This window comes from Glycine soja, chromosome 16, assembly GCF_004193775.1.
Source record: "Glycine soja cultivar W05 chromosome 16, ASM419377v2, whole genome shotgun sequence".
Taxonomy (NCBI): domain Eukaryota; kingdom Viridiplantae; phylum Streptophyta; class Magnoliopsida; order Fabales; family Fabaceae; genus Glycine; species Glycine soja.
Window position 1 is genome coordinate 27113516 of NC_041017.1, and position 144179 is coordinate 27257694.

Genomic DNA, 144179 nt, shown 5'->3' on the forward strand with positions numbered 1-144179 from the left:
TAGAAGAGGTGAAGGCTGGAAATAAACCTCACAACCACTTCACTAAGCTTGGTTGGGCAAATATGCAGAAAAGTTCAATAAGGCAACAAATTTGAGATATGAATATAAACAATTCAGAAATAGGTGGGATTCTTTGAAAAAGGAATGACAATTATGGGCTAAGTTTATTGGGAAGGACACAGGTCTTGGCTCGGATGGGGAGAAGAAAACCATTGCAACTAGTGATGAATGGTGGGAAGCCAAAATTCAGGTATGTATTATTCCACGAAAATAGAGTTTTTGTGCAGGCCACTCTTTTGTTCTTTTGTTTTTTATGTGTGATTCTTGACTTTGCGGCCAAAATTGTAGTTGCAGACTGTTTTTTAGAAGCTTGCATATGAAATTTTAGTTGATAATTAGGTTGGTTATTACTTTGTTACATGTTGCAATTGAGGTAGTTTACATGCAAAGAATGAATGTGTTGATATAGTGATGTTTCTTTTAAAACCTAATGAAATACAAATTTATTGGATAGTGTTGTGTTCAAGAAGAGATTGTAATGTGGTGAAGTAGCTGACATCAAATTGAATGGACATTGTTTGTTGCATGTTTATCTACATGGTTTGGTATTGCATAAAGACATGTTTTGTTATCTGTAAATTTATAAAGGAATAGTTCTCTTACTATTGATTCATGTAAATGTACAAAATATAACCAAAGATTGGTCTAATGGGTAAAAATAAGAAATGACTTGTAAGATTATATCCTATAGGAAAATAAATTTGAATTGAATGATATTGATATTGTGTAATTCACACAATATAAGATTTTGTTATTGTTATGATTACTCGTGATAATTTTATTGATGGAGAATTTTTAAAAGAAATTTTCTAAATTTTGATAGTGCTATTATGACCTTAGGAAGCTCTTGAAAGTTGAAAATCAACTCATATAAAAATTGATTCAAAACTTAAAAAATGTAAATGTACAGAATTGAACTAGCTTAATTAATTATTGTATCAATGAGTGCCTATTTTTGTGTGCCATTGTTGATGACCATGCACGGGAATGAGAAAATCTAGATCAAAATTCAAAAGGCCAAGTTAAGCTAAGCATCTAAATGTGAGAGTTTCAAAATGCAAAGTGGGAGTGAGATCCTTTTTCAATGGGGTAGCAGATGCTTCGATCTTATTATTGTCGATTGAGTGAGAACAAAAGCCCCACTTAATTGGTCCTCGAGCCATAGCACCAATGGAACTGAATTTGAGTTAGTTTAGATGTAGAGAAATGAATCTGTTGCTAACTTGTGATAGTACCACTTATGAATGGTTTATTTATTAGATCATGGTGGTGTGTTACATGAGAAAAAAATGAAATGCACCATGCTGGCAATTTGAGGTGCTGTTTGCCATAACAAGGATATACAATTGATGTGTGATTTTATTGTGTTAATTGATTTTTTTAGCTCTCTCTAGAGATGTGTTGTATTGTAGCCTGGTATATTCTTACTCATTTTTAAAAATTGGGAGTCAATGAAGGTTGGCTTAGGCTTGAGGTGCATCAACTAAAAGTTTGGGGTTTGATTATTGTTTGTGATCTTTAGCTGTTAGTAGCAACGGAAGCCCTATTTGAGGCTTGTGAGGAGCACCGCCAATAAATCAGAGGGTAATGGTTCCTTTTGCAATGTTGATGCAATGACCATACCAAAATAACTCCTTATTTTTTTCTTAAGAAAGTTGTATTTTAGGCTAACTACATTGTGCTCTTTTTAGATGTTTTTGGCATGAGGGTAAGATGAGTATGAAGATGCTTATGGTTAATTTATGAATGGTAAATTTGAGTTTCTGAAAAGTTGCTTGTTCTTTATAATGGTAGTTAAATTTTCATGAGCTTTTTGTAATAACATAGCAGGGTAAGTTTGAGTACATGAGTTACTACTTACTACTATCCATTATATTTGGCAATTCTTTGGTATGTTTTGCAAGAGATGGCATAGGCTTTCTTCAAACATTGATGTGTTCTCCAACATGATTTTAAAGCCAATCCAAACTCACACTAGCTAGAATAACTATGATAATAACAAGATGCTAAAGATTATTTAGGTTTAACAGATAAATGCTAAACTAAAAAGAAAAACAAACAAATGCTAGTACTTGAAGAAAAATGGATGCTTGAGTACACAACCATTCACAAGTTAGTTCGAAGTCAATCTTATTCGCATGCATAGTAAAAAATGTACTCAATATATCTATTCCATGGTACAGAGTGCATCTATCCAACAACTCTCTAGCTGAATCTCTTAGAGTCTGTCAACCCAATTAGTTAATGAACCATTATGCAACTATATTTGTTATTTTAACTAGAATCCATCATATTTTCAACATGAGATTGTTGATACTTCTCTTCACATGCATCTTGGAAGTCCGAACTTTTAACCAAAACAATTTATTCTCATTCTTGACATTCATAAATTAAAATATAGGCTAGTACTGAAGTGATTTTAAAACCTATGCATACTGCCCAAAATCCACTAAATTTGAGTAGGCATTCTTATATATTGAAAATCTCAACCTATGCGATTTTTTTCAATTTATGTTAAAAAATTATAAATGTTAAAAAATTATTATCATTGCAAAAATTTATGTCTTCCTTATTCTTAGAGTTTTTAAAATTTTTAAAATACATTAACTAAAATCACACATATTGTGGGGTTTTCCCTAGCAACAGTTGACATATATTGTGGTTGAGGTGATCTTGGTAGAGAAGCATACAAGGCAGAGGCTTCTAGAACCTCCCTTCGAACATTTTCTAGCACCTCTGACATTCTTTGTGCATGTAGTGTTGTTAGGTATAAACCAGCAGCTAAGAAAACTATGGCTAATGCAAACACACCAACAGCAGAGAACAATCCTTCTCTGATGCTGTAGCAACCTGTTCTTTGCTTGGTCCAATTCTTCAGATGGTCTGATTCTACACTAAGTGCTGCCAGTGACAAAATCACTGCTACTCCAAAACAAATCCTACAACATACAACAAGTTAAATTCACATGTTTTTACTAGAGGTTAATTTAATTGCTAATTGTTAAAGAGTTACATCGTTATATAGGGTTATTTTTATTTTTGTATAAAATGAGAAACATGCAACTTACATTAAAAACACAGTTGATAAGAAAATGTTTAATAAATTACTTCTATTTTCTATAACGTGTTGTAAATTTCATTATTTTTTTCCCAATTATGACTTCATTAAGAAAAAAACTCAATTCAAATTATTTATGTTAAGAAATGAATATTATCTTTAAAATATAATTGATATAAGAAATTTTTTTCTTCACATATTTTTTAGGAATTTAAATCATATTATTTATATTCAATTAAACCAGTGAAATATCATGCATATTGTTAGTCGTCATTTACGACTAACTTTTGTATAGAAAAGTGTTATAAAATGTTTGTTTTTTCCCCAATTTATGGTTCTTTTTGTAGGTTTGTACATATTTTTAGATTTAGTTTAGTTTTGTTTAGTAGAAATGCCCAACATTCTGAATTTAATGTGTTTCAACTTCAATTTCAGGTAAAAATGATGAAATTTGTGAAGGCTAGCAACTGGTGTCTCGCTAAGCGAGGCTTGGTGCGCTAAGCGAGGCACTCAGCCCGCTTAGTGAGTTGGGAGAATTTGGAGGAGAATCTGAGAAGCATCTGCGCACTCAGTGCATCATCAGCTCGCTTAGCTAGACGTTTGTCTCTTCCTGGGCTAGGCGCGCCTAGCTCGCTCAACGGATGTTCACTTACTCGCACTAAGCGCCGCGAAAGTGGCACTAAGCGTGACGTCGAGATCAGAAAGCCCTTTTTAAAGCCTGGAGTGAAAGAAGAGAAGAGAGCTTGGTAGAGAATAGAGAAAAACAGAGAATAGAGGCACAGAACAAAGCAAGGGAGCAAAAACCTTAGCTTTTAGGTGGATTCTAGGTTTTTGAGTGATTTTTCAGTCCTTAGAGGTGGAGGAGACATCCTCCCCACTGTGTATCTGTGAATTGCTCTCAAACCCCTTCTCCTACTTGTAAAAGGTGCTTCCTTGTGATGGAAGGCTAAACCCATTGTTGGGGAATTCTGCTGAGTACTTGATGTAAACTTTTATCCTATCTATTTAAAATTGTTTTATGTATTCATTGTTTCTATCTGTGCTTTATTATCGCATGCTTGTGGCTTGATCACCCATTTGTATGTGTTGTTAGGAGCTTTAACATTGGAAAATGTATTGCATCCTTAGAACTGGATAGGACAGGGCTAAGTTATCGTATGTCTAGACACGGAGTGTGGTAATTTAGTTTTTATTATGCTGTAGTCGTAACGTTGTTTGGTTAGGCTAAGTTCAACAAGAGACATCTAAGAATGAAGCTTAATTTGAATTAGTCCAAACTCATGAGACATCAGTGTTTGGTATTTTAGCCCTCAACATAGAACATAGAAATAACCCTAAATAGAGAAATACTTTTAATTGCATCAAGTATCTCAGTAGGAGGACCTAATGCTTTTACATATCTGTTTTCACATCCACTTGCTCATATTTACTATTTTCAATTAGAATAGAAATCACTTTTGTTTTTAATTCATGATAATCAATTCTTTGCACAAATGTCTGCCTATTGAATGATGTTTTGCCAAATAAAACAAATTCCCTGAGTTCGATACTCGATTCTTACCGTTTTATTATTACTTGCACGACTCGATACACTTTTCGGTTAGATTTCGCATCACCAATTTTAACAAGCAGTACGGGGGCGAAACAAGTTTTTGGCGCCATTGTCGGGGAACTTCTTTTTATTTGGAAAGTTTAGTTCAATTGGTAGGCATTGATTCTTTATTCTTTGATTGTTTGTTAGTGTGAATATTTAGTTAGTTTTCAACAATTGTTTTCTTTTGGATTGGTTAACTGTTGTTTCTGTTAGTGTTTTGTATGCGTAGATCCTCTGCAGGTGAATTGGTCCCATTAGATTTGGAAATTGAAGCAGCTTGCAGAAGAAACAACGCAGAGAGGAGGAGAAAACTTTTACAGGATAGAACAGTAGCTTCCATCCTTGAAGAGGCTCAATCTTCTGAGTCGTTATCTTCAAATTCTCCATCAACAAGGGAATCCACCACTGCAGTGCCTGAAGCCGACATTATGGCTAAATAGCAACCAAGGAGGGTGACCCTTGAAGAATATTCTAGCACCGATGTGCCACAATTCTTTACAAGCATTGTAAGGCTAGAGGTGCAAGCCCATAATATCACATATCCACATTCTTTGATTCAGTTAATACAAGGCAATTTGTTCCATGGTCTACCCAATGAAGACCCATATGCACACTTGGCAACATATATTGAGATATGCAACACTGTTAAAATTTCTAGTGTGCCAGAAGATGCTATTCGGCTCAGCTTATTTTCATTTTCATTATCTGGAGAAGCCAAGAGGTAGCTGCATTCATTCAAAGGTAATAGCTTAAGGACTTGGGATGAATTTATGGAAAATTTTTTGAAGAAATATTTTCCTGAGTCCAAGATAGTCGAGGGAAAAGCTGCAATTTCTTCATTTCATCAATTTCTTGATGAATATTTAAGTGAAGCTCTAGAATGGTTCTATAGCTTACTGTGGAAAACTCCAACTCATGGATTCTCTAAGCCTATACAGTTGAACATCTTCATTGATGGGTTAAGGCTACAGTCGAAGCAGTTACTAGATGCTTCTGCAGGAGGTAAAATTAAGTTGAAGACTCCTAAAGAAGCAATGGAGTTAACTGAGAATATGGCTTCTAGTGACCACACAATCTTGCGTGACAGAACATATATCCCCACCAAAAGAAGTTTATTGGAGTTGTCATCACAAGATGTTTTATTGGCTCAGAATAAGTTGTTGTCCAAGCAGCGTGAAGCTTTAACTGAAACATTAAGTAAGTTGTCAACTCAACTTTCTGCTAGTCAACCTTAACCTTCTTCTGTTTTGCTAGTTGCAGGTTATGCTATTTGTGGTGGTGCTCATGATTCAGGCTGCTGCATTTCCACTGAGGATCATGCACTTGAAGTTAACTTCATGGGAAACCAGCCTAGACAAAATTTTAATGCAGGTGGATTCTCAGGATTTCAGCAGAGCCAAAATTATAACCAGCAATATGGACAGTGGAGAGCTCATCCTGGTAGTTAATTCAACAAAGACCAAGGAGGGCCATCCAATAGGCCGCAACAACAAGGGCCTAACCTCTATGAGAGAACAACAATGCTGGAAGAAACTCTTGCTCAATTCATGCAGGTTCCATTGTCAAATCATAAGAGCATTGAGTCGGCCATTAAAAATTTAGAGATCCAGGTGGGGTAGCTGGCCAAGCAACTAGTTGACAACTCTTCCAACAAATTTGGAGCAAACACAGAAAACAATCCAAAGGAAGAGTGTAAAGCTGTGATGACCCATGGCAGGATGGCAACCATGGCTGAAGAAGAAAAGGATGAGAAGATGGTGGATGGAGATAAACAATAGCGAGAAATTGAACCAGCGCCTAAACCAGTGGACCTTTTTTGTGAACTTGAGGAAGTGGAAGATGAGGAGAATGACCAAGAGGATGAGACACCAATAATTTTGAGTGAGAAAGAAATAAAAGATGAGAAAAAGGAAAAGAAAAAGAAAAAAAAATGAAAAAAATGAAAAAGAAGAAAAGAAAGAAAAGAAGAAAAAGAGTAAGAGTGAGCTTGCCAGAGAGAAGAAAAAAGAGGCAGCTCCATCTGAAGGGAAAGAGGTGTCATATCCATTGGTACCATAAAAGAAAGACAAGGAACGACACCTAGCTCGGTTCCTTGATATCTTCAAGAAATTGGAGATCACTATGCCCTTCGGAGAAGCTCTACAACAGATGTCACTTTACTCGAAATTTCTGAAGGATACTAACTCGAAAGAGCAAGTACATCCATAGTGACACCATTGTAGTGGAAGGAAACTGCAGTGCTATGATTCAACGCATCCTTCCACCAAAGCATAAAGATCCAGGCAATGTCACTATTCCTTGCTCGATTGATGCAATTTTTGTGGGAAAAGCTCTTATTGATTTAGGAGCAAGTATTGATTTAATGTTGCTTTCCATGTGTCGGAGGATGGGAGAGGTGGAGATAATGCCCACAAGAATGACTCTACAGTTAGTTGACTGCTCCATCACCAGGCCATATGGAGTTATTGAAGATGTTTTGGTCCGAGTGAAGCATATTACTTTCCCTGCAGATTTTGTGGCCATGGATATAGAGGAATATGCCTAAAGAAACCCCAACACATGTTCAAGTACAATCAAGAAGTATTGGCAGAAGACAATTAAGAGGAGGAATTAGAAGATGGCTTTGATGTCTCCAACTCTAAAGATAATTAGGCAAATAGGATAAATATTTTGAAATTTTAATTTGTTGATGAAATTGTATTAGTTAATTGTAATGATTATTATTGATATCTCTTTATTTAGTTCTCAACTTTGTGGTGGAATTGTCTTAGTTATTCATTATGAACATTATAGGTTTTTCTTTATGAAGTTCACTATATTTGTGGTGCAAGTATATTAGTTAATCGTAGTGATTGTTATTCATTTGGCTTATTATTCATAAAACTATTTTCCTAAGTATAGATATATGACTACAGGAGGTCATGACTCGTCCCAACACCCATTATTTCATGGGAATAAGGGGAAAAAGAAAGCAAAGTTGAAGAAGTTACGTTATGTAATTAAAGTATTATCACAAAGAGATACACTAAGATCATCTGCCCAAGCCCCATTTGTTGCACCATCCACATCACCATCCTTAGTAGTTGCACACACACTATCACCATCCTCAGTTGTTGCAGCCACACCATCATTATCCTCAGTTGTTGTAGCCACACCATCACCAATCTCAATTGTTGCTGCCACACCATCTCTAGTTATTGCGCCCACACGGTCACCATCGTCAGTTGTTGCAGCCACACCATCCCCAACTGGTACAGCTATACCATCCCTAACTAGTACAACCACACCATCCCCAACTAGAAAAGTCACACCACAGTCACAGACTCAATGCCTACAAGACCCACCATCACAATAGGATTTTCCATTATCCTCTAGAGATAATGTTGAGAACTTGTCTGCCAATGGACATGATTCACACGTGGAAGAGGAACAACCCTTCCCTAGTGATTGCCCTATGATTATACCCATTGGTGGAGGGTAAGAATAAATTAGAATTTAAAAAAATTGCAATATATATTATAACTCATTCATTGTCTTTTAATTTTGCGTAACATTCTTTTGTATTTAGGTTTGAACTAGGCATGGTTGTGTCATAGGCTATCACAAGGACCATCAAGCAGTAGTCTCTTCACCCATAGCCTACATAGGAAGCAATGAAAGACCATGAAAAGGATTCCTTCTTCCAGTGCTATAGAGTAAGTTAATGATAATAGCGACCTAATTTATTCTTATCCCAAGGAGTAAGTGTTTCACTGTTTTTAATTGATTCTTCGCCCATGTAGTCAAAGCATTGGCCTTATGTTGATAATAGTAACCATAGAAATTGTTTGTGCATGACTGATAACAACTTGCATCATAAATAAGATTTGATAAATAAGAGATCCAGTAGAACTCTCATGTTCAATGCTTGTTTTGGTTAGGAACACCTAAGGAATTAGGATTTATGGCTAGACAGGGTTAACATTAAGGAATTGAATTTAGCCTAAATTAATGAATCTGATATTCAATTGACTGATAACTATTTAAACAAAAAGCTTAACTGAATTGCTTGAAAGAATAATAGAAAAATATAACTTTAAGTGTGGTTGATCATTATTGTTATTGTAACTTATATAGTGTTTTGTGCTTATGTTTTTATATTCTTATTTGTAGTATAATTTATTTTAGAATCATTCATTGCAATACATCTTAATTTCCCAATTATCGATTCAGTTAGTAATAAACTTATGATTAATACTTAGATCCAACAATCTTACATAAACCTATCAATTCAATGTTTCTATTTTGTTTTTGTTTTTTTAAATGGTTGGCACACTTATAAGCAATTACAAGCTTTGTCATCAACTAATATTATTTTTAATATATTGATCATTGTATGAATGTACAGTAAATTTTTTAGGTTTAAATTATGTTATTGAAAGGTACTTTAAATTTTGTAGGTTCAAATTCTTATATCAACGACCATACGAGAAGGGGTTGAATATTGTGTTAATCAAAGATAATAACTTTTTGAAAATAATGACTTTTATCACCAATTTAAAGGAATATAACAAATAGTGTCATCCTTTGAGTTAAAAATCAAGTTATGATGAAAAATAGAACTTGATCATCCAGTAAGAGGAAACTAGGATTTTCACAAAGGTTTTTCATATAAACACTTGGTGAGCAAGTGATTTAAGATAAGCTTAAAAGAATACTTAATCAAACAGCTTAAGAGAAACACTTGGTTTATACTAGTTCATTTAAACATAGTTACGTCTAGTCCTCCTTTACACAACTGTAAAGGGTTCCACTAATAAGAACTTTGATTACAAACAAGTATTCTATCATGTCACTCCTAGCTATACAAGTATTCTCTATGTCATTCCCAAGTATTTTTTAACATTAAGTTACTTCTGGCTTTCACAAACAAAAATTTGAATGAATACAATGATTCAATCAACTCAAAGAGTGGATAAACAGTTAAGCTTAAATACAAATACATTTGCTTAGTAAAGGATGAAAAGATTAGTGTTGAGTGTGTCATCCACTAATTTAGAGTTTCACTTTAGAGAACTTGTACTCATTTTTCACCTAATAATTTTTTCTACACTTTTCTTGAGTAGTTAACGCCTTTTATAGACTTCAGTTGAGAATCTGTTATGGGATCAATGCTAAGCTGTGATATGACCGTTGTCTCACAGTTGGAGGTGAAAACATATAGTGCCCTCTGAATGGCTAGGATAAGAATAAAAGTATAGACAACTGCATGTGCTCCTCTTCTGCGATGAAAGTGACCCTTGAGGAATATTCTGCAAATTCCTTCTATTTTTTCTTTCATTAAATTTCAAATGTTAACAATTCAAATAAAGAGAGGCAAAGCTAAAATTCCAAAAGCGAGAACTTGCACTTGCCTTTGTAGCTAACATTGTCCTTTAGTACCTTGTTGGACGTCACTTATGAGGATATAAAATAAGTGTACAAGTGATTTAAGTTTAGTGGACACAAGTAAGAACAACTCAATGTGTAAATATTGGTTTTCACAGTAAATGGACATAGTTGATTTAACAACCCGTTAGACGTTAAATATATCTTAACAAAACTTTTTTCCACTTAAGAGTGGACGCTTACTTACTAGAGTTGTAGATGTTGATATAATAATAAGAAAACTCTTTTACAAAGTAGGTCATGTTCACTTAACAATAACTCTTTAATTCATCAACAATTTATATTTTTGTAATCATCAAAATCTAAGGTACAATAGGTTGTCAAGTGATTAGTGGATCATCCAGCCCTAACATAGGTCTTAGGCCGAACCTGTTAGTGGAAAAAACAAGGGACAACTCTACAAGGTTGGAGACCTTGCTTGTAATTATCAAGGTAGAGATAGCAACCTCACACACAAAAAGGGAAAGAATCAAGTAGTAGTTCACATGATTTAGAAGAGATTATCTAGCTAAGACAATGACTTTCAAAGTGAGGAGGAGATTCGTCAAATGTGAAGGACAGCGAGCGGATGAGTCGTCAATTTCAGCAGTTTCTATCATTTGTCATACAATTTCTATCATTTGTCATACAATTCCTACCCGCTGACGCACGAAACATCTTTGAACAAAACTAGCATCGAAACAACCACCAAGAGTAGAAAATGATCACCAGAAGCAACAATAGGAAAACCAATAGCAACCACACTCTCCATGTTATGATAATTAGTAAATTGTATTTAAAGACTTAATATTACTTGCCATTTTATGAATGTTGTTTTAAAACTATGGTATGTTTTAAATTATGTATGGTTTGACCGGTTAAAGTTATATAGGATTAATTTGTATGATGATAACTTTGAAGCTGAATAGTTATATATAATAATTAAGATCTTCTAAATTTATTGTTGTTTTGTATATTCTTCCATTGTAAAATATTAATTTTTGGTAACATATAATATTATATAATAACCAGATAATTTAATTTTAAATTTATAAAAATATTAATGTCAAAATTATTGATAGATTATACATTAGAAATATATAAAATAATGCTTGAAATATATAAAATAATGCTTGTAATTTATTGATGGAAAAGGCATAGGTAATTACCAATGGATTTTCTATCAGCATGCAATGATCATTTCTAACAGTTTATTCTTTGGAACATTTGTTGACCATTATCAACAGATAATCAGTTGAAAAATAAATTAACCATTACTGACAGATTATCCATAAAATGCATCGGTAAGTATAGTACCCTTTATCGACAGATTATCCATCTAAAAACAACTTAACCATTATCGACTAATAATCTGTCGATAATTACAAACAGATAAAACGTTCATCAATAATTATCGGCGGAATATAAAATCATTGATGGAGGTTTTTTCCAACGTCCAAATTACTGATGGATTTTGGTCTGTCGGAAATTCTTATTTACTGACAAATTTTGGCCAAACCAACAGGGACGATCATAATAAAGTTTACAAATCATTTCTTGATATAATTGAGAGCAAAAAGGAAAGATTTCGTGAGACTCTACTTGGGAAACATATTAATTATTTGGTTCATTCTAACTTAGAATTCTTATGGTTTCGGAGGATCTAACCACAGTAGAACCAAGAACGGAGAGCTTCCCCCGCCCCCTTTTTGTTGGAAATCAACCATTTTCTTGTATATATAATAATATATGATATTATTGATAGAAAACTTTATTTATTTGTATATTAATCAAAAAATACTACATCAATAATATTTAAAAAACTAAATAAAATATGCATTTTTTTATTTTACTTTTGTTAGTTGGGAATATGTTTTGTCAACAATAATAACCGCAAACATGTTTCATTATTTGTGCATTTTATCATTAATTAATTGATGGTCATTTTTTTTTTTTGTTAACTTAAAAATAGTTTGCACAATTTCCTCATTGATAGATATCAATTCATATTTATTTAACAGAAAAAACCTATCTAATAAGAATATTTTTCTCTTTTAAGGTTATCTATAAATATTTAAGCATTTTTAAATTAATTTACGTGTTTTGATATTTTCATTCAACCACAAAAATTTTGATTTTTTTATGATGTTTCGTATACATTAATTTACTCCAAAATTCAGCTCCAAATTTACAAAAGAATTTTGAAAGGAATTTAAATATTTTATCAAATCAAGGTATTGCAAAAGTCATAATTTGAAGTTAGTTATTATAGTTTCAAACTTAATTATGGTTTAGATAACTACGAAAGACGAATGAATTATAAATGAAAGAAATATTTGACGATCATAAAAAATAACAATAAACAAATTCAAAATTTTAAATTAATTTATCCATGATAATTTTAAATAAAAGTATTGATAAAAAAAAACACCAATTTGATTAAAAACAGTAATAAATGTGAATGGGAGATTGAGAGAATATTTTTTTATGCATATCTACCAAGACTTTCAATTGGACAGTAGTGGAGACGAGACGAGCGATGAAAACGTGTCTCTCGGCTGTCATCGCCTGTTGAATACTTTTGTGTTCCTAAACTTGACCATGCAGATGAGAAGTTGCATTGTCTAAGGAAAGGAAAAGAACTAGATTGCACGATTTTTCAAAGCTTTCCATTCTTTCAGATTATTACTTCCCAATGTTTTTCCATTATACGCTAAGAAGAATCAAAAGATCTGCATCACGTTAATTTGTCAAAGGATTTTGTTAGGAAGAAGATGCTCTGTGATGAAAACTTGCCATAAGGGTAGTTGTCATTCTAGAAGTAGTTATTGTGGTGATTATTATAATGATTATTGTAGCGGTTAACATAGTGAACGTGTGGTTATTATAGTGTGATTGCGGGTATTATACATATTTGATAGACCTTTAAATATCAAGAGGCACTAACTAAATAAAACGTAAAACATTCAGGTTTAAATTTATTATTTCCTTTCTTCCTCTTGAAGACTGTCTTTAATTTCGAACTTAAGGGAACACCGCTAACAGATTTTGCGAAGAGACAAAGGACAAGTGGGAGAGAAGAGAGGAAAGACAGACTGTGAGTAACTTGTCTGAATGTGTTCTGCTCGACATAATGAAATTTATGGTTCGGACCCATGTGTTGTCTCAATTAATGATGGAAGAATCTCTCTTTCAGCCGCAAGGACTTCAAAGGAATTAAACATTATAACAAAATTGTGTCTAGGATTTTCTCTATTCGGGGTGATTCTGTTTCCCTATCTAATCTTTAAATTGGATGCCTGCGATGTGACTACGTTCAAACTCCTTAATATGGTCCCCAAATATGCGCACAATGTCCAGCAGTTGACAATTTTTTTCCTGTCAGACTCTGACATTTGATCTGAAATTCAATTCTAGATGCACAAATAAAATTTTGAGACTATTTAAATTTGAATTACGAAGTTCAGAGCACCTTAAGATTGTATTATCATAGCTCTGTACGTTAAATACTATTTTAATTTGTATTATCATGCTTAATAACTTACATCTGTAGTTTAATTTGTATTATCATAGCTCTGTACGTTAATTACTATTTTAATTTTACTGTAAGTTAAGAAGCTTCGTCATAGGTTTTTATTAGAACTCTTGCAACTTTTCTCAAGTCTCAATGCCAGATCTTCCCTAACATTTCATAGATCTCATACGGTACTCCATCACAATCTTATCTAAATTATGGCTCTCTATATGGTACTCCATCACAATTTTAAGTATCAGTGGCGAAAATGAGCGTTGTGCTTGCTCAAGTACCTAGCTCCTCCAGTGGTCTTGCTGTGGATGTTGCTGTTTATTTCGTTGAGTTCTCATTAGATGAGCTTAAGAATAAGACTCCCCTTTTGTTTTGTATCTCTATATAACAAGATGTGAGCATGCCTCTTTAGAAAAGTTTATTCAAAAGCACCTCTACTAGTGGGATCCGGGCGATCTGGGAGACCACCATGGCTCCTCTCTTTTCGAGAATTTATACATCCCCTATTTGTATATAGACACTTATTTCTCGAACACATTTAAATTTGGTTTCAATGAAAAAGAAGAAAATGAAATGAACTTCTTTAAAAGTTCAAATTAACTCATTCACAAGTTAATTTATAAAAAAATTCATCTTTTAGACAAGTAATATTAAATAACTTTTACAAATTAATTTATGCATAAGTTAATTTTAACTAACTTATGCAAAAGTTCATTTTTTTTTTCTTCTTCTAGAAGTCTTTCTAGATAAGCTATCCAAACAAATTTTGTACATTTGAATATATAAAACACGAGGCTAAACACTTATTAACAACAATGTTTGTCCTGTTTGAATTGTTATGAAATTAACTTAGTCAAGTAGGGGATTATTATGCATTTGAAATCTTATTTGACTTTTTGTAAATAAATTTTTTTTTATAGTTTTTAATATTTTTTGAAATGTTACTTGAAGTATAATTTTTTTTAAAACACTAGTCTTTATATTTATTCTTTTTTTGTCCTTAAATATTTATTAGATTTCTTTTTTAATACTTTCTATTTATGGTAAAAATTCATTATTTTATCTTTTCTGTAATTTTATATTTTTCAAGTACTTTAACAAATAACATTATCAAACACTTATAATTCAAGAAGATAATTTTTCAGTTTTCAGCTTCTACTTAACTTTTCAATTTTATGCTAGTCTTTCAGTTAGTTTTATCAAACATAACTTATCATATCATTAATAAGCTAAACATCAATACAATGAGAGTGATAATAAATAATTGTGTAATAACTAAGAATCTAGACGTATTTACGGAAAAAATATAATAAGAAATAAATAAATAAATAAAATCAACCAATAGGGATTGGATACAGTGAAAAAGATTAGGCCTGGTAATGTAGTGATCTCTCCTAGGAGAGGTGCTCACATTTAAAGTCTCAAATAACACTACCTCTGGACAAAAAGTATTCATGTTTAAGGTATTACACACACCTTATGAAATATTTAATACTTTTTTTTTTTGTTGAGCATATGATGACAAAGGAGTATCCGATCGATCACCAAGATTTAACACTACTCACAAATTACATATTTAGTTTAAAATACCTTCATTTAATATCTATGATGGGAGTAACTGTGGAATAGATTATAATTAGGAGTATTGGTGGAAAAAAAACAAGAATTTAATGTTTATGTATTGACAATGTTCAATCATAAATCATTATTTAAATTAATATTACTTTAAAATAATTATTTTAAAAGTTAAAAAACTTAGTATGATGTTTGTTGTAATTAAATGACTGTGTAACAAAATTTACATTTACAATGCATAACTTTTTTCTCAAATAAATAATGTGACTTGAAATTTGTAAGAGAACAATTGTTTTGGAGCAAAACAAGAAAACATCAATTGTCTTGATACAAAGGAGGAGCTAATATTTGTCTGTGAAGACGTGAGAAACCAAAAAATAACAAATAAATAAAATCACTTCTTACTGGAAATAGTCAAAAACAATTAGTTACAAATAATGAGACTACCCTAAACATCTTTAAAATATTTTATTAATTACATTAACATCTTTCTTGAAATTTTAGAAGAAACTAACACTATATAAGTTTATATTGTAGGAATATAGGTAAGAAAAATATTATTCGTGATAAATATAAAATACATTTATACTTATTTATAGACTTGGTGTTGTATAGTAAAAAATTAAACAAAAAAGATCAATAAATTCAAAAATATATAAAAACAATAAACTATAAATAATAACATACATTGATTACGCCATTACAATAATTAAGCTAAAAAATAAGTGAAATATGCGGGTCAATCCAAACACTAGAGGACGTTATAAGCAAATTGCTAATCAAACAAACTTTACCTGGTCAAAAAGTCCCATGTATTACTATGATTGTCATATATACATTCTTAAATATATTTTTGTCCCTTTTGTATTTTTTAAATTTTAGTAGTTATAAGTTTGTGATTTTTTAATTTTGATCTCTATAATATATTTGGCTCATTTTTAATTTTGTAAGTTTGTATTTTTTTTAATTTGTGTTCCTGCAAACACGAACTTATGGGAATTATAAATAAAAAAATTAAAATCTAAAAAAACTAAAATTAAAAAAATATAAACTTATAATGATTAAAAATGAACAAAATAAACTTATAAGAACCAAAATTAAAAAAAAAAATACAATGACTAAAATTTTAAAAAAAAATGAGACCATAAATAAAATATAAAAAAAGATGCTAACTTACACGAACCAAAAAATATTTAAACTAGTATAATATTAAACTTGGGATACTTATATTGAAGTCTATCCGGCATGCCTATCCAACTTTGTAAGCATGCACAAGGCAACAACGAATATTAATTCTTGAATAGAACTATGATACTCTCTATTTCTGTTTAAAAGTCATTTTCTTAACAGATAATAAGTTATCATTTGTATTGTTGTCTGTTTGTTGGTGCTGAAAATGGATGCTTTATGATAGATTATGTTTTTCATTATTACATAACGGGAATGTCTTGGCTTATATGCCGTCCCAAGGTATGACCAAATAAGCCAAATTGTGAATGCCCTTTAAAAAAACAAGGACATGTAACAATCTGCTATGTAACAATCTGCTAGAAAAAGGAATGTCATAAAATTTGTAGTTTTGGAGAGAACATCATAGTAAGGTTGCAAAATTTGATGTTTGTCACTGTTTGGTTGAGGCTTCACCACCTGCAATAGCACAACCACCTATGAAAAGTAGGAGTGGATCTGCTCATAAGATGTTGCTGGAATTTATTGCTGGCATTTTAACAACAATGGTAGGGGCCTTACTCTATTGCCTCTTCAGGAGAAAGGTCATTCCATTTCTTAAGCAACGAAAGACTTTGAAAGGTGAGTGAGCTGCAGTTGTAAAAACAAAACAAAAAAATGAAAAATCATCAACCAAGTCTTGCAAATTCAAGTATTTCTATCACCGAAGGTGACACTGAATCTTTGAAGCTTTTTTTTTTTTTTTTCATTGTTGCAGGAAAGGAACATAAAAGCTTTGAATATGATAAAATATCATTAAGGTATTTTGATTTTAAGGAACTAGAGAGAGCAACCAAAAATTTTAGCCAAGATTGCTTGCTGGGTTCTGGTGCATTTGGAAATGTCTACAAAGGAACCTTTGACTTAGAAGGAACACTAGCCATTAAGAGAGCTCATTCTGAATCATTCTCAAGTGTGGAAGAATTCAGAAATGGTTAGCCTCAATGAAGATATAATTCTACCTGTTTGACTCATGCCAATTCTCCTCACAAACTCCCATCATGATTTTAAAATTGCAACTGCGACCATAACTGCAATTCAAAACCATGACTCCCACAGAAAAGAAAATTCAATTTATTATTCTTGACAATTATTTCTTTGTTCTTGGCAGAAGTTAGGCTCCTTTCAGCTGTAAGGCACAGGAATCTTATTGGTCTGATTGGATATTGTGAAGAACCAGGTGACTATGAATGGCAAAAGTTCCCTCTTAGTTGTGTAGTATAAATGGAGTCAAAATAAATGTCATCAGTTGATCTTCTTTTTGTTTTTAAGGCAATAAGGCATGCTACAACATTACAATAGTGTCTGCGATCCCTACTAGGTTGGCACCCCAGACACTATGTATCACCTGAAGCACACCCAAATATTATTAATAAAATAAAGAAAACAAAAGCATGGGGATCATGAACCAAACCCATGTACAATCATCTGAAACTAAACGATGGAAGATCATATCTATTACAGAAAAAATTCTCCCTAATAAAAGTAGGTATTAAATCCCACCAAGAGAAACCTTGTATGTAAGTGCCGTGAGAGGCAAGCTTATCTGCACAATTTTTACCTTCACAGTAAATATGAGAGTATCTAAAAGTCATCCTATCAGCTGATGTTCTTGATATCGATAATATTTGTTGTAAAAGCACATTGCTTTGGTTCTGTTTATGTATGGATAAAAAATTCTCAGTGTTGAGAGGGAGTTATTCCCACACAATTTTTTGCTAACTTGGTCTAATTATGTCTTTATCAGGACGACATGGAGCCAAAATACTAATCTATGAATATGTTCCAAATGGTTCACTGCTTGAGTACATCAAGGGTAAGTTTATTGTTTATCCTTCTTAAACCATACTGTAGTCAAAGCTATTATGAGTAGGCTAAAGGATTTTTTTCCCCACTAGATATTAAAACATTGACCACTTTTGATTAAAAAGGATTCAAGCCGTGAATAGAAAACTCATGATTTGCTCCTATCTTTGATTCTGACACTACTAATGTATGGCTATGAATGTTGATTTTTTGTAGGAAACGAAACGAGCTTAACTTGGAAGCAAAGACTAAACATAGCAATAGGAGCAGCAAGAGGTTTACCCTTTAAGTGCTAGTCCCTAGTTGATTTAACCAGAAATCCTATAATTAAAATAGAATTGGTTGGTACATTTTGTTGTAGGCATAGCTTATTTGCATGAAGGGGTGAAACCAAGCATAATTCACCGTGACATCAAACCAAGTAACATCCTATTAGGGGAAGGTTTTGAGGCTAAGGTTTCAGATTTTGGTCTAGTAAGATTAGGGCCAACTGGTGATCAATCACATGTCAGCAGCCAGATTAAAGGGACACCAGGGTACCTTGACCCTGCCTATTGTTTAAGCTTTCATTTGACCAAATTCAGCGACGTTTATAGCTTTGGTATCATACTTTTGCAACTTGTTTCAGCTAGACCTGTGGTGGATTCCGCTGTAAACCAAAGTAATCAACATATTATTGAATGGGTAAGCAATGCATAAAGCCCCCAATCTTCCGTAGCAAAGATTTGCTTTATGTTTATTGTCCTATTTTGTTGAATTATAATAAACTAGGATAAATTTTTTGTTACCATGTTATTGGTCCGGAGTATCTACCAGCTTTGTCAGTAACTAATCTTTGTCGGGAAACCTTGTTGGCCACTTTTGATGGGATATTTCCTCCCAACCACCTCTAACCCGAGACCTTGCTTACCAAGCCAGTACCACTCAGACATACAACTTGTTGGTAATAAACTCAGATGATCACTATAGTTTATTTACTTCATTACAATATATTAATATGTCATGTAGGCAAGGCCAAGCTTAGAGAAGGGTAGTGTTGAAGAAATCATAGATGCAAATCTACTATGTCAAAGTGAGCCGTGCAACATGGAAGTTATGCTAAAGATGGGACAACTTGGTTTAAGATGTGTGGTTGAAGAACCAAAACATCGCCCAACAATGACACAGGTGTGTCAAGAACTAGAGCAAGCCCTCCATTCAGCTGATGATAGCTTCAATAACAAGCAGTCTCCAAAGCGGTTCCATACACCAATTGGCTCATCCCAGCAATCAACAAAGTCAGAGACTCAGCGATCAGTTGAATCATACGATTGTTCACAAAGCTTTGTTAGTATTGACAGTGTTGGATTACAGAAATTTCATGTTGATATGGATAGTTTCTCCTTTAAGAGCACAGACTTAAGGTGCCTAGAAAATAATAGTATCAGCATTGACATGGATAGAATATAACAGTAGTAGCTTTGGCATTAACAAGAACAATTTGAGGAGAATACAAGAGAATGAGATCATATGTAAAAATAAAACCTTAAGTGAATCACTTTCATCTCTCTTTTTCCTATATTGAATTTAGGATTCAGGGGTAAGCATAGCCGGGGATGGAGAAAAGGAGATAAATAGAGAAATTTATAATCTCAGTTTTTTGCTTTTTTTTCTTTTGTTTTATTCCTTTCTTTCAACCTTTTTTAAAAGGTTTCTTCCAACTTTGGTCGTGGAACTGGAAAAGAAAGAATCATAAAAACAAATAGAGGAGCAAAAATGAGTATAACAAAGGAACGAAGAAATTGCTCATTTGCGTAATAATTTACCAAACAATATTTAGAATTAAAGTTTAGACAAAATATAAATTATTTTAAAACAATTTAAATTATTAAAATTTTAATTTAATTACACTTTAGGTTTCTTTAATTTGGATTTTCTGCTATTTTGGTATCCTACATTTTTTCATGCCAAATTTCTTAACTTTTAAAATTAAATAAATTTGGACTTTCTATCAATTTATATGAAGCTCTTCATTTTCTACTTCAATTTTCCAAAACTCAATTGCAATGTTCTAAACCTTTTATTCAAAATTTATCAATTAAAACACTATATTTCATCTAAAACAAAGGACATATCTTAAAAGTTTTCCTTTTCAAATTATAATTTCACATCATACAAAAGGTTTCAAATTTTATTAAACTTTCAATTTTTTTACATCCAAACTTTTAAATTATTTTCTATCTTAATTTATCATTAACACCAGAAAATTTGAATTAAAAATGAGAAGTTGAAAGTTTTAAATAAAAAAAACTGACGAAAGAATAAAGTTTCTTAATCTTTAATTTATCATTAACACCAGAAAATTTGAATTAAAAATGAGAAGTTGAAAGTTTTAAATAAAAAAATTGACTAAAGAATAAAGTGTCTTAATCTTGAAAATAGAAAACTTAAGTGACTAAAAATAAAGGGACAAAAATGTAATTAAATTGTTAGACCATTTTTATACTTAAATCGCAAAGATTTATCCACTAATTCAGAGCGCCTTAATATGACTGCAACAATAACTAAATATTCCTATCTAGGCATTTTTTTACTTTTCTTATCTCATATTATGCCACGTATTCTTCATCTCCGGTCAAAAGATTAATGCAATCATCAAATCCAGTTATATTAAATTTAAAAAAAAAAGAAAAAAAAAACCACTGCTATGTGTGAAGAATAAAGATATGCTAACATAAAGTGATAGAAACACGTGATACTTCCATCTAAAAATTGAAAAGATAGTGTACCCGCCTCTTCCGTACCTACCATTAGATCCAAAATTCATATTTATCATCCTTTTGTATCACAAACATAACCCACAAGAAATAAGGATAACAAGAAATATGAACTTTGGATACTTATCTATTTAGTTTTCCTATTGCGCGAGCAAACTAACTATGCATTCAAAGTAGTGCACGAACTTACAGAAATCACTCCCCATTGGATGAGAAAAATATGAGATGCAATGCAAACATGATTGCCTCTTAATGATCAAATATTAAAGGTCACCTTTGGCTTTGGTACTCTACTTCCATGATGCTTTATACTCACGCAAGCTACATACCCCAAGTCTCTTGTTACATTGTACTAATGGACCGGACATTTTTTCAATCTGTTAAATTGGATATACAATCTGGTGGATCACCAGAGCTCAATGTCTGCTAAGTGTACAACACTAAATACAAGCATAACAGATTATACAGCCAGCTTCATCAACCTGAACTAAGTTTCCATAGGTGCAGCACAGGGAGCCAAAGTTCTAGAAGGTAGGGGAATACCACCTCCTCTCACCGATAAAGGAGGACCTCTTACCGAGCTGGCTCTGCTGACAAGATTGGAGTCAAGAAATACAACTACAACTGTGATGTCATCGTGGAAATGCCGGCGGACACCACGGTCAATTTTCTTCAAATCAGAGTACCTCATCTCTCTCTTTTTTGCTGCTTCTTGCAAAGCAGCTTTGATGAGCCTCCGAGCAATTCCCTGCAAGACATAAAGCATGTAACACTAGCATCCATCTTTCACTCTTTGGTGCTACTTTTTAAAGTGTTTGATCTCTTAAAATCTTTTTTGTTTCGTTAAAAATGAGCACTGTAAGAAATTTAAAACACTTCTGCATATCTAGAAAATAAATAATACAGCCTCTCCATTTTAACATCCAAGACTGTAACCAGTAGCATTTACACGAGGACAGCATTTTAGCATGACCTATATGAAATTATGAAAACAGTAACGACTTATTAGTGCATGGAAAGCGTGATAAGAAAATTAAGCACTAAATGCTCTAACAGAGTAATGAATGAAGTCATGAATCAACTCATTTGAAATTTAATGAAATGATTGGGGGCATGTAAATTATGACTGGACAAAACTACAGTAACCAAGCAATAAAAAATGCAAAATATAAAACAAAATAGAAACAACCATATAGTACATTTATCTTACATTGTGTGGGTTGTTTTGAACTATATCAACAGCATCCTGATTGCTAAGGTGTTCCCAAAGACCATCAGAAGCAAATATGAGAAATTGATCATGCTGTTGAATTTCATGAACGGAAATTGATGGGTCAGAGCTCAAAATGGGCCTCTTAAAACCTTCCCGCACACGGAACTTAGCATACAATGGTTCCTTGTTGAATTCAGCCTTTTTTAGGTAAACATCGCCAATGGATCTAGAAATCTGCCACATAAAAATTTCATAATTGAGTTGTATTATACATGATAAGTTTAATCAAGTGATTAGACACAAGTAAATTAATGTGCTGAAGTTAAGGTTGAATCGTTCGGGTAGTATCCGAGTTTGATCCTTTGCGGAAACAATTCTTGACCAGGCTTTACTTACCTCCTGGTCGAACTCCGGATTAGTCAGGGGTCCCTTTCCCCTAATGAACCAGAGGGTTAAGACCAAAAAAAAATACATGATAAGTTTATGGTAATGTTTATCTAGCTTTTTTTTTCTCCTTAAAAAGAAGAAATTTGGCCAACACTTTTTGTGAAAAGCTCTTAAAAGTTAAGTAGATTAATTTCTATAAAGGAAAAGGAAAACAAATAGCATTTTAAAAAAGGCTAGCTGAAGGAGCTTTTAGAATAAAGTTGGCTTCTCCCTCTTTCACTCCACTCCCCACTCTCTCTCCCTTTCTCTCTCACTCTCCTCTCTCTCCCCATTTTTCTTTTCATGTCTCTCTCTACCTCCTCTCTTTCTCTCACTCTCTCCTCTCTCTCGCCCCACTCGCTCTCTTATCTCTTCTTTCTCTTTCTTTCTGCTCTCACTCTCACTCACTCTCTTTATCCCTGCTTTCTCTACTCTATCAAGTCATTTCTTAAGCTAAAAGAAATGAAAATTATCAAATAATTTCTACTTTATTCTTAAATCTCTTGTTTTGAGCTTTAATTTTGAAGTAACTTTTAAGGCAAAAAAAAGGTTGGGCCAAACATAACCTATATAATTTAATATCATTATACAGACAAAATTCACTGAAATTAGCATCTTTTATGTATCTTTCATTTGCTTTGTTGGAAAATCTTGAATCATGAACTTAGTAAAGCTACATTCTAGGTTTGGGCACTTGGCAGTTTCACCCCAACCCACTATGAGGCTGCATAGGTGCAGGTTTAGGCATCAACTCACCCTTCCCTGCAGTCCTGCACTCCTCATTTAAAACATTGTGCTTATCCCCCTTTGTTACTGATAAAGTCTACTATATTAATTTATCTTTCACTAGTTCGTGACTGCAGACAATAGTGCTTTAGAAGCTCTGAAATAAACAGCTACCTCTTTTGCATTGTCAGGTAAGCAGCTTTGATGTAAGCTGTGTGTACACTGCAGGGTATTTACCTAAATTGGAAGTCTTTTTCTCTACTTATTATAAAGGTTTTGGAGGTTGAGAGGATAATTTTTTTAAAGAAAAAAAGTGCTTTTGTACTGAGCACTTAGATATAGTTTTGTGTATTTTGCTGCAGCATAATTCTAGAATTTTAGCCATAACTATCATCCTCCACAACCATATGTAATGAGATCATTTTCTTCTCCTTAGCCTCCTAGAGAGTTTCTGTTCACAGGTTTTTCTAAGGATGCTCCTAGGTCAGACTTATAAAGGGGACTATTGCTCTTTGAGCTGATGACAGTTTCCTTGTGATCTTGAAGCCTTTGGAGGATTCTTGATCCTCTTGTTTTGTTCTCTTTCCTTTCTTAATGCATTCTTTCCATTTGAAGTGTAAGGCTTTGATGGAAAATAGACAAAACATATCTGAATGATAATTGTATGATGTGATATCAAAAACTAAAACTAAAACCAAAACCTATTAGTATTCATTGTTCATACTACCAGACAAGATCAAGTACTAGTACAAACCCAGTTCAACAAGACTAGTAACATAACATGATCTTGAACACATGAATAATCCTCATATTCTAGCACTCCTCTTTATGCTAAAGCTTACAAGGCTTTTTTATTTTGTTACAAATAAACATTTAAAGAAAACAATCTAAAAATATAAGGTGGGTTCAAAATGAAACTTGGAATGACAACTCGGTAAAACCTCCATATAAACACTGGTATAAGAGATCATGGAGAGGTGATACACAAAAATGAGCATGGTTAGAAAGATAGCTCAACAAAATAGCTGGAATGACGCACAACCATAAAAGCTATTGCAATGTTGCATGGCCATAGACAAGGAGTAAGAGAACCACTGGAATGACAGGCAGTGAAAATTGCCTGGCAAGCAATCATACAAGGCCAAAACTTCTCCAGATTCACTAAATGAAAGGTATTTGGAATTTTCAACCAGCAAGAATAACCTCAAATTTGAATTCAGAAGACAGAAAAACCATCTAAAACATGTCTGAAAAGTGGATAACTGATTCGGGTTTGAATTCACTCAAAAACTACTATAATTGACTCAATCAATAGCTAGCTGCTAGAAGAACTTATAATAACAACGCAACTGCAGAACTAAACAGTAGAAAAAATTCAGTGAGACTAAATAAGCTCTAAATAGCCCTAACAGAGACAATGGAGCAGATGTAAACTAAAAGGCTAAAGTGATGCATAAGCATAGGCAAACAGAGGACAAACAGCAAAAAAGAAACAAAAGTCAAGTAACTGAACAAAGACGCCGTGAAAGGATTTTAAAATTTTGGATACCCCACAGGCAGCAGCAGCAGCAGAATAGTTATGGTATTAGGTCAAGGAGAATGGACGAATGGTAGAACTGTAACATCAAGTTGAAATACAGCGGTTTGATGGAAAAGAAGAGAGGAGAAAGAACATGTCTTATTGATATTCATATGATATGATATATTTGATATAATAAAAAGCTAGATAGGCTAGAATTTTTTATAGGATAAGTTGGATTGGTTAGTGGTCCCTATTGCTTTAACTTATCCAACAACCATTCTTGAATTGAATCCGGCAGAATTCCATCAAAATTTTGATGAATTTTTAAAGCTTTGTATCATTAATTTAGTGGGGGGAAAAAAAGAACCAATAATTCCTAGTTATATTACTAATCCAAGTATTAGTGTAGCACAAGCCCAACCAATAAAACGACCAATATAACAAAACTCAATAACACATGATTAACCCAAATTTTGTAAAATAATATATATTAGATCACAGGCAATACATCTACGATCTACCAAAAAAAGATCATAGGTGATGCTTTCATCAATTAACTAATACAATAATATGGAAATCCTTTATACCAATAAAAAGGCTGCACAAGGCTACAACATCAAAAATAGTAAAAAGAAATATTGACAATATGTAGTCTAATAACACATCACATCAAGTTTATGATAAACTGAAAACAATAAATCAAATTTTCCAATTTCAAAAGCAAAAGGACAGAAGAATTTGGGAAAGATGTGGATTGCGTTTTATTTAAAAACAAAAAACAAATCACCAAGTTTCGCATGAAAAACTTACCTGTATCAGACCCTTCACCCGCCATACATTGTGCTTTAGAACCACAATTTTTGAGTCATCCGGATGCAAAGAATGCATCTCTTGTCTCACAGATTCTCTGGCCACATTATGCTCTGACGAAAGCTGGATCGCCAAAACCTCCCCGGTTGCTCTGACAACCCGGCCAAGCACAGCACGGGAATCGCCAAGGTTAGCAATGTAGAGGATACCACCACAAATCACACCAACCAAACAACAAGATCCCACAGCAGCAATTTGGGGATTCATGGGCCACTGTTTGGTAACCACTGACAAAAAACCTTCTTCTGTGGCTTGGTATGCCTTCCGAATAACCTCCTCAGACATGGACTTCTGCTCAGATGCAAATCCTTTAAAAAGATACACGCACAAAAGTCAATACAAATGTTCGCACGTAAGATTGAGTAATGAGTAGAACTGAAAGGACAAAACTTATATACATTTGTACTGTTCTCCAATCAGAATTGCAGTTTTAACTTGGTAATCTGCATAATCCTTTAATACAAACCTTTATTATGCAAATTATCAAGGTGAATCTCCAATTCTGTTTGGAGAACAGCACCTAGAAAATTATATCTAAGTTTTTTCCAACTGAAATTCATAGGTGCTCCTAGAGCAAGACAATAATATTCTTGCTGCATACTATTGAAAATGTACCACATCAAGTTTGGGGGCCATCAACACCACCATTCTAACTGATGCAATACAAATTCAACAGCATAGAACACCTGCAAATCTCTCTACAACATGGAGTGTCATCATAATAAAAACCAAAAAGCCATTACGTTTTAGATGTTGGAAGAGATGATCACAGACGTAGCGCGACGTCTCGGGTCCACCGTGTCCATCATATACACCAACAAAGGTCCCATAAGGGCCAGTGTCAAGCAGGCTGAGAGGACCAGACTCAATCTGGCTCTGGTCCTCGAGCAGGTTGTTGGCCTGGACAACAGCCATTGAGTATTCACCAAACAAGTGCTGCCCCGCATCCTTGTACCACAGCAGCCCTTCCTTCCGCCCCGTAACCTCGGAACCACCCTTGCCGTCGGAGGAGGATCTTCGCCGCCAGCAGGCAGTCAGAAAGTCCATCAACCTTGATAGCATCCCTCATTTCACCCCAAAACAACCTCCTATTCCTTCACATCCACAAATGGATGCTCCAACCCCACCCCCCACAAACCCTTCCTCACCTATTATTACTATTATTATATAACTAATAACTAATAACAAATAATAATACACCTATTCTATTGTTTGTTAACAACCAGTTTCAAATCAAAGTCCAAACACTAAAATCCAAGAATTTCAACCGTTGAATTTCAGTGAAAACAGCACCTGAAAATATAAAAACAACAAAATTAACAAGTGGCTAAATAAATTACTAATAAACAAGTAATAGAACAGCAAAGAGTTGTTGGAAAGAGCAGTACTAGGTTGCAGAGGAACGGTTATGTGACGCAATAGCGTTAGATCTACAGATCCAAGAAAAGGAAGTGTGTGGTGGTGATAATAGGGTTTTTGTGTTTTGGTTGACGCGTTTTTGGGATAGGGAAAGAAGAAGAAAGTTTAGGGATAATTGTAGAAAGAAAGGGAAGAAAAAGGTGTTAATGATCAGTCATCGGTGGGAGTGAGTGACCTCAAAACTGAATCCGCTTTCCTTTTCTTTTTCTTTCTGTTATCTCTACTCTGCTGGTCTTTCTCGACACACACCGAAGAAAAAGGGGTCATCTACACCAACTAACTCTCCCTCAATTTTGTGAATATTATTACACGCTCGTCAATTTTCTTCTTCTTCTTTTTTTTTTTTCTTTTCTATTTTATGGCCATTTGCCAATTTTGTTCTGCTTTTTTTGTTTATTGTTCGAGAAATTTAATTAGAGTCATAATCTTTGGGATCGACTTGGCATGACTGGAATGAAGGCTTTACTAGCGTGGTAACGATCATTGGAGTAATGATTATGAAAATGTCTATTGAAATAATTAATGAGATAATTAAGTGTGCTGACTTTTAAAGGAAATTGTGGCGTTTGAGAAGGGAGGAAATTGTGATTCAATTGTTAAGGAAAGGTAAAGCATAATTTGATATACTTGAAATATCAATTTGGTAATATTTGAATATTCTCTCTTTAATGTAATCTCAGTTAAATTAAAAGTATTTGGGAAATAGTTTTATTAAATGGGATAAAATTAATTGAAATTTGTTTTATTTTACTTGCATGCATGATATTTTTTGTTATACTCAAGATCGAATGTGTATTAAAATTGACATAAAATATATTTTAAAATTATTCAAGAATATGAATTATTTAATTACCTTTTTATTATTTTTAATTATAACAAAAATTAAAACGTATAATTTATATCATATATAATTGTATAATTTAACAAATGAATCGATTTTTCTCAACAACAAAAAAAAAAACCGAATGAATCAATTAAAATCACAAACAATATAATTCTACATTTGCTTTAGGAAATTTAATTAGAGTCATAGTTATAGGCTCGATTTAGCATAATCGGAATTAGTGTGGTAACGACCATTGAAGTAATGATGATCAAACTGCCTATTGAAAATTTCAAATAATTAATGAGATATTTAAGTGCATGCTGACTTTTAAAGAAAATTAGGGAGGATGAGAGAACAGGAAATTAATTAAGATCCTATCAAGTGTGAGCTGGTTTTTTGCTTTTGCTTCAATATAAGATATACTTGAAATCACATTTTTTATGATATTAAATTAATTAATCATTTAATAACATTTTTTCCTTTTACTGATTTTGTCATTTTAGAGTATATATATATATATATATATATATATATAGAGAGAGAGAGAGAGAGAGAGAGAGAGAGAGAGAGAGAGTCCAAGAGGGAGAGGGGGGAGTATATCAAGTGAGAAGGGTGTATTTTGAGAAAGTGAGAGCATTTAATAATCACGGTATGATCAAAATAGATGCTTAGATTCATTGAACTGCCTATTTAAAAATTCATTAAAATCTCACATACACTATTAAATCTCTAATGATTTATGAGACAAAATTAAATCTCTAAAGAATCTCAATTTTTACCACTGTGACCCTTGCCGCCACTGTGTATACTCTTTTTTATGTATTTCTTTTTATTTCAGTCTTCTCTTAGTATTCAACCTTGAAATGTAGTTTTACTTGTTACCACATGTTGTACTTATACTTTAGAACTTCAAAGGGCATATCAATGCAATCAAGAACATAGAAACAATTAAACCTTAGCATCCAAAAAGAGCTTGTCACGTGGAGGGACAGATCCAAAAATGCATCAAGGAGGGAGCTACATTTTTTTACACAATTATTTAAATATTAATTTTTTAATAAGTAATTATTTAATAGATAATAATTTTCACATAAATATTTACTATTAATGTTATGAATGAAATTAGACATAAGATCTATTATAAGTATAAAATTATCAAATCCTCAAGTATTTTCTTATTATTTTTTCCCACTAATATTTTTTTATGTAATTTTTCTTTTTTTATATATGAAGAAAGTGTTGATTGAGGGAGGGCTAGGGTCTCTATCTGCCTCCCTTTTGAATCCACCCTTGGTCACGTGATAGTTTTTGATTAAAAATTTAAGTAAATATATAAATCAAAGTGTAAGTTTTTTTATTAAGAGATTGATGAAAAAGCAATATATTGGATACTTGATATTTCATGAAAACCTTTGGACACATGTTTAGTTATGTAGCACTATGGACAGTACTTTCTTAAAACATTGGACGGAAGTCCACTTATGTGTGTTGGATTAAGATCAACAAAATTGTATGTCTAAGTTCAAAGCATTATACCTCTGTATACATTGGACACATGACATTTCCTTGAATAGCCGATAGAGGAGATAGAGAAGGGGCAAAAAAATATTACTTTTTTGAAAGTATAAAAACTGGGTTAACAAAAGGGTGCTAATGATTTAGAATTTTAGAAGTAGTTTGCATACTTTGCACATTCTTCAAGTGATTGATTTGGTCGGTGTAATCCCTCGAGGCAATTCTATACCAAAATGAAAGGGATTCAAAGGTTATATAGATGTAGAACTATATAGTTGATGATGATTTAAATGAATTAATTAGCACTACTTATATCATTAAAATACATATATTTTTTTGTAGTTCATCATTTAAGAACTTCACTCCAAGCGTGCTTGACCTGAAACAATTTTGGGATAGATAAGTTTTTCAGAAATCGTGTGAGTAAGAACAAAACATATTGAAAAATCTTTCGTGTTGATTTGTAGGAACAATAAAAAATCATAAAAATAGTTAGACTGATTGTTGATGTCTAGAAAAGAGTTACCTATAAAAGATTTTGGCCAGTAAAAAATTCTGGGACCAATGAAAAAGTTGAGTTCAATGTCAGCATCCATGGACAATTAGGGGATTACATTTAGCAAAAAAAATAATAATTAAATATAAGCATATCATTGGCCATCTCATCTTAGTTAACCCTATGTCATAGTAAATGTTAGAAATTGACGGTCAATGAATGGAGATTTGCTTGTAGAACCAAAATTGCATAACTTTTAAAGAAATGAGACCGAATGTTTTTAACTAAAAACTAGGGGATGTAAAATACGAATTTGATATTATAGAAGGACTAAAAAATTAATTTAGCCATTTATATATTTAGTAAATATTTGTATTTTCCTAAATTTATCAAAACATTAATTCCTCAGGGAAAGTTTGGCCTAAAATGCATTTTTAGTCTTTTATGTTTTCAATTATATTTAATTTGATCTTTTATCCTTCAAAACTTCAATTCAGTTCTTTATGTTTTTAAAGTTAGTCACAATGGTATTTTTGAAATAATGATCTTTTTTATTTTATCTTGGAAAACAATTTTATACTTTTTTTTACTTCTCGTTAAATTCACTTATATAAAATTATAGAATTCAACTTGCAAACTAACGTTCAAACCCGAAAAAAATATAAATATAATGAAAATTGGGCAAAAAGTAAATCCAACAAGCAATAAAAAATTTCAAAAATCTATTCTCTTTTAAATTGTGATCATTTTTTATTTGATCATGTTTTTTATTCAAATTGTTTCAGAATTTGATAATTTGATTTTTCTCAATTTGAAGCACAAAAGTGACTAATTCAAATAAAAAGAATTCACACCCCTTAATTGATTGTAAGTCCCACAAATTAAGGGATGTAAATTCTTTTTAAGGGAACACCATTTGAGTTATTGGATAACTTCTCATACCCTAGTTAGCTAATAAGTTTTCTCAATTTCCTCAAAACTTAGTTTCAAATGGTGACATTTAAGTTTCATCTAGAAAATTTATGAGATAAATTTATTTTCTTGAATAAATCTCGAGAAATGTTCAAAATGGTTCTCAAAATTAAAGATGATCATTATTTTGACTAACTTAAAAAATATAAATAAATTAATTAAACTTTTTAAATAATAAAGTATCTAACTAAATATAATAAAAATATAAATTATTTTAACCTCTAAAGTTTACCTTTTTCTCCTAAAATGGAATCAAGCTTCCTCTTCAAAGGAAATGACTAAGGTTGATCTACGGTGGCAAAATGAAGTAAGTGAGGTGGTTTTACAAACTTTTTTCCTCAAAAGGTCTGTTTGCAAACTTTTTTCGGAGGGGGTCTTTTTTTTAATGTATCCGCTAGCACCACCGACGGGTTCTTCATGCATGGGGTTCTGCCACTCCCATTGGCGAGATACCTCATGCCCACCATCAACTCCACGCATCCATCCATCATCCATGTGTTTATTTCCGCCAGTCAAAGTGGCGGTATTGATGCAGGCTAGTTCCGCCAATGCCATTTGTGGTATTGGTGTAGGCTAAATTGTTCCACCAATACCATGAGGGTAGGTTTCACTTAGGGTTCATAGGCTTTTCAGAAATAATGAAGAAAAAATTAAATAGGATTTAAGAAATAACAGGCTTTAATGTATTTTTTACATTGTAAGGAAAGTTTTTCCTTTGCCTTTAAATACGAGTCTTTGCACCTACAATACCAAATACGCATTTTTCTCTTCTCTTCTGATTGAGTGTTTTGAGTTTTTGGAGTTTAAGTTTGTGGTGTTTGAAACAAAATTTCACTAGTGGTGGTGTTATTCAAAGCTTCAATTAGGTATGACGTAAATTTTTATATTACTATTATTCAATTTTAGTTAGTAATTGTTTTAGTTAGTAATTATATTACTTAAATTTTCAATCAGGTAATATAATTAGAATTGATATTTAATTATTTGTAATTATTTTAGTTAGTAATTATATTTAAAATAAAATATAAGTGAATTCAAGAAAATATTAGATAGTATTAGATAGATGTATTTAATTTTTTGAAGTATTTTATAGTGTAAAAATAATCTAATATTATATTAGATAGTATTAGATAGATGTTATTTGTTATAGTAGGGAGTAGGTAGATGTGTTTAAAAAAAATAGATAATATTAGATAGGTGTGTTTAATTTGTCGTAGTTATGACTAGTGTAAAAATAAATTAATTTTATTTGTTATAAAAAAAATTGTAGATAGTATTAGATAAGTGCGTTTAAAAATATTGTGTTTAAATTTTTATACATATATCTAGTGTTAAAAAAATATTTCTTGTTTAAATTTTCATAATGTTATTGTTATAAAATAAATGATAGATAGTATTAGGTAGATGCGTTAAAAAAATATTTGTGTTTAAACTTTTGTAATTATTTCTAGTGTAAAAATAAATTAATGTAATTTGTTATAAAAAAATTATAGATAATATTAGGTTACGTCCATTTAAAAAATACTGCACGTTTTTTATTTTTTTTTTACTTATTTGTAGTGTAAAAAAAATTAATGTCATTTGTTATAAAAATAATTTTAGATAATATTAGGTTACGTTCGTTTAAAAAATACTATTTGTTTTTAATTTTTTGTACTTTGTAAAAATAAATTAATGTCATTTGTTTTAAAAAATAAATTATAGATAGTATTAGGTAGGTGCATTTAAAAAATATATGTGTATAATTTTTTTAGTTATTTCTAATATAAAAATAATTCAATGTTATTTGTCATTTAAAAAAATTATAGATAGTATTAGGTTGTGTCCGTTTAAAAAATACTATGTGTTTTTAAAAAATAATTCAATCTTAATTGTAGATTTAGAATATTTAATTTTTAAGTTATTAAAATTGCTCCGAGATGAAGCTTTATTATTTTTTGAATGAACTTTTAATCTGTAGTATTTATTAGATATAGATAAATGTTTTTAATTGAAGATTTGTTGTTTTTTGGTATGTCTCCTATTGTAATACCCATTTTAATTGAAGATTATTTGATCTGTAGTATATATTAGATTTATATATATATTTTTTAGAATTAACTTATAATCTGTAGTGTGTTATTTTTTAGATTTAGAGTATTTAATTTTGGAGTTAATAAAATTGCTTCGGAGTTGAATTTTTGTTAGTATGATTAATTATTTGTAAAAAAAAAATTGTAGGTATATTTTGGTATAAGATGAATTCTGTTATAGCAGTCTTGTATTTCAATGGAAGGGTATATGAAGAGAATACCGGTATAATATTTGAACAGTAAAAAAGCAATTCAAATTTATCGTGGAATGAGTTATAATGCGTTGAAAAAAAAAATAGGAGAAAAGCTAAGGTTAACAAATAATGAAATTATTTCTTGTATAAGCTGCAGATTTTTAGTTTCAGGAAAATATATTGCATTACAAATTTGTGATGATGAAGATGTTAAAACTATGATCGAAAGTTTTCGACAACAAGAACAAATGTCAGTTTTAGAATTATACATAGAAAAGGATGTTGCTGGTGGTTTTACATTTCATTCTACAAATTCTGTTAGATCATGTGGACATAATTTATCTAATAATGAGACAGAACCGCCAAGAAATGTAAGCACTTTACATGAGGATGAAGATGATGATGATTATCTTGTGTCTAATTCATGTTGGACCTTGTGGCCTCAATAATCTTAAGAGGGATAGGCTTAGAATGCAGAAGAAGCAACAACAATCAATTTAATAATGTTCTATAAACATGCAAGCCAAAATTGATTGCAATAACATAAATGAGATAAGGGAAGAGAGAATGCAAACACAGTTTTATACTGGTTCAGCCACAACCCGTGCCTACGTCCAGTACTCAAGCAACCCACTTGAGATTTCCACTATCTTTGTAAAATCCATTACAAAGTATGAACCACACAGGGACAACCCATCCCTTGTGTTCAGGAATCCTTTACAACAAGACTCACAGTCTCTTAACCAATCTCATTGAATAAGAAGAATGGAAGAAGAATTCTCTCTTCAAGAGAAGAATATTACAATGAAGATCATGTAAGAATTCTTATAGATTTTGCAAGTGTTTGATCAAGGATTTCTTGAGAGAGCATTTGACAATGAAGTTCTTTTGGAATCTCTCTCATTGTCTTTTGAGAGGATAAGACATTTTTGCCAAGCAAAACTCTCTGCATAAAATTCGTGCCCAAGTCACCTATTTATAGGCCTTTGATGGCCATTCACAAATCTAATGAAAAGATGTGACTGTTGGCAGATTTTCTGAAAACTTTCCACTGGTAATCGATTACAATGTTTGTGTAATCGATTACACAGTTATAATTTGAAGGGTTATGACTTTTGAATTTGAATTTCCAAAGTTCCGTTGCTGGTAATCGATTACAAACATATGGTAATCGATTACATGTTGAAAATTCAAATTCAAAACCTTTTTCAACAGCTATTTCTCAACCCTGTCTTCTGGTAATCGATTACACTTCCTGGTAATCGATTACCAGAGCCTTGCATGTCTTGAAAGCACTTTGTTTTAAGGCAAGGCTTGGTCTTTAGTGAATCTTGAAACAAGGCTTTGTTTGTTGAAGCAATCTTGAATTATTCTTGAAGCAAATGCTTATCATTTGAAGCAGCCTTGTTAGATTCTTCTTTGACATCATCAAAATCATGTATACATACATTCACAATTCATACGTTGAAGACTCTTTAGATGAAGATGATATTATTGATGGTATATCTGATACAGACGATGAAGTCGCAGCCATGGTTCAACCAGTTACCATTGTTCAACCAAGAGAAGGTATATTTATTTCAATTTTAAAAAGAGTTGAATACATTAATCATTTTATAACATTTGTATTTAATGATAAATAAAAAATTTGCTGAAATTGACATGAATTTTATTTTCTTACATATTTGGTGTAGATGGAATTCAAAATCCATTTTGGAATGATGCTTTTCATTATAACAATATCAATTGGAGTCATCCCGATGAGGAGGACATTTGCGGTTTGGAGATGTCATCTACTTTTAATGTTGGGCAAGAATTATATGTTGGTATGGATTTTGATAGTAAAGATGCTTTAAAAAATGCACTCAAACAATATGTTATGAATGTGCATCAAAGTTTTAAAGTTCTTGAAACCAAATCGCACAAATATATCGTTTGTTGTCCAAATAAAAGCGCAGAGTGTTCATGCCCATTTTATATGAGGGCAATTTTATCTAAAAAAACCGATTCATGGAATGGACCACACACATGTCTAAATATGATTATGACACAAGATCATGAGAAGCTTGATTCAGATTTCATTGCCACTTGTGTAGTAGGTACGAGTTTTATGTTCATATTATCCTACTTTTGCGTTTTTTGGTTATTTAAATTTTGTTATTTTATTAACAGGCATGATTAGAGAAGATCCATCAATAAAAAATTTTTTGATTCAAGAAAGGATAAACAATGCATTTTCCTATAAGGTTTCATACAAAAAAGCATGGATGACGAAACAAAAAGCGATTGCAATTGAATATGACGATTGGGAAGAGTCATATGCGAAACTTTCGTCGTGGCTAAAACATATGCAAAATCACTCTCTTGGATCCTATTTTCAAATACTGCATGACGATTTTATTGTTGGCAACACGATGAGTTGTGAACACCGTCAGTTTGATAGAGTATTTTGGACTTTCGGTCAATGTAAAAAGACTTTTAATTATTGTAAGCCAATCATACAAGTTGACGACACACATTTATACGGGAAATACTGTGGGACCCTGTTGATGGCTACATCACAAGATGGAAATGGTGGTGTTCTTCCTTTAGCATTCGCCATAGTCTAAGGTGAAACGTTAACAGCGTGGTCATGGTTTTTGGCACACTTGCGTGAACACGTGATAAATAAAAATGGTATTTGTCTCATATCTGATCGTCACGCGAGTATAAAGTCTGTTGTTGCTAACAAACATCTTGGTTGGCAACCTCCCCATGGTTATCATGTTTACTGCATCCGACACATAGCAAGCAATTTCAATCGGAAATTCAACAATGCCAAACAAAAAGAAATGTTGAAGAAATTGAGTAAGATTTAATTTATAATATGATGTTAATTGATGTTTGACATATACTTCAAATTGTTGTTGCTAACAAAACCTTCTGATGCAGCCTACACTCCTTGCAAACATACATTTGATCATAATTTAGAAAAGTTTCGTCAGTTGAGTCCAGCCATATGTACATGGATTGATCGCATTTCAAAGGAAAAATGGAACATGACTTATGATAAAGAAGGACGTAGATATGGTCACATGACGACCAACCTCTCAGAATGTGTTAATAAGGTATTGAAGGATTGTCGCAACCTACCGATAACAGCTTTGGTGAAATCCACATATAGTAGGTGTCGAAAGTACTTTGTTGATCGTGGTCGCCAAGCCCAAAGACAGTTAAATGAAGGACAAGTATATTGTTCTAAGGTTGTTAAAGAACTTCAAAAAAATCAAGAAGAAGCTTGCTCGCACATCGTCCGCGTCTATGATATCCACTCGACAAGGTTTGAAGTAGTGGAGACCTTCAATCCTAGAATGCAACGTGGCGGACAAAAGTGGGCAATTAACTTGAATGACCATTATTGTCAATGCGGAAAGTATTCTGCTCTTCACTATCTATGTTCACACATTATTGTTACTTGTGGTTACGTGAGCATGAATTACTTCCAATGTGTAGATGTTGTTTATACAAATGAGCACATCCTAAAAGCTTATTACGCGCAATGGTGGCCTCTTGGGAATGAAGCAGCTATTCCTCCTTCTGATGAGCCATGGACACTTATCCCTGATCCAACTACAATTCGTGCGAAAGGTCAGCCAAAATCAACAAGGATAAGGAATGAGATGGATTGGCTGGAACTATCTGAGCACCGAAAAAAATGTAGTAGATGTGGAAGACAAGGACACAACAGACGTCGATGTCCAATGCAATCTGAATGTGAAAGTTGTTAAATTAATTCACTTATGTATTTTATTTGTCTACTTGAATGAAATGGAACCTATCGATGATAACTTTGTTTTTTAAATTAGTTACTATTATATTTCTGTGCGCGCCATAAACTTGATCAATTGGTTAACATTCATAACATAAATGATAATACAAGTCTAAAATTTAAATTAAAAACATACAAAAAAAATTAAATACTAAAAAGAAAATCAATCGTCTTGATGTTGGTGATGTCGTGAGGATGTGCCGCATGGACGATCCCATCTTTGTGCCTGTTTGTCAGGATTTCTTCTGCCACGATGGTCCCCCTCTTCATGCTGGCTGCTCAGCCTCAAGAGAAAATTGGTGACACAAATCAACACCTAATAATTCATCTATATTAGGTATTACTCCGGGTACATTACATTGAGTACTTAATGGGGCATTAGGTGTTTCAATTGGAACATCGTGTTGCTGTGAAGGGGTCATAGTAGGCCATGGAAAATTCGCATATGTCTCCGCAACACCACCTAATGAATGTTCACTTACAGACGTATCACTTTGATGAAGATCGAATGGATACTGATACGTCTGTGTCGGATACTGAGAAAATGCTGGTGGTGTGTAGTACATTTCATGGCCACGCTCTGCCATCTGTGGGTATAGATATGGTTCGGCTTCAACAGTCTCCCTTCGTCTGGCTATGCCTTTAGTTTCAACACTTGATTGAAGAATATTTAACTGTTGGACTGGAAATTCACGTTCTGTTGTTGGACCATGTGACAGAGGTTCAATTATTCTCTCTTGCTCTTCAGATAAAATTGTTATTTTCTCCACATATGGCACTAGATTGTCAACCGTCCATGTATTTCTCCCTTATGGCGACACCATGTATTGTAACGTCTCTGCAACTTCAGCCTGCAATTATTACGCGTTCAAATTCGTGAACTCAAAATTTATAAATTATTTGAAGTTAAATATGACAGAAAAAATAAAAAATACCAGGGTCGCCATGTTTGCATCTTTAGGGTCAACAAACATCTTTGTTTTACGCCTATACCACACCATATAGTCGGAGTTAAAACTCAGTAGACCTTCTTGTCGTGGATAAGCGTCAACCCTAAAATCAGTCTGATTGTTCCATTGATTGATCATCGGACCTAACAGTTGCCCCCAATTTTCCTCATGTTTTCCTCTCAAAGATATGTCATGAATATTAAATGGTTGCGAAGGAGAACTTGGAATTGGTTGTTGCATGCCAAATTATCTCAAAATTCTATCGGGTTGGTGTCACTCAATGACTTGAAAACAAATTAGTGACACCACCGCACACCACGCAACACTTCCAACTAAACAAATTGGAGGCAACGCTAACATAATAGTTGTTGAGTAAGGCTCCCAGACAAACTACAGATAGTTCCAATTTTGATTAATTTCAATGAAATATGAAATGCCTAATTGTTATTTAACGAATAAATTTAAATGTTTTTATCTCTAGTCGTTTCATAATATCTAGTTTGCGACGAAAAAATTTCAAATCATCATTACCAATATGTTGATTTCCCCGTCGCAGCCACCTAAAAAAAATCATAAATTAACATAACTTACATTATTAATCATTTTAAAATGAAATCTATTTTTTTTAAACAACTAACATGTGTCCAAGTGGTTTGTTTTCTATTATGGGAGGAGTCATTCTTGGAGTCTGAGTTGTACATTGTTCCTATGCCCACATTTGTATTAAAATGCACATACCTCCGATTGATTTAGTTTTATAATCGGTGGCGCTGCACATCTCTCTATATAAATAACCAAGTACAACAGATCCCCATGAATACGTGCTGCACTCTTTAAAGTCCCGTAAAAATTGCAGGTATCTTACCGAAACTTTGTTACTGCTTTTGTCAACAAATAAGACACTTCCAATGAATCGAAGGATCCATGCATGGGTAAACCTTTCTACCTGTTCTAAATTACCACCATGGTTATTTAAATCTAGAAAATGATGAGTCAACCAACTTAATTTAATCATACTGCCTTGAAGTTCACCTTCTTCTGGTCTGACTCCTAACAATTCTTCACATAAATCAGCCCAACTAAGGTTTGTTGGACTAATTAACGGTGACCTATCCACACAGAGACCAAATAAGACAGGGACATCTTGAAGAGTAATAGTACACTCTCTGTATCTCATGTGAAAATTATGTGTTTTCGACCTCCATCTTTCCATCAAGACAGTGATTAATGCAACATTTATTTTTAAATATTCCATCTTCATGATCCAGTTACAACCAGATTGACGAAGTAGATGAGTAATCTCTTCTGGTATTTCTTCTTGACCTTGATATGTGGGGACAACTCTTCTAATATGTAGTTTTATATCTTGTTCCCCATTCTAAATATGCTATGAAATATGCTTATCTTGCATCCACAGCAAGTCACCCTCAACAAGACCAGAAATAATTGAAATATTTGATGAACATGATGAAGAAGAAGCCATTAATACTGCACCACTAAAATTATGTGTTTAGTTTAAAAATTTAATCTTGTCCTCTAAAGAAAAAAAGTCTTCCTACTTATTCATATTCAGATATATTTAAATAAAGATAATATTAATAACAAATTCTCGTCCCAAGGCTTGTCAAAATACACTCAGGGTTGCAATTTCAACATCTCAATTAAAATTAGTATTAATATTAAAAAATAGAAAAAATTATAACATGACAAAAAATTTCATTCAAATTTTTCACTAAAAATAATTACGAAAAATTACACATAGCTAATATTTTTTAAACGCACCTACCTAATACTATTTAAATAAAATTAATTTATTTTTACACTAGTCATAACTACGACAAATTAAACATACCTACCTAATATTATCTACTTTTTTTTTAAACACATTTACCTACTACTATCTATAACAAATAACATTAGATTATTTTTACACTATAAAATACTTCGAAAAATTAAATACATCTACCTAATACTATCTAATATTTTGTTGAAAACTTAACTAAAAGAATTACTAACTAAAACAATTACCAACTAAAATAATTACTAGCTACTAGCTAAAATTCGATAATATGAAAATTTAAATAATACCTAATTCAAGCTTTCAATAACACCTCAATCTTTCAGTAACACTACCAAGCAAAATTTTTTTCAAGCACCAAAAACTCAAACTCAAACAACTCAAAGACACAATACAAGAAGAGAATGCGTGGATCGTGTATTTGGTGGATATTGCAGCCCTATTTTAAGGCAAAGGCAAAGACAAAGAAGAGGATGACTTTCACGTTAAAAAAAAAATTAAAAGGCTATTCTGAAACTTGAAAATATCAATCTTGAATTTGACTAAACCTACCCTGCATGAAGCTAGGACTTTTCTTTTTGCACGAAGGCCAAGCCAATCCCGCCAGACTAACTGGCAGATCCACGTGGATGACCAGCAGCAATTCCACCACTTTGACGGGCCGAAATTGCTATGGATGATGGATGATGTTGCGCTGATGGATGGATGGTGGGCATGGAGTATCTCATCGATGGGAGCGATAGAATCCCATGCATGAAAAACTCGCTAGTGATACTAGCGGAATATGAAGAACTCGGTAGTGGTGCTAGCGGGATACATTAAAAAAAAAATTGAAAAAAATTTGCAAATAGAGCCTCTAAGAAAAAAGTTTGTAAAGCCACTCCCTTATGCCATTTTGCCATCTACTGTTCTACACAAGTTGGCAGAAGGAGCCGCGAAGGCAACAACAAAAACAGAACAGAAAAGTACAGTGATTACAAAAGAAAATTGAGCATTCCATGTGTCGTGTCTCTAACTTCCTTTCTTTCCTTTTCTTCAATTTCTTCCCTTCCATCAATTCTCCTGCCAACCCTAACCCTAACCAACACCAACTTCAAATTCCTTCGATAACCCATTCCGAATTTGACTCAATTCTCAGCAAAACTCCGCAAAATTCGGGTTCAGACTTCTGAGAACCCTAATTTCCGATGGGAGACCCCCTCCCTCCGCCGCCGTCGTCCTCCGGTGACGACGGCGACCCCTTCGGCACCTGGTACGGCAACATCGACTACTTGCTCAACATATCCGCGATCGGCTCTGCGTGCTGCCTTCTGATCTTCCTCCTCGTGAAGCTCCGCAGCGACCACCGCCGCATGCCGGGTCCCGCCGCCCTCGCCTCGAAGCTCCTCGCCGTCTGGCACGCCACCGGCCGCGAAATTGCTCGACACTGCGGCGCCGACGCCGCGCAGTTCCTCCTCATCGAGGGCGGCAGCTGTGCCCTCCTCCTCTCCCTCGCCGCCCTCGCCCTCGCCGTCCTCCTCCCCCTCAACCTCTCCGCCGGCACCGCCCCCCTCGCCGACGGCTTCTCCAAAACCACCATCACTCACATCCCCAAAGGCTCCCCCTTGCTCTGGATCCACTTCCTCTTCGCCGTCCTCGTCGCGGTTATCGTCCACTTCGGTATCTCCATCACCGAAGAGCGACTTCGGATTACGCGGTTCAGAGACGGGTACGGTAATTTGAGCGATCCCACCGTGAATTCCACTGCTATATTCTCTATTATGGTTCAGGGCTTGCCCAAAATCATAGGTGCTGATAGGGTAGTGTTGCATGAGTATTTTCAGTATAGGTACCCTGGAAAGGTTTATAAGGTTATTGTGCCTATGGATTTGTGTGCGTTGGATGATTTAGCTAATGAATTGTTGCGTGTGAGGGACGAAATTTCGTGGCTGGTGGCCAGGATTGACTCTCGGCTTTTGCCGGAGGACGGTGATGGCGATGATGGTGGTGGTGGTGGTGGTGGCCCCACTGGATTGTGGGGTTTGGTGGTTTGTTGTTGGAAGTGGTTGAAGCGTTTTTTTGTTGATTTTAGGAGGAGGTTTGGTTATAGTGATGAAGAAAGATTGAGGAAGTTGCAGGAGTTGAGGGCTGAGTTGGAGAGTGAGTTGGCTGATTATAAAGAAGGGCGTGCGCCCGGTGCTGGTGTTGCATTTGTTATGTTTAGGGATGTGTATACTGCTAATAAGGCTGTTCGGGATTTTCAGAATGAGAAGAGGAGGAGAATTGGCAAGTTCTTTTCGGTTATGGAGTTGCGGTTGCGGCGGAATCAGTGGAAGGTTGAGCGTGCTCCCTTGGCGACTGACATTTATTGGAAAAACATGGGGACGCCAAGGATGTCGCTGAAACTGCGGCGGGTGTTTGTGAACACTTGTTTGTTGCTGATGCTTTTGTTCTTCAGCTCGCCACTTGCGGTGATCAGTGCTGCTAAGAGTGCTGGGAGGATTATCAATGCTGAGGCTATGGATAATGCGCAGCTGTGGTTGGCTTGGGTGCAGAGCTCTAGCTGGCTTGCAAGCCTTATTTTTCAGTTTTTACCCAATGTGATCATATTTGTTAGCATGTATATAGTGATCCCTTCAGCTCTTTCGTATCTCTCGAAGTTTGAACGGCATTTGACGGTGTCTGGGGAGCAAAGAGCCGTGCTTATGAAGATGGTTTGCTTCTTCCTTGTGAATCTCATTCTCTTGAGGGGTTTGGTGGAATCGTCATTAGAGAGTACGATCTTGAAGATGGGGCGGTGCTATTTGGATGGAGAAGATTGCAAGAGGATTGAGCAGTATATGAGTGCTTCGCTCCTGTCCAAGTCATGCCTCTCCTCACTTGCATTTCTGATCACAAGCACTTTCTTGGGGATTTCTTATGATCTCTTGGCACCCATTCCTTGGATCAAAAGAAACATTCAGAAGTTTAGGAAGAATGACATGCTTCAATTGGTGCCCGAACAAAGTGACGAATACCCTTTAGAACATCAGGCCATTGATAATCATAATAGTCTTCAGAGGCCACTGATGCATGACAATGCTTATGACATTGCCAATGGGGATAATGTTGAGGGACAAGATCTTTTTGTTTATCCAATCACTGGAAGCTCGCCTGCTCCCAAGCAGACATTTGATTTTGCACAGTATTACGCCTTTAATTTGACAATTTTTGCCCTGACTCTAGTATACTGTTCATTTAATCCCCTTGTGGTTCCTGTTGGTGCCATTTATTTTGGGTATAGATATGTGGTTGACAAGTACAATTTTCTGTTTGTGTATCGAGTTCGTGGCTTCCCCGCAGGCAACGATGGGAGGTTAATAGACACTGTAATATGCATCATGCGTTTCTGTGTGGATCTGTTCCTACTTGCCATGCTCCTATTCTTCTCAGTTCAAGGGGACTCTACGAAGCTGCAAGCTATATTCACTCTTGGATTATTAGTCGTGTATAAATTACTGCCTTCAAGTAATGATAGTTTTCAACCAACTCTTTTGGAGGGCATTCAAACAGTTGATAACGTTGTTGATACTAGGCCAATTGATTATGAGGTCTTTTCACAGCCCAGGTTTGATTGGGATACCCCTCAAATGTGACTCAAGCTTTGATATGCATAGCTTGCTATCCTATAACGATGTATCTGTTCCCAATCACGTATGTAACAGAAAAAAAAATTAGTGGTGAGGGATAGGGATGGGGACAGGGGTCACGCTGGGCCAGGGAAGAGGGTTCCTCTTGTAACTGATGTTCAAAATTTGTTATACACGCATTTATGACATGCCAATTCTTCTCTTCCTTTTCTTGAGTAATTCCAAAGCTTGGCCAGGATGTTAATAAATGTACCATATCATTTTTTGTGAAGTTCCTTGCTTTCTAGTTTCTGCAGATTTGAGGTGATGTGTTCTGCTAACATTTTTAATCTCTACGCCCCCAAAATACTAGCGAAATTATTGGGGGAATGTTGGGCTTATTTTGTTGGAAAAGGAGCATGTTGCTTAGGGCAAAGTGGTGCTGCTCCTAGTGCTGTCCCCAAAGAAAATTAAAGTGAAAGCCAAATAATTCCTCTTTTTTTTTTTAATTGTTTTAATAGCTTGGTATCATTTAAACAAGAGACTGATAAAAAAACAATGTATAGAAATATTATTACTATCATGTTCTTGTTTATCATTGTTGATTCTTAATTCGACCAACACTTCTAAAGTAAATCAACGGAGAAGTTGAGAACGAACTAAACGCTACTATGAGGAAACTATTGTCTTCTTAAACATTGATTGTTAAACATCAATAGTAGTATTTTCTTAGTTAAGCTATGTATACCCCTTTCATTTCATGATCTTCTATAATGTGCTCTCTGGGCCTTTTCAATTAAAGCAATCGATCTTGTAAACTTACAACATACATTTGTTTCCTGCACACCTACAATTGCATTGTGTACCTTTTATTGTATTTTAGAAAGTCCATTCCAGAATAATAATTTGCTTTTCAGAATGGTTTTTTCGAAATACAATGGGATGGGAGGTGCAAGATGTAACAGCGAGATGCAAGATGTTGTGCAGCTGGTATTTAGTAAAATAATTTAAATTTATCCAAAACCATGCAGTCTGAAATGAAATGCAACAAATGGAACATTAGGTCCATTGAAATTGCCTTATGTATTTAAGAGAGGGGTATAGAGGCTTCGTGTGTAATACGTAGGCATTTTACCTTCTATCTTCACTAGATTGTTGACCTTCAAAGTTTCAAGAGTTGAATTTAGATGCCAAATTACTTAATAAATTTGACATATTTTGATGTTTGTAGGAAGTTAAAAGATTAACATGTCCCCGACAATTTACACTCTTAAGAAGCAACAATTATTTTTCCTACTCATGACATAGGAGGAGAACAACATGAACAAATTCTAAGTCTATTTTTTATTTAGGGTTAAAACAAGATTTTCGAAATATAAGGTAAAAAACCACAGTTAAAAAATAGTTATTAGCATTAAAAACCTGGGGAACCATGAGATGCAAAACTCAAATATCAAATAACTTATATCTACTGTATAAGATTCTGAATGTAACAAGCCATGAGGACCCTGACAGGCTGAATTAACCCCAGAAACATTCTTACCATCACTTCCACAAAAATGACCTGTAAAAATGCATCTTGAATAAATGATCAGAAAGAAAGAATCATATTTATACAGCTAAGCAGCAGAAACCACTGGTTGTAACAATGAACCAGAGTGAAATGATTAATCTAATGAATGTAAAATAGACCCTCAAGGAGATATCAACAATCTGCGGATGAAACACTGTTTCCTATTACTAACATCTTATAATGAATTAAGGGTGTTTTTCAATCTTGCATAATGAACACCAATGCCATATGTGCACTTTGGTCCAGATAATCCATAATGACTTAGTCCATAGTTCATCATTGTAGATAGTTCTCCTTTAGAAGAAGCAAGCCAAGCATACCGAATGTTAGCTTCCCCATTATTCTTTTTGGTAATTTCAGCTTGCTTCTGGAACAGCTCCCATCGTGCTTGCATTGACGCACCGGAGCATTGGTAAATCTCAACTATGTCAGAATCAGTACTTCCAAAACTACTCATTCCCTTAAGAAACATCTTTTGTACAGAATTCAGATCCAATATTCCATATACTGATTCAGTCTAAGCATCTAAACCTATGTCTTGAATGAATTAAGGGTGTTTTTGGTTTGTAATTCTCAGTCCTACCTCAACACTTTCGGCATAATTGACAGCATGGAAGCAACCTTGGGTGCTAAGTATGGTGAGAATAATAAGGAAAACTAAATTCTGTAAAGACAAATATTATAGGGTTTCACATGTGGTGTGTCAATACTATGCAACTTTTGGGTTGCGGGCTCCTTCTTTTTCTTTCTAACGTAAAAGCCAAGTTGATGACTGACCAGTACCCCGCTCCCCATAACAGAAAAGAAGAAACAAATGACATAATAATTCGTATATCACTTGATAAAATGAATTTTATTTTATTAAATTTCTTTTAACATATCTTATTTAAAAAATTAATATTTTCACTCCTATTTAACATTAAAATAAAATAATATTACCAACTCTTTTTATAATATGATAATAATTCATATATCACTTCATATTTAATATTATTTTTTAACAAAATTTTTTAACGCATGAAAGTAAAATATATATCTTAATTATGAAATAAATGAAAAATAATAAATTATTTATTATTATTAATTATCACAATAAAAATAATATAATTATAATATACAGTTTGTTTGAATTATTGTAAAACATCTGAAACCTGAATCAAACCAAAAAAAATATGTAATTTTTATATTTTTTTGTTTTTGTGGTTTTGAATTTAAGCAGAGTTTTTCTTTTATCGATTTTTGCGGTTTACAAAACGATTTAGCTTAATTTTGAACACAAGCTGTTACTATAAGATGATATGTATGCGAGACATGACATATTTATATGTATATCACGTCACCTATAACCAGTAAGAAGGATCATGTCATAAATATAAATAATTAAAATGCATCTAAATATTATTACTAACAAATTATATAAAATAAAGCCATAAATTATTCAATTTTCAATACGAGATCTACAATTTATAAAATTAAGTACGGTTCGATTAATTTAATTTCGTAATAACAGAAAAACGAAGGTTTTCATGACATGAATTATTAAAAGCAATACACGAATTTAAATACGAGATCATTTAAATATTTTGATTATGTATTTTTTTTTTTTGTTAAAAGCAACTACTAACTAAATCTTTTTTTTTATAAAAAAAACAGCTACTAAATATTTATTTATTAAATAAATAAATTTATCGCAACGAATAATAGCTAGTAGTTACATTAGTAAAAAAATCTAACTTAGTTGTTAAACATAATACATCAATTATTATAAATTTTTTTGATATTATCTTTGATTTTCAGCAATAAAAAAACTAGTTACATTAAATGCATATTAAACACGTTTAAGTATCACTGCCCGGATGAGCAGTTTGGAAATCCTCAGATTACACTAAAACACAAAAAACATGCATTCTAGTAATTTACAAGACAATATGAATGGTTTCAATCAGTTTGATGTTGCAATTGACTTTGCCACATGGTCAAACACCAGTGCTATATTCACTCTGGTCCAACCAAGTGCATATCTCTTCCAACTTGAGCATTTTCTCAATTCAAATCCATTGTGACTCCACTCATAAATGTGCCACATGTAACTTTCTAAAACGTGAGGCTATTCTTTCAATGTAACTGATAGTCTACACTATAACCAATTCAACGAGGGGATAAATAGATTGAATAGCGAGTCACAAGTCATTTGCTCCTTTCACTTGTGACTTCCATTGTTCTTCATCACTTGGGAGAGAGAGGCAAAGATACAAGGAACATGCATCATCAAGCAATGAAAAACAACCTTGCCGATTTAGGCATGGAGAGGAAAAAGGTTGGATCACAACCCCTTTGCCCTAAGCCTAGAAAGCTTTCACCTTCCATACATGAATTCCTCAAGCCAATCAAGTGTACCAAACACAGGTTTGATTCATTCTAAAAGAACGTTAACAATACACTGTTTGACATGTTTTTTTCAACACATTATAATTATTTGAAATTTACACAAGTCTCATTGAATGAGAAATAATTATTGTTATTGAGATTCCTGTAAATTTCACCAAATATATGATCGAGATTATAAAAAGAATATTTTATAGATATCATATGCTAGTCTACATCATGAGAGAAAGAAAAACAAAAAGTAGTATGAATATAATACCACAAGAATAGAGAAAAAAAAAAAGAAGAGAAATGAGAGATATTAAATAAGTGTTTATACTATTATGGTAGTCATGTATGATTGTTGTTTTAAAAACATATTATTAACATTTAAGTAATAATAATATCTTGTCATTTCTTTTCATCACATTATATTGTTTATTACATTTAATTTACACTTCTCTTTTTCCTAATGTAGATTGACAATCGAGTTTGCTTCGGTTATTTTTGTTAACATTTATATTCTTTCAATAGAATAACTTTTTTCCTTTGTGGACTTATTTCTGATTTGTTATTCTTTTGACCAGCCAGCCAAATATTAACGATGAAAGTGGAGTTCTCAATATGATCACCGAAAAGGTTTGGGTCTTCTTAAATAATAAAAAGAACTAATTAGCCTGAAGAATTGGATTGAATAAATTGTGGATAATGGTTGGTGAATGTTATTGCAGAATGCAGAAGCAAGGGAATTCCAATGTAATGGGTGCTTGCCTTGTTGTTATTCTGGCTCTCCTCCACGTAGAACAGAGAACCCATTGGTTCATGATGTGGAGTTTCTTCATCAAGTGGAAGTTGCTTCACCGTTGGCACGAACCTAACTCTCAGATAAATTTGGTTTCACCTCTGCTTAATTCCCTTATGTGAATCAGAAAAGTGGGAAAAAAAGTAGCATATATTGTTGAAGGAAAGGGTTTACATAAGTTTTCTTAGTGTAGAAGTAACATTTAAGGAATTGTTGTAGAGGAGTATAATTAGTCTAAGGCACGTGTTCTTAATGCTTAATTATGTAAATACGTAACGTGAGCTTCGTAGACTCAAAATGAGGTCAAGTAAATAATTTTGTTGTGTAAAAATAGCAATATGACATTATGGTGAATTGGTTATATACTCTGGATTGTTTAGCATTAATAGATTGATAGATTTAGGTAGGTTAAATTATGAGTGTTGTTTGGATACTTAGTTGAGTTCAATTAAACTCATGTTGAACGTCAATTTCACACTCTCCTTATTTCTATACTTATGTATTAGATCAAATAGGTTTTCAAAAACACCCTTAATTATTATATTTTTAATGAGGCCTTTATATTTATAAAAACTTTTAAATGAATCTTACTAAATTAAAATTAATATTAATTAATATACATGCTGTGTAAAAAATAAAAAATGCCATGAGACAAGTTTTTAATACTTTACCACATTTTTGTCCCAATTATAACATAACAATAAATAATAGTAATAATAAGGATTTGTTATCAATTTAGTACTTAAACTTTTAAAATAATTATTTTTAGTTCCTGAACTTTTTTCATCTATTTTTAATTTTTTAACTTTTTTCATGTCTACTTTTAGTTTTTAAAAGTTTTCTTATTCTTATTTTTAATCCCTTAAAATGATTAAAGATAATGATGAAAAAAAATTAAAAAACTAAAAGTAAGATGAAAGACATAATAATAATAATAATAATGATAATAATATTTTCTATTTGAGTTTCTTGAGATAAATCTTTAACCCATTAAGTTAGAAAAGTATTTTAGGACGTAGATTAGTCATAAGTTGTATGTAAGGAGTTGAAAAAATAAAATAATATGATTATTATGATTTTCTCAAAATCCTAGACATGTTAAATTTTGAGATTTTGTTTAATCTCTTGTTCTTTTTATTTAAATCCGTGAAAAATATGGTGTCGACTATTTCCAACACGAAATTGATTGTGTTCTATTTGATTATAAGTAATTAATCTATTTAGTGACATTTTTAACTATTTTTAAGAGAAACAATTAAATTTTAAAATAAGTTTTTTTTGGTGATTATGATTTCTATGAGTACTTGAGGATGAAGTATAATATTTATTTTTCTTATTTGGAATTGATTCTTTGTGATCCTTAATGATTTCATGAGTATTTTAATATAGTTTGATAATGTATTATAAATGTGAAATTGGTTCATCATTGTAGATGTTGTGATTGATTTTCATTTGTTATAACGAAGAAATAATGTAATATATGAGTCAAATACTCATAATATTTTTATTTTTCCTTTGCTACAACGAAGAGATAATGTAACCTAATTTATTATTTGTCACAACGAAAAGATAATGTAATTTATGTGCACATAATAATAAATGAAAGTTCATGTAAATTGTATTACGTTTGATTATGATGTTAATTATATTTCCAATGAGTTTTCAATGGAGTAAATATTAGTTTTTGTGAAAGTAAGTTTATTTATTTTCACTTTTATTAAATGTCATTTTAATTCTTTTTGAATGAAAGACTCATGTTATGTTTGTCTTCTCCTTCTAGTCTACTTTGTATTTTATAGTCATCGTGACTTACCATTTTTTTCTAAATACACAAGTGGTTGAATAATCGCCTTATCTAGGAATTTTTTTTATTTTTTTGGTAGACATCTGTTGCATATGATGGAGAGTATATTTTGCTTAATCTTGTATGATGCAGTTATAGGGATAAGGATAAAAATAGAAAATGAGGAAATCCCTTTATTTTGAGTTGTAGATGATCTTTTCATAAAGATACGCTAATGATGTAATTACGATATTTTGAGATACTTTGATGATTATTATGTAGGAATTATATTACTACTAGTTGGTGTGTTGAATATTATATCAAAGACTAATGTTATGATCTATGACCTTGATACCTGACTTGGATATTAATATATGGTTTTAACATAGATAAGTTTTAACATGTTATTTAATATATGGTTTGTTCTGTTTTTAGGGAAAACTATTTTTGGTAATCTCTTTAAATTAGTCATTTATTTGTGTTTAGTGTGAGATAATATTGTAACACTCCAATCAAATCACACCAGAATGAGAGAGAAAATTAATTGATATTACCTATACCAACAAGATGCATTTACTTTTCCATCACTTAAGTTTCTCAAAAAAATGTATGAGTGAAGATAAAGTACACTAAAAAGTCTCATGTTGGTTTATTAGGACAATCATTAATCCTGAAAGTAATCGAAATAGATTGTCGAGGTCTCAAAAAAATTATCTATTCAAGATTCTAATTATAAAGGATTCTTACCAATAAGAAATTAAATAAGTATCATTGTGTGAAATGTCGTAGTATGAGAATAATCGAAAAATCAACCATGAATATTATAACTATTATGTTGGTCAGATTAGGAAAATTATAATTTAGATGTTAATCACAGTCTAAAGGGTAAGTGACATAAGGATAAATAAAAATTAAAAAACTAAAACAAACATAAAAACTGAAAGACCAAAAATATAAATTTTAACAAATTTAAGAAGTAAAAAATAATTTAGGCTAATAATAACTAATAACTAAATAAAAAAAAGGGCCAATGACAATGAAGTGAGTAAAGGTTGCACAAAACGGAACAGCACCCGCCATCGGAGTTCACAACCGTCACCAACGGTCAAAAAAGAAAGCGCGGTGGTGGGACCCACTCACATGGGGTCACTGACATTTTCATATTTTATAAAGCTCACTCACCAAACAAACATCATCACAGTGACCAAAACCACCACTGTTTCGATTCAAGATCTCAATCACATCACTCCAAGATCCTCTCTCTTTCTCTCTTCCAAACCCTAGGCTCCACCACTCCGTGATCCATGCTTCTTCCCCACTTCGATGCTGAGTTTCTTCTTGGGAGTGCCTTAGCGTAGAGAGGCAGAGCGAAACCAAGAAAATGCTCAGTTTCGTCTTCATCATTGCGTCCTTATTCCTCTCCCTCTGCCACGGCCACGTCTACACCTTCACGATGCACCACCGCCACTCGGAGCCTGTCAGGAAGTGGTCCCACTCCACCGCCTCCGGAATCCCCGCCCCGCCGGAGAAGGGCACCGTCGAGTACTACGCCGAACTCGCCGACCGCGACCGCCTCCTCCGCGGCCGCAAGCTCTCCCAAATCGACGACGGCCTCGCCTTCTCCGACGGAAACTCCACCTTCCGCATCAGCTCCCTCGGATTGTATATGCTCTATTCTTTTTCACTCATCTATTTTCATCCTTATTATTTAAGGTCCTGTTAACCAGTGCCCTTAAGGAACTAAAAGGATAAAATATTTATTGAGAAGATCCCAGGAGAAATGGTTAGCATTTGCCATTATTTAAAGGTTTCTTTCGAGAATTTAATTTAAATACACTGTGTTCATACCCTTATGACTTGTCTAACCATAAATGGTAAGAAGATTGGATTTTGTAATAAGTATTTTAAAAGTCATGCATTGAATATTTTTTTAATTAGTTGATAACGTCAAAATCTTTATATGAAAAATTGAAAATTAAATTCTTCTTTGAGATATAAAATCGATAATTTCTTTAAAATAATTTAGTGAATGGATAATGGCTCAAGGTTCGTATTTTAAAGGAGAGCGGTCGTGTTTAGAAAAGAAGAAATTATTTAGATATAATTGATGTGTAAATTTAACCTTGGTAAAAAAAATGTTTAAACTTAACCATTCTTTGTTAATGGATTTGGTAAATTTACGAATTTTGTTAGTAATATTTTTCTTCTTCTTTGAAATTGGTTCCTGGTTTTCTTTAACTTTTTATTTTTTCTCTTGTTTTTCTTCTGGAGATTCATGCAGTTTGCATTATACGACAGTTCAAATAGGGACACCGGGAGTGAAGTTCATGGTGGCGCTTGATACGGGAAGTGACCTGTTCTGGGTACCCTGTGATTGCACAAGATGTGCTGCTACTGATAGCTCGGCTTTTGCTTCAGCCTTCGCTTCAGTATGCACTCTTTTGCTTCTATTATTAGGGCCATGTTTGGATAAGTTTCTTCTATGAGCTGAAATTCGTGTATGCATTAATTTAAATTAGCTTTTTGAAAAGTTAAAGGAGAGTATCTATATATTAGCTTATGCATAAGCTAATTTTAGCTTTTGGGAAAAGTTTTTCATTTTTCTTATTTTCTTTTCTAATTAGTACTCATGGAAAAATTTATCCAAATAGTGCCTAGATAAATTTTATGTAGGCCATATTCAATAATAACCTAGGCCACACACTATATAATGGGGTACTAATGTAATCCACTCTAATATTAAAGAATGTGTTTACAACATTTCTCTTTGGTTTTTTCCTTTCTATAATTCCTTTTGAGAGAAAAAATATTCTTAAGAGTGAATTTTCTATGATATGTTGAAGATGATTCTTACGTTCCTAGATATGTATGTCTTGTGTTTTGCTGCCCCTGCTTTGTTTTTGAATAAAAATCATTGTTATGGCAGGATTTCGACCTTAATGTATACAATCCCAATGGATCTTCAACAAGCAAGAAAGTTACTTGTAACAACAGTCTGTGCATGCACCGCAGTCAATGCCTAGGGACGTTGAGTAACTGCCCCTACATGGTCTCTTATGTCTCTGCTGAAACATCTACATCGGGAATACTAGTGGAAGATGTTCTGCACTTAACACAAGAAGATAATCACCATGACCTTGTTGAGGCAAATGTCATATTTGGGTTAGTTTCCTTGTTAAATTACCAAAACTAATCAATATTACACTTATGCGAGTAATTTTAGTAGTAATAGTACATGTGTTGCAGATGTGGACAAATTCAGAGTGGATCATTCTTAGATGTTGCTGCTCCCAACGGTTTGTTTGGGCTAGGTATGGAGAAAATATCAGTTCCTAGCATGTTATCAAGGGAAGGATTTACTGCAGATTCATTCTCCATGTGTTTTGGACGTGATGGCATTGGAAGGATAAGTTTTGGGGACAAGGGAAGTTTTGATCAAGATGAGACTCCATTTAATCTGAACCCATCACAGTAAGTGGTAATTCCCTGTTACTTGCCTCTGATTATCTGAATTTAAAGTAATATTAATACTTGCAAAAATAACTTCTCTTATGTTTGGATACATTTCACAGCCCTACCTATAATATCACAGTCACTCAAGTCCGTGTAGGAACAACTCTAATTGATGTGGAATTCACAGCACTTTTTGATTCTGGGACCTCTTTTACATATTTGGTTGATCCAACCTATACGAGGCTTACTGAGAGTGTAAGTACTAAAAGTACTATAATGGGAAAAAATCAGCTTACATTTAGCTAGATGTTATTAGTAGACAAAACTTACCAAAGCTTTTATATTGCAGTTTCATTCCCAAGTACAAGACAGGCGGCATAGATCAGATTCAAGAATCCCTTTTGAATATTGTTATGATATGAGGTCATAAAACTATTGGAGTATTATTTAATATAAGTCATTTTAGCATTTTCTTTCAAAGCTAAGCATTCTTTCTTTTGATGGACAGTCCTGATGCAAATACTAGCCTCATTCCTAGTGTGAGTTTAACTATGGGAGGTGGAAGCCATTTTGCTGTTTATGATCCAATAATTATTATCTCAACTCAGGTGGTAGCTCCAGCTGGATTTCTCTTCAATATATGTATCCAACAATTGTGTTAGCCTTGAGAGTACACGTATAACTGATAACATGTTCCTTCCCTTATCATTTTACAGAGCGAACTTGTATATTGTCTAGCAGTCGTCAAAACTGCTGAGCTAAACATAATTGGACGTAAGTCTCTTATACTTTCTTAATAGTTCACAGTTGGATGTGCTTTATGAACCAGAAGTGAATTAGGTTCAACTGGGGACAAGCTTAAGAAAAAAGATTGAGATTAAACCAAACCAAAAATAAGAGTGTGTTTTGTTGACAACTTGGTGTCTTTTATCAGTGCAGCATTGCTTTCTTTTTTCCTCTGCTGTATTGTATGCTCATTCTCATGCTCGTTATCCTAAATGATTATGATGATTATTTATGCCTCAACTTCTGACTTTGATTGCAGAAAACTTCATGACTGGTTACCGTGTTGTATTTGACCGAGAAAAGCTCGTGTTGGGATGGAAGAAATTTGATTGTCAGTGTTTTTTTTCTTCTCATGGTTACTGTGCTCTTGTATTTATTGTTTTATATACGTACTGAAATTTCGTACTTAAACAGGTTACGACATTGAGGATCATAACGATGCCATTCCAACAAGACCACACTCACATGCAGATGTGCCTCCTGCTGTCGCTGCAGGGCTTGGTAATTACCCTGCCACTGATCCAACCAGAAAATCCAAATACAACTCTCAGAGGTCAATTGCATCACCATCTTCACATTATAGCCATACTTCACTTCCAACTTTCCTCGAATTTCTTGTATTGTGTTTTGTTTATATTCTATAATCATTCATTTGTACGGGCCAGTGGTAGTTTATGGTAAACTTTAGCTCATTCTTGATCTACATGTTGATATAAGGATATGTTGATATAGTGTTGAAGAATAGATGTATGAATTTTACTCTCATAAATCATGATAATATAACACTGTAAATGCCATTTGCATTGTATGTTTCCCTTCCCACAATTATTATTTTGTTACATATCCAAGGAGGAGGATACATATTTTCATGTTATAATTCTCCCAAGTTTAACTTGCGATGCAGAAGGAGGCATAGTTATAAATTTAATTTATATATTGGAACATTTTGAGGTTTTATTTCAACGTCAATCCAGGCAAGTGCAAGTTACAGAAGAAAAAAGAAAAAAGAAAAAAAGTTGACAATTTCAATGACGGGTAAAGCAGGTTTCATTTCGGAGTAACTATCCACACAATTATTATTTTGTTACATATCCAAGGAGGAGGATACATATTTTCATGTTATAATTCTCCCAAGTTTAACTTGCGATGCAGAAGGAGGCATAGTTATAAATTTAATTTATATATTGGAACATTTTGAGGTTTTATTTCAACGTCAATCCAGGCAAGTGCAAGTTACAGAAGAAAAAAGAAAAAAGAAAAAAAGTTGACAATTTCAATGACGGGTAAAGCAGGTTTCATTTCGGAGTAACTATCCACACACATCTTCTAAATCTTCTAACACCTTAAACACCTTTTATTTCTCTTTATCTCTCATTTCCTATCTCATCATAAATCATATTATATCTACATTTGTTTTTTTCTTTTTCTTTTCTCTTCCTAAGTGTCTCATAGCATAATAGGATATTTTTCTTTATTTCGACATCAATCCACGAGGCCATGTTTTTGTACTACAACATGGGATGGAACACCTAATCCTCATTAATTTCATTCTATCGAACCATTGAACTGTATCTATCAATGTTTTTAAACTAACGGAAAGTATTATTTCATGATTCACTAGTTCAATTGTGATTCAACTATGGTTGAAATACATATTAAATGTGTTTGTTTGATTTAAAGGGAAGAAAAAGGAATAAAAGTAAAATGGATAACGTCAATGATCCTTGAATAGATTCTATAATACTATTGGAGGATCCAAAAATTGTTCCATTTGAAAAAAGAAAGACAGGTGTCAACATTTGGTGAATTTTGAGGGAAAAAAAAAGGAATGAAACTATTTTGCTTCTTTAGGAAGTAACTACACAATTACAAATGAACCACATCCAACAACACGTTTTTAAAACAATTATTCTTTTAAAGAACAAGGTTTCACTCTACAATAGAGTAAGCCTCCAGGTTGCATAATTACATAAAATGCACAAAAAAATGAACTAAGGAATTGATTAAGCTTGGTCACCTGCCAACACACAAGTGACCATAGCACATAATAGGTTGTGTGCAGATGATACTCTGTGTAGCAGAAAAATATCATAGAAAATGATAATTTTTGGGAGGATGACACAAAATCTTTGTATGATGTAGGTCAATATAGCTGAAACTTTTTCTGCAACCTTTATATGTTTCATTGAAGAAGGAAATGTTGAATACTTCAAATTTCCTCATCTTTTAATTTGAATTTGAAATTTTGTCTTCCCACCGAAGTCTAAGCCTATCCCTTACTTTGTTGTTTTTTATTTTAGAAAATGGTTGACCAATACAACTCAGTGGTTGAGATCAATGTTGAGAAAGAGAGTTGGAAAATCATGGTTAAGGTTGTTCGTTTGTGGATGATATATTATGTTTCAACTAACAAACAAACATCTAATAGCAAAATATTGTTATCCATGGAGATGGTGCTGGTGGACTCAAAGGTTTGTTGATTTAAAAAATTTACAATTTATTTCGTTTGTGATATTTTATAATATTGTAAAATTTTTACTCACTGTTTTGAATGTAGGAAGGTAGAGTCCATGGATCTGTAAAGTGGACTCTCATTTATAAGTTTGACAAAACCTTACAAGAAGAGAAAGTGCTCTATTCAATTTTTTGGTGTTGCTGACAATGGAGGTATTTTACTCTTTGTATTTAGAATTCTATGGTATTTTACTCTTTCAAATAAGTAGTATGTATTTGTTGTTTATCATATTTTTTAAAAAACAGGTTTAGCATAGAGTGTACTTTGTTTGGTCCATTTGTGGATGAACTTGATGCATTTCTTGCATCTGGAGTAGTTGAAAATGTTGTTGTAATAGTTCATCTGGAGTGTATTTGTTGTTTTGACTATATTTTTAGGTATTGTATCAAGGTTCATGTTATTGATTTGATAAGAGGTACTTAATATATGTTACATTGTTGTTTCATTTCAAATGTTCATCATTGTAATTTTCTATTGTAGAGAGGTCTTGCTGGAACTCTTCCAAGGGAAATCACTAATTTGGTTAATAGGTCTTTCCTTTTAAAAGTTGATGTTAAAAGTGGATGTTGCTCACCGTTTGAGAAAACTTTGAGTAAAAAAAAATTGTACGAATTTATCCATTATCAAGTTGTTCAAAGAAGGTTTGGTTGATGACACATCTTTGATTCAAGCTTAGGTATTTTATGACCAATCTAAATTCTATTAGATACTTATATTCATAGCATGTGTTTTCAAGGAAGCATGTGTTACCTTAATTTGGATTATATACTGACTTGATTGGTTATGTCCTGTTTGTTTACCAGATTTGATGCCCAATTTTCCTGATGTTGTTGAAAATGATTTGCATTGTGGTGAAAGAGAAGCAATTAATTTATCAAAGGATTCTGAAGAGTTAATCCCTACCAAACACAATTTCTATTGCGAATCAACTATGGGAGAATTAACTCTAAATGAAAGTGAGTCTGCAACCCAAAATAAAGAAAATGATGTTTTGTTCAATAATTCTGGAGATTTGACTCCCGTTGGAATTGTATTTGGAACTCAAATGCAATCACAGCCTTAAAACATGAAATGTGCATATAAGCAATTGGAAGGTGGGTGTTTTGAAAATGTTAAAACTAATGAAAATTTTAGAGTGAAAGGAAAGACAGATGGTGTTAGTATGAATGTTGAACCGATACAGAGTCAATCTTCATAAATGCATTTGCCTCTAAAATATTTGAAGAAAAGGATCAAGGTTGAGAAAATTTGATTTCAAATTAGTAGACTATACCTACTGCAAAAGTGGAGTTATGTAGGGATGACGGTTTTGTTTTATTTTATGTGTTTGTCTTTTTGTTTTTATAACAAATTGCAGACAATATTTGATGATGGTTGAGACTAACGTACTCTGTTAATGTCAAGTTAGATTTTAATTTATGTTACTTTAAGTAATGTGATTCAAGAGTTAATGTTGTATGTTTACCAATGTATTTGTTTTTCAACCCCAATTCATAATGGGTGGCAACTTTAGTGAAGAATTTTGAATCCAGTTCTTTATTATCTAATATACATCATTTTTTAAAAATCATGTTTAGCAACTGAAGTTATTCAAATTGCAATGTTAAACTGATTATGGGTTAAATTAATGCTAAAAATTCAAGTGGGATATAATACGAGTCTTAATAACAACAACAATGTTAATAACACAATATTCAAATGGATTATGACTATTGGAAAAGTATGGATATACATTTCAAAAAGTAAATTGAAAACACAACAGTCTGATGTAAAGAGCATGTTGGTAGATTTTCAACTTCATTAGTTGGTAAAAAAATTTGTAATGTCAACGTAAAAATCTTTTGAGGATACAGTTCATCCAATATACTATCATAGGAATTATGTCAGTAACAATGTTTAACAATGTTTGTTGTCACAAGTTTTGAAAACATTCAAAATAATGAGGTTAACACTAATATTAGACTTCAGTAAATATTAGTATTCTATGAAGATTTGGACAGTGGTTGTAGCACAGGAATAAATAGTAAAATGACTTATAATGACTCCTTCATTGCTTGAATAAAAAATGAAATACATATGAAATGACAATATATTGATATTAGGAAAAGGGTGAGTATAATTGGATTCAATTTTAAAGATTGATGTATACGAACAAAGTTTAAAGCAAAACACAACAATCTGAGCTACTAAATAAACAACTCAGTGAAAGGGTAGTTCACTCTGCATACAACCATAGTATATTTGACTTAACATACTAATAAGGTATGAACATTATAAAAGTCACAATAGTTGTTATTTTAAGCCTTCCAAAAAGTAGGTTCATTGTCAATACAGACACACATAATGACACACAAACACATCAAGGAACACATAATGTTAATTGATAACACATTAGGTTTTACAAAACACACGAATACTATAGTAGCTAAAAATACACCCTCAGACCCTATTACCCAATAATAAAGATGAGTAATCCCACTCCATGGAGATGGAGTTAACTTTAGCTCAAAAAGCAAAAATGAGAAGAAAGATACTATTGTGGAACAAAGAAAATAATAATCATATCAGCAGTTTAAGTAGATTTATTAGTATAGTAGATTCATTAGTCTTAGTGTATTTTGCAATTGTTTTCATGATATCAGATTTCTAATCCGATTTTGTAATCATTTTCTTAAAACAATCCATCAAGAGTCAAACATGTACACCAAGTACACAACAGAAGTTGCAGTAGACCACCATTATCTACATTGTTTGAGGTAACCTTTTTATTTGTTTTTGTAGTGTCAACTAAAAATTTCTTGAGGATGCAACTCAACCAAAATACTGTCATAGGATTTTTGTCAATAACAATATTTAACAATGTTTTTTGTAATAGGTTTTGAAAACATCCAAAATAATGTGGTTAACACTAACCTCAGACTTAAGAAAAGATTGATATTCTATGAAGATTTGGACAGTGGTTGTAGCACCACAGGTTCCACATAAGATTCCAGTTAGTAAACTATCCTATTATTGAGCCATTTTACTCCTCTGCCTTATTTAAAATATAATTCATATGTTTAATTATGTCACTCTATGTTATATTAATGCAAATTATTCTCCTCAATCTTCAAACTTGAACACTTCTGTGCATAGAATTAAGCATTGCAAATATATTGAACAATTTGTTGATGTACTACAATCTATTAGAAGAACCACATTGAATTTCAATAGTGCAGAATATGAAAAATAACCTCAACATTTAGGTTAAATTTAGTACTCAATTGTTAAATTATGTTTCTAATGTATTAGTAGCTGACTTATTATGTTTAAGCACATAATTTTTTAATGAAGTTAATATAGAAGCAGAATTTGTATGTATTCTGTATAAAGAAGCTGAAATTCAAGGTAATATGTAAAATTTATAATGAAAAAAATATCACCAATGCATCTGTTAGAACCATACCTAGCATATAAAATTATTTCTTATTTTCAAAATGTGTGAAATATGGAACACCATCAACACAATATGGATTTTGTATAGTTGAATTATGGTTTCAAGAGAGAGCTAACAAATCAACAACAAGCAACGTATCGCAAGGTTATCAAACTTGAGAGTTTACGTAGACTCGTGAGAGTTCCATAGACTTAACTCGTAGACTCATAAGAGTCCACTTCATATAAAAATAATAACAAAATATCTATAAATAACATACTAATTAAACATTTCAACAATAAAATAAAGCAAAATAGTAAATCATAAATTTCACAATACTTAAATAACCAAGTCTAGTAATGCATCATTACTAGATAATAACTTGCAGATATTATAGTAGTGGTAGATCATTCTCATCGCGGATTTGATGTTATTAGAGAACAAGGGTTTGATGTTATTAAAGGTGATACTTTTTGTATTTGAGAATAGCACACTAAATGAAGGTATGCTGAACACTAAACAGACAAAAAATAGCCCAAAATGACTTATATTTTTGTCTAATTTTTTTAACTTATTGACTTGTTGACTTGGTGGTAAACTCGAGAGTTTATCGAGTTTACTTAGAGTTTATAGAGTCTATCTAGAGTCTATTAAAAGAAGAGTTTGCTCAAGAGTCAACTCAAAGAGAGTAAGTAGACTCGTAAATTCGTAAGAGTTAACAAGTTAACTCGAGAGTTTGATAACTACGAACATATGTTTCTCATTATGTTGTCAAAAAGGAAAAGTTCAACTACCATTTTTACAGAAGCCTCCAAAGTTGTTATACTCATTGGTACATGATTCTGATGCAAGGAGTTCATTTCAAGGAAAATATAAGAGCATATAATAATATGTTCTCTCTCTTTTACTTCAATTGGAGGAAAATTTCACTCTTCAATCAATGATGGAGTTGGTCCTCCGTAATTTATACTTAGCGGTCAAAATTATCACCCTATTGGGAGTTTATTGCCTGAAGAGGGTTGTAAACCCAAATTTGCACAACTATATATATATACATGATACTCAAAATGAGCTACAAAACAAAGTATCTCACTTTGGGTATGTACGTTGTATCTAAGTTGTTTTCACTTTTAAATTTGTCTTACTCATTGCATATTTTAATTGTTCTTATTACTAATTGAGATATGCTGGTTGCAAATCTAAATTTCCCTTATATGTTTGCAGGGGTGAAAAAGGTTATGAAGTTTTTGATAAAACATTAGTTGAGGATCTAACTAAAACAGATGATCAATTTAACTGTCTTGCTAAACATTTTAGGAAGGTTAGAGATTTTGTTGAAGGTAATGCAAGAAAAAGATTTTGTTTGATGTTGTACCGAGATCGAAGAAAGGATCCAAGTGTTTATAATATCCCTGATACTGATGAGGTTGTTGCTTTGATAGTAAGGGACTTAGACAGTATGAACTTTGGGAGAGACATTGTTCTCAAAAGCATTTTTGGTTAACTACAACGACTACATAAGACACATACTTTTTTCATTTCATTACAATATCCACTATTGTTTCCTTATGGCGAAGATGGTTTTCAAAAGGATATTCCAATAAGTCAGTTGACAAATGATAGTGAAAACCGCAGGAGAGTGCGTGTAACTTTGAGGGAGTGGATTGTATTTAGAATTCAAGATAGAAGTGCAGAATCTAGTGCTATATTGAATGCATGAAAACTATTTCAGCAATTCTTGTTTGATTTTTATTCTATGGTTGAGTCCTAATGTTTAATATGAATACGATTCAATTAAAAGACAATCAGATCTGATGTTTTAAATGGATTGCAAGAAACAGTCTCAAGAGGAGAAACAAATCCTTCTTCTATTGTCAAACATGTTATCTTACTATCATCCTTTACTAGTGGAATGAGATACATGTTTCATAATTGTCAAGATGCAATGACAATTTGTAAGAAGTTTGCATATCCAGATTTGTTCATAACAATTACATGCAACACAAGCTGGAGTGAGATACGTGATGTTGTGCATCAAAAAGGTCTCATGTCATTCGATAGACCTGATATTGTTTGTAGGGTGTTTAAGATGATGGTAGATGAGTTGATGTCAGATTTGAAGAAAAAAACATATTTGGAAAATTTAATGCAGGTGATTATTCAACAGCAATTTTGGTAATTGAATGTGTTTATCATTGCAAATTCCATATTTTGCTTATTATTACTAAGAATTTAACTTCATTATATTCATGCATGTACACTGTTGAGTTTCAGAAAAGAGGACTTCCACATGCACATGTATTACTATGGTTGGATGGTGAAAACCTGCTTCATAATGGAAGCGATATTGATAAAATCATATCAGCCAAGCTGCCTAATCTTGATTTGTATCCCAAATTATCCAAAGTAGTTGCAACTTACATGATGCATGGGCCATGTGGATTAGCTAACTTGAAGTCTCCTTGCATGAAATAAAGGAAATATTCTAAATACTTTCCTAAGAAATTTGAAAACTCCACCACCATTGATGATGATGGATATCCATGCTATCGATGTCGAGACATGATGTCTGTGCAAAAAAATGGTGTAACTTTGGGTAATATGAATGTTATTCCTTATAGTCCAATGTTACTTATGAAGTATGAAGTTCATATCAATACAAAATATTAAAATAAATGAAACTCAATCAAGTACCTATTTAAATATGTTACCAAGGGACCAGATTGGGCTACATTGAGATAACAAATTCAAAAGATTATACTAAAAACTATACCATGGTTGATGAGATCAAGAGGTACTATGATTGCAAATATCTATCACCATGTGAAGTTGTTTGGAGAATTTTTGCATATGATATTCATGAGAGGTGGCTAGTAGTGCAATGATTAAATTTTCATCTTCCCAATGAACAATTGATGTTTTTCAATGTTGATGACCAAATAAATAATGTTGTTGATGCTAATACAGAAGTTAAAACCATGTTTTTAGCTTGGTTTGAGGTCAATAAAAAATATGTTGAGGGTAAATATCCGACTTATGCAGAGTTTCCTACCAGATTTGTATGGTTGAATCAACAAAAGATGTGGTAGCCAAGGAAAAAATGTTATTCTATTGGGAGACTTTCTTATATTCCTGTTGGTGTAGGTGAGTTATATTACATGAGAATACTTCTCCCGATGCAACGGGGTTGTATTAATTATGACAATATCAAAACTGTTAATGGAAAAATCTATGGTAATTTTCAAGATGCATGTTATGCTTTGAGGTTACTAATGGATGATAGAGAGTATATTGATGCAATTAAAGAAGCCAATGAGATAGGTTCTAGAAACCAATTGAGGAAATTTTTTGTTACATTGTTATTCACGAATACAATGACAAAACCATATGTGATATGGACTGCCACTTGGAAATTGTCAGCAAATGGAATTGTCTACCAAAAGAGAAGACAACTAAATATTCCAAGTAAATTTCATGTCACTTTTAGTTTTACATATCTACATCTATAAACTACTTATGTGGGGTTTTAATGTAGACTTTATTTTAAGGTTTACAAATTAAGTGTTTTTGCAAAAGAATATTAAAATGTGTCCTTCTGCATTATATCTTATATATTACAAAATTCTTATGTTTGCAACACATACTATTTGTAAAGCATTTTTATTTGTTGTAGGTCTTCACATTGAAGATCGTGAGTTGAAGGAGCTTTGTCTTATAGAAATTGAGAAGCTACTCAATCCGAATGAAAGATCTTTAAAAGATTATACTTCTCTACCATGTTTAGATAATTTTAACTTTAATTTCTATTAAAAAAAATTCATTGTAGAACAACTCAATTATGACATAAATGAGTTAACTGAACTCCATGCTACTCTATTGAAGTTGTTGACAGAAGAGCAGCTAGATGTCTACCATCATATCATTGAAGTTGTGTTTTCAAATCATTGCCAGTTTTTCTTCCTTTATGGCTATGGTGGAACTGGGAAGACTTTCCTTTGGAATACATTGTCAACTGCTAATAGAGCATAAAAGAAGATTGTATTGAATGTTGCATCTAGTGGTATTGTTAGTTTGCTTCTCCTTGGTGGAAGGACGACTCATTCCACTTTTTCAATTCCATTGTTAATGATTGAGGAATCAACATGTAGTCTAGCTCAAGGTAGTCTTTGTGCAAAGCTTCTTATTGAAACTAAATTAATTATTTTGGGATGAAGCACCAATGATGAATAGGTATTGTTTTGAGGCTTTGGATTGCACTTTGTGGGATTTGATGCATTGTAAGTGTGAAGAAACAAATACAAACTGTTTGGTGGATAAGTTATTATTTTAGGAGGTGATTTTGGACAAATTCTACCTGTTGTTAGAAAGGGATCAAAACAAGATATCCTTAATGCAACAATTAACTCATCAGAATTATGGAATCATTGCAAAGTGTTGAAATTCACAAAAAACATGAGATTGACCACTGCCAAGACAAATCGCATAGCTAATGAAATCAAGAATTTGGTAATTGGATTCTTTAAATTGGTAATGGTGACATGGACTCAGATGACAAAGGTGAAGGTGACATTGAAATACCAACTAATCTTTTGGTTTTAGACAATGATAAACCACTGCTTTCATTGGTTGATGTTGTGTATTCAAACATATTGGAAAATTTGAATGTTTCAAATTTCTTTGAAGATAGAGCAATCCTTGCTCCAACATTAAAAACTTCCGAAGAAGTAAATGAATTTATGTTGTCTTTAATTCCAGGGGATGAAGAATAGTATTTAAGTTTAGACTATCCTTACCATTCTGATGAAGATTATGAAATACAAGGTGATTGGTTTACACCAGAATTTATGAATGAGATCAAGTGTTGAGGAATTCCAAATCATAAGTTACGAGTGAAAGTTGGAGTTCCTATGATGTTGTTAAGAAACTTGGATTAGGCAAATGAGTTATGTAATGACACACGACTACAAGTCAAACATTTAGGCCAAAATGTCATCACAACTACAGTACCAACTAGCAAAAATTTTGGTGATACAATTTTTATTACAAGAATGAATTTGGTACCCTTTGATGTTGGCTTTCCATTCAAATTCCAACGTCGACAATTCCCTCTATCTTTGTGTTTTGTAGTGACTATCAACAAAAGTCAATGACAATCATTATCTAAGGTTGGATTGTATCTTCCAAGGCCAGTATTCACTCATGCTCAACTATATGTGGCAGTATCTAGAGTGAAATCTAAGGATGGGTTAAAGATGTTGATTTTGGATGAAGAGAGAAAAGTTTGTACCTCAACCAAAAATGTTGTATACAAAGAAGTTTTTGAAAACCTATAGTGAATACAAAGCAACGAAAATTTTAGTAAAAATCATTTTAGTATGTTGTTAGCAGTATAATTTGTACCATTCTCTATGAGAACCTGATGACAAAATGTTGGCAATTATACATATTTTCTATTCAAATACAAAACTATTGGTATACACAACCATCTACATGATAATACACACATACATAGTGAAAAAATACTAACTGATTAGCAGTATGAAATCCTATACAATTAATAATATTGCACATGTCCTAATAAAGGTATTATGCCCCTAATTTGCATGATAGAAAGTTCCAAACAACCTATTTTTTGTATTTTGAACAATTACATGCTAACATCCTCTATTTCGAGAGAGACCTTTAGTAATTTGGCTTGACTCAAGTCTGTAGTAACAATAATAGGTTGATTCTACAACCAAAAGAAAATAAGTTTTTTTGAAAACCTATAGTCAATACATATAATAGGTTATACATTTAATATTGTATTTTTTACTGTGATTTTTAGAATTTTTAATATTATTTTGTATCAGACTTACAAAATATAGTTTGAATACATTTAAATATTATGTTGTTAGATTTTGGATTTACTATATAAAAGTTCTGATTAATTTATCTATTAATTTAGAAGATACAAAAAAAAAATCACGTGCTGACCCTTTAAAACGAGAACTGAATATGGATGGTTTTTATACAATCTGTTTTATATTCTCAGACTCGCGCACGTACAGGACCACGAAGGAGTAGCAGTGGACCACGAAGCAATCGGAAGGGGACCATGACATCACCCACAAGTTCGTTATGCATCCATTGAAGCACATTGATGATATACTCAAACGGGCACCGTAAGCAACATTTTCAACCATTTATTTCATAGATGAGGTCTTTTTTCTCATGAACCCATTTTTGTTTCATCATTATACGATTAGTAATTTTAAGGCTCATGCATGTAATGTTTCATTATCATACTACTCTGAAGAAGGATAGGAGAATATAGTGAGGAGTTTTCGACATTTATTGTTCAGATTCAACATTAAGTAGTGTCTTTTTTTTCCTATTTAATCTTTTTTACTATAATAATAATTGGTTAAAAAGATTATAAATTATAATGGAATAGGACTTTGTCCAAATTCCAATTATGTTTTGGCTGAAATTTAAGGAAGAACTTTCAGATGTCTAGAAGTTAATTAATAATTATAGGAATGTACAAGAGGTAAATGTTGTGACTCATATTTTCACGTTAGTTTCATTAAAATTAGTGAAGTAGAGGCAACGGAGAAAGTAGAATTGGAACCCAAAAAAACCGAAAACATGGGAAATAGTTCTAATGTTCCCAAAACTAGGCATCATTCTAAGGGAAAATCTCATGCTTTGTCTGTTCCACCTAAAACAAGAAGTGTAAAGTCCTCATTGCAGAAAGGATCCACAAGCCATTTTGTAAGTTTAGCTTATTTATTGTAATGAATTGGTTCGAATTATTTTAGTTATGTTCCACAATAAGCAATTTAGTGAATTTCAGTTTAATTCAAAAATTATGGTGTTGCTTAGATGATAGAATTTAGAGAAACTTTGACTAAAGACACAACAACCAATAGCAAAATTGTAAGTCCACATCCTTAACTTTAGCAATGTTATTAATTATGTGGTTGTTGCTATTGCAAATCATGCATTTCTGTATATTGTACTAACTTTCACACCAACAATTTTGATGTCTATTTGTTTTTTCTATTTTCAAATTCTACAGAACCTGCATAAATATTTTGTTGCATTTGTTCGTCAAAAGAAGATCAATGATCTACATATGAAAAATGGTGTATGAAAGGGTGCATAAGTGTAAACTACTCTTTGACAAGCAAAGATGAAATTCTGCGAAGATAGGAAAGGGGTGGAAACAGTTTTGCAAGTGCACATGGTTCAAGGAAAGAGATGAGCTTGCATTTGTATTTGACATTGAAGAAAAAGAAGATTGTGTTGATGTAACAAAAGTTTAAGTAAACTTAGTAGTTTTTTTTTTATTAACATATGGACTTGTGTAGTATTAGAAGAAGTAAATATTATGGTGTGTAAAAACCAATGCAGGAAACACTTATTATATTCGTATAATATATGTTAGTCATACATTATAAATTATATGCATGAAATCTAATGCTTATTTTTATTTATGTTATCTAGGTTATTTCAAGATGAATATGTAAAGTTTCATATTATGGATGAATATTTTCAAATAACTTACATTTGCTATAAAAAAATTTCCCAAAAACTGTACACAAATTTGAAAAATTATTATAATATTTTTTTATCTACAATGTTTTCTTCAAAATATATAAAATTTGACTAAAAATCATATAAGGGTATTTCAATACATATACCTCACACGGCTTGATAATACGTATAAGCAATACGTAAAAGTATCTTCTTTTTTTTCGTGTCATTGTTGGTTGTATAAATTTGTATGAGTAGGTGCAGGAAGAAAATCTCTGAACCAACATAATTAATTGGTACTGAAGCTGATTACTATGCAATTTTGCCCCAAAATGTACTGTGAATCTATATAGCTGATTTGTCAATGTATTTTCGACGTTTCACTGTCACTACTGGAGTGTAAAATCATATGATGGGTGCAAGAAAAAAATATTTTATCCAAGATAAATAATTGTTACCAAAACAAAAGACTATACCATGGTGTGCCAAAACGGATTATTAATTTGTATATGCAATCTGTCCTTACAAATGGCTCAAACGAATCCGTCTCACTAATGCATTTTGGTCCAATACATAGCTGAACAACCAATCACTTCAACGGATTTTCTTCCTACACCGAAAGAAAATCTTATACACCCAACCCTTTTTGAAATATTCCAAAATTACCCATTTGTGAAATATTCCAAAACATACGGATTTGAAATCCATAAGAGTCATATGGACTGGACATCCGTAATGGCCTAACAGATTGACAATTTGTAATGGCCTTACGGATTGCAAGTCCTTAATGGCCTTATGGATTGTGAATCCATAATGACCTTACTGATTGACAATCCGTATAGGGTATACTTAAGGGTGTTTTTGATTTTTCACTCTTATCGTTGGGTGTTGAAGAAAAATGGCAGTGTATGAAGAAAATCCCACACTTCAAAGGTATGAAAATCTCTCAAAGTGCGCTGCATAGCGAGATTGATGGATTAGTTGAGTAATAAATACTAAGTGATTAAGACTAAAACAAATTAATACTTCTATTTTGGAATATGTTGAGATAACTAAAGATCCACACAATAACACAATGTAGCTGTTACACACCTATATGTCTTAGTATAAAATATTATATTGGTTTTTATCATAGAAGCACATGTTGTATGAAGCTTTTGATGATGCCAAAGATGAAAGCTATTCAAGATTGATCAAAGTCAAGATCAAGAATTCAAGAGAAACGATTAACAATTAGTTCATAGTATGTTAAAAGAATTCCTTAAAAGAGATTGCACATGTTTGGCCTTAGGCTAATTCTTTCGAAACATCTTACAAAAGTTTTTTTAGCAAAACTCTATTTTTGAAAATATATTTTTCTCTCTAGTAATCGATTACCAGATTACCAAAAGCAAAGACAAGTTTTAAATAGTTTTAGAAAATTTTGAAATTTGAATTTTTAATTGTGTAATCGATTACAAAGAGATTGTAATCTATTACCAGAGACAAAAACTGTTTTAAACAACTTTCAGAAGTTTTTGAATTTAAATTTTAAAACTGTAATCGATTACAATAGTTGTGTAATTGATTACTAGTCACAAAATTTTGAAATTCAAATCTGAAGAGTCATAACTCCTCAAAATTAACTGTGTAATCGATTACCACATCCGTAATCGATTACCAATGAGGAAATTTTGAAAATAACTCCCAAAAAATCATAACTGATCACAAGCTTTTGAAAGGCCACCAAAGGCCTATAAATAGGTGACTTGGGATCGAATTTCTAGAGAGAGTTTTTCAAAACAATAATCGTCCTATCCTCTCAAAAGAAAGCATTGACCAAACACTTGCAAAATCAATAAGGATTCTAATAAGATCTTCATCTTGTAACACTCTTCTCTACAAGACAGAAATATTCTTCTTACTTTAAAGCAAACAATTGTTGTTCAAGAGATAGTGGGTCTCTTGATTTGTAAGGATCTCTAAACACATGGGAAGGGTATCCCTGTGGGGTTCAGAATTTGTAAAAGGAATTTACAAGTTAGTGAAAATCTCAAGCGGGTTGCTTGAGGACTAGACGTAGGCACTGGGCATGGCCGAACCAATATAAAAACTGAGTTTGCATTTCTCTCTTCCCTAAACTTCTTTAATTTATTGCATTTTATTTTTGCTTTGCTTATTATAAAGAAGTATCATTTGAATTGCTCTTTACTTCATTCATATTAAGTGTGCATATTCTATTTCAAGAGAGAATTAAAATTTGATTATGGGGAAATTGTTAAACTTAATTCACCCCCCCCCCCTCTTAAGTTATTGAGGTCACTTGTTTAACAAGTGGTATTAGAGCTTAATTCTTGTACAAGGTTTAGAAACTTCAAGAATATGGCCTCATCAAATTTTTAATTTCCCGAAGGAAACTCTATAAATATGCCTCCTATTTTCAATGGTGTGGGTTATCATTATTGGAAAACCCAGATGCAAATTTTCATAGAGGCGATAGATTTAAATATCTGGGAAGTCATAGAAATTGGACATTATATCCCTACTATGGTAGCATGAAATACAACCATAGAAAAACCTAGGGAACAATGGGATGAAGAAGAAAAGAAGTTAGTACAATATAATTTAAAAGCCAAAAATATAATTACATCTGCATTAGGAATGGATGAATATTTTAGGGTGTCAAATTGCAAAAGTGCAAAAGATATGTGAGATACCTTACAAGTAACCCATGAAGGAACAAGAGATGTGAAAAGGTCTAGAATAAATACCTTAACTCATGAATATGAATTGTTTAGAATGAATCCTATTGAAACTATATAGGACATGCAAAAGAGATTCACACACATAGTAAATCATCTTGCATCTTTAGGAAAGACATTTCCAAATGAGGGTCTTATTAATAAAGTTTTGAAATGTTTAAGCAAGGAATGACAACCAAAGGTAACGACTATTACAGAATCAAGGGATCTTTTTAACATGTCTCTTGCTACTTTGTTTGGAAAGTTACAGGAACATGAAATGGAATTAATGAGACTGAATCAGCATGAGGAGAATGATAAGAAAAAGAAAGGAATTGCACTTAAAGCTTCATCTTCAATCCAAGAAGGAAGTGATAAAGAAGATTCAAATGAAAGAGACGAAGATGATGATTTCAGTCTTTTTGTAAAGAGATTCAACAAATTTCTAAGAAACAAAGGAAATCAAAGAAGATCAAATTTTAAATCAAAGAAAATAGCAAAAGATTCATCCTCTCTTCCAAAATGTTATGAATGCAATTAACCAAGACAATTGAGAGTTGATTGCCCAAGTTTCAAGAAAAGAATAAAGAGATTCGAAAAGAAAACTTTCAACGATAAGAAAGCAAAGAAGGCCTACATTACTTGGAAAGACAACGATATGGACTCATATGAAGATTCAGATAATGAAGTTGTAAACCTGAGTCTGATCGCAAAGAATTATGAAAGCGATGAAGAGGTAACATCTTCTGATAACAACTTATCTATTTCATTTGATGAATTACAAGATGCATTCATTGATTTACATAAAGAATCAGTCAAACTTGCAAAACTAGTTTCATTTTCTAAGAAAACTATTTCAAACTTAGAAAAAGAAGTTTTAAAATTAAATGAAAAATTAGAAAATCTTAAAACTGAAGTGAAAACTTTAAGATCAATTGACACAAATCATTCTTCCACCATAAAAATAATGCATGATAATATAGAAGCATCTAACTCTTGTAATTGTTGTAACAAGTATATAGAAGAAATCAAGGATTTGAAAAATTCTCTTGCCAAATTTTTTATTGGCAAAAATAATTTCGATATTATATTAGGAAAGCAAAGATGTGTTTTTTATAAGGCAAGATTAGGATATAAACCTGATAAACAACAAAATTTTTATAAAAATTTCTTTGCATCCACACAAAAATATAGTTCTCCTTTCTTAACTTGTTTTTATTATGGAAAGAAAGAACATGGTACATCTACATGCTATTTTAAGAAAAATAGTAATAATATTAACATGATATGGGTTCCAAAAGGATCTTTTATTAAAACTAACACACAAGGATCCAAGAAAGTTTGGGTACCTAAGTCATAAACATGATTATATAGGTTTTCTTGAAGAAGAGTTGGTACATAGATAGCGGATGCTCTAAACACATGACGGGAGATGCATCAAAGTTCACTCATATTTCTCCCAAGAAAAGTGGACATGTGACTTATGGCGGCAACAATAAAGGTAGAATTCTTGGAGTCAGAAAAATGGGTACGAATTCATCTACCTTCATTGAAAATGTTCTACTTATTGATGTTCTTAAGCACAGTTTACTAAGTGTTAGTCAATTATGTGATAAAGGCTATCTAGTATCATTTGACTCTCATAATTGTGTCATTGAAAACAAACATGATAGAAATATAAAGCATATAGGCTATAGAACAAATAATGTTTACATGATAAATTTAGATCAAACATCAAATCATGATCAATGTTTTCTTAGTAAAGATGATGATCCTTGGTTATGGCATAGAAGAATTGCCCATATAAACATGAAACGTCTAAATAAACTAATTTCTAAAGATTTAGTTATTGGTTTACTAAAACTTAAATTTGAAAAAGATAAATTATGTGATGCTTGTCAAAAAGGAATACAAGTAAGGGTTTCTTTCAAATCAAAGAATATTGTGTCTACAACTCAACCCTTACAACTTTTGCATATGGATCTTTTTGGTCCCTCTAGGATTATGAGTTTTGGAGGAAACTATTATGCTCTTGTTATTGTTGATGATTACTCTAGATTTACATAGACATTATTTCTCACTCATAAAAGAGATGTTTTTCATGCTTTCAAGAAACTTGCTAAAATTATTCAAGATAACAAAAATCTCAAAATTGCATCTATTAGGAGTGATCATGGAGGAGAATTTGAAAATAAAGATTTTGAATCATTTTGTGATGAACATGGTATTGAAGATAATTTTTCTGCACCTAGAATCCCTCAACAAAATGAAGTTGTTGAGAGGAAAAATAGATTTTTAGAAGAAATAGCCAGAACTTTGCTTAATGATACATTTCTTCCAAAATATTTATGGGCTGAAGCTGTAAATACTGCATGTTACATCATGAATAGAGCTTTAATTAGTCATATCTTGAAGAAAACTCCATGTGAATTATATAACGGAAGAAAACCAAACATATCGCATCTTTATGTGTTTGGATGTAAATGTTTTGTGCTAAACAACGGCAAAGATAACTTAGGTAAGTTTGATGCAAAATCTGATGAAGGTATATTCCTTGGCTATTTATTGCACAGTAAAACATTTAGAATTTATAACAAAAGAACTATGATTATTGAGGAATCCATGCATTTTGCTTTTGATGAAACTAATGCAATTTTTCCAAGAAAGGATATACTAGATGATATTTTATAATCTTTAGAAGAAATGCATATTCATGGCGTAGATCACAAAGGCAAAGGAGAGGGAAATGGTGAAGATTTTCACATTGATGAAACAAAAACAAATGTTGATCTTCCAAGAGAGTGGAGAACTTCAAGATACCATCTTCTTGACAACATTATCGGTGATATATCTAAAGGGGTAACAACTAGACACTCTCTCAAAGATATTTGCAATAATATGGTTTTTGTTTCTTTGATTGAACCTAAAAATTTGAAAGAAGTCATAATTGATGAACATTGGATCATAGCTATGCAAGAAGAGTTGAATCAATTTGAAAGAAATAAAGTTTGGGAATTAGTTGAGAAGCCTAATAATTATCCAATTATAGGAACAAAATGGGTATTTAGAAACAAATTAGATGAAAATGGGATAGTCATTAGAAATAAGGCTAGGTTAGTAGCCAAAGGATACAATCAGGAAGAAAGAATAGATTATGAAGAAACATATGCTCCAGTTGCCAGATTAGAAGCCATTAGAATGTTATTAGCCTTTGCATCCATAATGGATTTTAAACTTTACCAAATGGATGTGAAGAGTGTCTTTTTGAATGGCTTTATCCAAGAGAAAATATATGTAGATGAACCCCCTGATTTTGAAAACTCAGAAAAGCCTAATCATGTTTTTAAATTGAAAAAGGCTTTATATGGCTTAAAACAAGCCCCTAGGCTTGGTATGAACGTTTGAGTAAATTTCTTTTAGAAAAGGATTTTTCAAGAGGTAAAGTTGATACTACTCTTTTTATTAAAAGGAAGTTGAATGATATATTATTAGTACAAATTTGTGTTGATGATATTATTTTTGGATCCACTAATGATTCTCTATGCAAAGAATTCTCTCAAGATATGCAAAATGAATTTGAAATATCAATGATGGGTGAGTTGAACTTCTTTCTTGGGTTGCAAATTAAGCAAACCAAGAATGAAATATTTATCAATCAATCAAAATATTGCAAAGACTTGATTCATAGATTTGGGATGGAAAACGCTAAACATATGGCTACTGCTTGCTACTTGGATAAAGATGAAACCGATCAGTCAATAAACATTAAGAAATATCGAGGTATGATTGGATCTCTTCTTTATTTATCTGGTAGCAGACCTGATATAATGTTTAGTGTTTGTATGTGTGCTAGATTTCAAGCAAATCCCAAAGAATCACATCTTAGTGCAGTTAAGAGAATTATGAGATATATTAGGCACTATTAATATAGGATTATGATATCCTAAAAATTCCACTTGCAATCTAATAAGATACTTTGATTTTGATTTTGCCGGTTCCAAAACTGATAGAAAGAGCAATAGTGGAACCTGTCATTTCATTGGATTTGCTCTAGTTTCTTGGCATAATAAGAAACAAAATAGTGTTGCTTTATCCACTGCTGAGGCAGAATACATTTCTGCTGGTAGTTGTTGTGCTCAGATACTTTGGATGAAACAACAACTCTCTGACTATGGAATAATTCTTGATCATATTCCCATTAGATGTGATAACACGAGTGCTATAAACCTATCTAAAAATCCTGTTCAGCACTCAAGAACCAAGCATATTGAGATAAGATATCATTTCTTGAGAGATCATGTTCAAAAGAAGGATTGTGTACTAGAATTCGTTGATACAAAGAATCAGTTAGCTGATATCTTTATAAAACCTCTCCGAAAAGAAACCTTCTTTGCCATTAGAAGAGAATTAGGACTTTTTGAAATTTATAAATAATCTTCCGTTCAAGACTATATATATTTAATATATTTCACATCAACTTAATCTTAATTTCAAGATGTGCCAAGTTCTATGTGTTCATTCATGAACAATGCAAATTTCACACATGTCAATTTGGAAGGGACTGGGGAATGCAATATTGTCTACAATTATTGGAGGAAGACTACAAAAATTGGCTCTAGATGGAGGTATTTTGCAACTGAAAAAAAAATTGGAATCTGTCCCAAAGATAACTTTGCTCTATTTTGAATTAGTATTTAAAATTTTTTGATTATATTGTACCCGTCTCTATCACCTATTATTTATAACTCTTGGTGACTTATGTTACCACATGATGCTTTAGATTATATTGCTTTATAATTTTGTAAACATTGTACCTCATCAATTAACTTTGCTCTATTCTTGATTAACTATTTGAACATCTTTATTATAACAAACATGTTATATATTCCATTCCAATGTCATTACATTTGGCCTTCATTTATTTCTTTCCATATTATTCCTTGCAAATTTAGTAATTTAATATATTGACCAAACTGCATGCTTAAGATGCTTTCAATTTTTGCGGTTGTTTTGGAGGTAATTAATTTTTTGTATCCTTTGCATGTTCTTATTGGTACATTTAGTTGATTTAAATTCTAAATTTGAGAATTCCATAATATGTATAAGTGCCTATACCAAAATGGTTAAATTTACTTCTAATTGAGTTATCTACTTCTAATTCTACAAAATTAAAAAAAAATGGACACAAAGCAAAGAGATTTTCATTGATTTGATAAATATGATAACAAATCAGGTAGAAACATTCCGGTCACAATAACAATCCTCATTGTTTGGTTTGCAAAAAAACAAAGAACCCAGCTAAATATTCAAAAGCTAAATCAATTCACGGGCTTTAATATTAGTTTTATACATACGCGGATGCGAGAGAACCATAAAAATAAGTAATTATAAGTTATTTTATATATTTAAATATTTAATTAATTTACTCTTCTCAAGAATAGTTCTTAACCAGGTTATTAGAGTAACAAGTTTAACTTAGATGATTAAACATAATGAAAGTTATTATAAATTTTCTACAATTTATTTTTTATTCCTATAGATAAAAAAAAATAGGTTATCAAAGTAAAAGTGCTTCATAGATTTCTTTGCCGCAGTTTGCTTCAAATATTCATTTTTCAATATTTTCTAAAGAAAAGATACAAAGGAAAGAAAAATTTGAAGTATATGTTTAGTTTGTGTACTAATCTTGCTGGTTCGACTATAGTTTGTGTGTTTAATCTCATGTGTAATTTATAATGGTGTTCTTACACCTTTCATCCTTTCTCCAACTTTCTCTAAATTCTCAAATGCCTACTTAACAAAAATTGCCCATGTAGTCTCCATTACTTTATTTTCTTAAATGAATTGTATCTTAAATTTATGAAAAATTACACTTAATTAAGACGTGTAGAAACCAAAACACTTAACTAAACATTTTAACCAAATTATTAAAAAATATTATCAGAATATTCAAGTTGCAAGTTGCAAGTTGCAACTTTATTTACTAAAATATTATAGTTCACTGTTCATGTTGGGAATGTTGGTTATGGGAGGCAAACATGTTTTTATTTTATGTTTGTTTTTAGTAATATATGTGTCTTTTTGTTATTGAATCGTTCAATTTACATTGGACAATGTAATCGTTGTTGTATAATTAATCATTTAAAATATTTAAATTCACATAATTTGTCTTCCTTTATTTTTTCCTATTAATTTAGTAGCGTAATATTAAATTAATAACAGAACGTATAATTAGAAACACATTAATTTAGGCCAATGATAAAAAAATATTAATATATTAAAAAAATTTAAATACAAATCTAAAGTGCATTTTTTGGATTCTTGCTAAAAATCCTATTGGAGATTGGACCTCCCATACACAATTTTCCCAACATGAACAGTAAACTTGAATATTTTGATAAATAAAGTTGCAACTTGAATATTCTGGTAAAATATTTTTTTAAATATTTTGGTAAAGAGGCATAAAGGAGTGATTTCACAAAAGAAGAAAATGATTTATTCTATATTACAAAACCAAAGTTTAGGCTTTTTTCTTAAAAAAATTAATCCTCTTGACATATTTTTTTTCTTTTCTATAGGTGTCTCTTTCGCTATAGTTTAATTCATCTTGTAAGAGGATGATTGCAAAATAAATTAGATTAATTGAAAGAAAATAAATTAATTTTATCTAATAATTATGTAATAATATCATTTACTATTTTAGATTAAAAAAATGTAAATTTAATTTAATTTGATTAAATCAGTTTGTATCGAATTAATTTTTTTATTTCTCTTTTTTAATTTTAATATATTAATTCACCAAATATATATATATATATATATATATATATATATAATTTCATCCAAATGCGTCAAATATAGGTTTAAACCATTTCAGTATTGAATAAAAAAAATGTTTGTAATTCGATTTTCCTCAATTCTAAGATGTGTGGCTGCCTGTCTGAATAAGTTTCTCTAGAAATTTATAGGAGCAGAAAAAAAAAAAAAAAAAACTTCTTTATAAAAGTACTTCTACACAAATGTACACCCAAACCGACCGCAGATGATGCTTCGGAAGTATGGCAAAAAACTCAAAGATTGATTCCTTCAATTCCGGAGTGATGTTTGCTGACCAATTAAGATAAAGATATTATGGGACGAATTGTGTAAAATTTTCCATATCAGGGTGTAAAGTAATCATGAATTTAAATTAATTCAAATTGATCCAAATAATTTGAGTTTGGTAATTTGTATATTTGATTTAAATTAATTCAAATAATTTAAATTTGATCATTTGTATATTTGATTTAAATTGATCCAAATAATTTAAGTTTGGTCATTTATCGCATATATTTATTTTATCTTTCTTTTTGCTGTCATATTTATAATATTAAAAATCATATTGTTTGTTTGTTTAACAAAACAAATTTGGTTATAGTAAAACTTATTGTTAAAAGTTAATTTGTAGAAAATAATTTTGATTCATACTATTATATTAAATTTTGTTAAAAAATATTTTGTTTTAATTTGTATTAGTATGGTAATGATATTAAATTAATCAATTTTAGTATTTTTAGACATGTGATAATATTATATTAATTATATTAGATATTTTAATAAATCACTATATAAAATAATAATTTTAAAAATAAAAAAGATTAAATTTAAATAAGTAATCTATTGATTTGAATCAGACTAAACATTCATACATGAATTTAATTGAGTTAAAAAAAATATAAAAATTAAACCAAATCAAGCCAATTAAATTTGATTGTTCAGCCCAAATCAGCCACAAACACCCCTATGACCGTGTGATTCTTCGTCCACTTGTTGCAATTCTTCCAAAGTTGTCCAAGAAATAGAGACAGTGATTGCTTGCTTTGTTTTCTAGATGACTTTATTGATTAAAGCTAATATTCTATCACAAGTTTCAAAAATTAAAATATGAATTAACTTTTCTTTGGTAGTTCATATTTTGGTAGTTTCAAACTTTCAATTCACCAAAAAAAATATTTTGGTAGTTTCAAAATTTAAAATGTAAATACAAATTAATTTCCATACAATATATTTTAAAATTCAATAGTTTACATATTATAAAAAAACAAATTAATATAAATAAATTTATTTTAAAAAAATATTATATTAAATTATATATAATTTGAGCAAGGTTTTTAAAACTATCTATTTTTAAATTTAGCTTAAAAACTCGATCAAATATGAATATAACAAATAATTTTTTAATTTTTTTAATTTACAGATTCGTATAGTGTCAATCAATAAATAATTTTAAACTTATTTTTGAATTAATTATTATAAAATTGAACAAACTTAACATAATAACTTGTAGTTGTTAATTAAATTCTTTTTCATTCCGTTTAGTGTTGCAAAACGCTCCAACAGTCCCGACCTAGAGTCAATATACATATAACTTGCATTAATTAGACGTCTCCTCCTTTGAAATTTCTGGAATTAAAATTCGATGTGAAGCAAAAGCAATGGTGTTTTTAATCAATAGTACTACTTTATTTATTTATTGGTTGACCGAGACGACTAATTGAGTGTCATGTTCGCCGATATTCTCTCCGGGGAAAATAGACCTTTGTGGAAAATGGAAATTTTGTAAAACATTATAGAAAATAAAGTTTGTGTGGTCTAAGATATCAGGGACAAATTAGGCATGCCAATGCCGTGCCTTGGGAGCCCCACCTCCGACTCTCCAACTCCTCTTCGTTTTCATTTCTTATTTTTGTTGGGATCTAAAAATTAAATTTTGTTTTCGTTTGAGAATTGAGTTTTTCCGCTGTTGTCGATCCTTTATTTTCATAAAAATAGAAAAAACATGATAATTTTTTTTAATTAGACTCACCTATTACAATATGTTAAATTAAAATTTGAAGTAAAAATTATTTAATCTCATTTATTTTTAAATAGCTTAAAGATATAATGATCATGATATTTTATTTATCAAAGTTAAGATTTCAAATACTTAGTCACCGATTAAGTAAAATTTATACATAATTAATAATAATAATAATAATTTTATGCCTAAAACAAATATTAATCTATTAAAATTATAATGTTATAATAATAATTTAATATATTTATTATATTAGAATAGCAGTGAAATGACAGTGAGGACTAGCATCCCTAAACCCAACTTTTTCCATCAGAAAAAATCCAAACTCAAACTCAAATCCAATTTCGATCAACTCAATTTTTCTCAATTTTTCTTGATTAAAATTGGAAAGAGTTCTAAGTCATTCCCGTGAAAAAAAGAATTGTCTTTAATGTGCATGTGGCCAACTACTTGACTCACTTGGCTAAAGCCAAAACCTTCTATTACAGGGAAATTGACCATCAATTCACCTATTAATGATTTGCAAAGGACATCAATGTAGAGCATAGTAAATAAAATAAAAATTGAAATAATGTTGAACAAATTATTTTAATTAATTTTAAATTTTTATTATTAATTGAAAAATTAGTTTGTATGTTTGGTAAAAAAAATCTTAATAACTTTTAGTATTTCTTTAAATGTTACTTGATGAAATAGTTTTAAAATGTTAATTTCTAAAAATTTTATAATTTATTTTTTTATCCTTAAAATATTTATCAATTTTTTTATCATCCTTTTTAAATAAAACATAATTTTATTATTTTTTTCACGCATTCCTTCTACACATTTTTTATATTACACTATTTGTATTTAAATCATTGTACTATTAGTAATATTTAATTTATTATTTTGACATTATACTTCACTAAATTGACCATGATAAATGTTAGATTTATTTTATTTTAATTTTTTTATTATTTTTTGAATAATTTTATATTATATAATTTATTTTAACTATTATGATAATTAACATAATAAAATTATAATGTGTAGTTAAGTGTATATTGTTTTTACTTTCTTTTAAATTTGATTTAAAATATTTTAAGATATAACAAAAGATTCATAGTAAAATATATAATATGAAAAATTTAATAATTGAAACTAAAAATGTAATGAAAATATTCTATCTATAAATATAAGTTACAAGAGTTTAAAATAATTAAAAAATAAAATTATCATATAAATATGTTTATTTTTATTATTTTTTATTTTTTATTTCAATAAATAATTTTAGTGAATACTTATGATTTAATAAATTAATTTTTTAGTTATCAACTTACATTTCCAGCTTCTAACTAATTTTAGCAAGGTTAGTAGTTACATGTTAGTGATAGACATACTAACATTAATTATAAGAAGGAAAAAAGTATCTAACAAATAATTTCAATATAATATTTAATATATTTTATTTTTTAATCATAATCTTATTTAAAAAAGTTGACAAGTAATATTATTAATCTTAACAAAAATAATATACAAGTTATTTAAAAAATATGATTTACATGTTTAAATCATATATTTTTTATACTTAAATAAACTAAAGGCGTTATATCTAGAGTGTAAAGATATTTACAAGAGTTGAATAGATTTCTTAATTTTATTTATGCGCATTAACTATGTAATATTATAATTTAAACGGTAAGAATAAGGATGATACTATGGGGAGATGTATTTTCACTCATTCGTTCAAACAAATTTAGGCGTTTTCTGTGATCCTTTCTCAATACTAATTATATTTAAATTAAAATAGTTTTCCTTTTTAAAAGGGTTTTCTCTTTTCTTTTCTTTTTGATAAAAAGGGCTTTCTTTTAGGCAAAAAGAAAAGCATGTAAAAGTCTTTTTTTAACAAACAAATTTTGAGAGAAAAGGGAGTGTTCCTATTATTACAACTATATCTTTTAACATGTACAAGAATTAAACACAAAACTTTTTAGCATGCTATTGAATAGTGCCAATTGTGAGACTCAATGAAAAAAAAAGGGGCATGTCAGGTGATTGTGTTGTGTCCTCTCTCACCTTGGTCATGACTCGTGTTCCACAAATATTTGGAGCTGATTGAGAGGTCTGTGGTGTAGAATTTATGCCGTGGCTCAATTCGGCAACCGCACTGTCGTTTTCATCCTTCATTCATGCATCACAAGAAAAAACAAACGAGAAAAAAAAAAAGAAGCTTGCAACCACAAGCAAGGACTGGGTAAAACAACTTCACCGATCATAATCAACACCCCTAATTGTTACGTTAAGTACGTATTGCCACTTGCTTAATAAACTGAAATGACCCATTCAAAATTCAAAAAAGAAATCTGCATAATTAATAGATCATTAGGTTTTTTAAACATATTATTAAGAATTCTTTTTGGTAGAGTTAAAAATTTAGAAAAAGGAACTGATATTCCCTGTCCAAGGTAAGAAAAATATCTGGAAACAAAGAGGACATAAAAAGATATTTATATTTATCTCATTCAAAAGAGACAAACGAAAATTTAAACATATAACTTATTAGATGAAAAATCTTATCTTATTTCACTCTGTCAACTCCTTAGAATTATAGTTTTAATAATTTGACACAACTTTTTGAAAAAAAAAATTATTAGAAGACACAAAACTCAGTTTAACCATATTTATGTTTGAAAATAAATTAGTCTTAAATTATTAGTTGAAAAATATTCTTTATGACAAGAAAGAAAACAAGCGCTTGCAAGGCAATCTGATAATTCATTATTGTTCACCTTTTTATTACAAACCTACAACGTATTATAAACAGATTTGGTTTCTCTGTTATTTCTTCTTATACTGTCTTGTCCCATTAAAATAATACTGCATAATAATTGTATTAATATTTAATGACAATATTTAATTTTAAAAATCTTAAAAACTATATGATTTTAAAGGGCAACACATGAGCAACATAAAAATAAAAAAGGACAAAAAAGAAATCAAATCCGTTACAAACTATGGTAAGAATGACATTTCAATGATGAACAAGTAGCATGGTGAGAGAGTGTGTGACATGCATCCCTATTATTGTTCCATACTTAGAGAAACTTTTTTAAGAAAGCAAAGAGAAATTATTATGCATACTTGTATAAAATCATTAAACTAGTAAATGATTAATATAATATTTAAAATATAAAATAATTATCATTAATATGTGATGTGAAAATTCGTATAACTATTATTACTCGTTTATTTAATTAATTCGAATAAAATTATCAATCATGAAAATACTTATAATCTACCCAAAAAAAATCCAAAAGAAATTTATTTCACCACAAGGCATGCATTAATTATAGATTGTGCAAATGTCAATTACTTAAATCAAACACTCTAAATCTTTAGCAACTTATTTTGCAATCGCACCCGTATTGACCTTTATATGTTTTTCTCCTAGTTTTATCCCTTCCTTTCGTCATTCTTTTACCTACTACGGTGCTACCTCCTTTCATGATTTTTTTATCCATAATAATAAGTTTATTTCTTGTGTCGCACATTTGAATTCCTTATTCTATTCCTCGTTTCTTCTTTTGAAAGATCTCTTATCCTTCTATTTTATTTATTTTTGAATAAGTAAAAGCTTTAAATTATTAACATTTTAAATAAAATAATTATTTAGTTATGCATATATATAGGGTTGACTGGTGGAACTTTTTTTGACTTGATCAAGTCGTTTCTAAAACTACAAAAGATTGCCGAAATTTATTCTATTCTGTCGATAAGCTTTAATATTATATGATCATGAAAATTATAAATAAAAGATTGTATATTTATAGTTATTATCTCATTTTTTAAAGTAAAATATGATCAATAATTATTTTCATCAAGAATCGAATTCGAATAATATTTAAAAAATTCAACTTAACTTCCACACATTAACAGTTTATGTCAAATTAGTTGATTACTTACTTCTTACTTACTATTAAATAATGCCATAAATTTAATGGTAGGTACCGAAGATTGTTAGAGAACTTTGATAAGAACATTATTTTTACTGGTCGTTTCTAAAACCACAAAGATTATCGAAATTTATTATTCATAAGCTTTAATTACACTATAAGAATTAATTTTTATATATATATATATATATATATATATATATATATATATATATATATATTGATAGATTTAAAATTTTTGTTATTACATAAATTATGTCCATTTAAATACATATTTCAACAATTCTCACTTATTAAAATATCTCTTAATTAAGTGATTAATCTTATTTAGTCCTTGAATATGAAATAGATTTTGTTAAAAGAAAAATATTTACCTCATGCACACTCACCATTTTCAACAACAAAAATTTATCATTACTTTCAATGGAGATAACTTTATACCAAAATCATGATTAAAAAAAAAACAAACATAAAGTCTAACAAACATATACATAGAGTTAGTACATAAATCATATCTCCAATAGCCGAAATCAAGAGGTTCGTATGAGGAGATACGAATCAAGTTTTCGATCCTAACTCCTAAGATAGTAAGATACATCTTGATCTTGCAATCACTAATATTTTTTTCAAATGCCGCAACGAATATAAGATGATAATAAGGCATTAAGTAAAGATCAAGTTGTTGTATGATAATAATTAGCCAATAACGTTAAGAAAGAAGACTTGACATCGCGTGCACATTTGATTCCGAGTTTAAAATTAATGTTTGATTTCACATTAAATAAAAGTTAAGAATTAGTTGAGTGAAGATAACTTTAAAGTAATTTTTCCGTTGAATCTAATTTTTTTTATTGAGTTTTACTCTTAATTTAACTTTATATAAAACCATCTAAACATAAATCATGTTACTTTAAAATTAATTTAATCAAAATTGATTTTAAATTTTTCAAAATCAATTTTCACAACATTCATTCAAGCATGTACTCAATCACTAGCATGTAATCACGTCGGAAGAATGTAGAACATTTAAAATTGTTAATCTAATTAAATAAGATTTGACCAAATAAACGGGCACCTTTAGTGACAGCAGCCACGTTAATTAGTCACATTGGTAATGGTATTAACAGCAGATATCAAAACTTAACTCGTGTGTGTAAAAATTAAAACTAACCATTTTTTTTTGGTATAGAAAGTAGAGACAACTTTAAAGACCAAAATAGCAACTAAAACTATAATTTTTATACTTAAACTTATTTTTTTTAGTAAACATTAATTTGTTAATTTTATTAAAAAAGATGTTATGGCCGAATAATTGACCAAGGAAATCCTAGATTTTGAGAGCTAGGTCTCTCCAAGACAAAGATAAGGAGAAGATGAATTTATTTGATTCTGCTTTCTTTCATTACATGATTTCTTTATATAGAACTATAGTGCTAACAACATTCCTATTAATTATGATAACAGGGCTTAACAGAAAAAGATTCGAGTATAACAAAATTATAAAATAGCATATAGGGTAATCTTTTGAGAGCCAATATCTTCCTGCCACGTCAGCACTTCCCTTGCCAGGCTGTTATACGAAATCCTTCAGATATTGAGATTTGTTCACCACCCCCCTTTGCCTTTGATTCGTATCTACGATTTGTTCTGGTTGTGTCTCTACTGGTGTTGGTTGCAATTGTGGTGCCTCTTGTTTTCCATTCATAACATTCACATGCCCTTTGAAAAACACCTTGTCCTCAAGGTGGTACTCTACTTTGAGTTCTTCCCATGATACCCTTGTAGCATCATCCGGGTGTAGCCCTTTCCACTGAACCAAGACCCATAGCTTAGGTGTATGTTCCAAAGTTTCCCATTTGGTGCTGAGGATGGCTAAAGAAGAAATAATGGGATCATTGTTAATGGAAGAGGGTGGTAGCTCCGCGGTTATGCTGGGTGAATCAGAGAGCTGATGGCATGGCTTCAGAAAAGAGCAGTGAAACACAGGATGTATGCGGGAATCAGCCGGTAATTGGAGTTGGTAAGCTACGGGCCCCACCTTTTGGATTATTTGAAATGGTCCAAAGTATCTCTTAGTCAACTTCGAATGAGAAGCTCCTGTTACCGACACTTGACGGCGAGGTTGCAGTTTCACAAACACCCAATGACCCACTTGAAAACTCACATCGCGTCATTTATTATCCGCAAAGTGCTTCATTGTTTGTTGTGCTTTAAGAAGCTTCTTGCGTAAGCTAGCAAATAACTCCTCTTGATTAATCAGAAAATCATCCACAGCATTAACACTAGATGTTCCTATGATGTACTGAGGGATGATCGGAGGTATTTTTCCGAACATAATCTCATATAGAGTCATCTGGGTTCCTGAATGTACTAATGTATTATAGGACCATTCAGCCCACATCAAGTACCTTCCCCAGTTTGCCGACCGTGAATGAACGAAGGCTCAGAAGTACTGTTCAACAATTTTGTTCAGGACTTCAGTCTGCCCGTCGAACTGTGGGTGATAGGCCAAACTCATGCGGATTTTCGTGCCACTCAACTTGAACAGTTCCTGCCAAAAATGACTTACGAATAAAGGGTCGCAATCAGATACGAGATTGTGGGGCATCCCATGAAACTTGCCCACGATTTCCATGAAAAGATGAACGACATTGATGGCCGTATAGTGAGGCGGCAAGGACCCGAGATGTATTCCCTTTGAAAAACGATCAACCACAACTAGCACCATCGTATGACCCCTAAAGGCCGGTAATCCCCCAATGAAATCTAAAGATAAATCCTTCCATGTCCACGCTGGTACCGGAAGGGGGCATAATAACCCAGAGGATTTGCGATGATTATACTTTGTTTGTTGACAATCAACACAGGCAAGGACAAAGTTACAAACATCGTTCTTGATTCCCGAGCAAGTAAAGTTGTCACTCATTCGAGCCAGAGTTTTGGTAATACCCATATGTCCGCCAGCTGGAGTGGAGTGAAATTCTTCGAGGAGAATCTTGATGAAGCAGAAGTGCTTTGGAAGCCAGATTCGTCCTTTTTGTAGAATCAAGTCCTATGCAATAACACTATCTGGGTACTTGCCGGGGTAGCGTTCAATTTCTGCTCGAAAGGCAACATACTCTGGGTGAATATGTAGCTTCTTTTTTAGATCCTACAAAAATATGAAGTTGGGTGTGGTTAGCAAAAACAATTTCCCAGGGAAGTTTTCGGGAATACGAGACAGAGCATCTGCGGCTGTATTGGCTTTCCCGGAACGATATTGAATTCGATAATCATAGCCCAACAACCTTGCCAAGTAAAGCTGTTGTTCGGGGGTCTGCACAACTTGTGACATCAATTCCTTCAAACTCCTATGATCTGTTAGGATTGTGAATTGATGTCCCAGTAAATACTGGCTCCACATCTTTACTGTCGAAGTTATGGCGGCGAGCTCTCAAACGTACGCAGAGGCATGAAGAAGTTTAGGGTAGAAGGCTTTACCGAAAAAAGCAATAAGGTGATTCTTTTGGGAGAGAATTGCACCCATGCCCACCCCTGAGGCATCAGTCTCTACGACGAAAGGCAGAGAAAAATCCGACAACCCGAGAACCGGAGCATGGCAGATAGCTTCTTTGAGTTTGTCGAAAGCTGCCTGAGCCTCCGACGACCAACAAAATTTGTCTTTGGCTAACAGTTGGGTCAAAGGGGCCACTATTGAAGCATACCCTTTAATGAACCTCCGGTAGAATCCCAACTAGCCTAGGAAGCCTCGTAAGGCCCTGGTGGAACAAGGTATCGGCCATTGTTGAATTGCCTTAACCTTGGTGGGAACTGGCTGAACTCCAGTTTGCGAAACCAAATGCCCGAGGTACTCGACTTGCTTCTACGCGAAGGTACATTTGGAAAGTTTGAGGAAGAACTGGCCGGTGAGCAATACCTGAAAAGCCTTCTCTAAGTGAACAAGATAGTCCTGGAAGGTGCTGCTATAAATTAGAATATCATAAAAAAATGATGAATTTGTGTAGATAAGGCGCAAAAACACTATTCATTGTTGCCTAAAATGAAGAAGGCGTGTTACATAGTCCAAACGGCATGACGCGAAATTCAAAATGACCATTGTGAGTTCTGAACGCAGTCCTACTCACATCCTCCTCCTTCATTAGTATCCGATGATACCCTTGCAATAAATCTAGCTTTGAGAACTAGCAGGCACCACCCAATTTGTCCAACAACTCATCTATGGTTGGAATTGGAAAACGGTCCTTGACGGTGATGGCATTCAGAGTCGTGTAATCAACGCAAAAATGTCAGGATCCATCGCATTTTTTGACAAGTAATACTGGAGAAGAGAAAGGACTTGTACTGGGTTTGATGATACCCTTTTATAGCATCGTTTCAACTTGTGCTTCAATTTCACGCTTCTGGAAATACAGGTAACAATATGGGCGTACATTCACTGGTTCAGAGTGAGGGAGTAGGTGAATAGAATGATTGGTGGTTCGTGAGGGAGGTAAGGTAGTTGGTGTTTGGAAGAGGGGTTGGAATGCGCCGAGCAGCTCATCAATTTCACAGAATGGTGTTTTGGTTGAAGGGAGCTCAGGTGGTATCAGGAAAATGTGGAAGTAGGCAATCACACTAACTGTTCGAGCTATGCAACGAAGCTGAGGTGGAGTTATCGAATGAAGATCGTAATTCGTGTTTCCTCTCAATTTGACAATGTGACCGTTACTCAAGAATTTCATTGTGAGATCATTATAATCAGTTAAGACCAGACCCAAGGATTTGAGCCACTAAACACCAAGGATGACGTCGGCACCACACAAGGGTAAGGCATGAAGATCCATGGTGAAATCCTTGTCCTGGATATTGATAGTAACTCCTACACAAAGCTGATGGCAGAGCACTACATTTCCATTTCCGACCACCACGCAGAGAGGCTGAGTGGGCTGAGCAGTGAGGCCCAGGTGACGAACGAGACGGGCTTGCACAAAATTGTGCGTACTCCCACCGTCGATCAAAACAATCATGGGTTGATTTGCGATCCGACCCACCATTCGAAGGGTCTCTGGGGCTAGGTGACCCGATAAAGCATAAAAGCTTATTTGGGCCTAGGGCGGGTCAGAGACCGTATTAGAAGGGGGGCACTTCCTCGATAGGGTTAGTGCTGACAGTCGCATCCTCAGTTTCAGCAATGAAAAGGAAGAACTTGGAGGAACAGCGGTGTCCTCGAGAGAACTTCTCATTGCAGTTGAAGCAGAGTCCTTTCTCACGATGTATCGCCATTTCCTCGGGTGATATGCGCTTGAGAGGGAGGGGAGGGGGTTTGGCAGGAGGAGGCAGCAAAGCTGGAGGCAGTGTGGTTGGTAAAAGAGATGGTGGAGCTGAGGTGAAGCGACCGCGAAAGGGACGACGGTGGTCAGCCAATTTCTCCTCATGCAACCGAGCGAGGGTTGCAGCATGCGTCAAGGTTAAAGGTTGAAGAACCTGAACCTCATGACGAATCTCGGGTGCTAACCCCGAGATGAAGCAGCTGAGAAGGAATGGGGTTGGTAACCCTATGGTTATGTTGGCAAGGGTTTCAAATTGCGACAGATACTCTGCGATTGAGCCGGTTTGGGTAAGCTTGGACAGAATGCCAGTAGGGTCCTCGTATTGGGAAGAAGCAAAACGGGCCTCGAGAGCCTGCAAGAACCCCAACCACGAGTTGATTTGGCCACTCTGTGTCATCCAATGAAACCACGCGAGGGCAGGGCCTTCCATGGCGAATGAAACAATGGTAAGGCGATCAAGTTTGGGGTCGAGTGGTAAGTGAAGAACTGATTAATTTTAAACATCCATCCTGAAGGATTAGTTCCATCAAAACGGGGAACATCAAGTTTCATTTGGGGTAGGTGGTTCGCGGGGGAAGCCGGTGAGGGAATGGTGGATGAGGATGAAGGTGAGGGCTTTGTGTTTTGGTTGGCTTCAATGAGGGAAACGCGATGGAGGAGGTCATCCAGTTTGCTAGTGACATTGAGATGATTAGAGGCCAATTTCACAATTGCCTCCTCAATTTGCTCCATGTTGGATTGGATCTTGTTGATTCGGCCATGGCAAGAACAACTCAATGAAAGCACCAAAGTGTTATGGCCGAGAATAATTGACCAGGGAAATCCTAGATTTTGAGAGCTAAGTCTCTCCAAGACAGAGATAAGGAGAATATGAATTTATTTGATTCTGCTTTCTTTCATTACATGATTTCTTTATATAGAGTTGTAGTGCTAACAACATTCCTATTAATTCTGATAACAGGGCTTAACAAAAAAAGATTCGAGCATAACAGAATTATAAAATAGCAGACAGGGTAATCTTTTGAGAGCCAATATCTTCCTGCCACATCAGCACTCCCCTTGCCAGGCTGTTATACAAAATCCTTCAGATATTGAGGTTTGTTCACCACCCTCCTTTGCCTTTGATTCGTATCTGCGGTTTGTTCTGGTTGTGTCTCTGCTAGTGCAATTGTGGTGTCTCTTGTTTTCCATTCATAACAAAAGACACTAAAAAAAATTCAAATTTATGACTTTTCTTTCTTTTCTTTTTCCTTCACCCTTAATTTTTTTCTTTTCAATCATCAAATAAATTTTATATCTCATTTTTTATTATTTTATTTATAAAATATAAGCATAAAAGAATAACATTATAAACAATAGAGGTATTCAAATATAGCAACAGAACGAAGGGAAAATGTACAAGTAATTCATATCTATAAAATGCCAGTGGTCACCTCAGAATTAAAAATTAACATGGATGGGCAGTGGAAAGGATTCAATTGGGTGGTTGTTCAGTTGTGAATTGCATGTGTACATCTTAATTCTCAAGGCAGCCAGATATTGGAAATATAGACAGACTGAGTAAAAGGGGTACGTGTTACAAGCAATGGGAAAAGAATAAAAAAAAAAAAAAGCAAAAATGCACGTCCAACTGTACAAGTCAATGATGAAATTTACGTACCCTAACTTCTTCGACGTAAATTTTATTTATTAATCAAGTTACTTTTTTTAGTCAAGAAAGTTCAGGTAAATTGAAATAAGATCATGTTTAAAACTTAATGAGCATTTAAAGAGATACTTATAAATATTCAATCAATAAAGTTCTTAAATTCACAACAGAAATTAAATCTATATCCTTATAAGATATGAGTTTATTTCTTTCTAACTAGGGGTGGGAATAGGTCAGGCCAGACCAAGCCAGAGCCTAGTCTGCGATTAATTTTTGAGGCCTGAGCCTAACCTATAGCCTATCAAAGGCTTTTATTTTGGCTCGGTCTGGCCTTTTTAAAAGTCTAGCCTGGCCTGGTAGCCTATTTAAAAGTCTATTTAAAAATCTTCTTCACATTAAATCTTTAATATTCCTAGTTGTTTTTACCAAAAAAAAAAATAGCACACCTTCTATAATAGGCTAAACAAGGCCTTAAGATATAATTTGCCTTAATTTTTAATCTAACGTTAATTTAGTTGGTGGTCCTAAAAATATATTAATAATATAAACAGAAATCACTAAATGATATAAAATAATCTAAAACAAAAGAAAACATCATACTTAAGGTAGTATCATCCAAGTCTATCAAACCAACATATTAATTATTACAATAAAAAAATAAAGCCTACATCTCCATTCTATTTGAACAGAATCGGTGCATAAAATATCTACCAATAAAATTAATAGTAACGTCATTTCATCATTAGCTCCTCCATATCCACTATAAGATAGGATATGATTTTTGTATAAAAACGTAATAGGATATGATTTTTGTATAAGAATGTAGGATATGATAGGATATGATTTTTATTTGCTCTAGAATAAAGGAAATCTAATAGGAATAGAAAAAGGAATTGTTAACGGAAATAAGAAAACTAATAAAAATAATGAGAAATATAAAGAAACTCACACCTTGTAATTAAAATTTTACTTAATTATAGGAATGAAATCTGCTAATTTTTTTAAAAAATAATATTAATTGTACCCAAAAAAAAATAAATAAATATATATATATATATATATATATATGCCGGCCTATCAGGCTTATAAGGCCTTTTAATAAGCCTAAGCCTGGCCTATTTAATTTAATAGACTTTTAAAAAAGCCTGAACCTAGCCTTTTAATTAAATATGTCAGGTCAGACCAGGCTTTATGTAGGCCAAGTCGTAGGCCCCTGTAAGCCGGTCTAGCCTATTCCCACCCCTATTTCTAACTAAATTAACTTTGGTTAATTTTTTAAAATAATTAAATACACTAAAAAATATAAATTTGTTGTACCAGCTAAATTAATTTAATTTTTTAATGGAATTTAACTTATAAAACAAAGTTTTTTTTATATATGTACAAAACAAACATTCAAGTATCTTAAATATAAATTTTATCATTTAAAATTAAAGATAAAATTTAGAGGTTAATTTCCATATGTTATTAATTTGAAAGTTTCATACTATTAATTAATTAGAGTTTATTTTAAGTAAAAAAAATTAAATTATTATAAAAATTAATAATATTATTTTGTAATACAATCAAGAACTAAATCAGAATATTATTTTTTATAAAAACTAAATTATCATCAATTTATACATTATCTCATTACTTTAACATTGAAAACTTTGCATTAATGTCTTTTACATGATTTAAAGTTTCATTTTTTTAATCAAAGATATTTGAAACTTTTTATTTGATTTTTAACTAATTATCTTCCATTAAGTCAATTTCTTGTAGAATAAAATGATATCTCTAATTACAATTACATGTCCAAACTCAAAATCAAATCCTAAATGTTAGTTAAAAATGCTAAGTGTTAAACGACTTTCGTCAACAAAATTTGATCGGATTAAAGTTTAATGCTCTTTACTGAGATAGTAACTCCGATTTTAACTAGAAAATAACACCAAGAATAGTTTGATAAGGACGCATAAACTAATTGATGGTTTATTATTTATTTAAAAATAAAAAAACTATGACACTGATTATTACTAAATTGATTGAACTTAATAATGGGACCCACATTTTACATGTGGAATCATACCCAGCCTCGGAAGGTAGACTTAAACAGTTGAAACTTTTGGCTACAACTAGAATCCTCAACGTCCTCTCTTTCTTAATTCTCAACACCCACACAACACCTCTCTACTTTTCTCAATCAACACTGTTTGTTTGTGTCAAACACCATAAACCATTGTATCTTTTTTCTTTGTTCTTTGTCTAGGTCTTGGCACTTTATTATTTTCCATCAAAAATAAAAATTCAGAGCAGAATAACAACAATTCAGGAAAACAAAAAAACTCAGCCACATAATTTCCTTCAACTCATGGCTTGTACTGAGCATGGCCATGGCTCTGTGTTGTTGGGTTTGGTGTTGTTGAGTTTAGCTGCTTCACAAAGTTGTTGTTATGGTTTGAGCACATTTGGGTTTGACATACACCACAGGTTCTCGGATCAGATTAAGGGGATGCTTGGCATTGATGATGTTCCTCAAAAGGGAACTCCTCAATACTATGCTGTCATGGCCCACAGAGATCGCGTATTCCGGGGCCGGAGACTCGCCGGCGCCGATCACCACTCGCCTCTCACCTTCGCCGCCGGCAATGACACTCACCAGATTGCTTCCTCTGGATTGTATGAGAATTCTCCACCCCCCACTTGTCAATTTTTTAACTTTTACTTGTTTTCTCTTGTTGGTAACTTTTTTTTGGAGGAAAAATTTTCTGGGTCAGTGTTTTCTTTATCGGAATTTTGTGTCGAATTTGAGCATGGAAGAATATGTGTGTTGGGAAAGGGCAGATGTGATATCCTTTGGAGGAAAAAAAATTAAGCTTGGAAGTTCTCGTGAGAACTTTATGTTAATAGAGTGAATTTTGATGCCAAAGTGTTTTTGTTTGTTAAATAAAAAAAGTTTAATTATTTAGTATTTTTGGTAGTTATAGTTGTTTGCAGTTCTGCACTTTACCGTTTTGAAGATTCCATATGTAAAATTTGTATGTTTTAACTTTTAACACAGAGTGAATTTAATGCGTTTTGGTTCCACCAAATAAATTTAATAAGTTTTGGACCTAAAGATGAATTTTTAATGTCTTTACTAATACGTTTTGATTTATAAAGACACTTAATCACTGCGATCAAAATATGTTAACTAAAGCTTACACTTTTTACATATAGGATCAAAATGGAGACAAGTACACAGGTCAAAATAATAATTAAACTTGAAGAAAATTGAACCTAGTTTTATAAGAATAGGAGAATGTTGTTTGTACAACTAAGAGAGAAAAAAATTTAAGATATAATAAATAATATGATAAAGAATGATAAATATAAACTAGTGGATGTGTATCAGCATCGTATCTCTAAGAAAAATTATTCTTCTCACTTTCTGTTCTCTTTGAAGATAACAAAGAAAAGTGTAATGATGAGTATTGTTAGGCATTTTCTATGATGATTGTGTACTAATAATTTCTCCTTGTTATTTGGATTTCAGTTTGCATTTTGCCAATGTTTCGGTTGGGACACCACCTTTATGGTTTTTGGTAGCGTTGGATACAGGGAGTGACTTGTTTTGGTTACCTTGTGATTGTATCAGTTGTGTGCATGGTGGTTTAAGGACAAGAACTGGAAAGGTATACATATTCATATTCTACCGTAATCATGTATCGTTATTTTTGTATTATTATGTTCCCATTGGTAAAAGTAAAGACCTTATGTGAAACTTCATTTGCATCATAGTTGTTGAATTTGGATATCTCGATGGTTATTCATGGTTAAATGGATTCACCTCTCCTTTCTATAGTTTCTTTATGACTCATAATGAGTAAAACTGATGTAATTCATACTCTATCATCATCATCACCTCTCTCTCTCTCTATCTTTTTTCCTTTATTAAAATTTTTCTCTGGCAGATACTTAAATTTAATACCTATGATCTTGATAAGTCATCCACAAGCAATGAAGTTTCATGCAACAATAGCACCTTTTGTAGACAAAGACAACAGTGTCCTTCAGCTGGCAGCACTTGTCGATATCAAGTTGATTATCTTTCAAATGATACTTCATCTAGGGGATTCGTGGTAGAGGATGTGTTGCACTTAATTACAGATGATGATCAAACAAAAGATGCTGACACAAGAATTGCTTTTGGGTAAAATACTCAACATCTTACTGAGAATTTTTATTGACTGTGTGTATACATTTGAAGCCTCAATACATTATTAATCTTTAGCCAAAACCTTTGCTTCTTAGAAGGTCTATGAAAAGGTATAGCAAGTGATATCCTAGAAACCTGTGAATGTGTCACGTTCATGATCACTGGCGGATGCACGTACGTTAGGAGCTGGGGGAGCAATTGCCCCCACAAGATTTTTATTTCCTTTTTTTAAACATATTTAAGAATTTTTTTTGCCTTCATAAAATAAATAAGTCTTGCTCCCATAATATATATATATTTTAAAAATGAATAAAAAAATCATAAGAAAAAAAAGAGAATATACTGATATTAATTTTGCCATTTTATTATTTTAATTTTTATCATTCTTACATCTCTAATACTAAATAAGTATTAGGTACTAAGCAAGTGACACAACAATACAACTTGACATAATTCCAAATGGATAGATAAAAGAAAAAATTGTCACCACTTATTGATATTTCTTAGGTTAATCAGGTCTTCCGTAGTTTTTAAAAAATTCAATTAAGTCTTTTATTTTATAAAATAGATTAAATTTAATCTCATTATTCTTTCATTTGCCCCAAAAAATTTAATAAGTAGAACATAAATTGATTTTAAATCAGATCAAATTAAATCCATTTTAAAAAATAAAGTACCTAATTGAACATTTTAAAAGTTAAATACCTAATTGAATTATTTAAAAAAAGCATGACCTAATTGAACATGCAAATAATAAGAATACCAAATTGAATTAGTAAAATAAGTTAGAGGAAAAAAATTAAACCATTTTATTATAAGCTATTTCCTTGCTCCCACTAAGTATAAGTAAAATGTCTTGATCCGCCACTTTGACTTCACATTTTCTAGTTATCAAGTTGACCCTTAAACTAACATTTCAATATGCTTCTGTTTGACTATCTTTCTTTGAAATTGCTTTCTGTAATTAACCTTTTGTTTTTGGTATTTCTCATTTTGTTGGTATTGATTAATATGTGACAGTTGTGGCCAAGTTCAAACTGGTGTGTTTCTAAATGGGGCAGCTCCAAATGGCCTATTTGGACTTGGAATGGATAATATATCTGTTCCTAGCATCCTAGCCAGAGAAGGGCTTATTTCAAATTCCTTTTCAATGTGTTTTGGATCTGACAGTGCTGGAAGAATCACGTTCGGTGATACTGGCAGCCCGGACCAACGAAAAACACCATTCAACGTCAGGAAATTGCAGTGAGTGGATACTATCTTTCATTTTTCCTTCAACAAGTTGTGACTTTCACTCTTAAAAGAGTACAACAGAAACAAGAAAAAATCTTGTGTCTAACTATACTAGTGCTTATTGAATCCTTGACAGTCCAACTTATAACATCACCATAACCAAAATCATTGTGGAAGATAGTGTTGCTGATCTTGAGTTTCATGCAATTTTCGACTCTGGTACCTCGTTTACATACATAAATGACCCAGCTTATACACGAATTGGTGAGATGGTAAGTAATCTACAATCTACATTATAGTTTTTTAAGATTGGATAAGGAGTTTCATGTGTCAAAATTTTGTTTGCAGTACAATTCAAAAGTCAAAGCAAAGCGGCATTCATCTCAATCACCTGATTCTAATATCCCCTTTGATTATTGTTATGACATAAGGTGATATTGGCTTTGAGAGAAACCATCAACTTTTTTTTCTTTTTAAACGATTAGGTACTGATTTCCACTTTACCTGCAGTATAAGCCAGACAATTGAAGTTCCCTTTTTGAATCTAACAATGAAAGGTGGAGATGATTATTATGTCATGGATCCTATAATACAAGTTTCTAGTGAGGTAAGAGCAGAAAATCTTTCTCTGATTTTATGATATCTAATGATTCTCAACCTTCTTAATCTGATTTCCTTTTCTGATATACAACAGGAGGAAGGAGATCTTCTTTGTTTGGGAATCCAGAAAAGTGACAGCGTGAATATCATTGGACGTGAGTATTTAACTGAAGAAACTTTTCTTGATGGAATATATCATCATAAAGTTTTCATTCAGAATTATCAATCATGGTGCCTTTTATTAACACAGCAGCTACAATTAATTGTGTTCATAGAACAGATTGGGATAAATTATTTTGGTCCCTACCCTGCAAAAATTTATATATAATAATTTATTTGAACCAAAATTCAACACAATTAGGAGCTGATAATGAGATAAAACTAAGTTAACCTGATTAATGGTCGTAATATATCTAAAGGTCGACCTAGCAGTGGAGAGTTAGAACAGCATGTACAAGGTCATAAATTTAAACCTTAATGCAACGATTATACACACACACAAAAATCATGCAATTAAAAATATATATATATAAAGGTGTATTTTATAATATACTTATCGAAATAAATAATATCAACATAAGTGTAATATTATATTATGTAAAATGTTATCTATTAAGTCAAAAAGTCTTATTATTATTACATAAAAAAGTGAATATTTTGAAAAGAATATAAAACACCAAGTGGGTTGAGACAACCCTAGTCCATCCTCATAATAAACCAAATTTAACTTCTAAAATTCAAATATGTCAATGTTAGCTACAAATGAGCCATTGGTTAGTGAAACGGGACAGACAGTTCATGAGTATCCCTAGTTACAACTACAGCATAATTACATATTCCTTTGGTAAAAGTAAATGCAGATGCCACGCTACTTGTCTATTTAGTTTTAGCAAATCATTAAATCAACATTATGGCAAGAACATGTATGGCTTCCATAGAGCTGTTGCTGAACTTTGATACTGGCTTGCAACATTAATTATATTTATCTATCTTGTTCTTGATGCAGAAAACTTCATGACTGGTTACAAAATAGTCTTCGATCGTGACAACATGAATCTTGGTTGGAAGGAAACTAATTGTGAGTATATTTCACCTCTTCTTAACCATATTTGAACTTAGCATACTTCTTATTAATCTTCTTGTTAAACAAACATCATATGGTCCTGTCAGGTTCTGATGATGTGCTCTCAAATACATCCCCAATTAACACACCATCGCACTCTCCTGCTGTTTCTCCTGCTATTGCTGTGAATCCCGTGGCTAGATCGAATCCATCAATTAACCCACCTAATCGATCATTCATGATCAAACCTACCTTTACATTTGTGGTGGTCCTTTTGCCACTTATAGCCATTTTTTGAGCATTCCTATGCCCATTCCATCATGTATTATTCAAAATAATAGTTTTTCTTCTTTTCCATTTACTAACGAGAAGCATTATTGCTTCCCTTTTTTGTTTTTCAGTCATAATAGCCTCTGATGGCCTTGTATGTAATGTAACCAACATAGAGGTAAACTAGAGAAAGTTCAGTTCTTATATAATACTCATGTTTCTAATTTTAAAGATAATGTACTAAGTTTATCCTTGTATTAATTCATTAGTTTGTTATGGGTGGTGTGAAAACATTAAAGTCTAGAATATTATACATCAACAATAAAAAGCACAAATACTTATAGTATCTAATAAGGGCAACTAGTAAAAAAAAAAAAAATGCTTCATGAGAATTATAAAATGTCTTATAAAAATTACCATCAATTCCTTCTAAAAGGTGTCTTATATTAAGGGCCGGAAGGAGTACGTTAATAGCAGTTAGCTGGCATCCTACATACACTTGATCTAGTAAAATCACCAAAATACAACTTAATCTTTGATATGTGCAAACTTAACAAGAAAAATAATTTTATTATACAACCCAGAAGAGAAAACACAGCAGTCAATTGTAAAGGAATATTTTCAAATCTAGGTTGACATAAAGCTATAACTGCTAATAAAATGATGGTGATCATGGCACAACCATAAAACGGATGCAAGCTTCAAGACTATATCAAACTCATTAATTTATGCCGTACTACAATTAGTTGCAACAAAACAAAAATGGATGATTTGAACAGGAACGAGACATTCAACGTCTTGGCAGAAGATTAAACTACCTGAACATCCATTGCTAATCTTCTGTCTACACTTCTTTCATAATTCTGCTAAGATCCTTTTTCCCCTGCTGGGTTTCTACAACACATAAAAGAGGCCAATTCCCCTCCATTCAAGTGTGTTAATTGAACCACAAGGTTCAGAACTAGTGCCTCTTTTTCTTCATACCTTTAATGTGAGATTTTCCATCTTTCATTGTCTTATCATCAGAGGGTAACTGAACTTGCTTTGATTTCATCTTAATTGATTTAACCAATGATGATAATTCATATTTATCTTTCGTTGACTTCAAAGCATCTAATCTTTCTTCCTCACCCTTCTTCATCATGCCAGAATCATCAAAAGACAATTGCATTCCTTTTACTTTTGTAGGCTCCCTTTCCGCTGGTGGATCTGCATTATCCTTCTGTTGCTTCTGTGCTAGCTGCCTGGCATATGTTGCACTCCTGCAAACATATTTTGGAAGAACAAAATAAAATAGTGAGTTAGCTACATTAAAAACAGCATATACGAGCTTCTTGAACCAGAGTATAATCACAGAGATCAAGAACATCCAATCTTGGCAATTATAACTAGTGTCCCACAAGTTAAACATACAAATATTAGCAGGTCAACCAGTTAAGAACAAGTCTTGCTGCCAGCTGCATGTAACTTTTAGTTGAAAGAAAATTATCATGGAAAGAAATACATTTTCAATATTTGATAGAAAAATACGTCATGTTCACCCTATGGGAGATAAATGGTCATGATGAAAAACTAGAAGTTGACACTTCTCAAACTGTTTTGCAGCTATCTACAATTACCCATTAGTAGAACACAAAAGCACTATACAACAGAAAATACCTTTTAAATTGTGGATTGGTAGGGTCAATTGCATAGTCAGGTGAGAAAAGCGCTGAAAAACGTGGATCATCGTATGCATTACTTGGTATCTTCTCCTCATCAATACTATTCTCCGTCCTTTTGCCCTTGCCTTTTTTAAATTTTAGATTATATCCCTTGAGACCAGTATCTGTCCCCTTATCATCAGCAAGCAGCAGTTCAAGCTCCTCTTTGCTTGCTTCGTCTAGCCCATTCATCTCTTTAGGTTCTTCGTCTTTATTTTCAAGCTTCTTCCTCTTCTTAACAGCAGGCTCCTCAATGAAGAAGTCATCTGCTTCTTCAGTTGCCTCTTGATCAGTATCATCGCTATCATCATCATCTGATGAATACTTTCTTTTGTTTTTCCTGGTTTTCTTTTTCTCACATTTTTTCCTCAAATGTGCATCCCAAACTGTTTCTGATTTTTTATCCTTCTTTTCCATAATATGTTTGCTTAAATCTTCCAAACCTGTATTGAAGGTGACCTCCATATTCTGGACATTATCATGTTCATTGCCTCCATCTGAATCATCACCGGCCTGGAGCAAAGCACGGTACTTAGCTCGTTTTTTTGCCCTTTTATCAGGCTGATCATCTGTCTCATTATTATCCTTGCTATCATCACTTTCACTCTCATCAGATGTTAAGAATTCCTTCACTTCCATCTGAGCTAGCTATTAAAGAGGAAGAGAAGATAAGATAAAAAAAAAGTTCAATATGAAGCAAATACCAAAAAACAAATAAATCAATATATAAAAAAGTAATATACAAGAATATCCATGCTTCTCAATTTCTGCTTACACGCAGATAGAAAACAAATAGACGCATGTAATAAAAACATTGGTACTGTAAAATATTAAGCATATAAATGTGAGCATAACAGATATTTACACTAGTGGCATACATCAATTGTGCATATTTTCTTTGCAATATATATGAGGGATGTTTAAATAATTTTATATATAACACCATGTAGAAATGACTATATAAAAGATGGGAATACTCAAATCACAGAATAACAATATGCAAGCCAAGAATTTTTCAAAAAGGAAAAAAGAAAGCATTCACAACATATACAGCAGGTTACGACAAAGCAAGCTGACCTGATCATCAGTGAATTTCTGTTTCAATGTCTTTGCACGAAGAGGTTCATCATCATCCCAAGTAAGATTAACCTCACTGTGCTGAAGTGCTCGAGAATAGAAATCTTTACACTCATAATTTGCAGGTACCTGAGAAAAGGAATCAAAATTTGCCAATAATTGTTATACTGCATAAATACAGCATATGTACATGAAAGTGTGCATGCACACACGTATAGAGACCAATATGAATTTAAATAGTTCACTCCACCTCAATCAATTTTCTAAATGCATTTTCGAATCTGGCATACTAATGAATGTCAACTACAATCAAATCTTAAATACCTCAGTAGCAACATCCCGAGGCGGGTGTTTGAATTCCATGTTGTCTGGAATAAACCTTAAATCAAGTGCATTTGATGACTGTTTTAACTCAAGACCATCACATTCTTTGTAAATGTAATTTGCTGTGGCACTTGAGTCACATTCCACCACAGCAAAATAGTACCTGGGAAGCAGAGAAAGAATAAAGATATAGTATGATAAGAGAAAAAAAGAGATACAAATGTAAATTACATGGTAAACATATCTATTAAAATACTGAATTTGGAATGCTGAAAAGGCCCCTTCAGTTTTCTTAGTTGTACATTATAGATGGATACATGTATCTATCTGTGATGCTCGGACTCAGGTATGAGCATCTGACTCGGGTATGGATCCAATTGTCGGACCTGTGAAATTCTAATTTCGGGGACATGTTTTAGAAGGGTCCAAATCTTGGATATGAACTCGGGGACACGTTTTTATGATTCTAGGTTTTGGGAGGAAGGATTAAAGAAAAGAAAGAAAGAGTTATCTTACCTGGAAAAAAACACAGGCGCTGGAGAATGGAGTGGAGAAGAAGGCTTGATGGTTCTTAGTTTTGGTAGGAAGGGTTTACGTAGAGAAGTTTTGGGAGGAAGGGTTGAAAGCAACAGAAATAAAAACTCACAAGGCACATGAGCCCAATTTTAAAAAGGCACGTGAGTTTTAGTAGTAGTACTATATAAAACAAAAGCAAATCTTAACCCTTATTTTATGTTTGGCAAAATTGTAAATTTGGTCCCCCTATTTGTCTCAAAATTGCAAATTTAGTCCCCCTATAATTTAATTCACGAATTTAGTTCCCCAGTTTTTTGCAATCCCATTATTTCAATTCTCAATCCTGAAATTAGACGTTGACTATTAATTGTTTTCCTTGACCGTCACATGTCGCGCTTTTATTGGAGGTTGACGTTAATTAGGTGCACGAAATTAACGTCCAATAAAAGTGAGACACGTGGCAATTAAGGCTAGCAATTAACAATCAACGTCCAATTTCGGGGTTGGGCACTGAAATAACAGAATTGCAAAATACTAGGGGACTAAATTTGTGAATTAAATTATAAGAGGACCAAAATCGAATTGAGACAAATAGGGGGACCAAATTTGCAATTTTGCCTTTTTGTTTTATAAAGGCACGTGAGTCCAATCTACTCAATCTGAAATTGCCTCCATAGCTGCGGACTGAGAAACTTCGCCCCTCCGTAAGATGCACAACGTACACAACAGCCGTGGGGAGCAAAGCGGACGCGATGGCGTTTTTTGTGGCTTCCCCCCGGGTCTGACTATCTTCTTGAGACTTCCTATTTATTTGATGACATGTCCTCTTTCTTCCCCCCGGGTCCGACCCATATTTTGTGTCGTGTCAACATGGGTATGGTGGGGGGAATAGGCGAGTCCGAGCATCACAGGTATCTATCACAGAACAGTTTACTCAAACCCATATATGAATAAGCATAACAATATGTATGACATGTGAGACGTTAGACATATGTCTTGACATACAAGAGTGAATAACAATATGTGCTTCTAAGACCTTCTAATCTTGAGACCCACCCATCTGGATCATCACCATAAAACACGAATCCACTTAGTTGGGAAACGATATAGTCATTAGACTAAGGTGTCAGAGGTCCTCCACCAGAACTTGGTTCCCCTTTACCATCATGAAGAACTCCAGAAGCAGTGAAGCATTAAATGTTGATTCTAGCAAAGTGGCAATCATCATTGGCTTAGGAAAGCTACGAGGGACTCAAAAATGTCCCATACATCATCAAGGAACTCAGTTTGACTGAATGATCTTGGGCCTGATCTTAGCCATCTGATGGGTATTTGGATCATGAAATCCATTAGCTTCCCATGTGTTTTGGGGAGCTTTATGCCCATCAGAATGCATGAAATTAAAATTTTATTGATCTTACTGATATCATGCTAGATTATAAGAAAATATTCCTTATTCCAGAACATTATATCATAAGACATATGCGTTGATGTAATGAGTTCTAGAAGGAAAAAGTTATTTTATAACAAATGATAGAAAGCACTATAAACTGATAAAATTAATATAAGTAATACTTAATACATGGTGAAAATGTATATGACAGCTTTATCTAAATGCAGTTAAGTGAAGCCAATATATCCATTTACAAGTGATTTTGATAGTTATTTACCGCATCCTGCTCTTCTCATATGCACGCAGTTTCTCATTGTCAATGTCATCATTGCTGCTATCTTCATCATTTTTTTCATCTTCATCATCAAATAGACCAATAGGTCCATGAACTTCCTCCTCTTTCATACGTTGAAGACCAAACTCAGATGGATAGACCGTTACCGATTTGATCAGTCCATTAGGTGGGACAAATGAGCTTAACAATACATACAAATCAACAGCCTAGCAAAAACAACACAAGTGACATTTTAGCCAAACTTGTTCCAACACACTCAAATTAAATATTTCTCATATTAAAATTTATTGCAGCAAATGCATACTAGACTTGAAATACGTGCATACCTTAACATATCTCCAGTCCATGTTAACAACCGCAACCCTATGAGTTTCTTTGTCAATCGTTGCTATGTCTTCCTGTCCACACAATAATAATTCAAAAGGACCAATCGATGTTAAAAACAGCATCACACAAATTAGAGATGAGAAAATTTCAATTAAAATGCAATACAGTACATGGACATCAGAGGCTTCTTCCTCGTAAACTTCCTCATCTGCACCTTCATCTGTATCTGTGTCCACATCAGACTCTGATTCACTGGTTTCTTCTGACTCAGATTCACTGGTCTCTTCTAATTCAGTTCCTTTGTCACTCTCCAGTTTCATTCGATTGGCTTTCACCAATTCCTCTTCATTATCTTCTTCCTCATCACTACTCTGCTCAACTTCCTTTTCATCAACTTTGTAGTAATGGCGCAGAGAACCAAGCTGAGAGGTTGGGTTGTTCTTGGGCTTGCCTCTCTTGTCAATAAGAGCAGAAGAGGGCAAAAAACTCTTGTGAGTGAACATGCGGTTGAAGCGAGAGTCAATGGCCACCTTCGTTTCACGCTTTGGAGCCTCACGAAACCGAGGATCCGTGTGAGCCTTTGAATATCGAGGATCACTGATAATGATAACCTTGGCATCACCAGTGGATGAATGATTTGAATTCAAATTATCCTTAAACTTCTTCCTTTTGTCCTTGTGGTTCTTCCCGTTTGCATTTTTGGATCCCATTATGCTCTAGTTGAACACTGTCAATAGAAGAAAGTTAAGGCTAGGATTTATCGGATATGTTCCAGTAGTCTCATACACCAAAAAACGCATTGAACTCACATAAACACAGAGTTAAACTCGAAAACACCAATTAATTGCTTTGCAAGGGGCAATGTAATCAAGACTCAGCTTCCAACTAAAACCAATAAAATGAATCTAGAAACCTTTAAAAAAAGATTTGGTACCTGAATTTTTCACAGCTTCCAATTCAAATGAATGAATCACCCAAAAACCAATGAGCTAACTGCTACACTGTTGAACACATGAATAGGCAGCAGGACGCTGCAGAAAACAAAGGTTTCGAGAGTTCTGAGTTTCGAGTAGGATCGCCATCAACAAAACAAGCATCGTATATTGGCATTGCCCGAGTAAGCAGAACACTACATAGAAATACAGAATCACATGTGCAAGCAAACATATTCTTAATCTCGAGAAGCGGTTAACACCAAAATAAATTCCAAGGAAATTGCATAGAATAAACAGGTCGAGTTTGCTTCACAATCCCACCATTACAAAAAAATCAATTCCACCAAAGGAAAATAAAAAGAAACCAACCAATCAATCAACACTTCTTTTTTTCCAAAAAATTCAAAAAGATCTTAGACATGATAATTGAAGACACGAAGTAGTGTCGAACCTTTTCACCGCTCGATTGTGTGCTGGAACGGTTGTGCCAGAGAACAAATCGTTGCTCAGCAGAACAGAGGGACGAAACCGGGGAAGAAGAACGGCGCAGAGTGTGGTGAAATAGGACCAGCAAATAGCAATAGGGTTCCCTTTTTCCTTCTCAATTTCAAATTTTTCACGGATTACCTCTGCGTCAACCTTTTAGTTAATTTCAAATTTATAAAACATACTTAAAAAATACACCTAAATATATTTTATACCTATAGTTCCTTTTTTCACTTATTATATTTTTAATCTTAAATATTTGTATGTTTGATTTTCAAACATGTTATCTTCTAAGTGATAAAGCGACAAACTAATAAAATAGTTAATATAATACATAGGGATAGGGATGTGCACAAATTAGTTCGATAAAAAATTGAATTGATTTTAACATGTTGAATTTTATATCAAAATAATCAAACTTGATTTATTAATTAATTTAAAATTAAACTTGTTTTAAAAATTTAATTATGAACTGAACTGATTTTTAATCAATTTTAAATTAATTTTAAGAGTCAAATTAGTTTTAAATTAGTTTTTGAACTATTTTCTTCAAATGAAAAAAAATATATTCAAATAAAAACCAGTTAATCCATTTGGTTTTGTAAAAATAATTTTATTAACTGAATTGATTTTATAAAATAATATATTATTCTTTCTTGAACTAATTCAAAAAGTAAAAAATGAACTGATTTATGTTGGGTTATCATCCTATTCCATCCGAATCGATTTTTTCATACACTTAATCTCCCCTTGATATTAAGACCCAAGTATTCTTTATTACTATGTCACTCCTAGCTTTTACAAATAATATATGTTTGATAGAAAATGTACTCTAATAAGTCAAAGAGTATTTACACAATAGGCTTGAATACAATGAAACTCGCTAACTAAGTAAAGTTTAGATTCACTCAATTCGCTCAAGTTTCTTTCATCCAATGGGTTGACAACGTTACAACTCTTGTTCATTTTATTTCAAAATATTCTCTTGCGATTCAACAACCTTAACACAATACATCTTCAGGCTTTATATAGACTTCAGAGCTTCGATCCGTTGAGAGATTCCAACTAACCGTTGTCTAATAACTTTGGCGTTTGACACGAGGTCATTACTATGCACATAGAGAGGAGACCACAAACACTTTCTGCAGCATATCTTCATAGTAGTGCAGTTTGTCAGTGTCGCCTAATGCTTAGAACTGACTTTCAACATACAGATCGAAAGAAATATTAACAACGTAAGACAAAAAGAATTAAGAATGTTAAGACAAGACAATTTAAATATTCTATTTTGCATGCTATAGCACGAGTTTCTTACTGAGCCTATGGACATTACTTTCTTGTAATTGTTTTCATTTCTTGAGGATCGAGTAACTGCTCCATTGTTTTTGCATTGTGGGCCTAGTGGGAAAGCACTTATCTTTTCAAAATTGGACGCAAAAGCAGTTTTAAGGCTATAAAAGGTTCTTCCCCCTAGCTTGATTATCCCTTTACAAGCTAAATACGGAAGTTGTTTTCCAAAGGGCTTAATCCTTCTTTTATGCGGTTGCTTGTTTTCTTAATGCTTTATAAAAAAAAATAACAAAAAAAGTTTCATGTCCTTTTTAGGTTTCGGCCTTTAAACTATTTAAACAACAACCAAAATAACTACAAAATTACGATTAAAGAGTTTTTTAAGCTATTTTATCTTTATTTTCTAGTAAATATGCATGAGTGTATTGGGAAATACCCAAGTCCCACATCGGCTGCCTCAATCCTTGGAGTGCGACTTATATATCTGTTGGGCAACTTCACTTAATGTCAATTGGTTTTAAGATGAAATCTAACATATGAATCAGAAGCCGTTCATGGAGGTCATCAAAATTGATTGGGGTGTCCCTTGCATTCACGGCATCAATGATTGCTCTATAGCCGTCGTCGAGACCGTGTAAGACATAATCAGTCATGTCTTCAACAGAAACAGGAGAGCCAAGTGATGCAAGGAGATCTGCAGTTTGCTTTAGGTGATGCATATAGGTAGTGATGGATTGGGTACCTTTGGAAGCCGTACGGAGACGTTCCTTTAACTGCTTGAGATGATTGCGACGAGTACCCACCATTTGTGGTTCACGCACCAAGCCCAATAAGTGTTGGGTGTGAAGGGGGTGTATTGGGAAATACCCAAGTCCCACATCAGCTGCCTCAATCCTTGGAGTGCGGTTTATATATCTGTTGGGCAACTTCACTTAATGCCAATTGGTTTTAAGGCCTCAAATCCTTGGAGTGCGGTTTATATATCTGTTGGGCAACTTCACTTAATGCCAATTGGTTTTAAGATGAAATCTAACAGAGTGCCCATGGTTATATGTGAAAATTGATAAAATTTACAAGTACTTGCTTAACGGATATTTCCATGGATATTGGAATTGGCACAACGTGAATATTAGGCATGCAAGCCGGGTAACTAACAAAGTTTAACATTTTTAATACTCAAACTTAATACTACTAATCATTATTATTTTTATTTGGCTTTTATCACATACTTAATTTGATTGTTAAAAAAACGTAAAATTAAGTCACTAGTAAACATTCTTTAAAAGTGATAAAGCGACAAACATGTTAAAAATTTTTAATACTCAAACTTAATACTACTAATCATTATTTTTATTTTATACCTATAGTTCCTTTTTTCACTTATTTTATTTTTAATCTTAAATATTTGTATGTTTGATTTTCAAACATGTTATCATCTAAGTGATAAAGTGACAAACTAATAAAATAGTTAATATAATACATAGGGATGTGAAAAAAAAAATTGAATTGAATTGATTTTAAATTGTTTTAACATGTTGAATTTTATATTAAAATAATCAAACTGATTTATAAATTAATTTAAAATCAAACTTGTTTTAAAAATTTAATTATGAACTGAAATAATTTTTAATTAATTTTAAGAGTCGAATTAGTTTTAAATTAGTTTTTGAACTATTTTCTTCAAATGAAAAAAATATATTTAAATAAAAACCAGTTAATCCATTTGGTTTTGTAAAAATAATTTTATTAACTGAATTGATTTTATAAAATAATATATTATTCTTTCTTGAACTAATTCAAAAAGTAAAAAATGAACTGATTTATGTTGGGTTATCATTCTATCCCATCCGAATCGGTTTTTTCATACACCAAGATTCACGGTTTTAGTGGCTCTTGCAAATTAACAACAAACATGAATGCAAAACTTCATGTAATCTTACATGGACTCCGGGCTACGTGGAATGCAGAGTATAAAGAGATCATCTGCAAATCAGACTCTCTGATGGTGATTCAACGACTCATAGATACAGCTAACTTCACCTTCACCCATACGCAACGATCATCAGGAAGATTCAAAGGTTCCTTCCACTCCCTTGGAACCTCTCCTTTGTGCATGTTCTGAGACATGGCAATCAATATTGTGCTCATTGGTTAGCGGAAAGTGGAGCTTCTTCATCCTCCCAGTTGTTGACTTTTCAGAGTTGTCCTTCCCAGTTGCAACATCTTTTGTTGGCTGATGCTTTAGGCTCTCCCTTTGTTCGGGAGTAGTTTCCCCTTTCCTTCCTTGTTGTCTTTTATTTCCCAATGATAAAAAAAATGGATTTGCAAGCTGAGATTTAACTAATTTATAACTAAAAAAAAATCATACTACCAAAGGTTTTCATTTTACATGTTTGAATAAACACAGTAAGTGTGTAATCAAAAGTTTTTTCACTGAGAAACTTGAACTCTCCATCAACGTACTAATCCCATAAAGTACAACAATTCCTTCATTTCTCTATTAAAAAGTATGACATAAAATGTCAATTATTTTCCAATAATTAGCATACAAAATATACTTAAAGTACTGAGTTAAAAAAAAGATTAATATACTTATAGTACTAAGAAATTTTACATAATCAATAAAATTTAAGGCATTATTTTGATCAAGTCAACTGTTTCTAATTTATAACTTATTGTATTGAAAGTGACAAAAACAAATTACTCACTCTAATATTTTAAATTCTAGTATACCAATTATTAAAAATCCAAATATCACACAATAATTATATTTACCCGTACATATTATTATTTAAGGGGTCTAATTCAGTTGGTTGAAGAAGGATATGTGAGTTGTTGTAAACTCCTTGACATTGTATACGATTCATATGGATAAAAAGAAATATACATATTATATAACAATTAACTTAGTATCTTGTGTAACACAGATATTAAATTCATATTTTATAATTTATAGAGTAATTTTTTAAAAAATTATTTGAAATTTTTATTATTATTAATTATCTAAAAAATGTGTTAATAGATATGTCAATAAATATATTAAATATATTTGTATATACATGTAGAAATTTGTTATGATTGAAAGTGTTATCTTAGGTAGGATTTTTTCCACTTTGGTGATGTCCATGCTCCCTTTTAACTTTTTAAAAAAAAAATTGATTTAGTACAATTTTTATTTTTTTATAAATAATGATCAAAAGATAAAAGAAAATAAATAAATAATAATTTTCTTAAAAATTGAATTCATACATTATTTTTGTTCACATAGAAATTTATATAAAAATACAAATAATTTTGATGTTATGTGTAAATTTTTTAATTTAATTTCATAAATAAAATTATAAGAAAATGTGATTCAAAATGGAACAAATTTAACATGAACAATAGAACAACTCATCTTAGTGTTATTCAATTCATTTTTGCTCTACCGTTCCAAAGAATAAAAAAAAAGAAGATAAATTTACCTTAAAAATATATAAGTTAAGCTAGTAAGGGGGTGTTTGGTTTGACTGTTTTCTGTTTTTATTTTAAGTGAAAACAGAAAATGGTGATAAAAATGTGTTTGATTATATTTTTGAAAACATTTTCAATGAAAATGAAAACAGGAAACAACCAGAAAATGAAAATAATAAAATTTCGTTTTCAGTGTTTTCAGTTCAAAACAGAAATTTCATTTTGAGTAAAATGAAAATGCGATGACAAGGAATGTAATTTTAAGCAAATCTAAAAATACAAAAAAAGAAAAGAAGTTAACATATCATAAATTTTCAGTGTTTTTATTTCCTAAAAACAGAAAACAAGAAGTCAAATCAAATATGTTTTCAGAATTCTAATCTTTTGAAAATGAAAACAGTTTTCAAAAAATGAAAACAGAAAATGAAATTGCAAACCAAACACACCTTAACATTTTGTATGATAGATTAACACTATGACAAATATCACAAGAAAGAGAAGGGTTGAATTGTAATTTAGCATAATTGTTGAAAACTTTTTCAAACCAACAAAGTTTATCGTCAGTGAAGATAACTTTGTAAGGAAGTGTAACAAACTTTGTTACAAGAACACTTTGGAATGATAGAAACGAGTTTGCAAAAGTGCAGTATATCTTAAGACAACTGAAACATAATTTATATTGGTTTGTCTCTGCCGCTAAGACTACATTCAGTTCTTGGTAAAACACAAAGTTTTTTATCTTTTCACGAGTTACAAGTATTGTGTCACGACCACTTACTCTTACAAATCAAACTCTACACCAAGTTTAATCAATACCCAATATTCTTTATTCTATTAAGCCATTGTTGGCTCTAAACAAATCAGACAAGATTTGTGGTTGAGGATTGCTCAGAGACTAACACAAGATCGTCTTACAGAAGCATATACAATCTAAGCACTTAGTCATTTTCTCTTAAGATGTTCAAAGTGTTTTGAAATCTTTTTCTAATCTTACAAGAATGTACTGAAAGTCTTTTTGAAGAAGAGTAAGAAATACTTTTACAAGAACTAGGCTTAGTCTTCAAAAACTTATAGTTTATATAGGCCTTGACTTATCCATTGTCTCATAATGGGTAGATCTTCCCTTGGTCTTCGTCTGATAAAAAGAAGGTGGTTGAGTGCATTTAATGTACATCTTTTCCTCATGCAAAAAGCTCTTCTCTTTGTTTAAGGCTTGCATGTACGAGATATCACGTTAGGTAATCACATCTTTGTGCGGAGTAGGTCTTGCATAACAGAGCTCTTCTTTTAATGGCATATCAGATCTTGACTTCATTTATTCTTCATAGAATTCGATAAATCTTAAGAGAATGTTCTACAGACAAAATCTTAGACACTATAGTAAATGAAGTATTAAATATTACACCATATGTAGTATCATATGAAAAACATCAAATGTAGATATTATAAAGATATCATGCAACATATTTTCTTTGTATTTGTTTGCATCTAATCAAAATAATTAAGGATCTTAATCTATCTTTTAAATGTAAACATCCTTTTGACTTAACAATATTGATTGAGTAATCTTTCATTAAAAAATTATCTTTTTTTTGCAAGCCAAAAATAAATATTTTATCTTTTATTTCATTTTAATTCAACTATGTTTGTTCTCATTTTGAATTAGCATAACCGAACCAAATATATAACAAAATATAATGAATGTTTTGATTGATTGTATTTAATATGAAGATATATAATGATGTTTTATTATCATAAATTATTAGAAAAATATTACCACAATTACAATCATGATTTATGATTTTGAATAAAAGAAATAAAATCTAATACTTTGAAACAACGTTCCTTTTTTGCTTCTTGTAGCTTTATTGAGTCTGTTGATATAGCTAATGCATTAATGGAGGGGGCATTCCCAAGTATGGGGATGCCTGACCCTCTAGAGAGAGTTCTAACTGATGAGGACCTTGACTAAGAGTTGAACCCTGAAGTGGAAGAAACATTGATGTTTCTTCACTCTCAACATGGTCCCAAACAGTCCAATAGTGAGGGGCTGGAATGAGACAATGTTCCAAAGCTAAAGCCTCGTATTGAGGAACCTCCTAAATTGGAGTTGAAGCCCTGTCCTTCCAACTTCAAATTTATCATTCCACCATCTTCTCTTCCAGTTATGACTGTTGCATGTTTACATGAAACTGAGGAGGATAAACTACTGTAAGTTTTCAAGGACAAGAGGAAAACCTTTGGGTGGAACATTCATGACATGAGGGTTTGGACCCCACACTTTACACCCACAAGATCAACACTAAAAAAGAATCCCTACCCAAATGGTCATCCCAATTGAAACACATTCCCAACATGATGGAAGTTATTAAAGAAGAGGATGCTAAGTCCACTGCCAAGATGAAGGCATACCATGAGGGATTCCAACAGGTGCAAACCATTGTGCATCTCTCCAACCTTTGAGCAACATCATCATGATATGTCAAGCTCATGACGTTAAACAAACACTTTCTAGAAGACAATCTGTGACTTGTATTCGCTTAATTTACATTTTATTGCAATTTTAATTTAGTTTATAAGACAATCTGCCTATCAGTATTATGACCTTGGTCAATTAACCACAACCCATGCATTCACCGTTAGTGACAACAATGGTCATTGTCATGTCCACCACGGTTGTGGTCATTTAATTAATAATAAAATAAATAATAAAAATGGGGGTGCTATATAAAGCACAGTGACTTCGTGTGATGTACTTAAAACACACTAGAAGGAAGGTTGAATAGTGTGATGGATAAAAATGTAGTCTTTCAAAAACTATATAACAAACTTTTCTCAAAACAATTATTAATGGACGAAGGGTTTCATCCAAGGGATTTGAAATAACTTTGTGCTTAGAAAACCAGTTCACAAGACTTGGATATGATAGTGCAGAAATGACTTAAAGAAAAGAATTATTTATATAAAAGAAGTAATGAAAACACAAAGGTTTTATACTAGTTCACTCCAACTTTTGGGCTACATCCAGTTCTCCTTCAAACCTTGAAGGGTTCCACTAATCAAATCCTTGATTATAATAAAGTATTCTTTATGTCACTTCTGGTTACAATGAGTACTCTCTAGGCCACTCTTGTCACTACACTTAATCTCCCCTTTATATTAAGACTCAAGTATTCTTTATTACTATGTCACTCCTGGCTTTTACAAATAGTATATGTTTGATAGAAAATATACTCTAATATGTCAAAGAGTATTTACACAATAGGCTTGAATACAATGAAACTCGCTAACTAAGCAAAGTTTAGATTCACTCAATTCGCTCAAGTTTATTTCATCCAATGGGTTGACAACGTTACAACTCTTGTTCATTTTATTTCAAAATATTCTCTTGCGATTCAATAACCTTAACACAATACATCTTCAGGCTTTATATAGACTTCAGAGCTTCGATCCGTTGAGAGATTCCAACTAACCGTTGTCTAATAGCTTTGGCGTTTGACTCGAGGTCGCTACTATGCACATAGAGAGGAGACCACAAACACTTTCTGCAGTATATCTTCAGAGTAATTGTTTTCATTTCTTGAGGATCGAGTAACTGCTCCATTGTTTTTGCATTGTGGGCCTAGTGGGAAAGCACTTATCTTTTCAGAATTGGACGCAAAAGCAGTTTTAAGGCTATAAAAGGTTCTGCCCCCTAGCTTGATTATCCCTTTACAAGCTAAATACGGAAGTTGTTTTCCAAAGGGCTTAATCCTTCTTTTATGCGGTTGCTTGTTTTCTTAATGCTTTATAAAAAAAAATAACAAAAAAAGTTTCATGTCCTTTTTAGGTTTCGGCCTTTAAACTATTTAAACAACAACCAAAATAACTACAAAATTACGATTAAAGAGTTTTTTAAGCTATTTTATCTTTATTTTCTAGTAAATATGCATGAGTGCCCATGGTTATATGTGAAAATTGATAAAATTTACAAGTATTTGCTTAACGGATATTTCCACGGATATTGGAATTGGCACAACGTGAATATTAGGCATGCAAGCCGGGTAACTTAGAGCTATTACCTATGTTTGCCTCGTTGTCACAGTAAACATCGAAGTTTTCTTTCTAAATATTAGAGTAGGTTTATGGTAAACGACAAAGTTTAACATTTTTAATACTCAAACTTAATACTACTAATCATTATTATTTTTATTTGGCTTTTATCACATACTTAATTTGATTGTTCAAAAAACGTAAAATTAAGTCACTAGTAAACATTCTTTAAAAGTTAAGATTACATTAATAATGTGAGATTATTAGATAGGAGGATGTGGCTCATAATCTAAATTTTGTTGTAGCATTTATCAAGAGACAGCAAATAACAGTGTTGCTCATGAATTAGTTAAGTAAGATAGGAGTATGATCACTAATCACAAGTATGGTCTACCACATGAAGAATTAGAAGAAAAAAAATGTGAAATCTTGAAATTATTTTATAAGAGTATAAATATGATCTTTGATTCATCTGATAAAACTTTGAACTCGTATTTTATGCATGTTGAAAAAATTGAATTTTTGTTTAGTAAAATTATGTTGATTTCATTAAATAAAAATTCATGTTTTATTTAAAATCTATATGTTAAATCTATATATAAAATTACCTTGAGTGCATTTAATATTATATACTAATTATCAAATTAGTTTAATTGATCATATATGAGCGAAAAATTATTAAATATCATGTATCCTATTCCTACCAGGGATCCAAAACTCTTAATTATGATGGTACCAAAATAATTAAATATCATGTAAAAGTAATTTTAAGACCATTATAAGAGAAATTAAAAAAAATCAATCATATAAAATATTTTATAAAAAAAAAAACTTATCCTAAATGGTGGTGGAAAAGGGATTCGAATTAATGTATCATGTAATTTTACACGTAAATATTGTCTCAAATTAGTATAATAAACAACTAATGTCATGTTTATTTTGACTGAAATTAAGGAAAATAATTATTCTTTAAAAATTTAGAAAAAAATTAACTAATTTTCAAATTATGTTAAACTAAACACACTAAGATGGTTAATATGTTAAAATAAACATGATAAAATGCATCTAAATATTATTACAAAAAAATAATATAATAATGTAAAATATTATTTAATTTTGAATGAGTTCTACAGTATATAAAAATATATAGAAATAAGTATATTTGGATTAATTTAATTTGAAGTAACGAAGGTTGCCATTTAAATATTTTGATTATAATATTTTTGTTAAAACAACTAATTTTATTATATATATATATATATATATATATATATAATGTTTATTTATTAATAAAAAAATCATAGTAACGAACAATAATTAGTTATATTATGCATAAACATGTCCAAGTGCTAGATGAGCATAATGTAAATTCTTGGATTATACTATACAAAAATAATGCATTTTTAGTAACTTACAATACTATAAAAATAAAAACTTTTTAAAACAGCTAAAAATGACTTTTTGAGATTAATAGTATGTAAAAGTCACCTTATAGAAAGTCATAATTTCTTAGATCGGTCATTTTGAAAAAAGTCAATCTTTTAGATTGGTCATTTTGAAAAAGTCACCTTATAAAAAGTCACATTTTAAATATAATTTTTTAGATAACCAATCTAAAAAATTAACTTTGTATTAGTTATTTGTTATAACGGATTTAGACCATTACCCTTTTAGATTGATTATAAACATATTCAATTTAAAAAGTTATTTTTTAAAAAATGTTATTACTTTTGTTTATTTTCTTCCCTATAATTTGAAAAACACACAACAGCCACACAACAACATTAAAACTATATACAAAGTTGATTATTATTGTTATGAAGCACGATTTCTAATAAAATTTATACAAGACAGATTAAACTATTAAAAAAAGAAATAAATTCAACTAATATACAATTAGACATGAGCAATGAAAAAAAATATAGACCTTAGTTCAAGGCTTGCTAAGTCGTGATCAGTGCTAGAAATAGAATGGTCCTGATAGTACAAAGAAACAAGAAATTAGTACCAAATAAGTGATGGCAAGTCTAAAATGATAAGACTTTGTGCAACATTCACTGAACTGGTACAAAACCATGAATATCTAACTCGGTGTTGTGACGGAGAAGTAACACTATTGCCACTTACTTTGCTTGTATCAGCCCATGTAATGCAAATAAAAAGTAGCTTTCTTTTAGACTAGGTGAACCTTACTAACTAAACAATCATGCTGAAACAAAGAAATCAATGATTTTCTTTTCTTAATTTCTTAATAGCATTCAGCCATCCCAATAAGCACCTTGTTTTATATTAAGAGGTGGATGAATAACTTTATAATAAAAATAGATATGACCTTCTTCTGAGAGATATCACTACTAGAAATAGTGTTTTTACAACAGTCAATTTAGGATGATTCTTTTAGAAATAAAATGATAAAATAATGAACCACTTACTAAAGTGGAAAAAGTGAGATGTTAAAAATTAATTATAAAATTTCAATTTTATGAATTGATAAGCTATTTTCTAAGACAAAAATTCAAATTTGTAGTTTGATTTATGAATTGATAACCACCCTTTAAGGTACACATCAAACAAAAGACAAATAAAAGATCCAAGACTACTATAATGTTTCAAAAATTCAATTATATTTGAAACTTAAACAAGAGACAAACTTCAGAACTGAAATCAAATGGATATTGTCTTCTCCAGGCACATTCATATGTATTTTACTAGTTAGCGAGACTCTTCACCAACATTTCCCACAAAGTATGTTTCATATATATATATATATGTGTGTGTATGTATTTTATAAAAAACAGGTTTCAAATACCGTGTTATCATTTAATTTTCACAAATTTTTTATGTCCTTTTTTACTTGACTAAAGTGTGACCTCTAATTAAAGTATTTGTTAAGATAGATAGAAATGTTTCGTTACCGTTATACTTAAGTCATATGTGGATAGCAATGAATATTACAAATATCAGTTTATATAAATAGACAAATTAAAGACAATATTAGTTAGTAAATTGTCAAGGAATACTAATTAGATGTACATATGTTTTAAATAAAGCAAATAAGGCTTAATTTGTAACATACTCTAGTGCATACAACAATCTTCTTTGCACTTCTCTATCACAAATTAATACCAATTGAAGTGAAATTATTAATCTAAAAATACTAATCGAACCATCAGTTGTTTTTGCACTTGTCTGACAGAATTTTTCTGGAAAGTCGATCTAACGCATACAAATAGACCAATTCAATACTTGAGAACTCAAGCTTCAACATAAAAATAAAACCACCCGATTAAATCTTCTTTGTGTAGAAGTATCACGATTCATCTAAAAACTTTGCATGCTAAAAAATCGATTAAAAAAAGTTAGTTGTCATGACTGTCATTAATCCTTTTTTTATAATGAAATCATATTAAAGAAGCGACTTTTATCGACCTTAGAACAATACAACAATATAAATAAATTGCTTACATGAATATTTGCTTAAACTTAAACTTTAAAATTTGATTCTGCCATATCTAGCAACAGAAAGAAGATGATTCATATCACTGCATAAAAAATTAGAAATTAGAGAAGGTAGTGCAGGGTGGAAATTGAACTGAATACTAAATGATATTTACATTATTTAAGCGAATAAAAATTTGGTATGCACAAATAACTCTATAATAAGTGGACATTAGTATTTAAAGTTACTTTCTCAACATAAGACACGCATATTGGAATATTTTTTGCACCCAATTTAAATTGTGTACCACCATGAGGGTAATCAACATCATACCAATCTATTCTTCACCAGTATCATGAAGTTCTTAGAATATAATTAGTAAGTGTAAGTCAACCAGTCAACCACCATGAGATAAGTACACCCTTGAGTTTCTTACTTTTCTTTATTTTTTCACTAAATACTCAAATTCATTATCCCTTGTATCAATCCAAAAAGAAGTGAAAATTGGAATTTTTTTTTCTACAATGGGAGAATGAATTTGTTATTGCTAAAGATCATATGAATAATTCACACAATATAAATGTGGTAAGGATATATACATGCATGTAGAACATACTCACAGTGGAATGTCCTGCATTTGATCTCAGTAACATATCCATCATCATCCAACTTCAATTCAAAACCCATCTAGGAAATAGATGCATGAGAAGATATCATTTATCAACGATTGAAATATGAAAGGACAAGATTAACGAAATAATGACAATAAATGTTTTACCGCCTAAATGGAAGTTTGGATTTAGATGACTGGAATTTTTGCTTGTGCATGATTTTGATTTTGCAATTCTGATTCGATCATATAGTGCGAGATTAAAGGATGGAACTTGGGAAGATACACAGAGAACCAATGAATGCAATGTTCAACACTACAATCGAAGAGTCTAAAATGTGTTGTACTGTTGTTAATAGTCTTTTGTATTAATTAGCCCAATGATTGAAGCGTTTCTGCTGGTACATTATTGATAGGAAGCTTATTTCCAATTCATTTAGGCGTATCTGCTGCAATTAAATTTTCGTTACATTGCATTAAATTCATTGATTGACGAGTTAACTCAATTAATTGCTTACTGATACAGAGATATTCTTATTCTCATATGTGGTTAGGAATATGCATGAATAAGCACCGATAGTAATTAATATTTGTGACTGAAATAAAATAATATTTAAATAAAATCTTTCTGCATGGATTTGTTGAACTTTACGCAATTAAATGTTATAGTTTGGGCAGGAGTTTGCATAGAGAATGGGCGGAAAAAATATTTGGCAGAACTTTTTGGGGTGTTGCTAGGTGCACCCAGTACTTAAGGGGAAAAGACTTAAATATCCTTAATCCGTAAGTCTTTTAAGTTAATTCGTAAAAGTTTTACGGATCAACTTGATTTGTAAAAGGCTTACGGATCAACTTGATCTGTAAACTTTTTACAAATCAAGTTGATCTCTAAGGTGCATCTAGCATCAATCTTAAAGCATTGACTTGGGAAGAAAAAAATAAAACCTTTAAACTACAAAACTTTTTCACTGAGCAATTAAGGGGGGAGAAAAAAACAGAATAGATAAAATTGAGTATGGAATACAAGTTAAACGCATTGATTTTGGAAGAAAAAAAAAAGACAGCTCAACAAACTTCAGAAACGTTCCCTGAGTAAATTAAGAAAGAAGAAAAGAAGAGTAAAAAAAATCGAGTATTGAATACAAATTAAATGCATTTGACTTTGGAAGAAAAAAAAACAAAGCTCAATGTTTAAAACTTCATAAACTTGAGGGAGCAATTAGGAAGGAAAAAGAAGAGTTAAAAAATGGTGCATTCAATACAAATTAAATGCTGAAGAGGAAGGAAACAAAGTGCAATACATAAGCTTCATAATAACGTTCACCACCTAGTAATAAAGATACAAAAATAAAAAGAGAAAAAAATTGAATACGAATTAAACGCAGAAGGAGGAGAAGAAAACAAATAGCAATGCATAAACTTCATACTAACGTTCACTGACTCAATTAATGAATATGCAAGAGTAAAAAAAATGGAAAATTGAATAGCTCAGTTAGAAAACGCAGGAAGTGCGCAAAAAAGCAGAGGAAACCGACACAGTGAATTAATTGAAAAAACGTTAAAGGAGAAAAAAGTTTACGTTTTCATGGCAACGCATGCAAAGACTTTCGATGATGTAGAGAGGAGCGTGACTGTCATCAGCAGAAACGGCTTCCACCACCGATCCAACATCAACAACAATTTGCTCGCGATTCGCATCCATTGAATTGAATTTCTCTTATGCGTTTCACTTTATTGCAGAGAGAGAGGCTTCGATTTTTTCAACCACAGTGATGAAGAAGAGTTCCTGAACCACTGGAAAGAAGAAGAAGAAGAAAGAAGAAGAACTGAAATACCCTTGATCTGTAAGTCTTTTACGGATCAACTTGATTCGTAAGCCTCACACACACCCAGCACAAATACGAAGAAAGTGCAGGGACAGTTTTGATATTTTTTTAAAATGATAGGTGCACCAGCCATAATGTTGGGTGCACCTAGCATCTCCCACTTCTTTGCTTAATTAATAAAAGAAGTACCCACTAAAGAGTTTAAGCGTCAATGTTTTACTAACCACACCATAATAATAAAAAATTGTAGGTTTCAGATGCATTCCCCACACAATCATGGTTTCTTAAAAAATTTCATCTATCAAAAGCCAAATAAGAAAACAACAACAAACTTTATAAACAACACAATCACAATATAACTCCCTATATATGATTTGTTGTGAGGAGAGAGCACTAGAGAGAAAGGGAAACATTAAAGGAAGTGAAAATTTGACAATTTGTAAAGTTATTTACCTAAATTATTAACACAAAATAAGGATATACCTTTGAGTAATTTTGGCAAGTTTTAGAGCAAGTACTCCACTGCCCTAATTATTTCTTGTCGGATATCATGCTGTGTGAAAATATTTTTATTTTCAATGACTCCCATCTAACAAAATGCGGAGGTTGAACTTCCATTACAACAAGATTTGATAGATCCTACACAATTAGAGTGGATTAAACATATTTTAATGGATATGTTGAAATGCAAGATTGAGTACTTGCAAAATAATGCATAAAACTTATGAAAATAAAAATAGGAGAAAACACAATAAAGTAACTTACACTTAGTATTATCTTAAGGATAGAAGATGAGAGTTCATTATCTTTGTACAAAAATATCAAAAGAAGGGGATTAAATTGGAGTTTTGAAAACTTTTAAATTTTTCTTAAAAAAACAAAAAGTTTATAATGATAGTTCAAAATGAGAAGCTATTTTGAGCTCAGAATGGAAATTTGAATTGTTCATAATGAAAATGCAACAGGAAAAACACCTCTTTTGCAGTTCAAAGTTTTTATTTCAAAGATAGTTGCTAAATAAAAACTTATTGGTAAAACAATGTTTTGTTCTGTTGTTAAGATGGAAAGATAATAGATTTAATGATTTTGATCAAAATTAGTTTTCAGATATGTCCAAAGCTAAGCAAAGAAAAGGAAAGAATGCACAAAGATTTTTATATTGGTTCATCCCAACCTTAGTCTACATCTAGTCATCATCCTTAAATATGAGATTTCACTAACACAACCAATATACAATTGAATCGACAAACCACTGGATTTCAACAACTTACTATTGTTTTCCACTGGATTTTAATCCTAGTCTCGACTAGACCAACTACATCACTGGATTTCTCCTTTTCCCAACCACTGTTGGACTTTATAGAAAATAGGTTTGTGATTAACTGCACAGATTACAAATTTTCTCATCACAAGAGGAATTTTGCTCAGGAACTTAATTCCACACTTCTATCTAGGATTATTACAAGCTTTGAAAGCACAATACAAGAGTAAGTCACTAACAAAAAGGGTTGAAGCTAAACCACAAATTTCTCACTCAGAGATCTAGCACAATGTGTTGCAGATTTGGAATGTTTTACCTTGTTCTTCATAGCCTTCAAAAATGCCTCTTAAAGCTCCCAAAAATATCGTTGTAGTGAACTCCACACAACTAACACACTTCTGGAGCAAGTATGTTCACTTTCTAGCTATCATGATGTGATAACAAACAAAATCATTGTGAGGTTCCATTATGAGGTTCTCATTTTGAAGAACCTCATTGATGAACATTATGAAGAACCATCAGAATAGTCGTTTTGAAGTTTGTTAAGAATGAATCCATACTTTGATAAATTCTGTTGATGAAGTTTAGATTGTTGTCTCATTCTAATGTAGTGCGGCTTCATCACTCTTAATACTTCTTCACAACTTCAGAGCATTCTAAAGTTGATTACTTCATAAAAGACTTAGTAGAAGTTTATGTTGCTGATGTGTCAATGTTCTGTCCAAGGTTAGACTAAGCATATTTCTTCGGTCCTTCAATTTGATGCTTTACATTAGTGCTTCTCATGAACAACTTCATCATTCAACACTCTTACATCTTCTTGTGTAGTTGGTTCTTCCTTTCTGATTGTGGCAACATATAGAGGGTGAAGAATTGTTAGACTTCAGTCTGTTGATATTGTTAAGTGATGCATTCTGAGTATTTCTGAATCATTCTGATGTTCAGAAACTCAAAGTCAAGGTCTTCATTATTTTGATGTAGACTTTACATAGCTTCATTTTGAACCATGATACTTATCATGTAGCCTTTGAAGAATCTTTTGGGTAAGGGCTTGTTGTTCAATATCTTGTCAAGAATCAAGTACTCAAAGGGAAGTAAACTTCATCATTCTAATGGACTTCAAAAATTCTTTTGAGTTCTTAATTCTGACAGCAATTCTCTGAATCTTTTTGAGCATCATTGTGAGTATCTCAGAATGAAAGAACATTTCTGCTTCTCAAAGTAATAAACACTACAACACTTAAATAGAATTGTTAGTCATCACTTAAACCATCATCCTTTTAATTTGAATTGCTAATGGTTTGTCATAATTAAAATTAGAGATGAGGATTCAACAAAGAACACTTGCAACTAACTTAGGATGACTGAACAATCTATACGAGACGTGGTCTTAATACTTCAAGAAATGAAAGATGATAAATGGAAGACAGTTGGTGATAAGTGTAAATTAGATTATCTATGATTGTGATTGAAATAAGATGTGGAGTAGAAAACACAATTTTGGGTTGATAGGTGTATCAATGGGTGTGATCTCTAACCCTCTCTTCCAACATCAAACAGGAAAGATTAGCATCAGATGTGCATAGGACTTTTGGATCATTGTCCAACAAAGAGTAATTTATAAGAACCAAACTATCCAACGAGTTACAAGTCGAAAAGGGATCAACACAATAATTGTTGCTTGCATTAAAACTCAGAAATAGGGTGCAACTCCAACTCTTGAGATGCAAGCTCTTTAATTTTGGTGAACTAAGAAATTTTGGAAGTTTTAAGGCAAAGTCAGCACAACTAACTAAAAACTCAAGAAATGCCGGTGTCTAACAAGAAAAAATAGGGTCAAAACAATATGGTGTGTTTTTGTGATTGAAATCCACTACAACTGTCAACTCCAACTCCTGGACATGGTGCGCATATTTAGACCATATTCAAGAGTTTGGACATAGTCACACCGAAGGCATCCAACTTAAGATTCAATAAGTAAATAGAACCATCTCAACTAGACAAAACCTCAAACACATATTTGTTATAATGTTGAATCCTTCTTAAGTGTTTGCAGCTGAAAGAGAAATTAGTGAGACATTTCCAAAGATCCTTCTCCTTCCGTTGTTTGGACAACACAAGTCCGAAACACATCTTTTAGTATCCAATAAATTCATTATATGGAGCAAAAGACAGTTAGGCAAGTCATGCAGCCTGTCCTTCCTCTCTTCTCTTCAAGTTGTTCTTTGTCTCTTTGAGTCATTCATTTCTAAACAAACGTTAGGCTTCTTTTGATTAACAACAATCTTAGAATTGAATGGAAAACCTTTGAAAGCTATGATCTGATATAAGTCACCAAACAAAACTTGTTGGTAAAAGCTATGAAATCGTGCAATCCTTCATCGATTGAATCAAGTTTAGGAACATAGTAATTCACATGCAATCGTGAGGCCTCATCTCCACTGCACAATATTAATGGAACGTTACACACCAAATTCAACTCCAAAAAAAAAAAAGATCAAATTAAATTTTTAAAAAATAGAGGATCAATCAAACCTAAACAATAAATTAGAGAAAAAAGACTAGTTTAATCCAAAATTTATTCCCGTTTAAATCTTATATCAAAATTATAAATTCAAAATCTTAAATTTGTTTACCGTTATTTTTGTATGATCATCAAATATTTTTTTCATTTATAATTCATTCATTTATCGTAATTATCTAAATCTTTTAATTAAGTTTTTTTACTGCAAATCTTAATTAAGTTTGAAATTATTTTTTTTATTTTTTTACACACATATTTTTTATGATCATCAAATATTTATTTCATTTATAGTTCATTCATTTAGCATCATAGTTATCTAAATCTTAATTAACAAAGTTTGAATTTTTTTTAATCTTTCTTTTTTATCTTTTCACACACACATGACACCAGGTTTTTAAGTGTTGTTTTATTTGGTTAACCAGTAAGTTCATGTTTTTAGGAATTTACAAAATATATTTGTTCATAAAATTAAATATTTTATTATGATAAATATATTTGTTTAATTAAATTCTCCAAAATTACAGAAAGACCAATAAAAAGTTTCAAGAAAATAACAAATATTTTATTATATTATTTCATATAATTTTTTATCTTATTTAAAATGTTAATAAAATTATATGATAAACTTATATGTATAAACATTTAAAAAGAATTTAACTTTCATTAAATTTAAATAATTTTAAAATATGAAATGATAAAACTAATTCAATTATTTTATAACTATATTTGTAAATAAAATTATTATATTTATAAACAATATTCTGAAAAAATTAAATATAAGAATTAGTTAAAAAATTTACTTAAAGAATTAATTAAATTAGATGTACACTATCGAATTAATATGTTATTTTATTCCCTAATAGACAATTTAGGATGGATATCCAAATTGCTCCTAGAAAGTATGATGAAAGTAAAAAAAAAAAAAGTTAAAATATTTTTTTTGCTGAATTAAAATAAATCTTTTTATTATCACTTTAGTTCTTATACTTAACTACTTATACAAATTCAGAAAAAAAAATTAACTGCTGATTATTATTTTAGCCCTTAAAAATATGCTACACAACCTTTTAAAGTTTAGACTAAAATAAATAACAAATTACATTTTCAGAGATTTTTTATTTTCTTATTTTCAGAAATTAACATATTTTTGGAGGAACAAATTCGTATTCATCCTTTTTATTAGGACACTCGTTACTTCATATAGTTGATACTTGTCTTGATTGATAGTGAACGCTTGGCGGCCTTCGTAACAGCCTAACAGGTGGCTAGAGCACAATGCGCCAGTACACCGTTCCTTAATACGTTTTATGATAAATAGTTATTTAAAGTGTAATCATTTGATAAATGTATTTCTAAAAGATAAAAAAATAAAATTTAGTTTTCGAAAGTGTAAAAAGTATGATAAATATATCTGACTGTTAATTTTCGTCCATCACCATTAATAAAATAATCTATGTGATATAGAGAAATGAATTTGTTACTGAAATGATTGTCAATGTAGTCTTATCTAATTGTCAGCATATGGACATATTTGTCATATAATTTTTTTTTTGACTTTTCTTATTTTCACACTGCTAACAAATGTGTCCCGGAATATGAAAATATAAAATTTAGTCCCAAAATTATAAGGAGTGTGACAAATATATCCGAACGTTAATAGTAGATTGTGACTAATTATTATGTGGAAAAATTTATACTGATTACGACAAACTTTTTTTAACAAATTCGTAAATTAAATTGAGTTTAAAAGAAAAAAGAATACTAGTTTTATAAAGTCGTAAATAACTTTTTTATACTCTCATGCTTAATAAAATGTTCAAGTAAAAAAAAATTATTATTGTAAAGCATTATAGTTAAATTAGATCTATTAATTTTTAGAAAAAATTGCAATTGCAATGATACTTTTAATTTGTAAAAAAATTCATCTCCTTTGGAATGATTTTTTTAAAGGTCATGATTTTTTAAATGATCAGTCAATAAAAAATAATTGTTTATGATTTTAAAAAAAATTAATTCAAAAATCAACAAACTTTTATTATAAATTGTAATTTGATGTCATTGCATATACTAATAGACATTCATATTTTATTATGAAAAATTTATTAAAAAAAATTAAATAAATAGTGTTTGATTGAACAAAAACAATGATTTTCTTATCATTTTACAGTAAAAAAAATTTATGTTGATAGCATTTATTCAAGAGTTAATAACCAAATAATTGATTTTTTTTATAGTTGAAGAAAAATAAAAAGAATTCGCCTAAGCAATAAAAATTCACTTCATTTGATAATATTTTGTTACAATCATTATAAATTTTTCAAAATTATAATAATTAGTCACAATTTACTATTAACGTTCAAATATATTTGTCATACTTTTTATATTTTTGAAGACTAAATTTTTATTTTTATCTTTTAGGGACATATTTGTCATCGGGTGAAAGACAAAAAGTCAAAAAAATATTATATATATGACAAATATGTTCATATGTGGCAATTATAGATGATCACATTGACAATCATTTCAATGACAAATTCGTCTCTCTGTGTCACGTAGGCTATTTTATTAACAAATGAAAGTTAATGACCGAATATATTTGTTTCACTTTTTACACTTTTAGGGACTAAATTTTGTATTTTCATTTTCAGGAATACATTTTTCAGCGAATTACACATTTAGAGACGAAAGTGACTATTTACCCTATGTTTTTATGATTATTATTATACAATTAATTCTAATGATATTATACTCAATTGTCTTAACTAAATCTCACTATTCGAGTTTTTGAATAAAGAAAACATGAATGAAAATGAGAGTCTTATTAAAGATGAATAATTATTTTTAAGGATAAATAGTCATTTTTATTGTTGAATGTGTAATTTACTAATAAATGCATTCTTAAAAGATGAAAATATAAAATTTAATTCCTGAAAATATAAAAAATGTGACAATATATTAAGTTATTAACTTTCATCCGTCATTATTAATAAAATAGTCTACGTGACATAGATGGACGAATTTGTCAATGAAATAATTATCAATGTGATCATCTCTAATTGACAACATAGAGACATATTTGTCATATAATATTTGTTTATATTTCGTCTTCCCACTATCTAGGAATAGGGTAAATAGTGACTTTTATCCATAAATATGTAATTCGCTGACAAATGTGTTCTTAAAAAATGAAAATACAAAATTTAGTCCCTAAAAATGTAAAAAGTACGACAAATATATTTGATCGTTAACTTTCGCCTGTCAATGTTAATAAAATAACTAAGATTCAAAGAAGTGACATATAAAATATATTTATCTTTTATTTATAATAGATTGTGACTAATTATTATAATTTGAAAAAATTTGTAATGATTGATACATTGTTACAATGTTTATTTTGGTAAACTAGTATAATATTTATTTTGGATAATGTCTATTGTGACAGACAAATTATGGTTGATAATCAATATTATTATTATTATTATGCTTTTTTTTTTAAATTATATTTTTCAATATATTTTTTAAGTGATTATTATAATGTTATGTTTGTAACGATAAAAAATGACGATAATTTATCATAAAATTATATTTTACCCTTAAACAAAATAAAATTTCGGGTTAAACAAATTAGTTCAATAAAAATATACTGATATTTAGGTTCAACAAGAAATTAATGACATTTTTGTCCAATAATAATAACTTATTGATATTTTGGTCTAATGGAACGTATTGACATTTTTTCTATTAAAAAAATATTAACATTTTCATCTCACGTAAATGTTGTTGATATCTACCTTCAAAAATGATATCTTATTGATATTTTTGTTCAAATATAATCAGTATGATCACGCTGATAATAATTGTAGTGACAAATTTGTTAATAAATTTGTTATTGATATTTTTGTTATTACATATGTTATTTTATCATTTTTTATATTCTTTGGATTAAATTTTATATTTTTATTTATGATGAATGATGCATTTATTAATAAATTGCACATCCACTAACAAAATAATTATTTATCTTATTTTTAAAGAAAATAGTTATCACAAAATTAATAAATAGATCTTCCCAAGCTGTAAACAGAAAAAGAAAAAATAAATCTTTTTATGTTGTTGTCGTCGTCTCCTTTTTTCTGGAAGCAACCCCAATCTTCACTGATCCGCGCACTTAGCACCGCTTCCATTTGATGGCGTTCGCTCACTACTTGCTCGCAGTTCCCGTTGAGCCCTCTCCCAACTTCCCGACAAACCCTCCCAAACCAAACCCATCGCTGTCGTCGTCTTCGTCGTCGTCGATTTCCTCACACTGTTTCAACCTCTCTTCGTCTCTCCGCCCCAAACACTCGCTATTCTCCAGGTTCCGCAGGATCTGTCACAAAGGTAAAAAAAAACAAAAATCAAAATGAAAAATATTTATTTATTTACTGTTATTCTTTTCTCAAAACCGCTAATTTTTAGCATTTGCTTTGAATTCAGCTAAGGCTAAGCCGCAGGAACCTGAAGTGACTGTGGCGAGTGATGCATTTACGCAATTCAAGCATCTGCTTCTGCCTATTACGGATAGGAATCCCTATCTCTCTGAGGGTACAAGACAAGTGAGTCTCTGTAGTGTGATCATGATGATGCACTTCAATTTTTGCATTTGTTCATCAAGCACTAACTTGGGGTTGTTGTTGTTGTGTTTTTTTTTTTTTTTGTTTATTAGGCTATAGCAACCACCTCTGCTTTAGCTAAAAAGTATGGAGCTGACATTACTGTTGTAGGTATGTTATTGTAACTTACTGTGTGTGTGTTAGGTTAGATACTTGCAAAGAGAGCTTTACTCCTCATAATGGTCCTATCCGGCTCGAATATGATTGTTTCTCGTGAAGGTTTTTTGTGCTCTCCAATAATTGTTAGAGATGAAATTTTTTGCATTCATTCCCTTTTATCTGGTTCGAATATGTGAGTCCTCAATTAGATAATATTTGTTAGAAATGGAAACTTTACCCATCATTCCCTTTTCCTCCAAAATTCAGCTCCTAAACATAAGGGTTCTTATGTTAAATTGCAAAGGGAAAAAGCTTTACATTATTTTGTATGCAAGATTTGTAGATTTGTGTGTTTGAATTAACCTGGGGAAATAATTGATTCTATTGGTACCTTCAGACACTGTTTATTTGGAATTAAGCTGAATGTAAAGAGCAATGGGGTTTATGTGCTTTGCATACTTTACAGTTATTGATGCACAGCAGAAAGAGTCACTGCCTGAGCATGAGACCCAACTATCCAGCATCCGTTGGCATCTATCTGAAGGTTTGTAATAGCTTTTTATTTTTTTGTTTCATTTATTGCATTTTATCTGTTGAGACCCTTCAAAGCACAATAACATAATATGTTTTCTTATTCTGTGAGCATCCCTTCACAGCATGAGCATTTTCTTTGAATGTTTTTGTATGACAAGTTTTCATGTATTGGTGATTTGTGTTTTTGTGCGATGGTTGTTTTATATGAATTGTTCTGAATGTTCTTTCCCAAAAAAATTGGTTCTTGACAAAGTATGTGGGCTATACTTTGATCCATGTTGGCATTGCCGACCATGCTTTAGTGAGAAAGGACTTTTGATGTTGTTTATTATTTAAAGCCTTGTTTGGATAAAATTTTTCATAAATACTTTTATAGGAGAAGAAAAATGAAACTTCTTTCATAAGCTAATTTTAACTTATGCATAATCAAATTTTAGTTTGTGGGAGAAATTTATTTCATTTAGCTACTCCAAAAGCTGATTCCAATTTGTACATAAGCTAATTTTACCTCATGGGTGAAGCTTATTTCATTGTCTTCTTTTTTTTTTTTCTCCTGTAAGTGTTTATGGAGAAATCTATCTAAATATGGCATTAGTTAAATTCTGTTTCTGTGCCTTCTATGAATAGTTAAATGTCTAAGATTATATTGGATATACAGGATAGCTAGTATAAGAGTTTCATGTAGTTTGAATTCATTAAAAGATTAGGGATCTTGGGCTCATGTTTTTATCATTTTCAATCACACATTCATGTCATAAAAGTTGGGTTAAAATTAAGGATTGTTAATTTGTTATCAATTATTGTTCAATCTACTTGTTTTGTGTTTCATGATAAAAAATTACAGGTGGGTTGAAGGACTATAACTTGCTAGAGCGGCTTGGTGATGGCAACAAGCCAACAGCAATTATTGGTGATGTTGCTGATGACCTTAATTTGGATTTGGTAGTTATTAGCATGGAAGCAATTCATACGAAGCATATAGATGCAAATTTGCTTGCTGAGTTCATTCCCTGTCCTGTCATGCTTTTGCCATTGTAGTTTGCATATTTTTAAAGATAGGAAACGGTTTTTGTTTCATCTGCTCTGTCTTCTCTGATGCAATTTGATATTCCATCATGTTGTTTTTAGCATTTGCTACTCCAGTGTCAGGGATGTTTTGTTAAAAATGTACAAGTGTGCCTGACTAAGGTGGGGTGTGTGTATATATGTATGCTGAAGAATGACTCATTTTTATGCCTGGAAAGGAACCATGTTAGATTTTTATTTTGGACACTATTTTTTCTAAAATGATAAATATGAGAGGAATTTGGATCCTTTCATCTGAGCTTGAGGAATGTGGATCTGCAATTTTAAGTTTTGGATATATCTCTGCTTGACGCAATCGTTTGAAAAACTCTCATTGCTTAGGTTATTGACCTGCAATGTTCTCTCCTGAACAAGATTCATAAGTATCAATTGCAGTTTAACTTATAATGATTCTGAGTTCGGTGTGATTCCACACTAGGTGAAAAATAGGTTACTGTCTTATAGAGTATAGACAGTGAAATCAACTCCCAGTTTGTAGACTCACGAGGAGGAGTAACCAATTACAAAAAGTACTGATAGAATAAGAAAAGAGTCAGAATAATGGAATTGAAAACGATAGCAGCAGAAAAGGAGAGGAGAAAGTCAGAGTTAGAGTTACATCACACCATCCACGCCCTCCACAATTCCCTTTTTTCCCTCTTATACCCCTCACCCTTCACACGTATTCCAGAACCAGAATGTAATGGTGCCAAGCAATGGTTCTGGAGAACATCATATTTATTTTGAATAAATCCGCTATTTATCATGGGTGGATACCATTTAAGTTTAAACTTCGATTTTATTCTTCAATTTCCTCCCTCTTCTGTAATTGGACGTAAAATCTGAAGTTCGAAGTTTCAGAATGAACCGTGCTAGTATCATGGAAAACTTTTGGTGAGAAATGATATTTACTTTTAAATTATAAATTTGTGTTTGAAATATTTTAGCTGGAAAAGAAGTGGTAGAGATATTCGTTTTTGCAGATTGAATTATATCGTTCGAGGAAAAAAAAAAGGCAATTGATGATGTATATTATTTTTTTATAACAATAACTCATTGATTGGGTTTTAAATGTAAATTTGATTCAATCTAAATTGGTTGGTCTGTCAGTTTTTAGTTTGAAATTTTCATATATAAATTCTTCAAGTTTATGGAAAAAAATATTTTTTATCCAAATGCATTAAATACACGTTTAAAACAATTTATCAAAATAAACGGCATTCCAGATGAAAAACTTATCAAAGTATGTCAATATATAGGTCTTTATACACAACACTGGAGCATTAGTAGACATTAAGTATATAAAAAAAATGTTAAGACAATTTTTAAGATAATTTTTTGTTATTTGGTATGTTATTTTATTTTATTTGCTTTTTCTTTCGTGTCACCTGTATTGCGCAGATCCTCGTGACAGTCTTTTTGAAGATCAAAATGATGAATATTTGTCTTGCGTAGTATTTGTTTGAAGTCCAGTTTACGACCCTCGGATCCTGAAACAAAACTGGTTTCTTCCAAACCAGAATGACCAAGCAATTGCAAAAATAACTACTTTCCTTCCTCGTCCGCATGTACCACCACATCCATAAGCCAGTGTCGGAAATTTGTATGAGCATGTTTAGTTTAAAGTTGTAAAATTAGGTTTAAGGTAAAGGTGATTTTGTCAATAGATTAGGACCTTATTTTTGCATTCATTTTATTTTTATCCATCGAATTTGCATTGGAATGAGCGTCCCATCTTTTTCAAATGCAAACCAAACATGCATTATATTGTTCTGGCAAACTCTTATTCCAAGAGAAGATGCAAACTAGATTTTTTGAACTTCAGGACAAATAACTTCAGTTCAAAAAAATGTAACCTTTATTAGCTTCCCAAATAGAGTTATTTGGAAAATATCTAGCTTTAATAACCCGGTACGCTAGAGTCATCATTCTCCAACAACCTCCGCCCGGCAAATTTACCTAAGGGGTCTTATTTTAAAAACTATTTACGTCTGAGGGTTTGTTTTAAAAGTAATGACGGAGGGGGTCGGTTTTTAGGGAGAAAACGCCATTGCCACTGGCGGCAAGGCTCAACCCGCCATTGCCAGTGGCGGCAAAGCAGGAGAGAGGGGTGTATCGCCCCTGGTAGTGGCGACATAGGCCACGTAGGAGTGAGAATCGCCATTCTCACTGGCGACACCCAATCTGTGGGACTCGCCATTACGATGGGCGGGATAGGGCTTCATGGCGTGCCGCCAGCCCTTCTGGCGAGACAGCCATGGTTCACGTGAACCTTGCAGGGCTGGCTTGGTTCTGCTCTCCATTGTTTAGGGATGCAGCATAGCGTTTAGGCATGCAGAGAGCTTTTGACCATTGTACGCTTTTTTTCTATAAAATAAGTTGAACGTAAACTTTGGATTCACATTTCTTTTCTTCTACTACCTTTCTTTTCTCCATTCTTGAATTTCTTGAGTGTTCTGCGTGCTTGCTGTTGGTGCTTGCTCTTGGTGCTTGCTCTTGGTGCTTTGCTTTTGCTGAGTTTTTTTCTTCCATAGTTCATAATTCCTAATTGGCTGGTAAGTGATTTTCTTAAATAACAGGTTAGCTAGATAAGTGATTTATATATTCTGTTTGTTAATATTTTTAAAATAATAGGTTAGCTAGATAAGTATTGTAAGTTTAGGTTAATTAAGATTAATAGGTATTGTAAGGTTAGGTTAGTTATTATTATTAATAAATTAATAAGTATGCTGTTATTTGTTATTAATTTTTATGTAGTAACAGATATTTGAAGAGTAGGTTAGGTTAGGTTAGGTTAGTTAGTATAAAAATATTATTTAGTTTGTAGTATATATTTGAAGGTTAGTTTGTATAAAAATAAGTATGATGTTATTAGTTTGTAGTATATATTTGAAGGTTAGTTTGTAGTATATATTTGAAGGTTAGTTTGTAGTATATATATGATATTTTAGTAAGCCACAGCCAAACGTTCCGACACACTTAATATTAGTCTTAGAAATATTAGGCACACACTTAATATTAGATAAGGTAGAAATATTATGTATAAATTAATATTAGCATACATATTTATAAATTTTAGGTAGACATAAATTGTTAGTTTTTATAATATTAAGCATGTTACACGTAAATAAATAATTGTAATATTAGAGATGCGTAAATTTGCTTTATTAGTGTTATATTTTTGTGTCTTATATATTTTTGTATGTTATATATAGATAGTATAGTTTTAAATAAATGAATTAATAAGTTAATATTGTTTGAGTTAATAATTTTTAGTTTTTAGTTTTTAGTTATATATATATATATATGATCACTGTTAGTTTTAGTTTGTAGGTTAATATTAATTGTTTTAGAAAATTTATGTTATTAAATATATGATAGATTGTACATTATTATAATTTTTGTATATATATTTTTAAATAATTTTTTGCATTTCAATATTTGTTTGTATTATAAATAATTTGTTAGTCCATATTTTATTCAATTATTTTTTTTAATTGTAGAAAAAAAATTATTTATTTAAAGTTTTGTTCACATGTATTTTAATTTATGTATAGAATATATTAAAAATTGGCCAGTTTGATTTTTTTCAAATTTATTGTTAGATATTTAATAATGTTTTTATAAATGTGTGTAGTTTAATTTAATTTATATTATCTACAAATAAAATGACTTAACCCTAACCCCTAAAATAAGAACTAAGCCTAACCCTAAAAAATAAGAACTAAACCCTTACCCTTTAAAAAAATAAAGTTTATTTCAACTTCTAAATGCAATTTTATTTCATTAGAAGTACACATTAAAAAAAAGAAATTTTATTTCAACTTCTAAATGTAATTTTATTTCATTAGAAGTACACATTAAAAAAAAGAAATTTTATTTCAACTTCTAAATGTAATTTTATTTCATTAGAAGTACACATTAAAAAAAAGAAATTTTATTTCAACTTCTAAATGTAATTTTATTTCATTAGAAGTACACATTAAAAAAAAGAAATTTTATTTCAACTTCTAAATGTAATTTTATTTCATTAGAAGTACACATTAAAAAAAAATAATTTTTATTTCAACTTCTAAATGTAATTTTATTTCATTAGAAGTACACATTAAAAAAAATAATTTTTATTTCAACTTCTAAATGTAATTTTATTTCATTAGAAGTACACATTAAAAAAATTAACCCTAAACCCTAAAATAAGAAAACTTAGCCCTAACCCTAAAATGTTCAGAAATACACCCTAACCCTAAATAAAAAAAAGCCTAACCCCTCCAAAATAAGCACTCAACCCTAACCCCTCATAATTAGGAACTAAACCCTAAGCCCTCAAAATTAAGAACTACACCATAACACTTCAACTCAAATAAAAATAAACACTAAACCCTAAAAAAAATAAGAACTAAACCCTAACCCCTAAAATAATAAGAACTAACCCCTAACCCCTAAAACAATAAGGACTAACCCTAACCATTCAAATAAAAAAAATTAACCCCAAACACTAAAATAACAAAAACTTAGCCCTAACCCCTAACAAATAAACACTCAACCCTAACCCCTCAAGTTAAGAACTAAACCCTAACCCTTCTAAAAAAGTTAGCCTTAACCCCTAAAATAAAATTTGTTTACCCTAAACCCTAAAATAAAAAGAACTTAACACTAACCCCTAATAAATAAACACTAAACCCTAAAATAAAAAATAAGAAATAAACCCTAACCCCTAAAATAATAAGCACTAACCCCTAACCCCTAAAACAATAAGGACTAACCCTAACCATTCAAATAAAAAAAATTAACCCCAAACACTAAAATAACAAAAACTTAGCCCTAACCCCTAACAAATAAACACTCAACCCTAACCCCTCAAGTTAAGAACTAAACCCTAACCCTTCTAAAAAAGTTAGCCTTAACCCCTAAAATAAAATTTGTTTACCCTAAACCCTAAAATAAAAAGAACTTAACACTAACCCCTAATAAATAAACACTAAACCCTAAAATAAAAAATAAGAACTAAACCCTAACCCCTAAAATAATAAGCACTAACCCCTAACCCCTAAAACAATACGGACTAACCCTAACCCTGCAAATAAAAAAAATTAACCCCACCCCTAACCCCTAACAAATACGAACTAACCCTAACCTCTAAAAAATTTGAAGTTACCCCTAACAAATAAAAAATAAGGCCTAACCCTACCCCATACAATTATAAAATTAACCCTAACCCTAAAATAAAAAACTTAGCCCTAACCATAAAATAAAAAGAACTTAGCCCTCACCCTTCAAATAAAAAACTAAGACAAAATACTTAGACACTAACGTTTCTAACTAACGATCAACACCAATGTCACTCAACCTCGATTGATCCACTCCATTTATTTCAACTTCTAAATGTAATTTTATTTCATTAGAAGCACACATTCAACAAAAAGTAACTGACGATTTCATTGAAGACCAACAAGTAAATACATTGAACAAAACCTAAAGCAATACAAGTCAGGCATGTAACATACATAAATCAATTAAATGAATTACTCCCACGGTCAGATTGCATTGGATATCGACGCCTATTGTGCCCTTCAGCTCCACATCTACTACATTTTTGTCGGTGGTCAGATGGTTCGACCCAATCCATCTCATTCCTTATCCTTGTTGATTTTGGCCGACCTTTCGCACGAATTGTAGTTGGGTCAGGGATTAGTGTCCATGCCTCATCAGAAGAAGGAATTGCCGCTTCATTCCCAAGAGGCCACCACTGTGCGGAGTATGCTTTTAAGATGTGCTCATTGGTGTAAACAACATCTATATATTGGTAGTAGTTCATGCTCACGTAACCACAAGCTGTAATAATGTGTGAACATGGATAGTGAAGCGCAGAATACCTTCCGCATTGACAGTAATGGTCATTCAAGTTAACTGCCCATTTTTGTCCGCCACGTTGCGTTATAGGATTGAAGGTCTCCTCTACTTCAAACCTTGTCGAGTGGATATCATACACGCGAACGATGTGCGAACAAGCTTGTTCTTGATTTTTCCTAATTTCTGTAACAAGCTTAGAACAATAAACTTGGCCTTCTCTTAATTGTCTTTGGGCTTGGCGACCACGATCAATAAAGTACTTTCGGCACCTACTATATGTTGACTTCACCAACGCTGTTATTGGAATGCTGCGACAATCTTTCAACACCTTATTCACACATTCTGATAAGTTGGTTGTCATGTGACCATATCGTCGTCCAGATGTATCGTAAGCCATGCTCCATTTTTCCTTTGAGATTCGATCAATCCATCTTGCTATAGCTGGACTCAATTGACGAAATTTTTCTAAGTTTTGATCAAACACATGCTTGCAAGGAGTGTACGCTGCATCAAATTTGTTATCATCAATAGTTGTACGTAGACATGAAACTCAAATTAAATTAATGTATAAAATAAACCTTACCCAATTTCTTGAACATCTCTTTTTGTTTCGCGTTGTTGAATTTGCGATTGAAATTGCTGGCTATGTGTCGGACGCAGTACACATGATAACCGTGGGGAGGTTGCCAACCAAGTGCTTCATTAGCGACAGCAGACTTTATACTCGCGTGACGATCAGATATTAGACAAATTCCATTCTTATCTGTGACGTGTTCACGCAAGTGGGCCAAAAACCATGACCATGCTGTTAGCGTCTCGCCTTCGACCACGGCGAATGCTAGAGGAAGAACACCACCATTTTCATCTTGCGATGTGGCCATTAATAGGGTCCCACGGTATTTGCCGTATAAATGTGTGCCGTCAACTTGTATGATTGGCTTACAGTACTTAAAAGCCTCCTTGCATTGACCAAATGTCCAAAATACTCTATGAAATTGACGATGTTCGCGACTCACCCTATTGCCAACAATAAAATCGTCATGTAGTATTTGAAAGTAAGAGCCAGGAGAATGATTTTGCATGTTTGTTAGCCATGACGAGAGTTTCGCATACGACTCTTCCCAATCGTCATATTCAATTGCAATCGCCTTTTGTTTGGCCATCCATGCTTTTCTGTATGAAACCTTATAGGAAAATTCACTATTTATCCTTTCTTGAATCAAAGAAATTTTTATTGATGGATCTTCTCTGATCATGCCTGTAATTCAAATAAGTAAATTAAATTACAAATTAAAATAACAAATAACACAAAAGTAGGATAATATGAACATAAAAAACGTACCTACTACGCAAGTCGCAATTAAATTTGAATCAAGCTTCTCATGGTCTTGTGTCATAGTCATATTTAGACATGTGTGCGGTCCACCCCATTGTGTCACTTTCCATGCATCAGTTTTTTTGGATAAAATTGTCCTCATATAAAAAGGGCAAGGAGACTCTTCGGTGTTGTTGGGGCAACAAACGATATATTTGTGTGATTTCGTTTCAACAACCTTAAAACTTTGATGCACCTTCATCACATATTGTTTGAGTGCATTTTTGACTGCATCTTTACTGTCAAAATCCATGCCAACATATAATTCTTGTCCAACATTAAAAGTCGTTGGCATGTCTAGACCACAAATGTCCTCCTCGTCCGGATGACTCCAGTTGATATTATTATAATGGCTAGCATCATTCCAAAATGGATTTTGAATTTCTGGTACACCTAATAATTTATAAAATAAAATCACGTCAACAAACTACTCCTATTTAATTACCATTAAATACAATTCTCATAAAAAGATAGATGTATTCAACTAATTTTGTATTTCACAAACATTTACCTTCGCTTGGGTGAACAATTGAAACTGGTTCAACGATGTCAATGACTTCATCGTCTGTATGAGATATTCCATCATCACTATCATCTTCATCGAAAGACTCTTCAACGTATGAGTTAGATGCAAGATAATCATCATCATCATCATCATCTTCATCAACATGTAAATTGCTTATATTTTTTTGCAGTTCCGACTCATAATGAGATACATTACGTCCACATGACGTAACAGAATTTGCAGCATGAAACATAGAACCACCAGCAACATCCTTTTCTACGTACAACTCTAGAACTGACATTTGTTGTTGTTGTTGAAAACTTTCGATCATAGTTTCAACATCTTCGTCATCACAAATTTGCAACGCAACATATTTTCCTGAAACTAAAAATCTACAACTTATAGTAGAAATAATTTCATTATTTTCTAACTTTACCTTATCTCCAATTTTTTTTTTCAAAGCATTGAAACTAATTCCGCGTTTAATCTGAATGGCCTTTTTACTGCCTTCAAATATTACACCATCATTGTCTTCATATACTCTTCCGTTGAAATACAACACTGTAATAATTGAATTCATGATATACCTACATCAACAAAATTAAAAATAATTAATCATAACAACAGTCTTTTTAAAATAAATAAGTGTATCTGCTTGCTGCATCTACTAAATTAAATTTAAACTTAAACTTGGGATACAAATTAAAATAAGTAAACATTATTAAAAAATTACTTCAACGTAAAAAACCTAATTACAAATTGGCTTAAACTTCACGTGTTAAAATTTGTTTCTAAATAAAACAATTATTACTTCAATTAACTATTTTGTGAATCATAAAAATAAAAAAATTTATTTGCTTCCTCTAGTAAACTTAAATAAACATTGAGACGTCATTCTAACAAAAAAAAAAACAAAATTACTCATACGTCAAATTAAATAATTCAAAAAAAATTCCTTCAAAAACTTAAAGACTCACATATAATATTTATAACCGAAAGGGTCACACGTCAAATTTCTTCTAAGCCACAAAAACCATGAACAAAGAGGATTACAAATAATTAGTCATACTAATTTTAAAAAAAAAATTCTAATTAAAAAAATTCACTTAAACTTTACCTTCAAATTTTAGTCTAACAAATCAAATTATTATTTCAATTAAATATTTGTCAATGATACAAATATAAACTATTTATGTGCTTGCTCTATTAAACTTAAACTACACATTCATACTTTATTCTAAAAAAAATTAATCTAATTAAATAATTTATGAAAAATTCCTCAACTTTACCAAAAATTTCAGACACAAAATAAAAGGATTATAAATGAAAGGATTACACTTAAAAAATTTTTAGACGGAACATAATTAAAATTACAATTTTTTAGACGGAACATAATTAAAATTAAAATTTTTTTATTAACTTATACTATATTTTATAATTAAAATTACAATTTTTTTGTTGTTAACTTATACTATATTTTATCACAAGTAAAATGAAACTTCGTTTTTAACTCTAAACAAACCACAAAATAGTTAAGAAATAGCATCTAATTAGTTTTTGTCTTAAATTAAATTATATTTCAAATAATACCAAAACAATTCTATATGTCAAATACGGAAATTAAATTCATTCACAAAAACAGTTAAAAAAAGGCTTACAAATAATTACTACTAATAATTTCTAAATTAAAAAACTAATTTACAAAATTAATGCAATTTGACCTCCAAATTTTATTCTAACCATAAAATTTATTACTTCAAAATAAAAAATTTATACATGAGAAATAAACAAAACTAAATAAGACTTATTTAAATAAATATAAAATACTTACTATAGAATCAGCAAATTTCAAACTTCAAACGAACCTCTTTCTTCCTCTCTTCAGTTTCTTACTCTCTTTCAGTATGAAATTTTGCAAGTATTCAATATCATTGCAAGTGTTCTATTTAAACAAAATTTACAAGAAGAAAGCTGAAGCTATCTCTTAATTTACACGCCATTAAACTGTATGCATGTGAATATGGTGTAGCATCTCTGAACCCCTAACCTGTGAACATTTACAGCTACCTATAAACCCTATTTCAGACCTTATGTTTAGTCTCATCATGAACAAGGAAAGCATGCGCAACCTGTGAACATCTACAGCTAGCTTTGAATCCTATTTCAGACCTTATGTTTTAGTGTCATCATGAACAAGGACAGCATCTGCAACTTGATACGTTGAGTGTAACTGATTTATTTTAAAAAAATTTACACTGCCAATCCCGCCAGAAGGGCTGGCGGCACGCCATGAAGCCCTATCCCACCCATCGTAATGGCGAGTCCCACAGATTGGGTGTCGCCAGTGAGAATGGCGATTCTCACTCCTACGTGGCCTATGTCGCCACTACCAGGGGCGATACACCCCTCTCTCCTGCTTTGCCGCCACTGGCAATGGCGGGTTGAGCCTTGCCGCCAGTGGCAATGGCGTTTTCCCCCTAAAAACCGACCCCCTCCGTCATTACTTTTAAAACAAACCCTCAGACGTAAATAGTTTTTAAAATAAGACCCCTTAGGTAAATTTGCCACCTCCGCCCATTGTTTAGCAATTATGGGCAAGTTAAAAGATTTCACAAAATGGAAACCCAACCCACCTTTTTTCATACTTTTTGAGAGCCTTTTCCTACTTATCCAATGGATCTTCCTTTTGTTTACATCTCCTCCCAGGAAAATTGTGTTGTAAGTTGCTCAATCTCATCACAAATCCATTGCGGTAATAGAAAACAATTTATAACATAAGTGGGGTAGATCGAACAATCGACTTATGAGAACCACTCTACCTGCCTTAGACAAAGCCTTCTCCTTCCATCCTATGAGTTTCTTCCAAACTCTATCTCTAAAAAATTTAAAGATATGGGCTTTGGACCTTCCCACCATTGTAGGGAGACCTAGATACTTCTCATGCCTTTCCACCGCCTTTACTACAATAAGTTGTGATCTTGTGATAGCTCTTCAATCCTCATACTAGGTACATTTTGGCTACAAGAAAGCTCAGATTTGTTAAGATTGATCCTTTGTCTAGAAGCATCCTCATAGGATTTGAAAAGACTTCAGAGGTGAGTTGCCTCCTCTTTCGTAGTCCGTGAAAATATGATGTTATCATCTGCCAAAAAAGAAGAGATAGTTGGGGTCAAGGGAGATACCCTAATCCTATGGATCATTCCTTGCTCCAAAGATCTGATAAACATAAATGAGAGAGAGCTTGAACACATAAAATAAACAACTATGGGGATAGAGAATCATCTTGCCTAAGGCCTCTATGTGGCTTGAATTCTCTAAGCTGACTTCCATTCACCATCACTGAGAAAGATATAATTTAAACACAATTCATGATAAGAGAAAGCCAACCTATTGGAAAACCCATAGAGATCAGAACATTTTTCAAGAAAGACTACTCTACTCTGACATATGCTTTGGTCATATCCAATTTCAGGCTCATGAGCCATTTCCCCCCTTTATTCTTCATGAAATGATAACATTCAAAAAGCAATCAAGGCATTGTCTATAGTAAGTCTATTTGAAACAAAAGCGCTCTGGAATTCCTCAACTATATCTCATAGCACCCTCTTCAATTTGTTGGCAATTGTTTGTGTAACAATTTTGAACAGCACATTACACACACTTATTGGCCTAAACTCACGAGCATTAGCATGTGTTGGATTTTTATCTTCGGGATAAACATCCACTAAAAATTTGGCATCATGACATTTTATGTGTTACCATGTGAAAAAAAATGTAATTATCCAATTTTTTTTTTCTTAACGGTAATAGCCCGAGAGATCAAGAGGAGCTATTTCTGTTCATGTAAAACATGTAAATATTTGCAAAGAAGTTGTTGCTTGGCCAAGATAGAAAGATTCGTCATATGACATGTCAACAAGAATTGTGCTTATTCTTGTAGTGCAACATGAAAAATATTAAAAAGGAAATAAGTTTAGCATCTTTTAATCCCTATTTTTTAAAAAAAAAATTATTTTTAGTTCTTGAACTTCTGAAACTAATTTTAGTCTCTTAAGATTTTTTTTTCTGTCAAGGACTAAAAGTAATAAAGGAAAAAAAGTTAAATAATAAAAACAAGGACAAGAAAATTTAAAGGAAGTTGATTGCTTAAAAAAATTAAGGACTAAAAATAAATACCTTAAAAGTTTAAGGACTAAAAATATAATAAATTCAACATAAATTTATAAGAAATCAATTGCTTATGTAATATTTTTTAGTGTGCACAACTATATTAGCATCCAAGTTTTTAGATATTTATATTTTTTTATTAATTCTATTTAATTTTTCAAAAATGTACGTATTATTTTCCTGGTTAAATTTTTCTTCATCGGGATTATTTTATTATCGGCAATACACTTTATCTATTTATTAGCTTCTTAAAAAATGTTATTATTAGAATTTTTTGGTTATTTTGTTGTATTAGGACATGCTACTTTTTTATAGAGTAATTTTTTTAGTTGATCATGTCATTCCGTTTGATTATTTTTAATATAGATAATTGGATATAAAACTAGGAAAACCTCTCTTTCCTGTGACCTTCTGCCTTAAAAAAATGTAAAACTAATTTTTCTTAAGAAAGGAAGGCGAAGGTAAAATCCAAATAACCCTGTTTGATTTTGTTGACCAAGTTTGATTAAAATTGCACGCACCAATCATGTTAGTATTAGAAAAAGGTACTGAATCAATGAAATTAGTTGGAGCAGTTTTTTTTTTTTTTTGAGGCAAAAATTAGTTGGAGCAATTGAGTTTGAGTTGATCAATAATTAATTGATTTTACGTTTGTATAGAGCAAGCTGTCACCAGTTGGGGATTGAGAAACCTACTTAATTTAACCATATTTTATTGTCTTTTGATTGTATACATATCAAGTATCACTCATAAGCTTGATAAATATTTTTTTTCGCGAGAAATGTTAGCGGTATTTTCTTTCAAAGGTGAGATTTTTTTTTAAAATTATCAATTTTGGTGAATTTTAGTTCTTATTTAATATAAATCAGGATAGAGAATCAATGAGAAAAAAAAAACCTACTAAAAATTATGATTCTTAATAAATTTTAACCAATTATAAATAAATTCTTAGAAATAAAAATTTAGAGAGTACGCTAGTATTTATCTTTTTTTCATATAAGATAGCAACTCCCAAAATTTAACATATTGAAAACATGATAAATACACACCATTGAAGTAAATTTGTCTTAAGAAATGAGAAGATAAAATGCAATAACACTTTGATTTTAATGACCAAGTTAGATGAAAATGCGAGCACCAATCATGAAATTAATGAAATTAGAAATAGGTCTGTTATATCAAAAAAAAAAAGAAAAAAGAAATTGGTCGATCTGAATCAATGAAATTAGATGGAGTAGTTAAGTTGATTAATTAATTGATTTTACGTTTATATATATATAGAGCATGCTGCCGACACTAGTTGGAGATTGAGAAGTCTAATTAAACTATCAACTTGATAACTATATGTAAAATGTGTTTTTTTTTTATCTCCCCAAGTTTTTTAGGGTGTGTTTGTTTCATAGATTAATATTAAAAAATTATTTTTAAAAATGTATACATTCTCATGTTCGTGACAAGTTTTTAATAAGTATTCTCGGGTATTATTGATTCTTCTTAAGAATGTTAGAATTTCTCATTTTAATGTATTTTCCTCCATTTTTATTCCTCCAGAGAATTTCTTTTTTAAATTTTCTAACAAGAAAATAAATATTCTCATATCCACATTGCCGAAGATGCAATAAGATTTCATGAAATAAATATTCTCATAATATATGTAACTTCCATTTTTATTTAAATTATTTTAAAATTTGAAAAAATATTCTCAGGAATATTAAAATGCAACCAAACATTTTTTTTAAATGTCCAAAAATGATATTCTCATATTATATTCATAGGAATAACATTTTTGAGAATGAAAAAAATTGTAAAACAAATGCCCCCTTAAATTTTAATATTAGAATTTCTAAAAAAATTGTTTATTTTTAATCCTTCTAATTTTAAATTGAATGATTTTTGTCTTAAGCTAGTCTAAACCATTTTTTACTCTTTGGCGTTATTTAAAGCACTTTGAGAACTAAAAGTGATATATTTCAAATTTAGAGAGATGGAAAACATATATTTCGAAATTAAAGTGACCAAAAACAAACAATTTTCTTTTTAAGAAACTAAAACTCAACTTTAAAGATTTTAGAAGTACCAAAAATAGATTTTACCCATAAATTTTCACTTCCTAAAAAGTAGCAACTTCTTAAAATATTAACATTTTAAAAAAATTATAAATACTCACCATTAAAAAGTAAATTTGTGATGATTGTCAAATATATATTAAAATATATGCTTAAATATAATTTTATTCCTCCTATTTTATTCAATTCATAATTTTGATTCCTTTATTTTAAAATAGAGGTATTTGGTCCCTTATTTTAAAAATTTCATAATTTTTATTCAATTTTTAATTTGTTTATGTTTTTGTTTTTTCTATTTTGGTCTAATTGAACTCACATGGTTAAACCTAACATATTTATGTAAGGTACAACCAATTTAATTAATTAAAATATAATAAATAAGAGAAATAAATATAGAAAAAATTGAGTATTAAATAAAAATTATGAATTTTCTAAAATAGAAGATCAAAATTATGGATTTGACAAAATACTAGGACTAAAGTTATATGTAAGTCAAATTTATAAAATTACAAAAGTGTAAATTTTAGTGTCTAAAAGTACAATTCATTGTCACTTAAGATTCTGGAAGTATTAAAATATCATATAGGTCTTTTAAGGTGTAATTTGTTTGTGACTTCAACCCTACTGTTAAAAGATTTTTATTAAAATTAATGTTTGTGTTGCCTGACATGTTATATACCTACATGGCAATTGACAATGCACACATGGATTGACACATGAAATCCAATGTATATGTGGCAATTAAGTGTACGTATGTAGATGATATCTAATGGTCCAACTATTATCATTTTGGTCCTTTACTATATAGTGATATGCATGCTTCAGATTGTCAAGTATTATATATGTGTGCACCATCAACTACCTCATAAGCAAAAAAACATGTTACGTAAGCACATATATGTGTGTTAACTTTAACGAAAGCCTTTTAATGACAAACCTTAAGTGAGACAAATTACACTTTCTAAGACCT

The 144179-nt window shown here is 31.6% G+C and overlaps 6 protein-coding genes across 10 annotated transcripts; 4 read left to right on the plus strand and 2 right to left on the minus strand.

The window, feature by feature from the left end:
* Positions 1-16713: 16713 nt before the first annotated feature.
* On the plus strand, positions 16714-19898 carry LOC114390271 (receptor-like protein kinase THESEUS 1). Its single transcript, XM_028350979.1, has 7 exons — positions 16714-17028; positions 17165-17380; positions 17558-17626; positions 18194-18262; positions 18469-18528; positions 18614-18936; positions 19261-19898. The coding sequence occupies exons 1-7, from the start codon at positions 16887-16889 to the stop codon at positions 19699-19701; spliced, it is 1320 nt and encodes a 439-aa protein (XP_028206780.1). The 5' UTR covers positions 16714-16886; the 3' UTR covers positions 19702-19898.
* A 1296-nt stretch (positions 19899-21194) lies between these two features.
* Positions 21195-27487, minus strand: LOC114390224 (probable protein phosphatase 2C 46). Its single transcript, XM_028350925.1, has 5 exons — positions 27154-27487; positions 26509-27058; positions 25706-26073; positions 22219-22455; positions 21195-21756 (listed from the first exon to the last, which is right to left on the minus strand). The coding sequence occupies exons 2-5, from the start codon at positions 26825-26827 to the stop codon at positions 21496-21498; spliced, it is 1185 nt and encodes a 394-aa protein (XP_028206726.1). The 5' UTR covers positions 26828-27058; positions 27154-27487; the 3' UTR covers positions 21195-21495.
* Positions 27488-40526: 13039 nt separating this feature from the next.
* On the plus strand, positions 40527-43712 carry LOC114390758 (CSC1-like protein At4g35870). The gene has a single exon (XM_028351634.1). It carries the CDS (start codon positions 41003-41005, stop codon positions 43427-43429), a length of 2427 nt encoding a protein of 808 aa, XP_028207435.1. The 5' UTR covers positions 40527-41002; the 3' UTR covers positions 43430-43712.
* A 7394-nt stretch (positions 43713-51106) lies between these two features.
* Positions 51107-97681, plus strand: LOC114390844 (aspartyl protease family protein 1-like). 3 transcript variants are annotated; one of them, XM_028351745.1, is made up of 10 exons: positions 51107-51586; positions 52206-52353; positions 52851-53086; positions 53171-53395; positions 53497-53632; positions 53727-53800; positions 53886-53985; positions 54094-54151; positions 97079-97150; positions 97243-97681. In XM_028351745.1, the coding sequence occupies exons 1-10, from the start codon at positions 51306-51308 to the stop codon at positions 97431-97433; spliced, it is 1521 nt and encodes a 506-aa protein (XP_028207546.1). In that variant the 5' UTR covers positions 51107-51305; the 3' UTR covers positions 97434-97681. The 3 variants fall into 3 exon arrangements, with proteins under 3 accessions (XP_028207546.1, XP_028207544.1, XP_028207545.1); XM_028351743.1 differs by lacking the exons at positions 97079-97150; positions 97243-97681 and adding exons at positions 54423-54494; positions 54578-55028; XM_028351744.1 differs by lacking the exons at positions 51107-51586; positions 52206-52353; positions 52851-53086; ... (3 more) ...; positions 53886-53985; positions 54094-54151 and adding exons at positions 92181-92720; positions 93577-93715; positions 93995-94233; ... (3 more) ...; positions 95983-96079; positions 96167-96227 and having other exon boundaries at positions 97243-97666.
* Positions 97682-97918: 237 nt separating this feature from the next.
* Positions 97919-107948, minus strand: LOC114390843 (pre-rRNA-processing protein esf1-like). 2 transcript variants are annotated; one of them, XM_028351740.1, is made up of 10 exons: positions 107692-107948; positions 104427-104604; positions 103975-104071; positions 103211-103767; positions 103040-103111; positions 102696-102919; positions 100510-100672; positions 100186-100314; positions 99065-99756; positions 97919-98667 (listed from the first exon to the last, which is right to left on the minus strand). In XM_028351740.1, exons 4-10 carry the CDS (start codon positions 103748-103750, stop codon positions 98367-98369), a joined length of 2121 nt encoding a protein of 706 aa, XP_028207541.1. In that variant the 5' UTR covers positions 103751-103767; positions 103975-104071; positions 104427-104604; positions 107692-107948; the 3' UTR covers positions 97919-98366. The 2 variants fall into 2 exon arrangements, with proteins under 2 accessions (XP_028207541.1, XP_028207542.1); XM_028351741.1 differs by having other exon boundaries at positions 103975-104169.
* A 19026-nt stretch (positions 107949-126974) lies between these two features.
* On the plus strand, positions 126975-129505 carry LOC114389036. 2 transcript variants are annotated; one of them, XM_028349623.1, is made up of 5 exons: positions 126975-127276; positions 127355-127491; positions 127602-127659; positions 128114-128191; positions 129026-129505. In XM_028349623.1, exons 1-5 carry the CDS (start codon positions 127084-127086, stop codon positions 129217-129219), a joined length of 660 nt encoding a protein of 219 aa, XP_028205424.1. In that variant the 5' UTR covers positions 126975-127083; the 3' UTR covers positions 129220-129505. The 2 variants fall into 2 exon arrangements, with proteins under 2 accessions (XP_028205424.1, XP_028205426.1); XM_028349625.1 differs by having other exon boundaries at positions 126977-127276; positions 127373-127491.
* The last annotated feature ends 14674 nt before the right edge of the window (positions 129506-144179 follow it).

Bases quoted from the DNA above. Each gene is read 5' to 3' on its own strand.
- LOC114390843 (XM_028351740.1), bottom strand. From the start codon at position 103,750: ATGGGATCCAAAAATGCAAACGGGAAGAACCACAAGGACAAAAGGAAG. The intron at 103,112-103,210 runs GTACTGTATTGC...TTGTGTGGACAG, and splicing joins AAGAAGCCTCTGATGTCCAT to GAAGACATAGCAACGATTGA. The intron at 98,668-99,064 runs GTATTTTCTGTT...ATATGTTTGCAG, and splicing joins ACCAATCCACAATTTAAAAG to GAGTGCAACATATGCCAGGC.
- LOC114390758 (XM_028351634.1), top strand. From the start codon at position 41,003: ATGGGAGACCCCCTCCCTCCGCCGCCGTCGTCCTCCGGTGACGACGGC.
- LOC114390224 (XM_028350925.1), bottom strand. From the start codon at position 26,827: ATGCTATCAAGGTTGATGGACTTTCTGACTGCCTGCTGGCGGCGAAGA. The intron at 26,074-26,508 runs GTAATGGCTTTT...ATCTTTTTAAAG, and splicing joins TCTCTTCCAACATCTAAAAC to GATTTGCATCTGAGCAGAAG. The intron at 21,757-22,218 runs GTAAGATAAATG...TATGTCTTGCAG, and splicing joins TTCAAAACAACCCACACAAT to GGAATTGCTCGGAGGCTCAT.
- LOC114390844 (XM_028351743.1), top strand. From the start codon at position 51,306: ATGCTCAGTTTCGTCTTCATCATTGCGTCCTTATTCCTCTCCCTCTGC. The intron at 51,587-52,205 runs GTATATGCTCTA...AGATTCATGCAG, and splicing joins CGCATCAGCTCCCTCGGATT to TTTGCATTATACGACAGTTC. The intron at 53,396-53,496 runs GTAAGTGGTAAT...TACATTTCACAG, and splicing joins TTTAATCTGAACCCATCACA to CCCTACCTATAATATCACAG.
- LOC114390271 (XM_028350979.1), top strand. From the start codon at position 16,887: ATGAAAAGTAGGAGTGGATCTGCTCATAAGATGTTGCTGGAATTTATT. The intron at 17,627-18,193 runs GTGACTATGAAT...TGTCTTTATCAG, and splicing joins TGGATATTGTGAAGAACCAG to GACGACATGGAGCCAAAATA. The intron at 18,937-19,260 runs GTAAGCAATGCA...TATGTCATGTAG, and splicing joins ATCAACATATTATTGAATGG to GCAAGGCCAAGCTTAGAGAA.
- LOC114389036 (XM_028349623.1), top strand. From the start codon at position 127,084: ATGGCGTTCGCTCACTACTTGCTCGCAGTTCCCGTTGAGCCCTCTCCC. The intron at 127,277-127,354 runs GTAAAAAAAAAC...GCTAATTTTTAG, and splicing joins CCGCAGGATCTGTCACAAAG to CATTTGCTTTGAATTCAGCT. The intron at 127,492-127,601 runs GTGAGTCTCTGT...TTTGTTTATTAG, and splicing joins TCTCTGAGGGTACAAGACAA to GCTATAGCAACCACCTCTGC.